The sequence below is a fragment of the Saccoglossus kowalevskii genome, chromosome 2 (assembly GCF_978046115.1).
Source record: "Saccoglossus kowalevskii chromosome 2, keSacKowa6.1, whole genome shotgun sequence".
In the NCBI taxonomy this organism is placed as follows: Eukaryota; Metazoa; Hemichordata; class Enteropneusta; family Harrimaniidae; genus Saccoglossus; species Saccoglossus kowalevskii.
In genome coordinates this window covers 14664223-14797799 of record NC_140642.1, presented here as the reverse complement: position 1 = coordinate 14797799, position 133577 = coordinate 14664223, and the positions used below count along the sequence as shown (strand labels likewise).

Sequence of the window (133577 nt, the reverse complement as noted above, 5' to 3'; positions counted from 1 at the left end):
GAGTCATTATCGCGAAGGTTGGCGTTGGCAACCCCGGAAGTTTTATTACCACGTACATTAGCGCATGTTTCGTCCTTACCAGATATTTCACATATTGTTGGTAAATATGGACACGTATCCGTCACCATGTTATCAATGCCATCTTTATTATCTTCAGCATTATCAATATAGTTTTCATTCTCATCGGTGTTATCTTCGAATTGATTTGGTGACTGAGAATTGACAGTTACTGGCAAAGGTGTGGTTACCACTATGCATTCAAATGAACGCCCGTGGACATGATCAAACACAGAGTCATCAACAACGCCATCAACGTCAGCATTAATATTCCCGTTCATTTCGTTTTCATGAAATGTGTCGACAATTTCAGGAAGACAAATATGAGCATAATATGGTGATCGGCCTCCGTGAATTCTTAAACTTTTGCGATGGCGATATTTTCTGACGTAAAGTTTCAAAAATCTCACCCGATTTCTCGATTTTCTGAGCGCTGCGTAGGAAGTGTACTGCTTCGACTGGTTCTCGTCAGTGTCCTCGATAATCCAATTGACTTCTACATCAAGTTCACAAATGGGGCAGACGATTGTGATAGTCCACTCTGGCAAAAGTGATATCGTGACATCTCGGTCCAACACTATAGCGCTAACGCAATCCTTACAAAACGAGTGCCCACATGACATCAGTTCGGGATGCTGTATGTATTCGGAGCATATTTTACATATGTTGGACAGCTTTACATCGGAATCACAGCGTTTCCACGGATTCATGCCATAAGGTCTGTAAAGTGTTTCCTGTGGAGCTCGGTTGCGCGTTTTCAAACATCCGTTGCACGATATCGAAAATGGAACGCGTTGACGGAATGGCGCATAGAACATGAAATGCGCGCGTAGAACTATTTTTGTTTCCGACCGTTCTTGTTATTCTGGATATTGCTTTACTTGCAGCAGCTGGCTGTGTTTAATAGTTGTCGAAATAAAGTACCGTTATATCAAGGAAATAATAATAACACAGAATAATGTTACACAATGTTTAATGTTTGGTGGTTCGTGTCGTCCGTGTATGTTATGGTCATTCTTTTTCGCTTTTTGTGCGAGTAAGATTTCTTGTGTAAATTTATAACGGACATCGCCGAAATATTGACATTGAAAGTGTAGCATGTACGTTATATGCCGACGTTGGACATTTAATCACAAAGAAGCAACTAAAAAAGCGAAAACAAAGATGGCCGCGGGGTTGCGTCCTTGTCTCCGGATAGCCTGACAAAGTCGCGTGAGTTACGTCTTCCGCTGTGCTCCAAACTAAACACACGTTAGTGGGCGAACTCCGCACAGTTCGATGCGCGTTACTTATCATCACTGCACAAAGCAGCTTTGCATAGAACTCATTTACATATTCGAATATGTTCGAACTACAAGACCCTGTCGATTAACAAAGTTATGCGTAAGTCACTCGGTTACTTTAATCACTTTATTAAGAGATTTCACGCCCTGACTCTAAATAAAATGTTCAGTTATTTATACAAAATATACATGACTTGCGTTGGAAAATTACAATCCTTTCCTACATGCCAAAGCACTAGTTTCTACTATAAATGACTAACTTTATAAACTTACTAGAACCTGTGTGTTCTATTGCTGTTAGACCACAGGGAGCCCAGGAACTATGATCAACTGTACGCACTCCCTATGAGCGGGGGGGGGGGGGTATCGGCTAGTATCTGGTGTAAGAAATAGACAAGGGATGAAGGCTCCAGCCAGCTCACATTTTTTAAACTCGAAAAAAAGACGAAAAGAATGAAAAATAAAATCTAGAAAAAATACCAGGTTGAAGAATATTAGTTGCTCCTTCGAATTTCGCCAAAGCCTTACCTACATTTTACCCATATCTGCAGAATAAATCAAGAAAACTACACAAATTTACTCCATTTAGGAAATCCTAACGGTTTGCCCGAACGCACGGCACAGTTGGAGGCGTGGCCTGTTCAGCATTTGTCAACGGTTAACCAATCACAAGACTGGTTACGAACCACATCGAGGCGTGACCTCGATGTGGTTCGTTAGCCTTGCACATCGAGGTCACGACTCGGTTAGCCTTGCTCAACTGGTTCGTAACCAGTCTTGTGATTGGTTGTTGACAAATGCTGAACAGGCCACGCCTCCAACTGTGCCGTGCGTTCGGGCAAACCGTTAGGATTTCCTAAATGGAGTAAATTTGTGTAGTTTTCTTGATTTATTCTGCAGATATCGGTAAAATGTAGGCAAGGCTTTGGCGAAATTTGAAGAAGCAACTAATATTCTTCAACCTGGTATTTTTTTTAGATTTTATTTTTCATTCTTTTCGTTTATTTTTTCGAGTTTAAAAAATGTGAGCTGGCTGGAGCCTTCATCCCTTGTCTATTTCTTACACTAGATACCAGCCGATATCCCCCCCCCCGCTCATAGGGAGTGCGTACAGTTGATCATAGTTCCTGGGCTCCCTGTGGTTAGACGCGCAAAATCGAACCCGTTCAAGCCAGAAATAGTATTGATATATTCACCAGAATACAAGATGAATGGAAATGTTAGGAAACTTTTTTCAGTTAAATTAGTCTTTAATGTTTCTTTCCCAACTATATACGATAATAGAACGTTTTTTTCTTCCAAGTTTTAGTGTATCACGTGCGCCATTTCACTACAGTAACATTACCTTGCAAAACATAGTCCGCGATAAAATGGTTCGTATTTGCGTTTTTACTGCGGTCTGACATTGTCACACGCAACGTAATATTACCGTAATTGGTATATGTAATGATTTGAGGCTATGACGTTTAGTTTAGTTATTTGCATAATGATTTTGATACATTGTATGGAACATCTCGTGAGTATTTACACTCAGTTCCAGGCCTAGCAGTTGAGCAATAAACACCTTGGCTACAAGTGCTCCTCTCCAGTGTGTTATTCTCCTCCCGGATCTGGTGACCAATACTCACTTGGTTCACTCTACCTTGAGAAGTCTGTTCTCAGTTTACAGTATAGTACAGGTGTGATGGTTCAAATACCAAAATGGCAACAGTAACAGAAAGACTTCCCTGGCGGCGATGATAACATACGAACACGGAGCCAACAGATGAGGTTTCAACTGGTACTGGTATTATTATACTCTGCAAACATCAAGTACAATAACGCGGTAAAACTCCACTACTCCAATAACTAGATACTTAAACTCCAATACAATTCAACGAGATCTCCGATCTGATCTCAGTGCTGAACAACTCCCCTATATATACCCACACTAAATAGACCATTACATCAGCATACATAATGAGTCTGGAACTTACTACAAATTTCTAGAATGTTCCATTACCTTCTATTGCCTTCTACAGTGTCCTACTATTAAATCGAAGAAATTGTTACGATGGAACAAACACATGTCGTCACCTCCGCATGGGACAGAACGCCATATCCAATCTCCTTCCCATAGGTCTTTGCGCTTTACGCAATACTACGTCTGCCATATACAGCTTACAATTTTTTGGTAAATCACCTCACTACGCACGGTAATTTTTTTCACTGTTGTTTCACCTGAGATCGAACCGCAAAGGTTGGAAATAATAATTTATTCTATGTTATGCAAAGTAGTGTTATTGTAATAAAATGGTGCATGTGAACATGGAGATAAAAGACTGTCTTTGGTTACGCATATAGTTGAAAAAAACAACATTAAACATCTGGCTTTAACGGGATCGATTCAACGTGTCTAGTCAGTTTATTAAGTTAGTCATTTAATAGCTTGACTGCCCTTTTCTTCCGCAATATCTGCTTACGTTATCCTGATTGACATTTCACGAGAATTCATGGTTGACTTGAACATAACTTTGTTAAAGCGCGGCTCCGCAATCCCAGGGATAGCACGAGTGCGTCATAGGAAACGTAATTTGCATGGTACGCCCAGTTGTTTAATTGGTAAAGATGTTAATTCTGTAAGCTAACATCATGCATTACGCTATCATCCGATTTGAAAGGACTTATTGAATCGCGTTCAACGCTCACGGGACCCACATTCATTTTAAAGCAATTTGCTTACTTGCACCATTGAGCTCCAAATTTAGTTCCGTACAACGAAAACTGTGGTTTATTTGAATGGCATACACAATGTATAGTATCGCATAGTACAACGTGCGTCTTTCCTGTCGGCTAGGCAATAATGACGTTATGCAACGTGAAAAAAGGCTCCAAAAAATTAAAACAACAAAAAACTTCGTGATACGGCTGTGTGGCACAGGCATACCCAGTTGTCGACGCCCAATATACACGAACATATGTGTGACTCATACGTCACAAAACACGGTGTTGACGAGGCCCGTCACATCCGCCAATAAACTACATGTAATCTTATAAATAAGCATCTACCCATGAGCCCTTGCGTATTTAGCGCACGTTGTTATCATCGCCGTTTATCAATATGCACCCGATCATCTAATTTAATACCTCGGTGGACGAGTGACAGCTGACCCATAGTTTACATGCGCATGCGCAGAAAGGTGGGAGAATACTAGTATGCATGTGCATATAAACTAAACAACATCATTTATTGCTCGCTGTAGTCGTTACTCAGTTCTGACACTCTGATACTAGCTCCCCAACAATAATATCACTAAAGAACTACAGAATAATATTTTGGTAAGTGGGATTTTTTTTTGGAACCTACACCACGCAGTATTTGTACAAATACACACACTGTCCCTTGTAGTGAGCGGTTCAGGGACCACATGTAAATATGTACCCATACACAGCATAGTAGCATGGCATTATTCATTTATTGTTTTTGACATCAATGATCGTCTGGTTGTGGTACAGTACTGTACCAGTATAGGTTTGCAATTTATAGTGAGAATCATACACTTTCATGGTTTTCTGTGCCTGGTCATTTAGTATTTCGACCCACATTGAAATCCACCTAACTATATTGGGTTAAAGGATTACGTCATATTTTCATTGTGTAGTCTTATGCACACCTCTGATCGAATCCTGTAATTTCATTTTTACAGTACTATTAAATCGAAGAAATTGTTACGATGGAACAAACACATGCAAGTACATCAGCTGCTGTCCCTCGAGAAAGTCGGTCAATATTCATATGCAGCCATGACCATTCACAGTGCTATCATGCACAAGCCGGTTCAGCGAAAATCGATTCTGATGTATGGCCCGACAGCGATTCACCAAACATCAGTTGTAGCAGTGATCCCGGCAGACCATCTTGGACAGACATGGTTGAGGAGCAAGAACTGATGGAATATTTGAACCTAAAGAAAGCCGAAGTCACCAAAAATAAAGATATTCAATTACGTGGTAAGTATGGTAGGTTTTGGAATCAACCCAACTAGGGAATATTTGCTACGTTCACGCGGCAGCATTTATAGTGGGGCCAAACTACTGCAACATGAGATTATCTCCAATGCGTTTACACGTTCGGAGCTGGGCGACGAAAATAAACAGTCATAAGTCTAGACAATGCACTGGTGTTATGATTTAGGTATCTCGAATAAACAGGATACACAGCAGCTAAAATACGCTGAATGTGTTACAGCCTATTATCATGGAAAATTACCATCTTGCAATTGTTCAACTGTTATATCATATATGGTTATATGTACCCAGGCCTGAAACGGTCATTGTATTAGGTTTGAATTGGCGGACATGAACATGGACGGACATGGACCACATCCAAATTGGCTTCCTTCCCTGGCAAAGGCGCTAAGCATTGTCACGTGATAGTACACAGTCATGTGTTTTTCACAACTTAGTTTCAGAATTCGAGCTTTTTCACGTAATTTTTTAATCAGGTTATCTGTATACGTAAGAACATATTTTAGCTGGCGAGTAGTTCTTTAAATTATCCATTTTCATATATATTTACCCAGAAATGTTTCGTGTTTGACTTTTGGGGTGAATGAAATGAACTCTATTTTATTTACCCTTCTCGGCGCGAAACCAATATTTGTTTTCGATTTTGACATTTTATGATCAAAACATATCATTAAAATGTGCAGGCTAATTTTTTATTTGTCATACTGCATTTTAAATTGGGCGATTTTTATGGATGCTCTTTTCGATCGTAAATGCAAATGGAAACGTTTTGAAATGACAATATACGATATCCAGTGCTAAAAAAAATTATTTATATACAAAAATTGAAACATTGTTTTATATTGGTGTTTCATTAGTTTTTGTATAGTTGACTAGAATTGTTATGAACCTCCAAGAATAAGAAATAAAGTATTACAGGTTTTTTGATCGACCACGTTAACATAAACGACGCCATTTTGACGAGATTTGTTTGGCGATGTCAGCATGTTCGTACGCGCTATTTTGTCCCTATAAAAAACTAGAAGATGAACATAATTCCCGATATTAACCTTTTTATGGCAGGATCTGAATGTTTATGAGTTGGTAGGCTAGTTTTGATGCGTATCAGGGCTTAAAGGAAACATCAATCTAAGCAACATAATGACCCCTGAAGGAAAAGGTCCACACATGTAGGAGAATGCAATTTACAGTTTTTTTATATCACTTTCCATTCTCTAGATATTTAACTTTATATCATTACTATGTAGTCAGCCATCTTGATTCTCAAGCAAAGGATTATGGGTAAAGTATGACATCATAGAATCTGTTATCAAAAATTGAGAAAATTATTTCATCTATAACATGTGAAATACTGATGTGAATTAGTTCAAATTATCGTTGTGCATATTACTCATGTATATAATTATAGTAGTGGAAATTAGAATATTACAAATACACATGAAGTGAAGATATTGCTAAAAACGTTAAAAAAATAAAAATCGATATTTAAGTCGTGAAATATAAAATGACACTTTTGTGTCTCCATTTTTTGGTCAACATGTGATATATCACCTATATAACCTACTCACATTAGTAATTTGTATACAATATAAGGAAATTTGAGAATTTGGTAGAAAAACATAAAAATAAATATTTTTAGTTCTGTTTCCATGAAAACTATTTTAGAAACATGGATGGCACCAGTACATGTATGCTACCAATCTCTAAACTTTCAGCCAATTTGAAGTTCAACTTTTGAAGTTATAGATGAAATCATTTTCTCAATTTCTGACAACAGATTCTATGATGTCATACTTTACCCATAATCCTTTGCTTGAAAATCAAGATGGCTGACTACATAATACTGATGAAAAGTTGAATATCTAGAGAATGAAAAGTGATATAAAAAACTGTAAATTGCATTCTCTTACATTTGTGGGGCTTTTTGTTCAGGGGTCATTATGTTGTTTGGGTTGATGTTTCCTTCAAACACGCATTTCTTAGTGCTAATTGTGTTTGCATGTTTTGTTTACGTTGTAGTGGCCTGAAATTTTAGGACAAAGTGAAGTCATACAATGAGGTATCGCTTTACATGAGGGTAAATTTGCCGATTTTAATAAATATTCTGACGGTATCGAATTCTGTCTGATTTCCTGACTCTCTCGGCCCGGTGTGAACGGCTTGTTTACCCACAACGCGGTTCGAGACAAAAGAATGCTAGCCGTTTCCAGACCGGGGATAAAGGGACTGTGTGCCAACCCATGGAGGTAGAAAAGAGATCTTTTCTTAATAATAATAATAATACATGTAATAATAACTTTATTTAATTAAGCGCAACAATTCCAACATATGAAGATCAAAGGCGCTGATACAATAAACAATCAGGCAAATATTAAAAGCACATTTAAATAAGTGCGTTTTCAGTCTGGATTTAAAAATGTCTACTGAAGGACTAGAACGAACAGAAAGAGGTAATTCATTAAAAAGTTTAGAACCTAAATTTTCAAAAGCACGGTCTTTGTATAACACCTTGGACTTTTTACTACACACCTGACGAGTTTTAATAAGAAACTTCGATTCAGATCTTAAACTACGACTAGGTACATAAAATTCGATTAATCCACATAGATAATTTGGGGCAAAACCATACAAAGATTTATACACTAGTAAAAGTAATTTGAAATTGATTCTTTGTACAACTGGTAACCAATGAAGTTTAATAAAAATGTCTGTAATGTGGTCATATTTTCGAGCACGAGTGACAAGGCGGGCTGCTGCATTTTGTACACGAATACAGTGTTCTCCCCAGAAAAATGTATCAGAGTGGCGGCTAATTTGCATATAATTTACATATCATTAGCATTTGTCTGAAGATAAAGAAAACAATAATGACAGGCTTGCATGGATGAAAATGTGTCTTTATTTTTTAACAAATTTATGTAGAAGATTAAATGAATCTGCTGCTGTGTGATTTCTATGTAATGTTGATTCTTCGGACTTTCATGGAAGCCCAGTGATCTGCAGCTTTTGAGAACGCCGTGATTTTCTTTGCTTCCCACTTCTATTAAATGACATGGCCTTCTTGTGCATCTCCGAGTGTGCGTGTTTATCGATAGCATATTTCGTAATATTTATACATGGCATAGAATTCCATACCAAAGAACTATTTCTGGATGTTTTTAAGTTGAATTTTCCACATATGTGACACAGCATTCCTAAAAGATAAGAAATAGGAGCGAATCAATACTTGTATTTAAAAAATATCGTCACGATCAACACGAAAATAAACAAATTGCCGCCATTTTGAAAAGTCGCTAAACTTAAAAATTGCCACGATAAACTTTACCCAACTATTTCAAAACACAATACTAGTATTAGTTACTTTGATAAATCGTAGCCAACAATTTTTGAACTTCCAGAAAGAAGGTCGTTTCCAAAAAAAATTTTCGACGATCGGCAAAAAATGAAGCCATACAAAAATTTACTAAACTAGGTCAAAACTCGCTTCCAAGTAAAACGCTACAAATAAATACTTTTTTTACCTTTGCCATCGGATGTTTCTCTCAGCCACGTATATTTTGTTGTCCATTGTGCATCAAATCTAGAGTTTATTTTTTTGCACTTTTCGTTGTAACATCATCTTGGACACGTTTAGTACCACTGCCGACAGGGGTACCGGTGACCGCGTTGCTGGTGGGTTTATCGCTCGCAACCAGGGGCCCAGCAGGGCGTTCTACGCGGAACCACAACGTAATATTTCTGCTGTTTGACATCGTTGCTTCTTCCAGCCAAATATGCTACTGAGAAAATACTCGCTATTACCCCAAATTAAATAGGGCGAAAGTGTTTATTGTCGAAGTACGAAGCTGTATTAGTCCATTGTCTTTGCGTAAGCACTGACGTGTTTCCATTCACACCTGATTTGGCTCACAGTACCGGACGCTGATGACGCTGACTAACAGATTCGCACGTGTATTAACAAGCTAAAAGAAAGAGTGACAGGAAATGCCACAGAGTAGCGGGCAATCTCTCAGAGTAGCGGCATAAATAATGGAGTAGCGGCCCCGCTACGCTAAAACGCTTTGGGGAGAACACTGGAATAAGAGGTTTTATCTTAGTTACAGGGAGACCAGACAATAATGAATTACAGCTGTCTAAGCGAGAAGATATGAATGCATGTACCAACTTTTCAGTATCAGATTGGGATAATGATTTACGAATACGATTAATATTTCTTAGATGGGAATATCCAGATCTACAAATAGTAGAAATGTGTGTTTCCATAGATAGCTGCGAATCAAACAAGACACCTAAGTTTCTAGCACTTGACGAAGCACTAACCAATTCTTCACCAATTGCAATACTAGACAAAGGACACGAGTCTTGTGAGAATCTCCGAGACGACATGCACACAAATTCAGTTTTCGACACATTCAAAAGTAGGAAATTACAAGACATCCAATCGCTAACATCTTGAATACATGTCTGAAGTATCACCCGGGCGCGAATTCTTGACCTTTTAGGTCAATCTAACCTAGTAGGAACCGTGACCGCTTCTACGATTTTTATCTTTGGTGTCTTTAAAAAGTCTCTTTAATTTCCATTGGATCGTACAGTCGTCCTTTCAAGTTTTTGTCGCATAATTCCATTCACCATCTTTCTGTTTCCCGTTGAGCTATCAATCTATCGCAGTAATTCTTTACTCTGCCAAATAGATATTAGGGTGCGTACCTCTTCGTCAAGCCAGAAATTGCGTGAAGTTACAAACAATGTTGTCTCTGCCATAATTGAAATGGGCGGTTACTTGAAGAAGACGATTGAGGGCGTGATTTCGACCCCGATAGTTGTGCCCGGTGCATATACAAAATTGGCTCGAGCCGAACCGCGTATACACGGCCATTTTTGCTGGCTCGAGCCGTAGGGCTCCGATAAAAGTTGCAATTATATAACAACGACCACCACTGAATAAACCAAGTTTATTCTACACGATTATTTAATATAATATAATGACACATATATTATACTTTGTTTTATTCTCAGTTTCCAAGCTCACGGTTTCACAAAAAGCTTGCCTGTTCTGGATGACCGACACATACTCGTTTCCTATGAATATTTGGGACAGTTTGATGAATACACTCGTGAACCACCCTCGTCTACTGGACCAGAATTCCGAGTTTACTCTGTACAAATTTGCGAAGCAGACGCCATTATTAATGGAACGGGTAAGTTATTACACAATCTCACCATGTGACGATAATTTAAACTAAGTCTGTCGAGCTTCATGTAAGCGTTCAATTATTTTTTCTATTGCGTCGAGTCCCAGTACTTGCTCACGAGTACCGTTGAGGGCAGTATACACAAATGGAGTGAAAACTCTCAATGCTCAACGAGATACGGCCTGGAAAGTGAAGTCTAAACCACAGTCTCTCTATCAGACTGTGTCTAAACCATGAATATCCGTTTTAGATCACATAACACACTCCGCTTGTCAGCTGATAACGTCACAGACAAATTGTTTCCCGGAAAATTCGAAAACAAATATAGTTTACCTGTTTTCGAATTGTTAGCCGCCACCTGCGGACTATGTATGTCTCTTCCAAACACATTTTAATATTCATTTTTCTCTACATTATAGTCACTTGAAAAATGGCAGAGTTACGACTTGAGTAAATTCCGAGATGGTTGGGATCTTCTTCAAGTATGCATGTGGTACGCCATGTATTAGCGATAGAGAAGCAAATATGCACAATATAGACTATTATACTAGTATATTATTTTTATTGTTTACATTATGGTATTACACATACTAGTACTTCATTGTGACCATTTTAAGGTCTTTTGGATTGGAGTATTGTCTAGTCACTTTTGATACCTGAAACTACACGATTTTACTGTCAACAAGATACACCGTAATTGCCCAACCATTCTGTAGTCGTAGTTGTACGCCATTATTGTCATAATAAACTTAGCATTTGAATTAAACATCGGTATTTATGGTGTGTTATTTTATGTCCGGGTGTGCCATCTTTCGGCATATTCAAGAAGATTCCTCGTACTCAGGATTTATCAGATTTAAAATTCACCGCCCAAACCATCTTCAGAGTTCTTTCCTATACTGTCTATGGTATAACACAGTGGTGACTATATAATTGTATGTCTAAGTTTTGTAAACACGTGCACATATGATTTAGAAACTTTTATACAATAATAAACATGAATGTGCGTGGTATGTGGTATTTTAAAAAATGGAACTAAAAATTCTGAAATAGACACGGTATTTAACAACTAGTGAACGTAACTGGTGTGTCTAAAGACCCGTTTATCGATAACTACCCGATAATCTAATTGGGATTGTTAATACCTCGGTGGGCGAGTTCCAACCCTCAAAGATTAACACCCTGGTATTAAGCATAGGCAGAAAGGTGTGAGAAGCCATACATATACATATAAAGCCAAAAGAACAACATCATTCATTACTCGCTGTAGTCTTTACTCAGTTCTGACACTAGCCCTAGCTCCCCAATAATAATATCACTAAAGAACTACAGAATAATATTTTGGTAAGTGGGATTTTTTTTTGGTTCCTACACCACGCAGTATTTGTACAAATACACACACTGTCCCTTGTAGTGAGCGGTTCAGGGACCACATGTAAATATGTACCCATACACAGCATAGTGGCATGGCATTATTCATTTATTGTTTTTGACATCAATGATCGTCTGGTTGTGGTACAGTACTGTACCAGTATTGGTTTGCAATTTATAGTGAGAATCATACACTTTCATGGTTTCCTGTGCCTGGTCATTTAGTATTTCGACCCACATTGAAATCCACCTAACTATATTGGGTTAAAGGATTACGTCATATTTTCATTGTGTAGTCTTATGCACACCTCTGATCGAATCCTGTAATTTCATTTTTACAGTACTATTAAATCGAAGAAATTGTTACGATGGAACAAACACATGCAAGTACATCAGCTGCTGTCCCTCGAGAAAGTCGGTCAATATTCATATGCAGCCATGACCATTCACAGTGCTATCATGCACAAGCCGGTTCAGTAGAAGTCGATTCTGATGTATGGCCCGACAGCGATTCACCAAACATCAGTTGTAGCAGTGATCCCGACCGACCATCTTGGATAGACATGGTTGAGGAGCAAGAACTGATGGAATGTTTGAACCTAAAGAAAGCTGAAGTCACCAACAATAAATGTAGTCAATTACAAGGTTAGTATGTTAGGTTTTTTGGAGTTAATCCCACCTGACAATATTATATAACAACGACCACCACTGAATAAACCAACTTCATTCTACACGATTAAAAGTTAACAAAAATACACGTATTCAACTACATGGTAAGCATTGTTTTAGACCCAATCCTACTTGGCAATACAATATTATATACTAAGTAACAAAGACCACCACTGCGTAAACCAAGTCTATTCTATACGATTAAACAACATATATTTACTCTTTTCTATTCTCAGTTTCCAAGCTCACGGATTCACAAAAAGCTTGCCTGTCCTGGATGACCGACACATACTCGTTTCCTATGAATATTTGGAACAGTTTGATGAATACACTCGTGAACCACCCTCGTCTACTGGACCAGTATTCCGAATTTACTCTGACCAACTTTGCGAAGCAGACGCCATTATTAATGGAACGGGTAAGTTATTACGCAATCTCACCCTGTGACGATAAATTAGTTAAATTAAGTCTATCCAAATGAAAAAGTAGCCGTATCTCGAGGTTCAAGTAAGCATTCAATTTTTCTTTCTATAACCTTGAGTCCCAGTACTTGCTCACGAGTACCGTTGAGGGCAGCATACACAAAAGAAGCGAGAACACTCAATGCTCAACGAGATACAGACTGGAAAGTGAAATCTAAACCATGAATATCCATTTTATATCATAAAACACACTCCGCTTGTCAGCTGATGACATCATAGATAAAAATTGTTTCCCGGGAAATTGGAAAACAAATAGTATTTGCCTTTTTTCAGAATTTTAGTGGCCACCTATTCAAACCATATTACGTGTTTCCTAAAAAATTGTTATTTTTCTCTACATTATAGGCACTTGGAAAATGGCAGAGTTACGACTTGAGTAAATTCCGAAACGCTTGGGATCTTCTTCACGTATGCGTGTTGTACGCCATGTATCAATGATAAAGAATCAAATCTGCATAATATAGATTATTATAGATTATTACACATACTTCATTATGACCATTTTAAGGTCCTTTCGATTAGATTATTATCTAGTCACTTTTATTATAAGCATTTACCAAGTGTACCTGAAATCAAACGTCCCACACGATTTTACTGTCAAAAAGATACACCGTAATTGCCCAACCATTCTGTAGTCGTAGTCGTACACCATTATTGTCATAATAAACTTAGTGTTTGAATGAAACATCGGTGTTTGTGGTGTGTTATTTTATATCAGGGTGTGCCATCTTTCGGCAAATATTCACCAGAAAACAAGATAAACGGAGATGTTAGAAAATCACAATATTGAAGTCTGCCTATTGCGTAAAGCGAAAAGACCTGGAAATAAGATTGTGAGTGTGCATGTGCAGTTTCAAATGAAACTATAGAATAGAACTACTTTTGTATCCAACCTTTCTCGTCATTGGGGATATTGTATTCATTCAGCCAGATATGTTTAATAGTAATAAAATAATAATACATTACATACAAAATAGTGTTACACATTGTGTTATTTTCACTGGTGTTTCGTTTTGTCTGTGTGTGTTATGATAGACATATGAGTGAATCAACTCCCCTGTAAATCTCCGTGAGTTTAGTCCAGGTTCTATAGAGAAGGGCTAGTATATGTGTTAGTCAACAGTTGAAACATTTTGTTGTGTTCTACTAAAAATTGAACAATATGCCAAAATGTTACGTAGGTCTATTTCCCAGTAATAAAGAATTATTTATTTAACCAATTACAAACAGTATTTATAATCAACATTCCCACGAAACTGAGTTTATTGACCCCAGTTTTCATAATAACATATTATCACATCTCATTGCTGTTACGCATGCTTCGATTGGTTGAGACTCGGTCACATTACATTGAATAAAAATTGATATTACATAGTATATTGCCCACAAAGTGGATATTACATGGGTATATCACATTGGTGACGTCACTCAGACAATTGCGCATGACAAATTGTCGCTCGCTGCACTGTTTCTGCCCGGCCGCTGTTGTTTTCGGGATTTTGAAGGAAGCTTAGCCATCCGAAATAGACAGCGAACGTGCAAGAATGGAGATTCTCAGTTTTGATGTTTAGGCTATTCTTTATATGAAGCAAAAATAAACGGCAAAGCCGTCACTGAAACGTCACAGTGTTAAGATTTGCGTATGTAACGTAACGTGTTGTTCTAATTTCGTTTGCGTTACGTTCTCGGGTATCAGAAAACGATTAAGTACAAGCGCCAACAACGAGAACGTAACTGGAACAGAACCACACCAATCCGTCTCTCATTGGACAACCATAATATATCTATCCCATAAAATTTGTTATGTCATTTCACATCCAGAATCTGAATTAGTAGTTAGTTCCCATACATTTGACAGAGCTCTCGCTATTTCCAACCACTCTCTGCCGAGGTCCCATGCCTGTTTGGTGCAGCCTTTTTCAGCATTCAGCAGATCAATGTCATGTGTTACCATCCAATAAATATATGTCTCTTCGTGGGAATGGCCATTTTGAAATGTTTAAGAATAATTCATTTAGTTCCGTTTAAACTATAGTAATTGGTTAGTACACGTCGCCTTTGTAGAAAGTGAACATAAATACCCGACGTCGTATGCTTTGTTTACGTAACGAGCTGACCAGTTGGGTTCGTTTCAGTGGGTATATCAGCTACAATCCATCCGATATTTCTTATTTCATCATAAATACACAAAATCACTCTAATATAAAACGTTTTATCAATGTCAGTGAAAATTAATCAAAATTGACAGCGAGAAAAGCTCTCGGTAATCAAATACGAGTCAGTCACCTTGATCACGTTCAAAACGACTGCCGTACGGACAGGCAACCGATGACGTCATTAGTTCGCGCGGAGCTCATGCACAAAACAGTGACGTATCCGTTCTCGTTCCGTTCTCGTATGCGCATCTTAATGTCTCCACGGCACTCTGACATTTTTATCTGGCGAGTGGTCTGATAACTGGCGTTTAAAAATGTATGGTATGGTAGATGTGATTGTGCTTGGTGGATGTCTGCTCGATGTGATAAAATAAATAACACATGTATTCGGGCAATATCACGATTTGTTGTCTGTTGTTGTTGGTCATGACCATGATATTAATGATGCCCTCGCCCCGGCTCTGGCAGGCAACAAATCGTGATATTACCCTCACAGACATGTGTTATTATTTAAATGACATCTGGACAAATTCTGGATTTGTCATTTATGAGTGAGTTGTTTTATGTTCGTTTCTCTTGCGTTAATTTTGCAATTTTATGTTTCTAGCCTCCCAGTGCATTGAATTTAAACACTTACAAATCAGAGCCAAATAAAGCCGATTTTCTGCCTGTCCTGGATGACCGACACATAAATTTCATAAATTTACAGTTTTACAAAAAGTGTATTCATTGAACAATAAATCAAAAACACAATTTGTGTCACCAACTTCACAATAAACATAGTTGTGTGGCCTAGCTAACTTAGTACGAACCAATGAGTTGATTTATCGTGGATGACGTCACATCACGGAGCTTCATGTGCTCGACACATTGTCCTATAAAATGCACGCTAAAATAATAAGGTGTGATATGCTGTCATGGTTGTATCACGTGATTTAGATGGAAAGAAATAATTAATACAAGGTTTTGTTGTAAGTGTTAAAATGAGGTGTCGTACGTAGTCTAACTGAATTTAACACTATTTTGTATAAGGACCCGTTTATCGATATTCACTCCTTAATCTAATTGAACTTGAGATCGTTAATACCTCGGTGGGTGAGTGACAGCTGAGATTTGCCCACAATAAACTAAGTAAAAGTCAATTTCTAGTTTTTTTAATGTATCATCAAATTGTCCAAAAAAGCTAACGACACAAAATGCAATCGTATTGGAACATCGGAAGAGGTCACAGCTCAGCTCGGTCGACGCGATTTATTCAGCCTCGTTAATTCATCATGCATGACGTCACTTAAAACGAGTTGATTGGTTGTCGTAAAAAATCGAATAAAAGACGCGGTAAAAAAATGGAATTTGTACAAACACATGATGTCGTGAATATAACAATAAATGTTAACAACTCGTTTTATGAGTGACAGATGAGATGTGTAAACAATGAAATACCTCAATATAAAGTCAGTGTTATATCATTTTAATGAATCTTTTAAATTATCCTAATATAGCTAATAAATAACAATCGTCATATGACGAGTGTGGCTGCTTATTTTTATCTTACAAAATGAAATGGATCATTGTCCATCCTGTTGAGCTTGGTCTACACGATTATATCAGTCTCCGTCGTCCATATATCGTGGATGACGTCACAAACGTATCATAGATACATTATCGTATAAGAGATGAACGACCACGGTATAACACAGTTGTAACCATATGTCTAAGTTTTGTAAACACGTGCTCTCGTGGTTTTAACATATGATTTAGAAACTTTGATACAATAATAAACGTGAATGTGCATGATATTCTAACAATGGAGCTAACAATTCTGACACTAGTGAACGTAACACTGGTGTGTCTAAAGACCCGTTTATCGATAACTACCCGATAATCTAATTTAAATTTGAGATCGTTAATACCTCGATGGGTGAGTGACAGCTGTTGCATAGTCACTATACAATGAAACCTCAAAGATTAACACCATAATATTGCGCATGCGCAGATAGGTGTGAGAAGCCATACATATACATATAAAGCCAAAAGAACAACATCATTCATTAATCGCTGTAGTCTTTACTCAGTTCTGACACTAGTTCTAGCTCCCCAACAATAATATCACTAAAGAACTACAGAATAATATTTTGGTAAGTGGGATTTTTTTGGAACCTACACCACGCAGTATTTGTACAAATACACACACTGTCCCTTGTAGTGAGTGGTCCAGGGACCACATGTAAATATGCACCCATACACAGCATAGTAGCATGGCATTATTCATTTATTGTTTTTGACATGGTAAGCATTGTTTTAGACCCAATCCTACTTGGCAATACAATATTTTATAACAAAGACCACCACTGCGTAAACCACAATTAAACAACATATATTTACTCTGTTCTATTCTCGGTTTCCAAGCTCACGGATTCACAAAAAGCTTGCCTGTCCTGGATGACCGATACATACTCGTTTCCTGTGATTTTTTGGGACAGTTTGATGAATACACTCGTGACCCATCCTCGTCTACTGGACCAGTATTCCGAGTTTACTCTGACCAACTTTGTGCAGCAGACGCCATTATTAATGGAACGGGTAAGTTATTACGCAATCTCACGTTATGACCCAGTCTGTCCAAATGAAAAGGTAGGGAAGTCGTATCAATATCTTTTCCATCGATTTGATAATCTAGAGGAAAAATACTGTCATTAATGTTACGGTGACAATAATTAATGAGATGGGTTGGGCAATCAGATAGGAAATAGCGGGAAGCAGTAGGAATTTAGTCAGTCTAGTCACCAACTGACAAACGTTCAAGTTCAATTACATCAAATATTAATTTTAAAAGTTCATTTAGTTTTGCCTTTACGTGATAACAGTGTAGTCCGACACTATTCCTGTACTATATGCTGCATTGCTTTCGGACACAGGTTATATTTTACTCAAACACGAGCTAACAATTACCGTTGAGGGCAGAAGGCATTTGAATGTTAGTTCAGAATTCGGGTCGCCACCTGTCCAAACCATATTACGTGTTTCCTAATACATTTTCTCTTTATCTTTATATACAGGCACTTGAAACATGGCGGAGTTACGACTTGAGTAAATTTCAAAACGCTTGGGATCTTCTTCACGTATGCGTGTTGTACGCCATGTATCAACGGTAGAGAAGCAAAAATATATAATATGAATTTTAATATATTATCTTAATTGTTTACATTGAAAGGTTATATTTCCTATCATTGTGGCCAATTTATTATTTTGTCGTCACTTTGATAAAGAATTTACAGAGCTTTCCTGGAATTAGTATTGTCATAATAAACTTCGTATTTTGACGAAACATCGGTGTTTTTCTGGTGGGGTATTTCATGTCCTGGGGTGCCAGCTTTCACCGTGATTTGCTTTGACCAGTGGCGGCGGCACAGGGGAGGAGCGAACGCCCCCTCAACAAAATGTTGGGGGCGTCGCCCCTTCTAAATCAGACTGAATCCCTATGTGTCAGCAAAATTTTCCCGGGGTCACCCTATATTAAAACCTTACACCATGTGCATTCTTGCTAGCAGCACATTGGCAAACTATACACCCTATTGCGGACGCAATACAAATTTAGTACCCCCTAGAGCATACATGTTGAAGAAAAAACACCCCCTATTGCAGACATATATTAAGAACATCCTACCCCCTATAGCGAGCGAGCAAACGCTGTTGCATGCAAATCCTGTTGGTGTTATTCGTTGTTTTATGGGTCCGCCAATTCGGGGCCTAGGGTGGTGTATGGGAGTGGTTGTTGCAAGAGGTCCTACAGCGGGCGAGGCAACCCTGTGAGTTTATTCCTGGGGGCCTATTGCATACATTAGCATTTTTAAAAGGGCCTATTTACCTCCCGCGTACGCCCGCTTTAGAAGATGTAAAACACCGCCCCAGTTATACCTTTTTTTAATTTGTTAAATCTCTGTCATTTGGTATTTATAACAAATAGTTCAATATCCATGGGGGCAGTAACGGCATATAGAGTGAACCCCGGGAAAATGTGCATCCAAAAAGCAATAAATAGCGTTTCAGAGGGGCTAGATTTCAAATTTTTTAAAGGGAGCATGCCCGGACCCTCCCAATAAGGTCGCGCTGAGGTGAGCAGATCTCGCCCATGCAAAATTTCGTGCCGCCATCAACAATCAAATAAGTCCATTTCGTGGCCCATCAACAATCAAATAAGTCCATTTCGTGGCCCATCCTAATAAAAGAGTTGAGTCTTCAATAAACACGTCCACATACACTTTCAAATTGATCGCTTATTATAATAGCAAAATTCCATTTAACAGACAAATACAACTCCACGCTTTGTTATCAAGAAACAAATATTGTCACAATGTTATGTCAACTTAAAATGTACTTGTATCAATAGTTGTGTTCACGTTACACGAAGTACGGGCTAAGATTTAAGCTGATTTAGGCTTATCTAGCATATTTGCATTTTGGCTAGACCCAATTGCGTCCACGCACAGGGAGGGCCAGTCGTTAGCACGGGCTAAGGGGTGCCATTAGTCAGTGACCTTTGGTAAGCCGCTATTTACGTACGAAAAATGGATGACACGCGCAAGGTTCTATTTCTGCTGCTGGCATGTTTCATTCTAATTTTGAAGCGACGGGCACAGGAACGCAGAGAAGACGGACCCAACTTATTTGGATGCACAGAAACAGTATACAACGGGCGTAACAGAATACAGAGTTTTATTAATGCACGTCGTAGACAGCGAACCAAATTTATGTTGTCCACAATTGGAGCTGCTGTACGCTCTACTACAGCGACCCGACCAATGTGGAAGCGAGCGCGGAGTAATGACTAGTGGAATAGAGTCGTTATACGAACATGGGACAATTTTCACACCCAAAGGTCGCCGCAGAGGGCGCTTAGCCTTGGGCTAAGCGTTCGCGCATACTTCGTTAGCCCGTGCTAAGGTCTAGACCGCGTTTTAAATTCGGATCAGATTTAACCCGTACTTGGCATTCCTTAGCCCGTGCTAAGAAAACGTGCGCGAACGCTTAGCACCGTATAGACCTAGCTCGAGCCATTCCATTAGAGCGCGTCCGTTCCATTAGAGAGCATTCCATTAGAGAGCGGTCACGTGACGTGTGATCACCTGACAAATGCTGGATACACGCTCTAACGGCAAATACCGTTAGGTTTAGCGAATTTACGAACCGTTACGAAAGAGTTTGCTCGTTCAAAGGCCGTTTTTGTAAAAGCGACAGCCTTGATCGATACACTGTTCATTTACACAATCTTTCCTGGCACCATACGCACTCACACTGTTAGCGGCGGAGTGAAACGCGCCCATGTCATGCCATTAACCGATTACTGACGTCTATGTATTTCAACGCGCCCATGTCATGCCATTAACCGATTACTGACGTCTATGTATTTCATGTCTTTGGCATGAAAGCTATAAAATATATGAAATACAAGGCCTTGCTATCGTTTGAACATTTCAAATATTTAATTAGTCTAGCGTTTTTTTTTTTTTCATTCCATTGGGGACGAGTCGCTCTTCATTCCATTACAGGACGGTATGACCCAAACCACCCTCTAACGTCGCTCTATTTACTTGATTTGATATGGGAGCTATTAAATATAATTAATAAAATATATTCAAACAGTTTTTAACATTTCAGTTATTTAATTAGCCAAGCGATCGTGTCATTCCATTACAGACGAGTCGCTCTTCATTCCATTACAGGACGGTATGACCCAAACCACCCTCTAACGTCGCTCTATTTACTTGAATTGATATGGGAGCTATTAAATATATTTAATACAATATATTCAAACAGTTTTGAACATTTTAATTATTTAATTTGCCAAGCGATCGTGTCATTCCATTACAGACGAGTCGCTCTTCATTCCATTACAGGACGGTGTGACCCAAACCACCCTCTAACGTCGCTCTATTTACTTGATTTGATATGGGAGCTATTAAATATATTTAATACAATATATTCAAACAGTTTTGAACATTTTAATTATTTAATTTGCCAAGCGATCGTGTCATTCCATTACAGACGAGTCGCTCTTCATTCCATTACAGGACGGTATGACCCAAACCACCCTCTAACGTCGCTCTATTTACTTGATTTGATATGGGAGCTATTAAATATAATTAATAAAATATATTCAAACAGTTTTGAACATTTCAATTATTTAATTTGTCAAGCGATCGTGTCATTCCATTACAGACGAGTCGCTCTTCATTCCATTACAGGACGGTATGACCCAAACCACCCTCTAACGTCGCTCTATTTACTTGAATTGATATGGGAGCTAGTAAATATATTTAATACAATATATTCAAACAGTTTTGAACATTTTAATTATTTAATTTGCCAAGCGATCGTGTCATTCCATTACAGACGAGTCGCTCTTCATTCCATTACAGGACGGTATGACCCAAACCACCCTCTAACGTCGCTCTATTTACTTGATTTGATATGGGAGCTATTAAATATAATTAATAAAATATATTCAAACAGTTTTGAACATTTCAATTATTTATTTGGCCAAGCGATCGTGTCATTCCATTACAGACGAGTCGCTCTTCATTCCATTACAGGACGGTATGACCCAAACCACCCTCTAACGTCGCTCTATTTACTTGATTTGATATGGGAGCTATTAAATATAATTAATAAAATATATTCAAACAGTTTTTAACATTTCAGTTATTTAATTAGCCAAGCGATCGTGTCATTCCATTACAGACGAGTCGCTCTTCATTCCATTACAGGACGGTATGACCCAAACCACCCTCTAACGTCGCTCTATTTACTTGATTTGATATGGGAGCTATTAAATATAATTAATAAAATATATTCAAACAGTTTTGAACATTTTAATTCTTTAATTAGCCAAGCGATCGTGTCATTCCATTACAAACGAGTCGCTCTTCATTCCATTACAGGACGGTATGACCCAAACCACCCTCTAACGTCGCTCTATTTACTTGAATTGATATGGGAGCTATTAAATATATTTAATACAATATATTCAAACAGTTTTGAACATTTTAATTATTTAATTTGCCAAGCGATCGTGTCATTCCATTACAGACGAGTCGCTCTTCATTCCATTACAGGACGGTGTGACCCAAACCACCCTCTAACGTCGCTCTATTTACTTGATTTGATATGGGAGCTATTAAATATATTTAATACAATATATTCAAACAGTTTTGAACATTTTAATTATTTAATTTGCCAAGCGATCGTGTCATTCCATTACAGACGAGTCGCTCTTCATACCATTACAGGACGGTATGACCCAAACCACCCTCTAACGTCGCTCTATTTACTTGATTTGATATGGGAGCTATTAAATATAATTAATAAAATATATTCAAACAGTTTTGAACATTTCAATTATTTAATTTGTCAAGCGATCGTGTCATTCCATTACAGACGAGTCGCTCTTCATTCCATTACAGGACGGTATGACCCAAACCACCCTCTAACGTCGCTCTATTTACTTGAATTGATATGGGAGCTAGTAAATATATTTAATACAATATATTCAAACAGTTTTGAACATTTTAATTATTTAATTTGCCAAGCGATCGTGTCATTCCATTACAGACGAGTCGCTCTTCATTCCATTACAGGACGGTATGACCCAAACCACCCTCTAACGTCGCTCTATTTACTTGAATTGATATGGGAGCTAGTAAATATATTTAATACAATATATTCAAACAGTTTTGAACATTTTAATTATTTAATTTGCCAAGCGATCGTGTCATTCTATTACAGACGAGTCGCTCTTCATTCCATTACAGGACGGTATGACCCAAACCACCCTCTAACGTCGCTCTATTTACTTGAATTGATATGGGAGCTATTACATATATTCAATACAATATATTCAAACAGTTTTGAACATTTCAATTATTTAATTGGCCAAGCGATATAGTCATTCCATTACAGACGAGTCGCTCTTCATTCCATTACAGGACGGTATGACCCAAACCACCCTCTAACCTCGCTCTATTTACTTGAATTGATATGGGAGCTATTAAATATATTTAATACAATATATTCAAACAGTTTTGAACATTTCAATTATTTAATTGGCCAAGCGATCGTGTCATTCCATTACAGACGAGTCGCTCTTCATTCCATTACAGGACGGTATGACCCATACCACCCTCTAACGTCGCTCTATTTACTTGAATTGATATGGGAGCTATTAAATATATTTAATACAATATATTCAAACAGTTTTGAACATTTCAGTTATTTAATTGGCCAAGCGATCGTGTCATTCCATTACAGACGAGCCGCTCTTCATTCCATTACAGGACGGTATGACCCAAACCACCCTCTAACGTCGCTCTATTTACTTGAATTGATATGGGAGCTATTAAATATATTTAATACAATATATTCAAACAGTTTTGAACATTTCAGTTATTTAATTGGCCAAGCGATTGTGTCATTCCATTACAGACGAGTCGCTCTTCATTCCATTACAGGACAGTATGACCCAAACCACCCTCTAACGTCGCTCTATTTACTTGAATTGATATGGGAGCTATTAAATATATTTAATACAATATATTCAAACAGTTTTGAACATTTTAATTATTTAATTTGCCAAGCGATCGTGTCATTCCATTACAGACGAGTCGCTCTTCATTCCATTACAGGACGGTGTGACCCAAACCACCCTCTAACGTCGCTCTATTTACTTGATTTGATATGGGAGCTATTAAATATATTTAATACAATATATTCAAACAGTTTTGAACATTTTAATTATTTAATTTGCCAAGCGATCGTGTCATTCCATTACAGACGAGTCGCTCTTCATTCCATTACAGGACGGTATGACCCAAACCACCCTCTAACGTCGCTCTATTTACTTGAATAGGAGCTATTAAATATAATTAATACAATATATTCAAACATTTCTGAACATTTCAGTTATTTAATTGGCCAAGCGATCGTGTCATTCCATTACAGAAGAGTCGCTCTTCATTCCATCACAGGACGGTATGACCCAAACCACCCTCTAACGTCGCTCTATTTACTTGATTTAATATGGGAGCTATTAATTATAATTAATACAATATATTCAAACAGTTTTGAACATTTCAATTATTTAATTGGCCAAGCGATCGTGTCATTCCATTACAGACGAGTCGCTCTTCATTCCATTACAGGACGGTATGACCCAAACCACCCTCTAACATCGCTCTATTTACTTGAATTGATATGGGAGCTATTAAATATAGTAATACAATATATTCAAACAGTTTTGAACATTTCAATTATTTATTTGGCCAAGCGATCGTGTCATTCCATTACAGACGAGTCGCTCTTGTATTGTAGAGCCGCGATTTAAGGTAGCGAGACTATTATTTGTGTTGAAAATTACGATTTTCATGTTTATTTATTAATTGATGAAATGCACTATAAACTTTCATATGATAAAGTCAACATAACATAGAATGTCATGTAAGTTGGTTAAAATGTATATTTTCTGAAGGGAAGCAAGGCAGCCTCAGTAGTGTTTTCCAAAATCAACAATACAGGTTTAATCTGTGTGCCTATAAGTTTCAAAGATAAACTCAAGACAAAGCAATGTTAGGATGTGTTATCAGTAGCTATCTGACACACAATGAGTGTTTCTAAACATTCGAGTGGTTTGTCTCCGCCCCTGTTTGTTTCACAGATTAGTCATTTGCATATGAATGTGTCAGACACAAGGTCACACGGCCACTGAAAAAAATCATTGATTTTGGTGTTTTCATATGCCGAATTTATCCAATTATAGCTATCCCATTCCTTTATTTTTTTGGTTTCTAATAGCCTTACACATTTGGATGCCCCTACACATGGTAAAACAGACCTTGATGGGAAAACAAATTGATTGTGCCGATAAAGAAGCTTGAAAATCTTTGCTGTTACTTCATGGACGTTTTCTAGGAGTTTATGTTTTTCAAAATACAAGGTCTTTAACAAAAAATAACGTATACTTATTGTCGTCGGTTTAACACCAAATTTTCACAGCTTTAAGGTGACAATGAGAGGAACTTGAATGTGTCCAGACAAACTATTTCATCGATTATTTACCAACGAGTTGTGGTTTGAGTTGGGGGCAATGTGACTAAAACAGTAATTGAAATTCAGCACACTATTTTTTAAAACGCGTTGCTTGAATAAAACTGACCAGACACATTCAATTTACCAGACTATTGAACAACTAGGAAAAGTGAAAAAAATACTTCTTATCGCCAGCGTAAATGCGTAATTATTTTTTTTACAGAAAAGGTAATTTTTCACCTTTGATTGAGTAACGCGTCGTAGAATGCAGATACGGGCATGCAAAATACACTTGTGAAAAGCTTGAAATCTGGCGATTCTAAAAATATATACTTTCCTGGGTCTATTTGTAGTCATTTAGTCACAATTAGAAGATGAAAACAAGTATGCAAATAATAGTCCCGCTACCTTAATCCAATTGTATTCAAATTGGCCACGTGAGCAACAGTTTGACGTCATGACAATCACGTGATGCTCATGTTGGAAATGGCGGAACAGCAGAAGCGCGTGCCTGCTCTTGCTAAAAGTAAGTATCTGAAATTGACCGTTTCTGAGTTGATAGATTTCATCAGTGTTTTGCAGGCAAGGTTCTATTCTTTCGACAAACTATCTAAAGCGTACTTGGGTTTAATATATTCAAACGAAAAAGGAAAGAGAATGCCCGCCAAACTCACTGTGCTGAAATCTGAATGCAAAATTCGCGGTTGCCAGTTATACCCGATCATGTCATCACAGTTGATTAACGATTTATCAACATCCTTTATTTGATTGGGTTTCACACAGATATTATATGAATTTAATAAACACAACGGCCATCCTCAAATATAAGTTTCATAAAAATTACAACCAGTTGATTTACTTCTCCCTATTTATTGCATCATTCGATAGATGATGACACTCCACGTGTTGTTTCCAGTGAAGAGGAACTGTTAACGCGTATACACGAATGTACCGATGATGACTGTTCATGCAAAAAATATCACTGTGCCATGTGTCCCACGAAAGGCCAAAAGCATGCTGTCCAAAAACACATATATTCTGTACACTGGAAATCTAGAGTCAGTGTTAGTGGTGAGTATATGATCAAAACCCTATCACTAAGACCATGAAAAAAAAATCTCTGTGTCTCGATTCATGGAAATTTTAGAATGAGGCGGCGAGGCGATTTTTGCCTTGCCCGTAGTGTAGTGTAAACGAAGGGAAGGTATAGTAAGGGGAAGATTTTGGCGTCGTCGTTGTTGTTGGCGTGACTTGTGGGTGTGATAACTCGAGTAATTTTTACACCATTGGTTTCAAATTTATATATGTTATAAACAAACATGCAAAGATGGCCAAGTTCGATGTTGGTGCATTTTGCTTGCATAATTGATGAGAGATGGCTACTGATTGGTTTTCGCTCGTGGGCGCAATAACTCGAGTAATTTTTACATGATCAATTTCAAAGTTATATATCTTATAAACAAAGGTGTAAGGATAACCAAGTTCAATATTGGTGCACTTCACATGCATAATTAATGAGATATGTAGTAATTATTTTTTCAGTTAAAACGTAATTGTTGTGAAAGCTTAGTGTAGTTAAAGAAAAGTAATTTTAATGTTTTGAAATTAAATCCTCCTAATCTGTATCAGGATTTAAAAATCTATGGTGTAACATTTGTTTTGAAATCCTTTGGAATTTTCCATTGTTGTGTGATTATGTATACATTTTCATCTTATTGGTACCAGTGCCATCTTAAGTTCATTATAGAAAAATGCCTTTGTTTTTACTCTAGTTAATATTTGACCTTGTGTGAAGTCACTGTATGGTAATTAGATCTGTTGACAATTTATTTTCAAACACTTATGTGAGTTTATACTTTGAGCAGTAATCTTCTCAAATAGCCGCATGGGGTTAATTTTGTACAACTATGTGTGTCATTTCATTTCCATTGTGTGACTTGAGAATGTTTTTCCATTGTATTATAATCGGGGCCATCTGGAATTCATTATTAGAAAATGCCTTTTATTTATACATTAGTTAACATGTGATCTTTGTGAGAAGTCATTGTATGGTAATTAGATCTGATCAAGGTCAATATTCAAGACCACTGTGGTTAAACATTATTATAAGATAGTATTTTACTGTAAGCAGTTGTACTCAGTACTGGTCCTCATTGTTCAGTGAAATATTCAAGACCACTGTGGTTAAACATTATTATAAGATAGTATTTTACTGTAAGCAGTTGTACACGGCGCTAGTCATCATTGTTCAGTGAGTTACAAACTATGTGGAATAAGTTTTGTAAAGTTGCTACTGTACATGTACAAAAAGTTATATCCCAGAATTCACATAAAATAATTATACTATAAGTTGCTATAATGCATATTGAATATTCTTCAGTGCAATAAGTTTTCTAAAGTTATTACTGTACAATCAGTTATGTCCTATTAAGTCACATAAGATAATTATACTATAAGTTGGCATATATCCAGACTATTGAGTTAACATTGCTCATTTATATAAGTGTCATTCCAATATTATCATTATTTAGAATGCCTCGACCTAAAAAAAAAAAAGAGTTTTAGACTAAAACGCGAACAAAAACGTAAATACATGCAGGAAAAAAGAGCATGCGAGTCACAGGCTCAACAGTACAGTAAACAACAAAACCTTGAAGTAAATAGTGTATTTCCTCAGTCAGACAATCATGTAGAATTAGTTACCCATGAGGTTGATAATCTTATGGATAAATTAATGAACAAACTTAACAGACTAACAAATCAAAGTGAAATATTTTCAAATCTAATGCAATTGTTAAAACAGTTTCACCTGTTTCAAAAGAATATTGTGAGTACTGATTGGATAAATGTTATAAATGGACTCCCTGGTGCTGATATACAAAACCTTGGACTTGCATGTTATCAAAATGTTATTATACAAGTATTAAATACATACTCCAGCATTTGCAAGCTACATTCTTACCAAATCCAAAACCCATCAATGCAGAAAAAATATAAAACCATCCTGTTTGTTATGTGAATGGGAATCATTTATAATCCAGATGTATTTGAGTGACAACAGTTTTAATAGTGCAGCATAGATACAGAAATACATTAAAAGTTCAGAATTATTTAATCCTCTTGTGGAAAATGATGCCCATGAGTTTCTTGTGATTATATTTGATATATTAGAACAATATGACGTAAACAGTAATAATATGCCGGTACATACTTTACAAAGTATATTTATGGGTATCTATAATAAAACATAAATAAAAACACTGTGCATATACGAATGTTAGACTTGAACTTCACTGTTTTACAACTTCCTATAACATATTCAAATTTCCTTAATGATTATTTTACAAAATCAACATCCCTCTCCCAAATCTATAGCTTAGAGTGATATTTGGTAGTAAGAAATGAAAATTATGTTATAAAATTTCACTATTTCTAGAATTTAGCCAATTTATGGTCTCAACTTAACCAGTTGTATCAATTATTCCCTGAGCTAAAATGGGGGAAATTTGAGACAAGTGCGAGTACAAGCGCATTTTGGGATGTTCAGAAGGAAAAAAAACGTTCAAGGTGCATAGTTCAAAATGATGCATGTGGAAACGAGAAACAGGGATATTTTTTTTCTCAGCCTAACCACAACTTATTTATGTAATAACAGATACAATAGTTGCTACATGTGCCTATGCTGTAAGTTTGTCTCAAGCCCACCAACCAAAAATAAGTCATAAATATAGCTGCATAGCAGCAATCACCGGTTTTCAAGACCATGGCACAATGCCAAGTCACATGCAATGCATGGCCATGAATGACTGTTTGCAATAGCCCTGAAAATTAACGTTGGTTTCATGTTTGTATATGTGATAGTGTCCGAGATATTATAGCCATGCATATTTAATGAGTTCCATGACCATATATAGTCATCGGGTATGTTTGTCAATTCTCTTGTCCAATGTCTTCAATATAGCATTGGTTCAATGTTCCTACTTGCAATAGTGCCTAAGATATTAGAGATTTGCATATTTAATGAGTTCTATGACCATATATGGTCATTTAAAATGTTGGTCAATTCTTTTGTCAAATGCCTTCAGTATAGGTTTCGGTACATGTCTCTATCTTTAAAAGTGCTCGAGATATTATGGATATGCATATTTAATGAGTTCTATGACCATATATGGTCATCGAATGTATTGGTCAATCTTTTTGTCCAATGTCTTCAATATAGCATTGGTTCCATGTTTGTACTTGCAATAGTGCCTGAGATATTAGAGACATGTATATTTAATGAGTTCTATGACCATATATGGTCATTTTATATGTTGGTCAATTCTCTTGTCCAATATCTTCAATATAGTGTTAGTTCCATGTTTGTATATACAATAGTTCTCAATATATGTCAATTCAATGTGTATCGTATATGGGCCCTCCCCCTTTCCCATAATGCATCATTGCTGACTATTTTATATAAAATGTGAAAAATATTCATAAATCAACTGCTCCAAAACTACTGGTCGCACTTTCATGATTCTTTGATTAATCTGTAGTATGTATGATGTTCTTCAAAATTATGGTGTGGAATTTTGATACGATCAAAATTATGCAAATGAGATGCAAAACAATATTTCAGAAAATTCTAGAAAAAAAAGTCACATGACCGTTCAACTTTTTTTTCATGAAATACATAGCTCTATGGCCAATGCTGCTTTTAAGCGAAAGTTTGAGACTCCTAGACCCTCAGAAAGGTGTTTAAATGAGCATGCCATTTTCCGCCTTAAATTCAAAATGGCCGCCGTACCACGTGACCAATATGCGTCATCTTAGGATATGCACTAGATCTCATCAAACTTTACAAACATATGAAAAAAATTTCAAGATATGTGTAATGGTGTTCGAATAGCACTTAGCGAAAAATCTGGCGGAATAATAATAAAAAAACATAACGATTACAATAGGTTTCCAAGACGTGCGTCTTGAAAACCTAAAACCTAATAAAAAACATAATGATTACAATAGGTTTCCAAGACATGTGTCTTGAAAACCTAAATATAGCTGCAAAGCAGCAATGATGGGTTTCAAGCCCTACAGCTTAAGGCTCATGGACTTACTGCAGATGACGAACATGACCACATTGACATGCATATAAAACTTTGCATGGTCCAGCAACTACAAAAACATTTTTATATTGCTTTATATTGCAAACTGTTGATGTTGTTGATGATAGCTAGTACATTTTCAGCAGTCAAACCACTAAACGGCTGATTGTTTTTTAACATTTTTGCAGCGGATTGATGTTCAGCAGCGTAACGTATTCATATATGACTCGCTTCCTTGCAAAGAATATGCTTATATAGAAAATTCCCTCAGGTAAGGTAGAAACAAGTTATAAGAATTTGTCTGTTTAATCATGATTTAAGTCAGTGATAATCTTTGCATGTAATATAATTTATAGTTTGAAACCAGTATTTGTTGAAATTATAATCAAGGGGAGTATGTCGATTTCTACTTTCCTTTAATTTACTGCAGCCGAGGAAGATTTTATCTCGTTATAACGTCTCGGCAACACTTTCTTAGTTTTTAATCATCTAATCTATATTTTTGCAGGAAATTCATATCGGAAGAATCAAAAACTAAAATAATGACTCGAGAAAAAAGCAAATGGAAATTTACTTATATTACGGTAATAACATTTTTGACTCCCGTGGGAGTCTTTGCAATTTCCATGTATGTGTGTGTGTGTGTCTGTCCGTTCCAATGGTATCTCAAGAACCGTATGTTGGTTTTTAATGAAACTTGGTGCATAGATGCTCTGGACTAATGCGCAGATTTGATAAGGTTTTGGTTGAAATTCATACATATTAATTACCTTATTTGCATGATAATTAGCTAATTTTTAGCTGTCCCTTGACTGTTCCACTAATATCTAAAGAGCTATTCATTAGATATTGATGAAACTTGGCACATAGATGCTGTGCACATAATTAACCTGATTTGCATACTGATTAGTCAATTTTTGGCTTTTCCAATGATATCTCAGGTACTAATCATCACATTTCAATGAAACTTGCATAGATAAATAGGACGATGCACAGACGGATGTGTGAAATATTAATTACCTAATTTGCACAATTAATCAATTTTCAGATTTTGATATGTTAAGTACTAATACTTAAAACAATACACAATACACAGACCCGCTCAGTTTTGAGTTAATTTGCATAATAAATCATCATTTTTGGTTCTAATCACATTTCAATGAAACTTCGTATAAAGATGGTCTGTGACAGTACTTATCATAATTCAGTGAGTCTTGGTACATATGTACTCTAACACAAGGTGATGATCAAATTAGTTTTAGGTTTATATACATCTATAATAATTACCTAATTTGCATAATAATTTACGTTTTCGCTTACCGCTATTTTAGTTATGAATAATCATCACATTATAATGAAACTTTGTACATGTACACCCAGAAAAGATATACAGACCTAAATCTATGTATGATAATTGCTTAATTTGTATAATAATTCATTTGGTTCATTGAGGTAATCCACGGACGTGATTAGTTTAATGTTGATAAACATGCATATTGATTATCTATTATTAGCCCATTTCTGATATCTAAAAAAATCAGATTTAAATTTAATTCATCACAGAGGTGCTTAGGAACTAATTAGACTAAAAACAATGGATGATAAATAAAATGTATTTTCTGTATGTATTATAAATTTTGATAGTATGAATCACATTTGTTCCATGTTTCATGAATCTCAAATAGCAGACACAAATTATTTGCCAAGTTACTTGTTTGAAAAGCAAATTTTAAATTTTGAATTAATTTTGATAATCTCACAACACGTTCTTTCTAAGCTTTCTTTGATTATGATTTGTATTCAGTGTATTGGTTAAATGTAATTGTAGTACAAATATAAACTTGCATTGTTGTAATTGCCTTTTCCTAATCACATTTTATTTATTAGGGATTACCCTGCCAGGTCAATAATAAAGATTGTGGCGTGTTTGTTTTGAAGGTAAGTTGTAATAACGTGCACTGGCGCATACACTATGTCAAATCAATCAATTATAATATAGTACCAATCATACTTACTTACATTCTGCCAAACGTGTATACACATGTAAATATCATTTAATTGTGTAAATTGTGAATATTATAATGTGCCCACTACACTGCAATTCCGACATACTTCCAGAAAAGCGTAATATGGTTTTCTATTAAAAAAAGAAAATGGTTTATTTGCAAATGTCTCAAAAGGACAAAATATGGTGATTGCAATCTCCAACAGGCTAAACATAAATGTGTGTGTTTCAATATCACATCTCTGTATACGATTCTAGCCTTAAGTCCCCACTAGAGCTCATGTAATGAAACGAAACACGACAATTAATCATCCACATCCAAGGATGATTGCTCTAATTTTTATTTGATTATCAGTTGATATTATACTTAAAAAGTACCACATATTGAACTGTTCCTCCTTTAGAATATATAATACTTTCAATGTTTGTTAATTGAACATTGTATTTACATTTTATTGTACCTTATTACAATATCTATGTGTGTTTTGGTTATGTAGTACCTGAAATGTTGTCTCCTTGGTGAGGATATCATGTTTAAGGTGAGTAAATCGGAATATTTTGTAGCATTTTCCAGGTTACCTTCTTGTATTTTTATTAACATAACACTAAAACAATATTTTTTGTAGGTCGAATCAACGCTTTTAAGAGAAGAGGTGAAAACAGACTTGTTGCAATGGTATGTATATTGCAAGACTACAATATTTTGGATTTTGAACGATTATTAACTTTCATTTTTCGTGTCAATAATGTCAAAACATTGCTGGTCTCAAAAGATAATTTGAAAACATAATGATACAGCGTTTGAGTTGATATAAACATAACAAGTATTGAAATTACCAGAAACGAACCGTTAAACAGTGTAAACAACATGAACATTAGTGTCCCATGTTAAAGTTGTGCAGTCTCGGGATTGTGGTGCCGCAGTTTAAACTCCATATATTTTGCAATAATGTATTTAAACATTCAACCACAATTAACTACTATCTATCCAGTCTTGCTTTCAATACTTAATCCTAACCGGAACTTTTTCTAACATTCTTTTCACTTGAATTTATCGTAAATGATATGTTATCCCATTTTGTATGATCAATAGAATATATCTCTATGACCCTTAGATGCATATCATAGGTTTGGGGTTTTGTATATATCTTATCAGTGACATTGTTTCTGCCAAGATCAGGCTTAGAATTCAAACTGATTTTATCACTTCTTATGGTGATATATCATAATATATATATTTAATAAATAATTTATTGACAGGAAACAAGTACTGGAAGTTGGGGAAGTTGAAGATTCAGGTTAATATCAACATTTTCAAATCTTTCATATTGAAAAATTACATTTTGGTTCTTTGTTAATTGTCATGTGTTAAAAATGCGTTTTAGGTCAACATTATTTAATATAATACCTGGCTAATAAGCCATGAAACGTATGCTAGTTCGATTATATAACTGAAATGTAATGATATATCAATGGTTTGTTGCGTTTGTTTGCAGATTGTAGTTCATCAATAGAGATGGAAAATCTTGATAATGACAAAATAACTGGAGAAATTACAGAAAATCAGGTAAAACACACAAAATAATACTACGTAAAGTCTTTGTGTATGACTAAAATTATTTATGTTTTTGTAACGTGTAAAGTCTTGTAAGTTCTTCTTTTATATCTATGCAAGAACCCAGCAACAGAGCGTTATTTGGGTTGGGGGTTTTCATTTGTAATTTGCATAACTAATATAAATATTCAAATCAACCTTCTGACAATGATCTAATGTTCGATACTTTGCATTTGTTTACAATATAGTACCAAGAAATGTTACACCTCACAGATGGTATAATAACGTGTAGTGGAGATTGTATTGGCCATTTAAATCGACACGTCATGTTTGTGGCAGACTACAACAAAAATTATTGTGGAAGAACTACCCATGTGAGACATGGGTATGGCAATGAATACGTGTCAGATAAGGTGAGTTTATTTGATTATTTATGGGTATCATTAAATTGTCTTGTGGAAATTCAATATTCCTTTATAATAAAGAGATTACGATAAAGTTAAATTTGTTGTTTTCACATCTCACATTGTATATTTATTTGTATAACCACTTCCCACACCACTAACTGTCCTATAATCATCCTCATACATTTCATAGGTCCATGAACAAATCAAAGAACGAATGATAAAAGAACACCTGGTGAAGAAAAAAATGTCCAAAAGGTTAACACTTATTACAAAATTGTTATTTTGCAAACACACTTATTGAATGGAGTGAAATTGTTGTCTCTTCAATCTGTGGCGTCAATGTTTCCCAGTGTATATAATATGTAAGTGGTCATATATATGCCGTTCACATAATTACAGGTAAACGAACACAAGATCCGAACTCGCAATTTAATTAAAAACTTAACTAAATTTTGCTAGTACTATGATTGAAATTTGACAGTTGTAGCATGAATGCTCATGTAAATTTGTTTTCTCTGTATGCTTGTATCATTTATCGTAGTGTATATGTGTTGATTGTTTAGACTTGAATAGATTCGTTCACTCTTATACATTTGAATACGAATTTAAATATGAAGTGGTCGTAACAGTGTTTCTATATGGTATTTCTTAAATTAATTGTCTTTTAATTGTAGTATATTTGAAACAAGTACGAATATGCCATGTACAACAAGCAAAAAAGTGTATATGAAGAGAGAAGCATTGAATTCTCCTATGTTGTAAGTTAACTTTGCTTTATTCAAACAAATCATAATCATGGGAGATTGTCATTTACACAACTTTTTATGATTTAAGACAATACATACGAAAGTCGACATGAACGGTTCTCCTAAAGAAACTGGGAAATGTTTCTAAATGAATGAAATGGAAATGTAATTATCTAGCTAGACCAGTTGTGTCGGACATGAGTAGACATTTGCATATGTATAATATATACGGCTTACAATATCAATTGTGTTTTTGCTCAGTGGACAATTTGGATACCAGATATAACTTTCCTTTTCAATATGAAAGAATTAAATAAACAAAAACGCTTTTTAATATTTTTGTGAAGAACAATGCTATTCCCCAATATTGACAGTATGAATCAAATTGATTAAAAGGAATATTTCTTATTTTTCTTTCCAGTTTTGCAACTAGATTTGTGGATGACGTATTAGTGAAAGAATGTATCGCATATTTACTCAAGGTTAAACTGAACATTTCTTTAAAGGAGGCAGATGATTTGTGCAGACAAACTGACAAGCTGAAAACTGAAATTTGAAATATTCATTGTTATGTGTGTACTACAGTCGCATATGCATGTTTCATGGTGTACGTCTCTCACTACATTATAGTGTACAAAGTCGAAGTTGTTAGTTTAATTTATACTTATTAAAACGAGTTATATAATTGTTACTACTGCGTTGCGTTTCATTACTTTATTAAATACACTTTTGTATAATAAACATGTTTCATTCTAGCATCATCAATATTTTAACTATATTTAGATTATATATTCAAGTAATGACGATGAATCAAACTCTAGCATCATAAATGTCACAACACCAATAACATGATATACATGTCAAAGTAATGTAAACTCGCATTGCAAGATAGCTATAAAATTTGCTTCTTAAAAGACCAACTGAGATGTTAATTTAAAGAATTAGAACGTGTCATTTTTTTGTAGGAGTTCATTCCGCATTGGGCTCGCCGAAAATGTCGCTATCAAGTTTATATTTATCAAACAAAAGTTAAAAAATGTAGAAAAATCTCAGCTAAATCGACAATAGTAATTACTTTTGTAATATGTGCAAACAAAGATAATTCTTATATTTATATGTTGTTCTTGTACTTATCCCATTTCCTCAGGTTCATGAAAATTGGCCATTATGTATTTCAACAACAATTTGGCATACAAATTCAAATAAAATAAACAAATAAATGGATTATTATGTGAACTACGTTGGTTGCGTACGTTAATAGGTCACATTTTGCATTTTTTACGCGTGTTCTCATCCTCCCTCTCAGATAATGATACGGTTCAAATTGCGTGCACACCAAAGCCGTTTGTTCAATAAACTAGTTTGTTATTTAGGTAGTTAATTTGATAGCCATCTTGCAACACTGTAGTTCCATGCGCACTTGTCTTATGAGTAAGTACCCCAAACTAGGGAGGGTATAAATAGGTCCCAACAATGAACTATTCAAATTATTCAGCATATTAATAGCAAATTAATAGCTGTAATTCATAACCTAACCACCACCACAATTAACTTGAACCAAGCAGCGCAATTCTGTGCACAGGCAGTAGTAGTGGTATATGTTAACTATTATTTAACTTAATCAGTGGTTTGTAAACAAACTGGTTCTAATGAAATGAGGAGAAACTGTAAGGAATAAAATCGACACGTACTACGAAGAATTACATAAGTGTTTTCGTAGGATATATATAAAATTAATTTATTTTATCAGGTGGTTAGAAGAATAAACAAGTTAAACGAAATGGACACAATACGCGAATGTTCAATCGCCATGTAATGATTCAATAAATAAGAAAATGAAAAGCGACTCGTCTGTAATGGAATGACACGATCGCTTGGCTAATTAAATAATTTAAATGTTCAAAACTGTTTGAATATATTTTATTAATTATATTTAATAGCTCCCATATCAAATCAAGTAAATAGAGCGACGTTAGAGGGTGGTTAGGGTCATACCGTCCTGTAATGGAATGAAGAGCGACTCGTCTGTAATGGAATGACACGATCGCTTGGCTAATTAAATAATTGAAATGTTCAAAACTGTTTGAATATATTGTATTAATTATATTTAATCGCTCCCATATCAAATCAAGTAAATAGAGCGACGTTAGAGGGTGGTTTTGGTCATACCGTCCTGTAATGGAATGAAGAGCGACGCGTCTGTAATGGAATGACACGATCGCTTGGCAAATTAAATAATTAAAATGTTCAAAACTGTTTGAATATATTTTATTAATTATATTTAATAGCTCCCATATCAAATCAAGTAAATAGAGCGACGTTGGAGGGTGGTTTGGGTCATACCGTCCTGTAATGGAATGAAGAGCGACTCGTCTGTAATGGAATGACACGATCGCTTGGCAAATTAAATAATTTAAATGTTCAAAACTGTTTGAATATATTTTATTAATTATATTTAATAGCCCCCATATCAAATCAAGTAAATAGAGCGACGTTAGAGGGTGGTTTGGGTCATACCGTCCTGTAATGGAATGAAGAGCGACTCGTCTGTAATGGAATGACACGATCGCTTGGCTAATTAAATAATTGAAATGTTCAAAACTGTTTGAATATATTTTATTAATTATATTTAATAGCTCCCATATCAAATCAAGTAAATAGAGCGACGTTAGAGGGTGGTTAGGGTCATACCGTCCTGTAATGGAATGAAGAGCGACTCGTCTGTAATGGAATGACACGATCGCTTGGCTAATTAAATAATTGAAATGTTCAAAACTGTTTGAATATATTGTATTAATTATATTTAATCGCTCCCATATCAAATCAAGTAAATAGAGCGACGTTAGAGGGCGGTTTTGGTCATACCGTCCTGTAATGGAACGAAGAGCGACTCGTCTGTAATGGAATGACACGATCGCTTGGCCAATTAAATAATTAAAATGTTCAAAACTGTTTGAATATATTGTATTAAATATATTTAATAGCTCCCATATCAATTCAAGTAAATAGAGCGACGTTAGAGGGTGGTTTGGGTCATACCGTCCTGTAATGGAATGAAGAGCGACTCGTCTGTAATGGAATGACACGATCGCTTGGCCAATTAAATAACTGAAATGTTCAAAACTGTTTGAATATATTGTATTAAATATATTTAATAGCTCCCATATCAATTCAAGTAAATAGAGCGACGTTAGAGGGTGGTTTGGGTCATACCGTCCTGTAATGGAACGAAGAGCGACTCGTCTGTAATGGAATGACACGATCGCTTGGCCAATTAAATAATTGAAATGTTCAAAACTGTTTGAATATATTGTATTAAATATATTTAATAGCTCCCATATCAATTCAAGTAAATAGAGCGACGTTAGAGGGTGGTTTGGGTCATACCGTCCTGTAATGGAATGAAGAGCGACTCGTCTGTAATGGAATGACACGATCGCTTGGCAAATTAAATAATTGAAATGTTCAAAACTGTTTGAATATATTGTATTAAATATATTTAATAGCTCCCATATCAAATCAAGTAAATAGAGCGACGTTAGAGGGTGGTTTGGGTCATACCGTCCTGTAATGGAATTAAGAGCGACTCGTCTGTAATGGAATGACACGATCGCTTGGCCAATTAAATAATTGAAATGTTCAAAACTGTTTGAATATATTGTATTAAATATATTTAATAGCTCCCATATCAAATCAAGTAAATAGAGCGACGTTAGAGGGTGGTTAGGGTCATACCGTCCTGTAATGGAATGAAGAGCGACTCGTCTGTAATGGAATGACACGATCGCTTGGCTAATTAAATAATTGAAATGTTCAAAACTGTTTGAATATATTGTATTAATTATATTTAATCGCTCCCATTTCAAATCAAGTAAATAGAGCGACGTTAGAGGGTGGTTTTGGTCATACCGTCCTGTAATGGAATGAAGAGCGACTCGTCTGTAATGGAATGACACGATCGCTTGGCTAATTAAATAATTTAAATGTTCAAAACTGTTTGAATATATTTTATTAATTATATTTAATAGCTCCCATATCAAATCAAGTAAATAGAGCGACGTTAGAGGGTGGTTTTGGTCAAACCGTCCTGTAATGGAATAAAGAGCGACTCGTCTGTAATGGAATGACACGATCGCTTGGCCAATTAAATAATTGAAATGTTGAAAACTGTTTGAATATATTGTATTAAATATATTTACTAGCTCCCATATCAATTCAAGTAAATAGAGCGACGTTAGAGGGTGGTTTGGGTCATACCGTCCTGTAATGGAATTAAGAGCGACTCGTCTGTAATGGAATGACACGATCGCTTGGCCAATTAAATAATTGAAATGTTCAAAACTGTTTGAATATATTGTATTAAATATATTTAATAGCTCCCATATCAAATCAAGTAAATAGAGCGACGTTAGAGGGTGGTTAGGGTCATACCGTCCTGTAATGGAATGAAGAGCGACTCGTCTGTAATGGAATGACACGATCGCTTGGCTAATTAAATAATTGAAATGTTCAAAACTGTTTGAATATATTGTATTAATTATATTTAATCGCTCCCATTTCAAATCAAGTAAATAGAGCGACGTTAGAGGGTGGTTTTGGTCATACCGTCCTGTAATGGAATGAAGAGCGACTCGTCTGTAATGGAATGACACGATCGCTTGGCTAATTAAATAATTTAAATGTTCAAAACTGTTTGAATATATTTTATTAATTATATTTAATAGCTCCCATATCAAATCAAGTAAATAGAGCGACGTTAGAGGGTGGTTTTGGTCAAACCGTCCTGTAATGGAATAAAGAGCGACTCGTCTGTAATGGAATGACACGATCGCTTGGCCAATTAAATAATTGAAATGTTGAAAACTGTTTGAATATATTGTATTAAATATATTTACTAGCTCCCATATCAATTCAAGTAAATAGAGCGACGTTAGAGGGTGGTTTGGGTCATACCGTCCTGTAATGGAATGAAGAGCGACTCGTCTGTAATGGAATGACACGATCGCTTGGCAAATTAAATAATTAAAATGTTCAAAACTGTTTGAATATATTTTATTAATTATATTTAATAGCTCCCATATCAAATCAAGTAAATAGAGCGACGTTAGAGGGTGGTTTTGGTCAAACCGTCCTGTAATGGAATGAAGAGCGACTCGTCTGTAATGGAATGACACGATCGCTTGGCCAATTAAAGAATTGAAATGTTCAAAACTGTTTGAATATATTGTATTAAATATATTTAATAGCTCCCATATCAATTCAAGTAAATAGAGCGACGTTAGAAGGTGGTTTGGTTCATACCGTCCTGTAATGGAATGAAGAGCGAAAAAAAAAACGCTACACTAATTAAATATTTGAAATGTTCAAACGATAGCAAGGCCTTGTATTTCATATATTTTATAGCTTTCATGCCAAAGACATGAAATACATAGACGTCAGTAATCGGTTAATGGCATGACATGGGCGCGTTGAAATACATAGACGTCAGTAATCGGTTAATGGCATGACATGGGCGCGTTTCACTCCGCCGCTAACAGTGTGAGTGCGTATGGTGCCAGGAAAGATTGTGTAAATGAACAGTGTATCGAACAAGGCTGTCGCTTTTACAAAAACGGCCTTTGAACGAGCAAACTCTTTCGTAACGGTTCGTAAATTCGCTAAACCTAACGGTATTTGCCGTTAGAGCGTGTATCCAGCATTTGTCAGGTGATCACACGTCACGTGACCGCTCTCTAATGGAATGCTCTCTAATGGAACGGACGCGCTCTAATGGAATGGCTCGAGCTAGGTCTCTCTCCTTAGCACGGGCTAAGGAATTTGACCTCTTAGCCCGTGCTAAGGAGCTGTGCGTGAACGCAACTAATTTCGAAGACGGGTCTTCGTCACGTGGTTAAATCGTGACTATAGAATTTGCTTTTTCTAGAGAACTGGGCCAAAAAAGATTTGTTCTTGGTTCTAAAATGTTGCTTGTCTTTATTATTATTTATTTTATTTATTCATTATTTTTGCCGGTTTTTGAGAGACTCTTCACGCTAAAAAAAAAAAAGACCCACGCAGCTATAAAATTTATTGTAAACGTAATTGCAGTTAAATTGCCAGTGAAACCACAGTCACTCTACTAGTAGAGTGACTGTGGTGAAACGCTTGTTACCCCGATGTCCAAAAACCATTATTGGTATGTGAATATCATCATAGTTTATATATTTGAGCACAAAATAAATATTTTAATAAAACAAATTGAGTTTATTAGGCATGACCTAATCGAATCAGTTCATTGATACCATGTCGGCATTAGATTAGTAACCGAGTATTACGTGAATGACGCCACGATGACGATGGTATACAAACTACATTCGTACCCGAATATCCTGTTGCTATTTGTTACAAGTACATGGCCTTGTGGCGTGTGTAGTACTGCTTGTATGTCACCGAGAGACAGAGAGACAGATTAGGTTCAACCTTGATAAACAGAGTGGTTGTTATTTCTTGAAATTGATACCAGCAAGGAACTTCAAACCAAGTAGTTTCTCGATACCATAAAGCACGGCCAACACGTGTCGTGTTAATGAATGATGTGAGAGTGTTACTGTAGACGTGGAGGTAAAAAGACATTCTTTTTACCTCCATGCTGTAGACGACGACAGGTAGGACTTGGAAATACTAGTAATGTGAATACCAGCAGACGACAGATTAACATTCAGTTTGTAGCAGACGATTTACATTCCCGTGACCTCATGTTATGTTGCAATTGATTATACTATCTTTGGAAGTTCTTGACAAACAACAGAGTAATTCATTTTAATGCTTTTTGCTTTCTTCTGTAAACATTTTAATTAGTTCCAAAGAAATGCAAACGTTTGTAATAAAAGTAAAGAATGGACTCAGGAACTTGACACTGGGGCATCTATTTTTCATCGCCGCGATACCATAAAGCACGGTCAGCACGTGCCAGGGTGATCTATGAAAATAGCATGCTGCTGTTGATGACGACAGATTTGGACATTTGTTTTGTATGTTTTGTGTTCGAGTAATTGTGTATACTATTACTCTCTGGACGGTACTCGGTGGTAATTGTAATATTTCGAAACAATAGAAATACAGCTTGGAGTGTTCGTTACCATGACAATTGAGCTCTTTGTTCAAACTTATCCACAGTCTTGAATGTTTATGTATCCCCATGCACGAGTTTACTTAGTTCCATTGCCCACTTTTGTACTGTCCGATGAACGAGAAGATTACTTTGGATGTCGCCATGAACTTGATAACAATTATCAGTAATCTGCATAAAATTAATTTAAACTGTTTAAGAAAAATTGCGATCTGAAGCACATTGCTCGGAGATAAAGCAGTTGGTGGTTCTGAACTATCGTATATTCAGCGATAAAATAAAATTGAAAAGTATTCTCGTTTCATATGCTTACCCCCTTAAAAATCGAATCATGAAGCTAGTCAACGATTAGAACTCTATTCTCCCTAATCGTGACTGATCCACCCATGGAGCTTAGCTCCATGATCCACCCTAATTGACGATTGCATAACGCTGCAAGGTTAAATTAGCGGAAAATTCAACAGAATTACCTTAGGGGTGAACAATGTTTATGCGGGTGGTAAATAATCTACCAGAAATGGGTTGTAGGCATGCACGCACATCTTAGAAAAAAATCATGATTTGACATCGCGCAGTGATATTATCAACTAACATACCATCCCTGTAGCAATAATAGCACATCCCAAATGGCTAAGCCATGAAAACAAAGATAGTAAACACATTTTTGATAATAGCACATCTTTCTATCACTACAAACTGAACTTGTCAATAAGATGGACAATGCAAAAACAGATCTAATTGTCTCCCATACAGTGTGTAATTTAAAATGACTCTCAAAGACAATCCATTACTATACCACGAACAAACAAACAAACAAGTAATTCATTACCAAGTCAGCAAGCTTCACACGTGTATCTCCATGCTGCACACTAACCATGGAGCTAACACATGCAGTAATGGAAGAATACTTTCACAGGTATTCTAAGTTAACAAATATTCGCATTATAGCGTCCACAATTTTTAAAAAAATATATAAAATGAAGCAGAGCTTCACGGGTATTCTCTAGTTAACTGCGCGCAAACTGCCAAAATGACGAGTGGCTAAACCACTATGAAATCGCATTCCATCGACCATTCAACTTCTACAATTTACAAGACACATAATGCAAAGCACATACCTTGATTCACAAGTTTTAGCTTGGGTGTATTTTAGAGCTGGATTTTTTTTCATTATTAATATTGAAATTTTGTTTATGTTTGAGCTTAGCACCATGCGCAAGGACAGACCATGGACAAGACAGAGAAACACAGATTTTCAACTCGCTGTAAGTTGTACATGTATGTGACCTTTTCGGTTGAACATATCACCCTGCCCGTAAGTGTATACAATTCAGGATTCTTTGATGGAGAATCAGATGCTGATCATTTCAGGGGGTTGTGCACTGATCGAAGGTTCAGTATTGTATGACCAGTGTGTTGATATGATGGAAAGAAATTGACATTCGTGTATAGCGACAAGGACATTAACAAAAACTAGGAATATTTCTGGCTCGTACTCTCTGTGACGACTTTTTAAATTTGCGAATACGATTTTGATTCCTTGTTAATTCCGCTACGAGATCAAGAGAAACGCATTAGGAATTGTGTAAATGTTTGTGAAGTTTAGATGACGCACCCTGTTTTAGCGGGTTAACGTCACGTGACAATGATTGGCAGCAGTTAATTATTCAAGCTTAGTAGCAGGTTTGTGATTTTTTTTTACTTTTATTCGACAAAATTCAAACTCATAAACTATTTATTGTCATAAATACAACATATAGTCACTGCTGTGATATTCATAGTCACATACATCCACTCTGGCAAGACGATGGAGCTTGGCTGGACTGTTTACTACAGCGAGACTTGCAGGGAAATAATCCATATTGTTTAGAAGCGTATTTACCTGGGCCTTTAAACGCTTTGTAAAGCTGTGACAGACTTCTTTTGTTGACAACATGGCCATGACCCCACAACGGTTTTAGTAACCGTGCCCAGAATAAGAGCTCCCCAGTACCTTCAGTCTGAGCATGCGCAGAAAATTTTAAGCTGAAACGAATTAACATTTGCATGTGTGAAGACAGCATATATCAGTCACGTAACACCATACCGCATGATTTGAGAACACGGAACCGAAGACACGAAGCATAACATCTGTAAGTTGTATACAAGTGTTAATATTACTAATGTGTATTTTTAATATACATGTCTAGATTTATACGCCTTTGTTTGCCAGAGATGTGAATATAGTCTCAACGTTTGAATCAGTTATTTGTGTAACCAGTAGGTCGATTACATGACCTCCATATACACCCAACGGTTAAACTGTACGTCGTATCATTACCACTACGTCCATGGACATGTATCCATGATGTGCCGATCGAACAACTGTAAACTTCTCGTTAACATCGTCACACTCTTCAAACGCGACGAACAGCTGTACGGGGTCAGTATGTGAATAACCCTTACTCGAGTTCAAATTATAGATTCTTTGTATGTGGATACGTACAAAGGCCTCGCTGGTATGCTACCAAACGCTGCCCACTGAAACAATAGGTTATTGTTCACTCAAAGCACATTATCCAACTACAGCCCTCTTTGGTAGAGTATATTCCTTTCCATGGAAAGCAGGACTCATACCAATAATATGTTCAGTCTTTGCCTCGTTAGTCCTTGCCAATAATGGCGTTTATAATTGAATATAATCGGCAGTGTGAACCATTGATTTTATTCATATGACCTTCCGTATTGGCGAGTTGATTTACTAAATGACCCACAACAGCCATATTATGGTTTCGGACTGATTCGCAATAACGCTGCCGATTACGCCCATGAATAGGTAGTTGTAGTTTTACATGTTCTATTGATTTTATTCATATGACCTCTCCTATGGGCGAGTTGATGTAGTTACAAATGACCCACAGCAACAATATTATGGTTTCGGACTGATTCACAATAACACTGCGGGTTCCTCCCCATTAACACGTCAACATATGTAGTTTGGAGGCTTCCTATTCACAAATACGGGTTATTTTGTTGAGTGTTACTGTTACCATGGACTTCGCTGTAACAAGGTCAAAATAAGTATGAGAATATTGTTACCGTAATGTACGCCGTATTTCCATAGTCCTTCATTGTCGCCCATGTTAAGGGTAACAGCTGATAGCAGTGAGTCCACCTGTGACTGTCATGGGGGCATGTTTACCGGTAATCCGTTTGGAAGTGTTGTATCATAGACCTAAGGTATATGGTTGTATTGACCTATCCTCTATTATACAGTAAACACAACTATCCAAACTGGTCGCCCATCTCAATAACTATGAATTTACAATTTCTAAACACCTTGGAAAATATTTACACCATAATGTCTGGGTGTAGCGTCTACTAACGGTTATATCTTATTTTCCTTTCTCAGGATCAGATTTTTGTAACAGCGCCATGGACGGAGATACAATGCAGCAAACATCAACAGAATCAAACCAGTGTTCAAGTTCATGCACTGAGAGGCAGTCAATTTTCCTCTGTAGCCACGCAACTTCACAGTGTTTTCATGGAAACGGTAGCTCAGTTGAGGACGAATCTGAGATATGGTACAGCGACAACGGAGAGGGCAGTGAAGATGACGCACTTCCCCTCCAAGATAATAGCTCCGATGAAGAGACAGTTCAGAGGTACGTGAATTCGGCTACTCAGACCGAACCTAGATCACACACAAGGCAGAGGCGAGTAGTTAAAAGAGCCGGGACATCGACGCCAGCGTATGAAACCTCTGGAACTGGTAGTGCCGATGAAGAAATCAGCCGATCGTGGGTTGAAATGGTAGAAGAACAAGAGATAATGGAGGAACTGAATAAAAAAGGAGCTCACGATCACAGACCTACGCAAAATCTAAATGGTAAGTTTTGTTATGAAAAACAACGAGGTTACTCTTCACTACGTACGTATATGTATAGTATTTTTCTAAACTCAATATACGAGTATACATATCATGAGACCAGGAAGCCACAAAACTTCGAAGCACTAGTATGCTCACCAATGTTAGTGTCGAGTAGAGCGCCCCCAACAGCCACATATGAATTGTCAAACCCATATGGTTCAAAGCATAGTCAAACAGTTTATTATCACAATATTTAATGTAAATTTTTTTTTTTTTCGAATTGTTTTCATCAATTGCCAATGATGTTTAAACATAACTATATGAAACTATACACTGCACGATTTTTGATCAGGTTCAGAACCGTCGATGGTTTATTTTCTGCATACGTGACTAATATGCGATTAAGGACGCAGAAACATTTTAAAGCGGTAATAGCTATGTGTGTTTTTTTGTGTTTTTTGTTTGTTCAAATATAACAGGATAAAGATGATGAAATCGTGCCGAAATATTGTTTTAGACCTAATTGCATGGATGTTAAAACTGATGGTTGAGTAGTCGCTATTTTCGTTGAGATCAGTCACCGCGACGTGATGGGAACCATAGAAAATTGCCAAACATAATGGACACTATTGTGGGAATTGGCGCATAAAATTACAACTAAGAAACCGACAGAGAGAGGCTTATCCTCTCAAGATATTTGACATTTCGTCCAGGGTCCCGGCAATTTGTCACCCTTTAACTGGATTTCAATAGATGACGCCCCAAGAGACCAGCGCGCAACCACGTGATTAAATGTACAACATCGATATATTGCGTAAATGCTATGCTTTAATGTCAACATTTCGGTGATGTCCGTTACAAATTGGTACTTAATGACACAGGAAATATTTTATAAAAAAAAATCAGTGAAATAATATCGTTGGTAACAATTATCGCTGCTTCAAACATACAAAATTTTGCGAGTTTTACCTGAGATCTCACCTTGACTGATTAACATCAAATTATATATCTATATAACCAGAGAGAGAACTATCGTTATACTGACTGTTATTGTATACATTATATTTGTAGGTTGTCGGCTGACAGATTGCCAACAAGCCCGCCTAGCTTACCTGGTTAGTCGACACAAGTTTCCGAGCTGTATCTGTTACCATCTGAAGAATATCATGTTACACTACCCCGCATTGTTGGCTCAGTATTGCGAGTTTTCCTTGAATCATTTTGCAAGTCAAACTCCAATTGTGATGAAACGAGTAAGTATGTTATAATTGCGTTCGGTTTTCTTGAATATGGACAGAAGCTGACATTTACGAAATATAAAATAGTTTTAGATACGTACCGAAATCTGCCCTCGCAGTGCACTGTTTTGGGTAGATTAGTTATCGAACTCCAGCAGTCAATTCAGTGAAAACGAAATAGATAATGCTGAGAACATCGGTTAGGGATGTAATTGGTTTTCGAGGAATTGCTAAAGTACAATTGTAAACTAAGTTATTTTGATATGTTGTAGTCCAAGTCGTGTGATAACACCCATTGAATTTATACTACATCTTTGAAGAGCGGTAGTCGTCGCGCTATGCATGTGCGACGTTTATGTTGATAAACATCGATTTTCCCACAATTCTATGCGCTCTTCTAATGGAAATCACAAGAACGAGTTTTGCCCTAAACGCGACGTGAACGTATTACCGCCGGTGACTCCTCGATACTTTCCAATCACCACAGAATTTACCTTAAAGCTTGGTGATGTCTCAGTTTGTAATCGTTGGTCTACGCAACAGTCGCCATCCTTGTTCATATGAGACCCATACCTAGCGCATGCGTGGCACGACGACCACCGCCCTTCAAATCCCAAATAGCCACATTGATAAATTCCTGTGTAACTAAAATGGTTCACTAAACTCTTCCAGGAAACGATGTGCTCTTTGCCAATAACCTATATTGCAGAGGATGCAATCTTGTTTAGAAAAACACAACCGTCGATATTGTGTTGTATATCAAATCAACTTTGCGATTATACCTAAAAACATTTTAAAATACTATTTCTTAATGGTAATGTTTCATTTTCTTATGTTTTACTTTTTTCTAGGCGCTTCTACGATGGGAGAGCTACGATCTCGACAAATTTCGAAATGGGTGGGATCTTCTTCATGTATGTGTTCTACACGCTCTGCACGAACAGTGAAGATGAGCTGAACTTTTTATAAATTTTTAATGACATCTTTTTTATCAATCTTTAACGACATTACATACAATAAGTTTCAACAGCAAATCGGCTGTAATAACGTCGATTTTCTCGTATTTATTATTTATTAAAATATGTTCATAATGGATGATGCGATAAACATTTTCTCCAGTGTTGCTGTTAATTAAATACAATATATGCAAATTATGTTTTTATGTTTACCAAGCGTATTTTTAAACTTACTATCCATTTTGACATTATCACCACAACAGTATTGTCGATGTGAATTCAAAAAAACAATTTTTACTATATTTTTCGATTAAGATAAGAGAACTAATAATATGCAAACATTACCTCCTTCTATATCCATGCTCAAATAACATTATATAAAATCGATGTAATATGAATATCCCATGTAAATAAATATTCTACAGCTTACATCGATATAACATAGATACTTTACTGACATCCTTGTACATGTAACATGAATAATTTACCAACTGCATCTATGGAGCATGCAGTATTACAAAAGTAGCGTCATGGTGACACCTTTAAAAACTAGTAAAATTTCCCAGCTTTTCGCCTACGACTTCAATGGGTGTACCTTACGCCCCATTGTACAATATTATTGACAAACACATTGAAAAACCGGCCAACCACGAAAAACAAAACATCGAAATAATTATGACAACGCATACGACAAGAAAATCAACGTTGCATACACAAGGGTCGAGTACCAGATTCTATACCATTGGTCGTGTATTATATATCAAGTCACACGTTCACGTGTGGATTAAGAGAAATCAAAACCGAAAGGGATGATAAAATTTCTTTTTAAAAAAGCATAGAAACCTCCCGCATGTTGTATTTATTAGAGGCAAACAATGAACGCATTTAATACATTCTGCATATTTAAAGAAACACTACATTTTTATTGTTGACTCGTTGCAATGCAAATAATAATTGTGTATCTTTATAAAGATACGTAATTACGTATGGTAGAGCATTCTAAAGGTCAATTTCCCTTAGTGTGTTTTTGAGATGCAGTAATAAAAATGTCCCACAATTATGTAAATTATTTGGCATTAATCTTCGAGAAAAATAAACATGTTTACAAAACTCTACGTAGGCTAATTATATATACGAATAAAAAAATAAAAAAATTGGGTAATCATTGTGTAATCCAGAACACCCATTATCATGCAAATTCGGTATTTAATATGTGAACATTTAAACCCAAAACCAGTCAGGTATGATGATTATTCCATAACATCTTAGTTGGTGAATTAGTATGTGAAAAAGGTAATTATTATGTATGTCTTTCTACCAAATACGTACCAAGTTTAATTAAAATCAGAAGAATGATTGTTGAACATGATATCCAATGGAACAGACCCAAATAAAACACTCCAACTGAACGCGAGAGCAAATATTTATCGTTTTTATATTGTCTAATTGTCTCTGTTAATTGTTTCGAGATAACTTAGCAAAATATACGATTATTATGCGAGGTCACCTATCACGTGGCATCATACGTAACTTGATTTAGAATACATTATAAATATTGGTATCGCATAGTACAATGTATATGTTTATCTTTGGAGTACTGTGTCAATGAAAAACACGACTAGATAAACTAGTATAGACGACAAACATAAAAGGTGGAAGAAGAAAAATCAATCACAAACGAATATCTACAAAAACTTGACTTTTATCCACTAAAATCTCTACTCTCAATTTATTGTCATAAGTACTACATATAATCACTGTTGTGATATTCATAGTCACATACTAGTACATCCACTTTGGCACGACTGTAAGTTCGAGAAAACACGACTTTACCGGAACCTGTCTGGAGCTGTTTACTTCAGCGTGACTTTCAGATAAGTAATTTATAGTATACCTTGGTTTTAAATTTTATATTTTACCTACTAGTATTAGCGTGAACACCTAATATACATTTATGACACCGTGTGAGATAACGCGGCTTCCATAGTCCCGTCGAACGCGTGACTTAACCTGCTTCTGACAGTGGAGTGAAGAAATCATAAGAAATAGATCATCCGTCTTGTAGATATCATGAACCAGTCGAGCAATTACGGTACCAATGAATCTTATGTATTAAACGGCGAATCATCTACGCGACTGGTAAGTGTTGTTGACTTGTATTTCACCACAATTGTGTGTGCAGTCGGTATCATCAGTAACTGTTTTATGTTAACATGCGTCGTGAAACACTGGAACCGCCACGTCACTAGTGAGTACTTCATTCTTCAACTCACGTCTGTCGATATGATCTCCTTAGTGTGGATTGGAGGAACCCGAATTGCGGATATCAGTCTCAACTACGCCTGGCCTCCCGTTATCGCATTCTGTCGTGTGCGGACTATAGTCGGTTTCGTACTTTACTTCATGCCCTTGGAAATTATGTACTTGATGAGTTATGAAAGATATCGTGCAGTTGTCAAACAAGTCCCGCTTTTTTTGTCGAAGATCAGGAAATATTCGTTGATACAGTGGATATTCAGCATCGTTATATCGAGCGGAATTATCCTCTTTATTCGTAGCTTCAACCCGAATCGGTGCTCGGTGTCTGACAATATTGACAGTCGCAGTGGTCTTTACGGACTTCTGGGTATGCCGATTGTGATTCCCGCACTTATAGTCGCCACATGTACTTTGAAAATAAACTTCTGCATCCTTAGAAACGTCAATAGAAAACGAAGACAGGTCGACGCGATTGCGCCAATGCGGGAATTTCCGATTGTATCAAGACACCTAAAAGAGAAACAGTTTCGAAACAAATCGTTGAGCAATATCAGAACATGTCGTGTTATCATGTTATTAAGCTCATTATTCATTCTGACTTGGTTTCTATATTATACTGTTACAATTTTGTTTATTAATGGAACAATTTCGAGAACATGGGAAGTTGTAACATTTCACGTCTTTTATATGAACACCTTGATAGACCCGCTAGTTTACGCTAGTATCAGCCCAAGTTTTCGGAAACGTTTGACAGATCTGTGTAGGCGTAAATCACGAGAAGTCTTTTATTTACACTCTGGCACTGCTGTTTCTACTATATAGGTAAATTAATCTGTAAACAGGTTAAAATGAATGAGCAAAAAAGATTATATTTATTTATTTATGGAGGGCCGTTAATCATGAATCATGGATATAACACAAAATATATTTTTACTATTATAAGAGAATTATGCCATCACACCTTTGTTGACCACATTTATTATTGAGTAAACAACAACGAATTGTTGGTTACAATATTAAGAATGTAATATTGAGTTTTTCGGTACAATATTTCGTCGTCTTGTACATTATGCGTTATTATTGTTTCACGTTTTCAGTGTTACAATAATCGTTGTTTTCAGACATAGGTTTAACTACACACATTTATTATTAAGATATTGGTGAATTCTGGACAAAATTAATATTCACATTTTATAATTTATGTACTCCATTCTCACATTATTAGGTCGTAATTAACAAAATTACAACAGCAACAAATAAATGTGATAATATTTGCCACTGATTCTGATATGCGTCACCACAGACAACATATGTGTCGTTATGTTTAATAGTTGTATGTACAAATTGTAATTGTAGAAAACTTTATACTTATAAATTATTTCTACGTGCAAGTAATCTATCACTGTCATGTATTGACTGTATATACAATATTTAGTTAATACAAATCTTCGCTGCGAAATTAATATTCCTCACTCTTGTTATTAAAATACTAACATTTGGATTAATTAGTTACATTTATATAAATGTATTTTACTAAGCATGAGAACATGGTTCGTTACTTGAGACTACTCGTGAGTTGAGACGACTTGCCCCATTTGTTGAACTGCATTATGGGTAAGCTTTATTCATCAGCAATCTCATTATATTAGTTGAATCCGCTTTATTGCTCTACTCAGCCGTCAAATAGTTTTGTACCAAAATGGACAATGTCAGTAACCACGGTTACGGTATTATCCGTGTTAAATTAGCCTGCGGCGGGGAATTGAAAATCCTAAATAAGGTAGAAAAACCTAATCTTGCGAGTTGCTGTACTTATAAGTGTGGTGCGCTGGGTATTGTAATAATATGCGTACTTCCGCTTTATATACCCTTAGTTCGTACGTACAACAATAACTACAGGGGTATGATAATGATAAATGTAACCTTTCTTCAATCCAAGGAACACAGAGAGATCAACACATTTGGTAAGGAGATTTTCTAAAATAGATTATAAATTAAACAAAATTATTACACATTTTCGTTATTATGGGCTACTCGCCATAAAGGTCCGTAGCTAATGACGTCACAGTGAATTAATAATAGTTTCTGGATTCTAACATTTTGGTTTTTGTCGTAATTTCAATTGATGAATTGGCGGTAAGTAATCACAATTTAGATTTTAACTGTGATTCTCGAAGTTATTCCTGTGGTGGCGACATTTTGTTTTCAACAATTAGAGCCCAACAACAATTGATAAGAGATCAAAGATAAGCGCAAAATACCAGTCAGTTCACACCCACTTTTTAACACTCATATAGATTAACACGAGCTCGTTTCCTACATGACGAAGATATACCTGTGGTGGCTACATCAGTTTTCAACATTAAAATTTGTAAATACACGGAAAAAATCGAAATCCTATTTATATAATTTTGTGACGCAAAACACAAACTACAATGTTACTAGTTAGTTATGTTTTGACGCCCACTTTATAATATTCATATAGACGAACACGTGCTCGTTCCGTACATGACGTCATATTCTGGAACTAGATTTTAGCTGGGATTCTCGAAGTGATACCTGTGGTGGCTACATTAGATTTCAACAATAGGATTTTGAAATGAACGACGAAAACCAAAATCCTATTTTCAATTTGGAACGTTCCATTATATTGAATCGCCAAGGTCCGTAGCTATTGACAGACGGGCAAGCTTGTCGTCAATTGAATATTTACAGATAACTTTGAGAACTACAGCTAAACTTTAAATTGTGTTTACGTGCCAGCAATTGATCAATTGAAATTACGCCAAAATCCAAAATGTTAGATTCTAGAAAATGTTCACTTCTGTCGTAATTAGACACAGAACTATAGGCCCACGTGAACAATTACATGATAATATGAGGTTATTATGAGAATACTGCAAAGTAAGGCGTGATGTTTGAGTGCATACTTTGAGGTCGATAGTATATCCAAACTTAGTAAATATTCTGACTAGATGCCAGTTTGTTTCAATATATGTATTGCCAGTGCTACATGTGTTGGCATAGATATATCATTGACCTGAACCATTATCTCCTGTGCATTTAGAACCTTATTATGTTGCAGTTCTGTAAGTGGTACCTTACCATCGTAACCAATCACAACATATATTGAGGAATAGTTATTTGTAAACATTAATTATGAATCAGAATCCCAGCCAGAGTCTGTATTTGAAGACCACGAAAGAAGACTTTCAAAGTATTATCTTTTTTAACATAATATAAACAGTAACACTATACATGCCTAGTACATTAAAAGACCAAGTGAATGTCAACACAAGTAGAGCCAGTCATTGGAAAGTAGTCCTACAATGGTGTGTGTAAGTCATACCTGTCGCTAGTTAAATGAATTAGTAAAATTTGCCCCTCAAAATGCAAGAAATAGCGTTTCAAAAGGTCTAAATTTTAAAAATGCATAGCCCCGGAGCATGGTTGGTGAGGAGATCTCGTCCCATGCACTATTTCGTGCCACCGCCTCTGTGCATCTTGTCTTTATGCGAACAACTAGGGATAACCTTAACCACTTCAGTTACTGAATACATTGAAAGTATTTATAATAATAATACAGTCCATTATGACACTAAATTGTACATCCAAAGGCACGATTAATCTATTTTATTTCTTTCATTTCCTATATTATATATCTGACATAAAGTCGAGAATATGAATATTAATTTCATGGTCATGCTTTAAATACATATTTAATAATTTCTTTGTATTTAATATTTGATATATTAAATGGCTTTCATGTAGCAGAAACCGGAATGCTCCTTGAAAACATTATATATTGAATATATTCGATATATATTCGATTAATGAACATTCATTACATACCTTACCGTGACATAAATATTCTACTTTGCGTTCTCTACGCATTCTGTTCGTGGTGTGCTTGTGGCAGAATCATTTTAGCTGCACTCCGTCAATGCTTGGAGAATGTAATTTTTCAATCTCAATTTTAACTTATTTCTTCTATTTCTATAATAATATTCGAATATATCGCCAGTGTCGCCAAATATATCTAATGGGATCCTGTGTAATATATCGACGATAAGTATTCGGTATAACACAATCCGCGCCATGATCAAATTATAGTGTCGACAGTACTAGCAGACACTTACTCCTTCCAGCCTGAGACAGTCAAAATGCATATATTTTTAATGTGTATACTGTACAGAAAAATCTACAGGGCTAATAACAGAGAAAAAATGTTTATAAAATATCTCACGCATATTAAACAGAGAAAAGTGAACAAAATACAGCCTCACCATCCTGAATAAAAATAAGGTAGCTCATAACTACCCGAAGGAAAAAAAATTGCACAGTAGTTCTAGTATATCCAATCCCAACAGTGTATCTAAATGTACCGGCCTAAACAAATAATATACATATTTGTAATTCAGATTTATAATTCACTGGACCCCCAGTTTCTGTCATAAGACAGGGCGCTTAGACCAGCATATAATATAACACAAACAGGCCACCGTTTCTCGCATTATATAGAACAGGGTACATTACAAATTCTTAGCTAGTCGAGTTGAACAATGACCTTTACCCTGGTGATCACTGACCATGGAAATAATAATCTTCGATTAATTTCAATGAAAACTGGAAGAAAATGTCGACGATGTAGGTTGGGCAGGGAAAATAATTAAACACAAGATTAATTTAATAACGCAAAATTCGTCACGATGTCTAAACATGATCCACCAGCAATCTCATGTTACCGCCTCGTATATTACATCACGTGACTCTGAAGTCATATGACCAATACGTTCTGTTCTATTTATACGACCAGTATAAGTGTTGTCATGCAAGTAATGCAAGTATTATTACTCGCCGGTCCACGTTCTGGGGTGGATCATCACTGAATCATACCGATCGGGGGAACAACCACAGGGAACGTCATATAACCAACTAATTATGAAGAACATGACGGGTAAATGGAAGCAATGCAAGGCAGAAAACTTAGAAGTTTTGTTGAAAAAGATGGGAGTCGGCAAGCTACATCGAGAGATAATTTCGAAGGTAATTCCTTCCTTGGAAATATACCAAGATGGCGACCACTTCATTATACGTACTGTGACGAAATTCCGAGACGTTGAACTGAACTTCACCGTCGGAGAATGTTTCATCGACACTACGTTGTCAGGAGAAAATAGGAAAGCGGTTGCACGCTGGGAACATGGAGGTCAGAGACTGGTTGTGACTGAGTTTGACGACAAAGATGGCAAACAACAAACCCAAAGAGAACTCGCGAGTGAAAACGAGCTCTTAGTTACACTACTCTACCGCGGTGTTACTGCCAAACGATACTTCACAAGAGTAAAACAACACTGACTTTGTTCGCCACACCAGTGAAAATGGGTGTTCGACAGACCACGGCTTGTTTTAGTAACCGTATACAGACAGCAAGACTGTTACGCTCGGTTTATTGAAATAATGCTCGGAGACTGGATGTACGCTATTCAACAGTAGGTCACATAATGCAGTTCGATAATTGCAGTGTTGTTTCCGGCGTTAATTACTAATCGACTGTAACCAAGTCAAAGAAGCCTGTCAATCACCGCGAAACACGCCATCGTACACAGTACAACGATATAAGACATTGAGGTTGCAATTATATTTAATCATACATATTTTAATACTTTTTTGTAAGATAAAATATTAGCTTTCATGCCATAAATTTACCACTATTCCTTTCAATTAATACATAATCAATCCTCCGACATACACACAAAATGCTGCTACACTAATATAATACATTTGAATATCAATGCGAATTTTTAATATAACTCACTAGCTGTTGTAATGGCGACAGTGTACATCAAGTACGTCATCACCATCATCATTGTATTGTTATATATCTATTGTTATCAGACATTTGTACCCGCAATATATCTGGTGCTATCATTCTATTTTTATCGTCCTTGTTCAGATGGTGCCCTTTGCTATCTATAGTGTCTCATTGGCCGTTGAAAAGATGTTGACAGATTTATGACATTCTAACAAAGTTGTTTTTAATTGGTATGAAACAGAATAAAATTATCTGTTTTTCCACTTGGTGTCCAATGGTTCTAGTGACTTGAAAAAACATTCCACGTTTTTCATCCCAATGTGATATAAAATATAACTATTGTAAATTGTCATGGTCATTAAGGAAACACTTTCAATCCGTCACGGTATTTACAGGTAGAAGCCTGCTCCTAATTTTTGAGAAAGTCGGTCATGAATCGCATGAAAATGTTCATTGGTTTATTGTGTAAAATCGTGAAGCTGTTGTCTCATGGCACCATGAAATAGCATTCTTTTGTGTGTTACAGTGACGTATTTTGAGAAAATTTTTTCACAATAGTACAATGTTAAAGAAAAAAATCTTGTTTTGCCACTTTTTAAAACCCAGATTTTCTGAAATAACTGAGAACAACAAAAAGTACCCCATCATTCACAATATATAATTGTTCAGTCTATGTCACCAGCCTACAATTTGTTCTGCCATAGAAACTTATGGTAAAAAATTAAGATGGTGAACCCCAAATTTTGTTTAAGTCAAAATCTTTATATTGCTCGAAAGTACAACTCATTGGAAAATAAATAAGTTCTGTGTATTTGAAATCATGATTAGGGGACTACCTTAAACGGATTTGTTTGGAGTCGTACTTTCATTGTTTCAGTTCACCCATACGTACGTACGGCAACCGAGGTTGCTCACAACATAGCATTTTATAAAACCATTTTTACAATTCATTTTTATTTTATTATTCCTTTTTAATAACCATTTTCGGTTCTGAAAACGATTTTTAAAACCAAAATCCACTTTCGTTTCGGATATCTGTTTTCACTTTAAAAAAATGTTCAAAATCCATTTTCGTTTTTGAAATCCGTTTTTTTTTTAATTTTCGTTTTTAAAATCCGGTTTTTTTTTTCAAAATCCATCCAGTCACTGAATATGATATTATAAATGAAATTGATTGTTTAGACCCCCCGAAAACATGAAATATGACCACATACATCCAAGATTTGTGATTGACGCTATTAATGTCATTTCCGGTCAACTGCTGTCTGACCCAAGGCAAATTTCCGGATGCATTAAAATATGCTAAAATTACACCTATTTATAAAAAAAAGAACCGTAAATATTAATTAATGGTACCTCGTCATTCTCCAATACGGTCAAGTGCGGAATCCCCAATTAACGTCATCAATAAAGCGACTGACACCTTTAACTTTCGACTGTTCTCTGACGATACAAACCTGTTTAAATTCCGAAATTAAATGAAGACTTCAACAAAGTTGTGAAATGGTGCAAGGCCAACGAACTTACAATTAAAAAACAAATTATATGATTTTGAAAACACTCCAACGCCATATTAATGTGGAAGGTAAAATAGGTATAGATGGTACATGGATAGAGGGTGCTTCGGTTACAACATATTTTGGTGTAACCATCGACCCATCCCTGACATGGAAATTGAGAAAATAAGTAAAATTATCAGTTCTAAAGTGGGTATTATATCACGTATTCGACATTATGTGTCAAAATATATCCTCCTCTTGTTATACAATACTTTAATTCTCCCGCACCTAACTTATTGTATTGAAATATGGGGACATACTTACCCCACTTTACTTGAACCAATTCTACCTTTACAAAAAAAGCTTGTACGACTTATCACCTTCTCCGATTTATATACGCACACTCAAGAAAAATCATCCACACGTTGGGCGTTGCCGGTGTGCCACGGTGGTTGTCCTGGTGAGACATCGAGCCACACAGTGCACATTTTATCATATTATATTGTATGACAATTACTTTCTAAAAAGGAAAAATAGGAAGTAATAGCAATAATAGTTATTTATTTATTTATTATTACTTGGTTAGCAATCGGCTAATTGTCTTTTATTACATACCACTTACTGCTATTTTGTTTTAACTTAGATATTTAATTTACTCATGTATTTTTCTGATTAAGTACTTACTCATTTATGTTACCATATTATTTTCTTTTCATACTATCTATTTATCTAGACTAGTTCTGCTGAACTATTTCATGGTCCACACCAGAATTATTCAAATTGTGCACATTATATTAATTTTCCCTTTTATATATCTCAATTATTGTATACATAATTTTCTGGTGAAATCAATCAATCAACCAACTTATGGAATGTCTCTCGCTATCTAAATTTTGATTGGAAAGACGTAAATATATGTGCCAACAAATTGGGTCACTTTTTCTTGCAAGAATGTATAGGGGTTGCAGATACATTGAGAACTATGACTATTGAATAATCTTGAATAATCAGCAAAAACTGTGATTTCTTCCCTAAAAGCTGATAACAAAACGTTGCTCAAACCTCGGGAAAATGGGAAAAATAACACAAACAAACATAGTATACATTTTTGGCACATTTTGCAATGCGGCACACCACTATCATTTTGTTCACCGAAGTACGACCTCGCAATCTTCTCTATATACCGCTTCCTATTGAGCGTTGGTATATGTTCCACTAGCATCAGGTTGGCCCCGTTGACGAGAATATTCTGCCTAGACCATCAAATGCGTGGTTAACAAAAATTATCAACGCTGCCCAAAATCTCAACTGGCGTACAATATGGGGTCTTCCTAGCTCTGTTTTTGTTGATCTGCAAAATAAATTAGTTTGGCATGACGTGTACTACGTGCATTTGATTGATTTCACTGAAACATAAAGACAACCTCAATCAATTTCACTGATACTATATTTTATTTTATATTATATCACGTAGCCACGACTGAACTTAGATGTGCAACCCAGACTAATTGCGACTCCACAAGATATTGATACACACTATGTATTAAGTGTAGGGTTGTTTATCTTTGTAAGTCATGTATTAACAACAACAAGTTTACCGACGATTTGCAGTCACCTTGACAATCACTTATATCAGCATTGCAGTCATTATGACAATCACCTGTACCTGCATGGCAGTCAACATGGCAATTGTCTGTGTCTATATTTGAGTCACCATGGTAATCACCTGTATCTGCATGGCAGTCAACATGGTGATCATCTTACCTGCATGGCAGTCCCCATAGAAATCAGATGTATCAGCATGCTTGTCACCTTGACAATTATTTGTACCTGCATGGTAGTCAACATGGCAATCACCTGTATCTGCATGGCAGTCAACATGGCAATCACATGTACCTGCATGGCAGTCACCTTGTAAATTATTTGTACCTGCATGGTAGTCACCTTGGCAATCACCTGTATCTGCATAGTAGTCACCTTGGCAATCACCTGTATCTGCATGGCAGTCAACATGGTAATCACCTTACCTGCATGGCAGTCCCCATAGCAATCAGATGTATCAGCATGGTTGTCACCTTGGTAATTATTTGTACCTGCATGGTAGTCAACATGGCAATCACCTGTATCTGCATGGCAGTCAACATGGCAATCACATGTACCTGCATGGCAATCACCTTGTCAATTATTTGTACCTGCATGGTAGTCACCAAGGCAATCACCTGTATCTGCATGGTAGTCACCTTGGCAATCACCTGTATTTGCATGGCAGTCAACATGGTAATCATCTTACCTGCATGGCAGTCCCCTTAGCAATCAGATGTATCAGCATGGTTGTCACCTTGGCAATTATTTGTACCTGCATGGTAGTCACCATGGCAATCACATTTATCTGCATGGCAGTCAACATGGCAATAACCTGTATCTGCATGGTAGTTACCCTTCACCTGTATCTGCATGGCAGTCACTATGGCAATCATATGTACCTGCACGGCAGTCACCATGGTAATTATCTGTGTCTATGTTTGAGTCACCATGGCAATAACCTGTATCTGCATGGCAGTCAACATGGTAATCATCTTACCTGCATGGCAGTCCCCATAGCAATCAGATGTATCAGCATGGTTGTCACCTTGGCAATTATTTGTACCTGCATGGTAGTCACCATAGCAATCACATGTATCTGCATGGCAGTCAACATGACAATCACATGTACCTGCATGGCAGTCACCTTGTCAATTATTTGTACCTGCATGGCAGTCACCATGGCAATCACCTGTACTTGCAGACAATGAAACTTTGAATCTTGACTGCCGACCTTATAATAAAGGTAATATGCCACCATATGCTTTTCCTGTTGTGTGAATAATATTAATGCTATAGTACTAACTCATTGGCAGTCATAAATTTGTCACAATATTAGAATATATATGCAGACAATATATGTGCAACGTCATTGAATATTCCTGATTATTATCTCGTACTAAAGTCCATTGGCGTTGTAGGATCCGTATTTCAACATGTCACGGTCAAGTGACTGCCGAGTGTGGTTCGCAGTACTTTTACCTGAATGACAATTTACCTTTGCTACCTTATATGCACCCATTTATCGCGATATTATTTGATATCTTTTGTATTCCTTTTGTATGTACCTATATTCCGATTGATAACAGACACGCCTTTTTAAAGACGTGATACGCACGTGTCAGTTATCTGCAGTGAGCGATCCACCGTGGCCGTATTGGGAATCAGAGACACGCCCCTTGAAGATACACATAGGTCAGTTATCGACTGTAGTGAATCAGATCAAGAAAATAAGACGTGCTCCTGAGGTCGGTTCTCCTTGTTCACGATGTCGAAGCTAGTTGGTGAATGGAAACTCGATCGAAGTGAGAAATTTGATGAAATATTAGCAGCCCAGGGCGTTGGGTGGGTGCCGAGGAAGATGATAACGATGCTGTCACCGACCCATGGAATCAGCGAAGATGAGGGTTGCTGGACCTTGTCGATGATTTCTCCGATGATGACAAAAGTGACAAAGTTTAAAATCGGTGAACCCTACAAAGATGAAGGTTTTGGGGGTACGGGCGAAAAGATGATGGTGGCTTCGATGGATGGTGATAAATTGATTTTAATGGCTGTAGACAGACCTGAAGAGAATTTAGTGACGACCAGGGAAGTGATGAACGAAGAGTTGGTTATTACTATGAAGTTAGGCGATGTAATCAGTAAGAGATACTTCGAGAAGATCAAGAAATAATCAGTTGGCCATGCAGTGATATAGTACGTATTGTGTGTACGTGCATTCCAGTCATTGACATCAGTCGCGTTTCATCTAATATTCTTGATAATTAATGTAAAATTCTCGTATGACCAGTGTTAAACATAGAACGAATTATCGCGTTATGGGACGGTTGTCATTCTGTTTTTCTTTATAATTAGAGACATATACAAATGATTTGCCACAAAGCAGTTTATTTCAGTTTCTGTAGAAACAATGGACCATCAGGACCATCTATTATCTAATGTTCTTACTATGAATTTACAATTATTGTTACTCCAGGCGGCATACCTTGACCGACGTTATGAATGAATGACATATTTAGATGTAGACCAATAGATGAGCCTCCCGGTCGTTTTTTACGGATTCTATATGGTGTGTCCTCTAAACCCATATGACGTTCAAGGCAGACGCGCCAAGATCTTCTGTGACGCAAATAGTTATGCTAATTCCCTGGCGCGTCATTGACGCAACAGAAAATCATACATTGATATAGTAAACTAGAAAACTTTGGTAAAAAACAAAATAAGTGTAAATTATGAAGGAAATCAGAAGCCACAGCGTTGTTGTTTGTGTCCCAAGTCACCTAAACAGTCCCTAGCATTTTTTTCATGAAAGACCGCCCAGCCGTCAACAAGCTAACGCAACTTCATTTTGGGGATTCCATACAAAATCAGTTCAGTTAGATGGCACGCTGATTATGTATGAGGTCAAATGCATGATTGTGTGTACATATATTGACATAGTCATTTACCAAGTCTAATAATTAATTTTCAAAAACATGTTAACACATGTGCAAGTAGGAGTGTTTGGGATTTGCCGTTATTAGTCCCCGTTCGGACGTAGTCAGAAAACGGGAACTTATGGTTTGCCCTGTGTGCGTCCATGCGTCCGTGTGTCCGTGCGTCCGTGTGTCCGTGATCACCTGTATCTCGAACATGCATGGACCGATTAAGTTCAAACTTCACTCATACATCACACATTATACGGGACATATGCACATGTATGCATTGACGATAGTCGAATAGCGGCCATTTTAAGGCCGAAAATGCATCAAAATCGCATATTTTCACCATTCCGGACCCGGATCTCAGTTATGCATGGACGGATTTTGTTAAACATAATAATAGGACCTTGATGCACGTCATTTTTTTGTGGATCGGGTTCGAAATGGCCGACTGGCGGCCATTTTGTTTTAAAGAATTCAGGTCTGGATCCGTATCTGAGACATGCCTGGATTGATCGAGTTCAAACTTCACACACACATGGTACATCATGTCACAAAACATTTGTTTCATGGTCCGCTTAACAATAGCTGAATGATGGCCATTTTAAGGCCGAAAATGCATCAAAATCACGTAATTTCACAATTCCGGACCCGGATCTCAGTTATGCATGAACGGATTTTGTTCAAATTTGGTACATACATTAAACATAATAGGACCTTGATGCACGTCATTTTTTTTCGGATCGGGTTTGAAATGGCCGACTGGCGGCCATTTTATTTTAAAGAATTCAGTTCTGGATCCGTATGATATCTGAGACATGCCTGGATTGATCGAGTTCAAACTTCACACACACAAGGTACATCATGTCACAAATATGTATGTGCATTTGTTTCATGATCTCATTAACAATAGCCAAATGGCGGCCGCTTTAAGGCCGAAAATGCATTGAAATCGCACATTTTCACCATTCCGGACCCGGATCTCAGTTATGCATGGACGGATTCTGTTCAAATTTGGTACATACATTAAACATAATAGGGCCTTGATGCACGTCATTTTTTTCGGATCAAGTTCGAAATGGCCGACTGGCGGCCATTTGTTTTAAAGAATTCAGTTCTGGATCCGTATCCGTGACATGTCTGGATTGATCAAGTTCAAACTTCACACACACATGGTACATCATGTCACAAAACATTTGTTTTATGGTCCGCTTAACAATAGCTGAATGATGGCCATTTTAAGGCCGAAAATGCATCAAAATCACGTATTTTCACAATTCCGGAACCGGATCTCAGTCATGCATGGATGGATTTTGTTCAGATTTAGTACAATGTGTTGTACATATGCAGGTGCATTTCGGATCAGACCACTGAAAGTGGTCTGAGATTTCGGTCATGATCTGCTTTGAATGTATATGTCACTCAAATATGAACGGAACGGGGACGTGTCATTGACAATGACTTGTTCTCTTTGGAGTGGCTTGAAATGCGTGGCAATGCACTTTTTTCTTCACAGTGAGATTAGCGGAATATATGTTTATAGATATTCTACACCTGTTTTTAGTCTGTACTTTGTTTTTATAAACTCCCCTACTCCACAGTTAAGAATTAATGGCCCTATTTTAACAGTATGTTTACTCTGAACATGATTAAGACTGGGACAATAACCACGTGGGCAATAACGTGAACAAACTTAAACAGTCATTATGATTTTTCCTTTTTTCCTATTTGCTAATTTGTAAATATATACGGTAACATTTGGTTTTCAGTATAAAATTAATATTTGCAAGTATTTTGATATTTTTGTCGCATTAAGTGTTGAATGGTGATTACTCCAATTATGACGAAAGCGACGAAGTTTAAATTTGATATTTGATTTAATTTGTGAATATTGCAAATTTGGTTTTCAGTATGAAACTAAACTTCGCGAGTATTCGAATATTTTTGTCACATTAAGTGTTGTATGTGTAGTCCTCGTCTAATACACTTACTGGCGTATACTAGTATGTGCTTTACAGTCTGTCTAGCTTCTGTCGTTGGTGGCTCCTTTTTATTCCACGCATTTGTAACGGCCCTTGTGTACACTGTCACGTGATATATGTAAATTTGAGGTCACAGTTTATTACCAACAACTACCTTATTCACATGACTCATTCAATTTCAATCGCCAACATGTCGAAGATAGTGGGTAAATGGAAGCACGATCGTAGTGAGAAATTTGACGAATTCCTGGCGGCTCATGGAGTTGGGTGGATGCAAAGAAAAGTGATGACCAAGGTATCGCCAACCCAAAACATTAGTGAAGACGACAGTGGATGGTCAGTCAAGATGATTACTCCAGTCATGACGAAAGAGACGAAGTTTAAAATTGGTGAGCAGTTTGAGGGGTCAGACTTCGAAGGCAAGAACAAAAAGTTAATGATAGCTTCGCTGGAAGGGGATAAACTAATTATCCAATCGGTTGAAAAGCCAGAAGAAAGTCCGATTATAACCCGAGAAGTCGTGGACGGTGAGCTTGTCATGTGCATGCAGCTGGGCGATGTAATAGCCAAGAGGTACTTCAAAAAGGTGGAATAAACGTGCGTTGACAGCCGTGGCCGACGGAACACACAGGGTCAACATTTTTTTTCTCAATTCCTACCTCTGTATTGTCTTCTAGCATGACTATAGTACTGACAGTAGGATGAACTCTCGTCGTCTATGATCGATACGAGTACAGCAGTCCCTGTATGACCATGGGGTTGTTAGTAGTACAGTTAGAAAACGCTGTGAGAAACAGTATGTTTAGAGCCATTATCTAAGGTAGTATTTTCGTGCGCACACTGAATGAATGGATGTGTAGTGATGGTTTAAAGTAAACGTACGGCGTTTGAAAAACAACACCTTTCTATTTTTAACCAGTTAAAATATACCACAAAACGTTTATTTAAAATAAGTGTATTTTTGTTGCATACTTTCGATAATCTCTCGATAAGGTCAGTTTGTACTGTATCACCATGTCTTTTATTATTGTCTTTGTTATTCTTTGTATAGTGAATTAAAAATGAGGTTTTACCTTGCCGTCATTGTGATTCGTGCCTTGACAATAAGTATGTTCAAAATAAATTGGCTGTAGCACCATGTAGGTAAACAGAAACCTATTACGAGTAAGAGTATTTCATGCCGGCCGCGCACATCACGGTCCGATCGACTATGACTGGATTGCACAGTCGGATCAGAAGGTGTTTGGAAGTTCATAAATGGGAATTTGTTGTCGCCGACCGAGTCGAAACATTTCAATATGTTGAATCTTTACGTCTTGTCACCGATTAGTCGCTGTATGTAGTGTGCGCCAATTATCGTATTCGTGCAGATTTATCACGTGTTATACAAAACATGGCTGAAACGATGTTGTTGTCGAGAAAGGTGGACAATTGTGTATAAATTTAAAGGATATAGACAGTGATTTATAAATTACTTTGGAGTTGTATATCTGATATTATTACCGTAATACTATTTGTGTTCTCAATATCAGGTCTAAGTATGGTTAGGGCATGGAAGGTACTAACCTTCCATGGTTAGGAAAACACATTTGCAAGCAACCACTAAATCATTTGCAGTCGTGGCGTGTGCGGGTACTGTGACAGTGACAGTGTTCCGACTGAAAAAAAAAACGAGTTTTACTCGCTTTTAAAATATTAGTGCGGACCACAGTCCCTCTAAATGATAGAGGGACTGTGTGCGGACTAATCTCAAATTTGTATTAATAGCTGCCGAAGGCATAACCAAACTGCTAGCTTTGACCATAATGTATAAACAAAATTCTATAAGATTATCGTAGCTTTCACAATTTTTTCATAATTTAGCTCGTATGTTGGTGATTGATCTAATTAGACAGCAGCATCGTGCATATTTTGAATTATTATTATACATCCCAAAGTCAAACTGTAAAATATATGCATATTTTATCGCCCATGATGGATAAATCACTATTAAACTTCGCGGTGCGAAAAATAAAAGTGCACTGACGTTTTGTCATTCAAACTAGAAATACAGACTTTGTAATATCAATATTTGAGTGCCAACTGTATAACTCTTTCGTCGTTTCGTGTCACTCACAGTGATGTGGTGAGAGTTCGTAGTCTATTGTGATGCTAATGCTCCTCACCTATGTGGTGAGAGTTCGTAGGCTATTGTGATGCTAATTGAAATTGTAAGGCATTGTTATATTCAAGAATCGACTGTATGTCTGGGGGTTATTTGGGTCTTTCAACTCGTATCGCTGTTAATGAATCAACATACACACATGTATTTTAAGTGTCTGGATGAGATTTGAACTGACCTCTGAGCTCGTGTCAATTATGGATAAACTATTAAGGTGTGCATTGACAATATAAGAAACATAAACAGAAACATAAAATAGATGAAATTTTATTTTTATATTTATACAGAACATTTTTGTATTCATATAATTTATATAATGTATTTTTTCCGTCATTGCGCATATAGGACACAATTTGGCGTGCTTATACAAGTAGTAAATGGCGACATTAGATAAACCGTTGATTGCATGCTGACCAAAATAATTGGCGTGCGGTTAAAATGGTACAGGTAATAATAGCACAGTGGAAATAGTGGCTAAGGCATGCAATAATAATGGCACACTGTCTTATTTCAAGCCATGAACATCCATATAAAAGGACTGTGTTTCCTTTTTTTCATCAAGGCTGATCCGACACCATCCCAGACATTTTGGCCTCAAAATTTTTAGCCGCCAGTATTTATATTATTTACTAATAATTGGCACTTTACAAGTAAAAAAATAGCCGTGCTTTTAACGTACATTTCAGTTAATATCAAATGTAATACACCATGATTACCTTGCCACTTTTCCTAAATGCGAATACTTAGGTTGCTTACGTCTATGGTCGCTAAATACCATGAGACATGTTCGCTCAGACACACGTTGATTAATTAACTAACTTGAATTACTTTATTATATATCCATGTAAAATAATTGGAAATATTGATACTGGACGACCTCAATACATGTTAACAGGTAGTTGTGATTGCAAGGATGGCGTGGCCCAATGTGGTTATCAATATTTTCCACAGACAAATATGCAAGGCGCTGAATTTCGTGAAATAACATTCATGCCAAATCAAATTCACGAGACTGCCATTATATCATTCCTAAAAATGGAACCACTAACTTAACAAAACCGAACCACCACCCTTCAAGTGATTCAGAACTGTACATTTAAATATTATAGATAGTTTCAAGTTCTGCGGGCAAAAACATAATGGTTGCGGTGTAGAATTCTATCATGCGTGATGATTTGTCTGCAGGCAGTGGGCGACATAATGAGTATATCTAATATGTAAATTACTGAATAATTATAAGTCACGTGACGCTATATGCTAATTAACACATCCATCGTGGTTTCTGTCAATACGTGAAAGCTTATTTCTCTACATCTACCAGGAGCATCTCTACATCTACAACGACCTGACTCACTCGTAATCAAATATCAACATGTCTCAACTTGTCGGCAAATGGAAACTCGACCGAAGTGAAAACTTCGAGGAATTCCTGATGGCCATAGACGTTGGAGCCATACAGAGAAAGGTGATGAGCAAAGTGTCGCCTGTAACCGAGATCACCAACGACGACCAAGGAAACTGGAAAATCGAAATCAGCACAGCCATCAAAACGAATGTGAGCACATTCAAACTGGGGGAAGTATTTGACGACTGCAGCCCAAGTGGAGGAACTAGAAAGGCAATAGCGTCACTAGAGGGCGACACTTTGGTTGTGAATCCACACGAGGACCCAGAGGGAGCAACAATAACCAGGGAAATCGTGGACGGTGAATTGGTGATGACACTTGCCAAGGGAGGTGCAATAGCTAAGCGATTCTTCAAGAAGGCTTGATATGTGAATATCACGTGTATTAGACATTAATCGCAAGATGACCTGACTACCATTCTTTTATTTATGACTCTTATCTATGAAATTTACAACAAACTCTTGGAACAAAACCTGATGGTTATTTCGACGTGATGCTCATTGTACAATATATCGACACGACAAGTCTTGTTTCTATGACAACTCTGTTTGTTGGAACACATTTCATTGTGGCATAAGCAATCAATCATGTGATGTGAATGTTTACACACGGATGTTAAAAGCGACTGAGTGGGGTTCCCATCATTGAAAAAAAATGTCTTTATTTGGTCGACTGGGCTCCGCAGTGTATCATTTGCAAACTGTTGATATAAACTAGTAATATTTTAAATAAAATGAATTGTCATGTACATTCATTGCAACATTATAGAAGCCATTGTGGTTCTTAGTGATTAAGACATAAATGGCCGATCGACTCTTTGTCATTCGTCCCCATTCGTCCATTTATCTGAAAATTATCATATTCATGTATTAATTTATTATGACTTAGAAATAAATGGTCGTCATAAAATCCATTGTGCTGGTAATTGAACTTCTTAACATCAAAATCCTCTAAAGGGTAGCCTCGGTGAAAATAGAGTGTATGCGTTGCTATTAACGACCGAGCGTGTTTCTCGGAAAGCCAATGATCACGTTTGGTGTCATGATACGTCATGTAAATTATTCAAGATGCCCAAGGATACGTGGAAAATACTTCATTTTATTAACATATTGAAACTACATGGTACAGAAGTAAAAGCTAATGGAAACCGCGTATCCGCCTTGACCTCTTGATCTCTTATCTTTTCTAATCCCAAGAGAATAAAAAAAAGCATTTTCACACTACAACCATTGATTTTAAGAAAGCATTTGATAAACGAGTCCTTTATAATATTTAAAAAAAAGAAAATTTCAGTTAAATGAAGGTAATTTCCCCCATAATTCCCTGTGATAATCCCGGAATTTACATCTTCCTACTGAGACAATAACAATATTAGTTAAAAAATATCCAAATCGTATACGTGTGTACATCTAATTTGTACGCCATGGCAACTCTTTTGTTGAAATAAATCTCGTTGAGCTGGAAGTGGAACATAAACTGTAAACACTAGGTTGCATTTCACAGGGTATGTGGATAATCGCAGCATTGAAAAAAGAACCGTCTTTATTCTGTCCATTAGCTATTGACTTAATTATTTGTAAAGCATTTCAAAATGTGCGTATTAAAAAGTTGCATATTCGTACATCTCGAGTCCCCGGTTTGACCTTTCGTGATACATCATATAATGGTGATACAGTATGCCGTTGCACATGCGTAGAACTCCTGAGCTAAAACGAGGCTGCGACGTGTTTTGCAGATGGCTTAATACGCACGTAAACAACTTGTATACTATCCTGATATATTTAGACTTGATTGGTTATTTGGGTGTAACCGGCTACTAATCTCGACATGCCGAATTTTGCTGGAACATGGATGCATGTAAAAAGTGAGAATTTTAGCGAGTACCTGAAAGCAAATGGTTTGAACTTCTTGCTTGCAAGCATGATGTCGAAAGCCTCGCCAACACTAGAGATTCACCAAACCGGAGATGAATTTGTGATCAGAACTATAACGACCATGAAAACAAGAGAACAGCAATTTACAGTTGGACAGGCGTTTGAAGAGGTTCACTGGAGTGGAGGAACAAAACAGTCAATTGCTATTTTTGAAGGCGATAAGCTCGTGATCAAATCAGTTGTTGACCCGGAAAACAACCCAGTCATCGAGCGTGAGTTGATTGGAGAGGATGAAACTGAACTAATGATGACATTGCGGAAGGGCGATGTTGTGGCGAAAAGATATTTCAAGAAAAGGGACTGAATGACATTGATCCCCTGTTACCATAGTTAATCAATATATACATTCTTAGTATATACATGTATACGTATATACATTCTGTCAAACCGTATCTCGTCTTTAATGTAGTTTTCATATACGATTTACGACAGCAATGGGGGTTTAATTTCTAGTCACTGATGGCTTTATTGTTGTAATATGTATATCGTTGGTTTTCTGCATATATCCGTAAATCGTCGTCGCATTACTCTTCCGACATGAACACTGCCCTCTACGGTTCTTTCTTCTGTAACCCCCAGAAGTTACATTTCCAACAAATGTTCAAAACTAATTAATTAGTCGTGAAACCTTACCATGTATTCGTTGTGTATCATATTGTATATATCGCACCAAGACTGATTACTATTGGTGCGAATTCATATTTTGCTTATCTCCAAAAAGACTTTCCTGTCTTTATAGTAAAGTACATGTATGTTCATATCACTACTATATTTGGATTTAGTATAGTCACCCTGTAAAGATGCAACTAATAGATTAATCCGACATGAACAGACATTCTCTACGTGTATGCCTCGTTTATTCTGATGACATGAACAGACAATCTCTACGTGTATGCCTCGTTTATTCTGATGACATGAACAGACATTCTCTACGTGTATGCCTCGTTTATTCTGATGACATATACAGACATTCTCTACGTGTATGCCTCGTTTATTCTGATGACATGAACAGACATTCTCTACGTGTATGCCTCGTTTATTCTGATGACATGAACAGACACTCTCTACGTGTATGCCTCGTTTATTCTGATGACATGAACAGACATTCTCTACGTGTATGCCTCGTTTATTCTGATGACATGAACAGACATTCTCTACGTGTATGCCTCGTTTATTCTGATGACATGAACAGACATTCTCTACGTGTATGCCTCGTTTATTCTGATGACATGAACAGACATTCTCTACGTGTATGCCTCGTTTATTCTGATGACATGAACAGACATTCTCTACGTGTATGCCTCGTTTATTCTGATGACATGAACAGACAATCTCTACGTGTATGCCTCGTTTATTCTGACGACATGAACAGACATTCTCTACGTGTATGCCTCGTTTATTCTGATGACATGAACAGACATTCTCTACGTGTATGCCTCGTTTATTCTGATGACATGAACAGACAATCTCTACGTGTATGCCTCGTTTATTCTGATGACATGAACAGACATTCTCTACGTGTATGCCTCGTTTATTCTGATGACATGGACACTCTCTACGTGTATGCCTCGTTTATTCTGATGACATGAACAGACATTCTCTACGTGTATGCCTCGTTTATTCTGATGACATGAACAGACATTCTCTACGTGTATGCCTCGTTTATTCTGATGACATGAACAGACATTCTCTACGTGTATGCCTCGTTTATTCTGATGACATGAACAGACATTCTCTACGTGTATGCCTCGTTTATTCTGATGACATGAACAGACATTCTCTACGTGTATGCCTCGTTTATTCTGATGACATGAACAGACAATCTCTACGTGTATGCCTCGTTTATTCTGACGACATGAACAGACATTCTCTACGTGTATGCCTCGTTTATTCTGATGACATGAACAGACATTCTCTACGTGTATGCCTCGTTTATTCTGATGACATGAACAGACATTCTCTACGTGTATGCCTCGTTTATTCTGATGACATGAACAGACATTCTCTACGTGTATGCCTCGTTTATTCTGATGACATGAACAGACATTCTCTACGTGTATGCCTCGTTTATTCTGGTGACATGAACAGACATTCTCTACGTGTATGCCTCGTTTATTCTGATGACATGAACATACATTCTCTGCGTGTATGCCTCGTTTATTCTGATGACATGAACAGACATTCTCTACGTGTATGCCTCGTTTATTCTGATGACATGAACCAGGCCCGTAGCCAGCACTTTTGAATAGGGGGTTCGAAAACAACAATTATATATTTGATGTGAAATGTGTGAATTTTATAATATTCAAAAAGTGTTTTTGAGCTCTGTTACAGACATTTTTATATTGTCGGTTTTAAATTAAATTTTATTGGTAAGATATTTCACATAACATCTTTGAACTATTTTACCATTTTAGAGAAGGGGTCCTGAGCCATTCCTCACCTACAGACAAACACATCCACACCATTGATCCACTACGGCAAAATGTTGTACACAAAAAAGACAAGACTGTACGTATCTTAGCATTATTGTCCAAGTATTTTAAGGTACAAGGCTACTTACGAGTTTTTTCGCTCTTCGCAGATGTTAGCGCACATAAAAGTGACACGATTTCATGTCGAAATCTGTCTACAATTATTCGTTTTAGTATTAGTCAATTTTGTATTGTGTAATTTTATTTCTGTACAGGGCCTCAGCCTATCGTACAAAATGTAATGGGTAGAAAAGTGCATAGCACGTTTTAAACACAATACAACATCCATGTAAACATATGGTACTAAGTTAAGCTGGATTCATATTCATCTCGTCGCTTGAAAACTTTTAAAAGATATAGAGCTATTTGTTATATGGTGTGGTGTGGCAGTTTGTGTAGCGACGACAGTATATATTTTAGTCTATAATTGCTTGCCAATAAATCTCCCAGGTTATAATACTACTTTGATTTTTCCAAAAGTACACAGCCTGGATGATTGTGAAATTGAGGCATGCCACTATTTTTTTATTCTTTGAGTAAATATCCCTAAGAAATTTGCAGTATCTCCAACTTGTTTTTCAAACCAGACAATGCCGAAACCATATTTGAACAGGAGATTTTTATGTGGGTTTCCCAAGCAAGTCTGCCGGTCTTGTCTAATCGTTTAAGCATGATATAACATGTTTTGGGGTTTCAGTAATTTTAACCAATACATGTATGAGGATACAACGCTTGAAATAACCACAGCACAATGGCAGCCTTCCACATTCGTCTAACATCGCTACATTTTTGTACAACTATTAATGTTAAGTACCGGGTAGATATCTGCAAAATGTTATCTGTACCCTCTCCATTTCCGAATTTACGTACCCCCATATCACTACCATAAGAAATAGTTGGCACAACGATTGCATCAAACAAATTAAATGCACTAACCAATGGCATACTACCAAGTTTCTTACAGTATGTAAATATATTTGGTTCACTGTAAATCTGTTTTTAGAGGGCGGTAAAATAATATGCATACAGTGGCAGTTTAGCAACGGTCTCAATAGACTTCAATGACTACAACTCCTTTTATGAACCCACTAAAATATAGTAAATTTTCTGAGACATAAAAAAAAACGTGTAAAAAAAATATGTTTGCAATTTATGATTCATCGCATAGTTTCAGTGCTGAAGCAACACTGTGGGGTGAATTGTTGGCTGCAAGAAGCTCTTCAACCTATACAACTCGTGATGATAAATCTTCGGCATTTTTTTAATGATATGTTCAACCCGTAGCTGTACAATATTGTCCAATAGCATAGGCTACACGTACTAATACAATAAGTTAACTACATTTGGCTGATACACTTGGAATAAAACAGTATATATGCCATCATTAACTTGAAGAATACAAAACTAATGAACCAATATGAAAGTACAGTGTGGTGTTGTCGTGTCAATCCCGTTCGATCCCCACACTTTACTAACTGAGCGAACATTAGCACAAGACAAAGTGCCCTATTCAGGACTACCACATCCTTCAGAGAGTGACTAGCATTACATTATTGTTTCAATGCTGTTTTAATATTTAACATCAGGTGCTTGAACGCGATCTTCATTACACCATCGCGGAAAAAAACGAATAAAAGCTTGCCTATTTATAACAACCTGTTTGGGTTAGCTGCTGTTGAGCTGAGACGGCATAACTTCACGATTGACATTTAAAGCTCGTTGCCACCTAAATGCTCATTACTATGCATTACTCATTACATTACTCTGATAGTTACCTCACGGAGTCAAGTGATTTAAACAATGATAATTATTTTAATTAATACTGTTTGTTTTATTATATTCTAATCTACGATCATAAATCTATTCACTCCCAAAATTTAGGGGGTTCGACCGAACCCCCCGACCCCCCCCCCCAAACTACGGGCCTGTGAACAGACATTCTCTACGTGTATGCCTCGTTTATTCTGATGACATGATTACATGCTAATGGGTCAAACATGTGTAGTTTTGTTTTTTTTCGGAGTGTCGCCTCTGTACATTTATATTTTTCTTGAAAGTTTTTCTTGCAATTTTTTTTCAACAAATCTTCTATTTTTTCAACAAATTTCAAATCAGTTTCTAGTAATGATATCTATTTGTGACGAAGTGAGCACCAGGATACATGGGATCGTCTGCGATAATGCTAGTTTGGTGTTCCTTGGATTTCGATAGACGTGGTCTCCGTATTAGCGACTGGAGAAAACTTTATTTTCCGACCTAGATGTCAGTTTGCCATATAAGTAATAAGTGGGATGAAATAAATTATCTCGTTAATTGATGACGAGGAAAGAAATTGCATTCTATATACATGTATACGCGTGTGTTCGCAAAACACTGTCTAAAAACTGCTACGGAATGACTGAAAAGCTATTGATTACTAGATTACTAGTTCAAAAATCAGATTAATGTAGGATACTGAAAATTACAATTTGAATCATCGTAATTGTTGCGTGTTGACGGTCATCCTACCACGTGTGTACACCGCCCATGACCTAGTGCACATATACAGACTATACTTCTGTTTTATGTCCAATATTTTCTACCAGCCGGTACCAGTATGTCCATCCCACTACTCATGATTACTGGGTTTCCCGTGCTACCTGTATCATATATTGTTTACAAATTGTTTATTATTTTGGAACCATTCACATAAAAAACAGGCGAGATTCTAGGGCACTCAGAATCAATTTTATTTCAAATCAACAATTGTAGCTGACGCATCTAATACACATACAACATAGAAAATACACTAAAATTGAACAACGATCGCTTCGCCAGCGCTAACTGTTAATTGCTTGAAATTAACTATGGTCCCCTCTCTTTCTGTGTCTGTTGTGAACACTAGTGTGCCTTCAGTTGGTAATCGTGTGTCCAGCGCATTGTAATCTGCGGTGATAGTTTCGTCTCCAACGTTGAGGGAGACAAAATAAGGTGCCCACTCTTCGTATTGCCTAATAAAGGAGTATATGTCTTCGGTTACGAGGACACTACTAATATCTCCTGCTAACAGCGACACTTCCCATCGTCGCAAATTTGATATTTGTTTGAAGAGGGCCATAGTAGACGTCTCCATGCCAAGTTGAGCCTGCAATATAAAATTATCTTAGTAAGAATGAAGCAAGGCTTTTTCGGTCAATGTGATATGAACTGGTTACAAAGAAAGTTATTCAACCATCATCAAAGTATGGATGACGTCATCGACCACTTGGGTTCAACTCCGCCGCTTACAACTTTTTTCTGTGTAACGCATTCGACACATTAAATATAAGTAGTTCAACATACCGCCACATTAATCTGCTTGTAGTTCGAGTGCACCGGTACGATAAGTTCAGAGGAATTCGAAAATCCACCATTGGTGCTATCATCCCATTGCATTGGACTCAAATTGGCTTCTACATTCGATTGCACTGGTTTCACGTACTTCGCTTGTACTGGTATCTGTTAATACAATCATTCTTTATTTATTTTCACTGATTGATACTAGCATCATCGCAACGTATCGTTTCCATTAGTGATAACAGCGTATTTCATTAGGATTTCATACGACTTAACAATAACTGAACTCGTAATTGTGCTAATTTATCATATTTATCTTATCGCACCACTCACCTTCGTGACCTTTGAACTTACTGGTGCCACGTCATCGGCTGGGGTCGTCGTCACCTGGATATCGCGATCAGTACTCGACTGCACTGGACCGGCGTTAGATACTGTAGTTGACGGGACCTATCATTAATAGCAATACAGATTGTTCACATAAACACAGTCACAGTTGCCAGGTGTCATTCATTTTGACTTTAAAGAATGACAAGATTGGTAAAAAATGTAACTAATGTAGTTATTTGTCAGGAAACATTCCCTGTAATATATTATTTGTACAACCTATGCATACATACATATCTGTATCAGGTGGTTATATTCACAAAATACGCAGAAATGATTGTTTTACCACACACACAAAAAAACAGTAAACTGTATAAACTCCAAGGCATGCTGAAAATTTATACAGATTCTGTTGTTATTCATTATTAGTACATCTTTTTTTCAAAACTAAAATCGCCCCCATCAAACTTCTAAATTCACAAATAACGCAAAAATTAATATATATAGAAAGCACTTTCACCTTTCTGTTAATGTATTTATAGTTTTTGAGATGCGATTGTTTCTGACGATTTGACCCTTGTGTAGACATGAGTTGTTTATGTTTGTACTAATTAGTAAAACATGAATATATCCCTATCTTATAGCTATGTTAAATTTCGTTTTGTTGCGAAAATGAACTGTTATGGGGATTAAAGTGGCTGGATAACAGTAAGTGATCTGTCTTCTGTCAATCTTTAAATGATGGCACACACTGTTTTATAAGTACGATGTACGTCGTAATGCATATCTGTAAAGGCACTGACGAAGGCTGTACTAATTGTAGTCAGTATTTGCTTTGTCTCATCCGCGTGATAATTATTCCAAAGAGGGTACTCCCTGGATTGCATTCGTGCGTATTCGTTATAATTCCCCTTTAAGGTCATTATACACGAATCAACAAGCTTCAACCACAGTCTGTCAACATGCAACATGGATCAGCTTTTGTTGAGAACTAATGTTGTCACGGTTAAGTAACCGGTGTAACATGTTCTTTAGCGTAGCGGTGGAGTGGGACATGGGACTAGAACCGGGTTGTTGACAATACAAATGCAATATTGTCGTTTACTACGTAAACATGCTCTGTTGATATGCCCCCCCCCCACTTTAGTAATTGAGTTTATACTTACAGTGTTATTTCCTTGCCCCTTACTGTCATCATCGCTGACATCTGCTTCTCTTTTTCTCATACTCCCATTTCTGGCTACTTGGTTATCTAATTCCAATTTTAATACGTCGTTGTCGTCATCGAGACTTTCCATACCTATCTCTTCTCCATAATAATTAATGGGCACTCCGGGCAATAAAAACACCAATGCATTTAGAGTATTCACATACTGGTTACCATAGCGACTAGCAACCCTTTTGTTGTTGAGATCTCCAATCTGCAAAAACAAATATATTTGTTAATAGTACCTTACCTTTTTCTTTAAAAATAGCGTTTTTTTTTTACGAGAGTTCTTGCTTTCAAAAGTGAGTGAAATATAGATACTACACAAGGTTGATGCCACTAAATAGTTTGAAATAATAAACAACGAAATTATTAAATTCTCGTTCAATTATACGACATAACTAACGACATATTCATTCATTGTGTACCTCTCCTGATAATATCGATTTGAATTCGAGTTTATAAAATATTTTTTTTGGACCTGTGCAGGTACAAGACTTGTACATGAATGGTCAATGTGGTGTGGATGCGCCCTCTATCAACAATTGCAAAACCATTGTTGTCGAAGCGTAATATGAGATCGCCACACAGACAAGCAAGACCATGAGTAACACCAATGCCGTGACCTATTCAGTTACGAAATATCTAGGATCAGCAAAAATGTACATACCACCCAGGTATACCACCTATCGTTGTAGCCAGTATTATTTTTAGCAATAAGCCATTCTTTTACGAGTGTTTCAATATTGAAGCCAGTAAGGTCTTCTTCAAGGTGGTCCAATAGTTGGAAGTTATACAGTGTATCGGCACCATTTTCCATATCGTCGTTGTAATAACCCATTGTGGCCTCCAGACTGCCACGTGGTTCCACTGACATTGTTCTGTGAAATACAATATATATATATATATATATATAAATTCCGAATACATCAAAAATAACCCACATTAACAATAAAAGAAAAAAAATCAAACAAGAAGCTCAAATTTCTAAACACAGAGAAACTGGTTAAAAAAATCTACTCCATAACATATAATTCTATACTCTCGATCAAGTCGCTATGGGGACTGACAACCGCAGTATGTCCATGTCGTCGTATCCCCGGGAAATCAATAAACAAGATATATACGCTAACAAGAAAATGTTGTTATTACATACCTTATCTTCCCAAGAGTGTTAAACCCTCGGACAGTTTTCTTCCACTCAGCGATCAATTTGTAGTTTTCTGGCTGGTTTAAAGTCTTGGAGTGTTTTAGTTGGTTATACTATACAGTTGGTCATAACAAATAATATGTAATAAAAATACCAAATTTGATAATTAGTCCAAAATAATGCTATGCAAATGCATCATTCAACCCCCCTCCAAAAAAAATTTATCTGTATGTGTTCAGCTGGCAAAATTGAATCAGTTGACCCAGCTTGTAACATTGGAGCAGTTGACTCAACTTGCAACATTGAAACATTTGACCAAGCTTGCAACATTGGAACAGTTGACACCAGCTTGTAACATTGGAGCAGCTGACTCAACTTGCAACATAGAAACATTTGACCCAGATTGCAACATTTGAACAGATGACTCAACTTGCAACATTGAAACATTTGACCAAGCTTGCAACATTGGAACAGTTGACCCAGCTTGTAACATTGGAACAGCTGACTCAACTTGCAACATAGAAACATTTAACCAAGCCTGCAACATTGGAACAGTTGATTCAGCTTGCAACATTGGAACAGTTGACCCAGCTTGCAACATAGGAATAGTTGACCAAGCTTGCAACATCGGAACAGTTGACCCAGCTTGTAACATTGGAGCAGTTGACTCAGGTTGCAACATTGGAACAGTTGACCCAGATTGCAACATTTGAACAGTTGGACCAGCTTGCAACATTGGAACAGTTGACCCAGCTTGCAACATTGGAACAGTTGACTCGGCTTGCAACATAGTTGACCAAGCTTGCAACATCGAAACAGTTGACCCAGCTTGCAACATTGGAACAGTTGGACCAGCTTGCAACATTGGAGCAGTTGACCCAGCTTGTAACATTGGAGCAGTTGACTCAGCTTGCAACATAGGGATAGTTGACCAAGCTTGCAACATAGGAATAGTTGACCAAGCTTGCAACATTTGAACAGTTGACCCAGATTGCAACATTTGAACAGTTGGACCAGCTTGCAACATTGGAACAGCTGACCCAGCTTGCAACATTGGAACAGTTGACTCGGCTTGCAACATAGTTGACCAAGCTTGCAACATCGGAACAGTTGACCCAGCTTGTAACATTGGAGCAGTTGGACCAGCTTGCAACATAGGGATAGTTGACCAAGCTTGCAACATAGGAATAGTTGACCAAGCTTGCAACATCGAAACAGTTGACCCAGCTTGCAACATTGGAACAGTTGGACCAGCTTGCAACATTGGAACAGTTGGACCAGCTTGTAACATTGGAGCAGTTGACTCAGCTTGCAACATAGGGATAGTTGACCAAGCTTGCAACATAGGAATAGTTGACCAAGCTTGCAACATCGAAACAGTTGACCCAGCTTGTTACATTGGAGCAGTTGACTCAGCTTGCAACATTGGAACAGTTGACCCAGCTTGCAACATTAGAACAGTTGACCAAGCTTGCAACATTAGAAGAGTTGACTCAGCTTGCAACATAGGATTAGTTGACCCAGCATGCAACATTGGAACAGTTGACTCAGCCTGCAACATAGGAACAGTTGACCAAGCTTGCAACATTGGAACAGTTGACCCAGCTTGCAACATTGGAACAGTTGACTCAGCTTGCAACATTGGAACAGTTGACCCAGCTGGCAACATTGGAACAGTTGACCCAGCTTGCAACATTGGAAAAGTTGACTCAGCTTGCAACATTGGAACAGTTGACCTAGCTTGCAACATTGGAAAAGTTGACTCAGCTGGCAACAGTTTACCAAATTTTAAGTGCAGTTGAATCCAAACAGACAATCAACGACCACAGAGCGCCATGGCGTCATTTTAAAATAACAATGTTACTCCATCGCACAAAAGAAATTTCTCGTCTTGGTTTGAAAATTATAAAAATGAAGAGAATGTGTGTCTTATTGTGGAAAACATTCAGTATTCACATCGCGACTAATAATGGAAAAGCATTTTACCGGTTCGGTTTCACCATCATACTCGAAGTTTACGGGTTCATTCAAACGTTCTTCAGCCTCGTACAGATACGAAACGTCCCTGACCATGAAACCATCAACACCGATCTTCAACCAATGGGTCAGAATATTCTGTTCAACAAATAGAAGACGATTACTCCGTGCAACCATGTAGTAGCATAGAGAACATTTCAGTCAATGTTCAATATAAGTGCGAACCTTGTTTAAGTTCGACGCTTGTCGCGTCGCCTGGAAACATTATTTGTTCTTATAAAAAAAAGGAAACTGCGCTATCAGAAAACAATTGTAAAGGTAAATAAATATATTGTAAGTTGGTGGGTATACCTGCATTGCTTCTCTGACTTCTTCATTTCTGAAATTCAGATCGGGTTGTTTATCTGTATATGTATGGTAGTACCATTGATCCCTTAGGTGTTCATAGGTCCACGCTGAGTCACCGTGTACGTTTAACTTCAAGTAGATGTACATAGCGTGTAATGAAATACATTATAGTATATATTAATTTTAAATTCCATATTGCGACCATTAGTTTTATAAATAGTATGGTACTTTGTATGTCACTGCATTATTCTAAATTTAGCCATCTGTATACATGATATGCAGTATTTACATTGTAAATGTCTCACCAGCATACCCGTATAACTCACATGACATGACGCTTACCCAGTTATTTGGTGGATCTGTTTTATTGCCGTCAGCCCACACGTAAAAGTCGCTGAATTCGTTTTCCTTGTCGTTTCTACTCTCTAAAAACCATGGGTGGACGTCACTTGAATGATTTGGAATAAAATCCAAGATAATTTTGATGCCTTGGCGGGATGTAAAGAAATATGATATTTAAATATATAAACATAAATTTAAATGGGGACTGTGCTGTATTCATTAAAAGGGGGTTGTAATTGAAATGCCTGAACAGCTAAAGTCACAGATCACCCCTCCTCACATGGGAAGGGAGGGGCAGTGGAACGCGCAATACACTAAGTGTCAGAATGAACTTTGACAGATTTTGAAAGATCCAGTCACCAGTTACACACAATACTTTGAGGTATTTTGCTACCCAAAAATTGATCAAAAATGCGTGTTTTGAATATTTACAATAAGTTTCTATGGCAGAAACATTCCGTCATATCTTAAAGTTGTGTTCAGTGACCTATGTGGTGTTATGAGGGATACATATGACTGTCACGAAAAATTGAAGAATTCTGAATATTAGTATACGATATCCGAGCCCATGGTATAATGTGTCGCTAGTTTCAAGTTCTTGATAGGGATTTTATCGAATTCTGCCTTGTATATATGTTTCTACTAAACTGGGCGTATGCAAACCAATGGATTTAGAAATGTTATTGTATGTATTTGATTTATTTGATGTACACTAACTCAGGTACCGCTCGATATTTATACAAACCTTTTGCGTTCGCATTATCCACCAGTTTGGTAAAATCGTCAATAGTTCCAAGGTTTCGGTCGATGTCTTTGAAATCAGTGATACCAGAGATCAACCCACTATCATCGGATTGGAAGATATTGTTTAGCAGTAAGGAGTGTGTGCTGATATTCACCAAATGGTCCAGTCGCGAGTTGATACCTAGAAGTCAAAACAACAGCGTTGCAATTCAACACTAGTGTAGTATCCGGAAGGGCATGTGTGTTAATTTGTTCTGAAAATAATGTCAGACCATCTCACCTATTCAAGAAAGTTGAGCCTTCGACAAAAGCACCAGGACACAGTTGTATACTGTAAAACATGTCTTTTTCGCGAGCATGTCTTTTTCGCGAATTTAGCGAGAGAACTGATTCGCTAATTCAAGATGTCGCTAATGACTTTATTATAAATTCAAATGGCCGCCAAACAACAATAACAAGAGAGATTCGCTAAATCAACATTTCGCTATTACGTCATTTTACCACAATTCGCTAAAATTGCATGTCGCTTTTTCAACATGTTTTTCAGTATTAAGAAGACGTCAAATATGAAAATAATTTTCCCATTTGACCACTATTTTTCAGCTGTAGTAACCTACTACATGCATTTCATATTTGATCGATTTATTGATTTAAAACACAAAGACCCGTATCGCTATGTATTGCCAAACATACTCGTATAAAACAACGTTCAAAGTTCAAAAGTCTGGTCACGTGATACCACACGGTGTCTGACACTTGAATGAGGTTCACAGTTTGTAGCAACACGCTTATCAAACAATCAACTACCACAAATCCTCAAAACCCGATATGACTTGAACTCGACCAAGTTTTCATGTCGTGAAAAATGTAATTCACATAGTTGCTCTCAATACTGAATTAAAAAAAACATTAATTCTGCTCAACGTGGCCATAATACGGTAATTCATGAGAACAAATATTTCAAAAGAATCTAATTAATAATTGACGTATATTATGTGCAAATAGGGGGAACTGGTGTTTGCTTTTCTGGCACCTATGTCCAGCCTACATATATATATATACACGCATGCGTATAAATGACGAAAAAAAATACATACCCAACAAATCGCCGATTCCGTCGCCGTCTGAGTCTTGAAATGAACGCGGGTAAACTTGATGAACATTGTTTTTATGGAACCATTCTGCTGGTGGACACCGGGGGGTTGATACAATGATGTATATAGCCACTCCTAGCATAGTGATCAGACATATCCAGAATAAAACCGATAAAAACGTGCGAAACGCGTTCCATGCCTTGGTATCTCCAACTCGAAGCAATTCTTCTTTGGAGAGACTACCTCCAGGATGTTCGTCCTCCAGAGTCTTTCCATACTCCCAGCGTCTCTCGTATTCGCCTTTCTCGGGATCACCTGTAGAATTCATGGCTGTCAACTCTTCCACATGCACTGACTCTTTTTTAGGTTGAGAGTTCCCCATGTTGGCAATATATATGATGGGAAAATAGGAACTTTTAGATGCGTGTCTGTACAACCCTCCAAGCTGAATCTATACTGTTATAAACTGCATGATGCAATTAACGAATTTGCGTGTTGGACTAAACCATTATGCTATATAGGTAATGTGGCCAACATGTTGTAGCATGTGAGCTTTTAATAAACTTCACATTATCCATCGTTTGTTGTAAACATATAAACACATCTGTATCAATATATATATATATATATATATATATATATATATATATATATATATATATATATATATATATATATATATATATATATATATATATATATATATATATATATATATACATGTGTATATATATATAGCAATATACCAATTAATTACGGTGTTTCACGACGATGTTAAATCTCAACGGTATATCACGATCCTCCACTTCACCCCGATGACCACATAGGATACTCCAAGGTTCATTTACACAGGTGTTATTTGTACTGATAAAACATACTGATATACTAGTATATAGAAAACCTTGGCACTTGGTGGCAGTGGTAGACGAATATTAAAATTGCTATGAAAAACAAACATGGTATTATATTTATGTGTTTATATGCTAAAATCGATATGATCGATATTTAAACTGAAAAGGCGTCTATAAATTACACCTGACCTAGTTTAACCACCGTTACTAATAATCTCTTTATTAACCGTGGTTTATCAGAGAAGCGTAAAAAGGGCGCTTTCAATAAACTTATAACTATTACAAACTGGTCCGAATTAGGATACAAACTATTATGCGTATAACCACAGTCCCTCTATTCTCTACAGAAGGACTGTGGTTTAACCAACTCCGTGATCGAGGTCAAAGATCAACACACATAAAACATAATGTAGTGTAACTGCGATTTCTCTTGGATAATTCACTGAAATTTGGCTCATACGGTAAGCGATGAAGCAATAACTACGACAATATCTTATACGAGCATTTCATACGTAAATTATTTTTTTCAATAAATTCATTTTTTTCTCGTGAAATACTGCAGTCATCAAGATAAGATTTTCTCTATTCTTTGAAATGTCGTATATACGTAGTTATAATTATATATTGGTAAAATATAATTATATAAACAAATAATTATTGTCCACACAAACAATGTTCATGTTGCTAATGATAGCTGTGCTCTATAGTATCGGTTACTCCAACGTTTTCGTTATTTTACTTTCTAAAGATTACATGGGATTTGACATTATGCAGTATGTCACAAACTTCTAAAAGCCAAGAATACCTTATCTTTCTATATAAAGAAGACAAACATACTGACTAGTTTCACAGCTTTGGGAAGGGAGAAACTATGAACCCTGGGCTTGGGGTAGTTAACTAAATGTGAATTTACAGCATGCTCAGTTTACAACTGAACATGCTGCTCAATTATTTTGCTCAACCAACTTTCAATATGGTGCTTTATTTTAAAGATAAACAGAGTTGTATATACATTTTTTTTTTTTAAATATTGATAATCATTTTATCCATATTGTTTTGTTGCATACACATGGAAACTGTAGATGTACGAAATGTACACGTTTGAGGCAGCTATAAGTTCACAAACACTTACCCTTAAATACTGTTTGACGTAAAGACCATCTTTGATGTTTTTTTATTAAAAAATTTATCAATCTGATTGCAAAACGAATCATCGGACATCTTGGATTGTATCAGTAAGCGGCACATGCAAAGAATGAACAGATTTGATTCACAGGGTTCTGAAATAAGACTCCAGATGGCTGAAGACTGAATTACAAGTCACTGTTTCGAACTTCATTCAAATTGGAACTAATAATTCTACAAAATCTTACCTTTACTTTTTCAGCAGCAAATATAAGTGAATTTGTAGGTCAACAAAAACAAACATTCCAGACCAGACAATCACACACAGAAAGATATGATTTAGTACTTTATTTTAATACTAGCAGTCAAAGTATACAGCAATTTTATATTAAAACAAATGATTCAACATTCATGGCGTTTCCTATTACAGAAGTCTGTCTAATCATTGAAAACTACACAAAGCATTGTGTTCATGGCTGGACCCATGATTTAAACACAAATCAACAAATTATAAGAGGTACACCCATATCGAGAGAAATCAAGTGCATACCGTTCTTCCCAATTCATAAGGTAATGAGACTGCAACATGCATTATGTACATCAGCTACAAGCAACAATCAAATTACTGTACTTGTTTTAGTAGAAGCTCACTTGTATTAGAGTATATAATTGAACATTAAATTATGGTTTATTTTGACCACAGACACACTTATCGTTTACATAAGCACATACACAACTAATAAAGAAAACAGAAGTGTTTGCTGCTGCTTGTAACATCAAATTATTAAAATGACAGAATGGAGGTAAACTTTTCTTATACTAAGTATGTGACCATCACATATGTTAATTGAGAACTTAAACCATGAATCCAGATCATAACACACATTACTACTTTTCAAACTTGACTATAATTGCCTCATAAGGCGCTAGCTGGATGCCATCAAAGTCAACAGTCTCATCTGGCTTGACTGAGCTATGGGTGGAGTACTGTAATTTTCCCTGTTTTGGCAGACCTTTGCCGGCACTGTGAAAAGCAGGAACATTTCCAATATTACCAAGATTAAGTGCCACAAAGTAACTTGGCCAGCGATTGAATGTACGAGAAAAGGAATAGATGTCATCAGATACCAAGACTTCATTTAACTGGCCACCAATCAAAGAGGGTTCTCTTCTTATATTTTGTAGTGCCTTGAACTTGCTCACAATAGACATTGAGTCATTGAGTTCCTTCTATAAAGTACAATAATGAAGAAACAGTTAAGAACAGTAATAGATTAATTTTATTATAAACATATACACAAACTTTCTTAAGTGACTTACTCCAACAATTAACTAGTTATACCACTCTCCTTCATGCGACCTATTGTTTTAGCTGTGTTTAATTCTGTAACTCTACATTTCATGTATGTGGATTTGTAATCAGCCACAGTTTGTTTTATAAGCTTATTAGTAATGACACAGTTGCAGTTCATGCACACTTTAGCATCTGGCATGGCCAAGTGTCAGTTGGGAATTTGGAGTTTTCTCAACTAATGAAAAAGTTGGCCTATAAACTCTAATGAGAATTTAATTGGAATAGCTTAAACAATTGAATACATTTGTAGTTACGTGGTATGGTACAACAATGCACTGAATAAATAAGTAGTGTGTGCATTTATTTGTGCTTTCAATTTAAAAAAAAATATAAGTGTGACCTTTAAACTTCAAACAGCATGGCTACTCATGTGATTAACTATACTAATAATCTTTACAGTGAAGAAAAAAACATTTTTCAGTTACAGAAGGTGTAATTTAGGGCATTTCCAGTTAACAATTGACAGCATTTGTTTGGCATTGAACTTGAGTGACTTACCGCAACATTAATGTCTTTGTAATCGTTGTTGATGGAATACCATGCTTTACTACCGTTAGTAAATCCAGAGAAATCCTCATCAGTCCATTGCATTGGTGACATAAAGTTATCACGAGAGATATAGTAGTTAATCTCCTAAAAAAAAAAAAATAGTAACTTGTAGTAGTCAAAGATCCCCCTAAAAATATAGATTTGAAGAGAGCTACGTGCTTAGATTTTAATTTAAACCATGATTTAAGTAAGTGCGGTAAACCTGTGTGAAAAACATGGTAGATTGTAGAGAAAGAAAGATATGAAAACTGTGCATCGTGGTAGTGACAGTAAAGATTACATTTGCACAAACAGTTGTGGGTATAATATTTTTAGCTAAAGTGCATGCATTTAAATTTTAATGTGTGTTAGGAATTTCAATAAAGAAAGATGAAGTAGTGCAAGTAAAATGGTAAGTTTAATTAGTAGATGAGGAGAATGATGCAGGTGTCGCAGCAGACCAGTTGAGAAGCTTACCATAGCGTCAGATGAATCACTAGTGTTGTAAGTGTTAGCGGTGTCATCGGTACTATTACTTTGATCATCGGTCTGAGAGAAAAATGCAGTTAAATTTTATTGTCATACAATTTGGAATTTTATTATTAATAATAATTATAAAAGCAAATAAAGACCTTTGAATATTTAGTCCAAAAATAAACCACATATTTCCTCAACGGTTTCTTTATGTCACAAACTCTTACTAATGAAAATTGTAAAACTGAACACTTACTGGAGTACCACCGACAGGAGTACCGCTATAAGCAGTTGAATCAACGTCAACATCATTCATACCAATTTCATCACCGTAATAACTGGTAGGCGAGCCTGGTAGGGTCATCAATAATGTATTCATTGCCTTGACTAAGTTACGACCACATCTTGTAGACACACGAGAACGTTCGGAATCTCCTAGCTGAAAATGAAGAGAGACTGGCTCTTTAACAAGACTCATTTAAAGTACAATACAATGGGTGTCAATGGATTTAATAATATTGTTTTTTATAGGCACACCTTCACTGTAGTCTATGCAAAAATAGGCAAATTTCACAACCCCAGTTATATACAGCCAGTCATTAAAGACAGTCGTGTATTCATGAATGCCATTAAATTTCATCAAATCACAAAAATGTCTAGCAGTGAAAATTTGAATGCAATGGCTGTACTAATTAAATAATTAATACCGTACTTATCCGGGTAAGAGCCCATGCCTGGGCAAACTCCCACCCTCCACTTTTTCTACAAAAAAACAAACTATTTTCTATTTGTTGACTGTGGTTGTATTAACAGTTGACTTTCTTGAAGTCTGTCGTGATACTCATAAAAATTGTTAATTGCGTAAAACAAGGGGTGAACGCAAAATAGCTGTAACAGCTTTCTGCCTTCAGGGCAGCGCGTTTTCAATCATAACAGTCAGCAAGTCTATAAAAATATATATTAAAGCAGAAACGGTAGTTCTTTTTTTGAAATATGTCGTGGCCCTAAAAATGGCCGGCCGTTTGGTTTGTGCTTCCTTAGAAACAATTCAGGCAAATCGTATAAGGAGAGCCGCTAAGCAAGTGTCGCACTCGTTCAGCTTTAGCGCCGTCGACAATGAAACCAATGTTACAATATTGTAGCAACCCGTACCTGGGAGAGTGGTTGAAATCACGCTTTGGCTTTATAAAATATTTTGTAGCAGCTTGCGAATCCGTAACTGGGGTCAGCAATTTTGCAATGTCATGCCAAAGACTGCCAACTTTTTTACCATCTTTCATCCATGTCATGAAAACTATACTTCTGTCGTTGGATAAAAAAAAAACTTCCTATATCAAGTCCACCACGATATCCATGTAGCGAGACATTCCAACCGCCGGAACTTGCTGAATGATAACTTCCACCGTGATTAATAAGAGTCGAGTCTGATAAAAAAGTATTGTCACGATTTGACTTTTATGATGAAATACTAGTAGTGATGTCATTCTTAGCCAATCAGTAAAGCAGATGCATAAAGATCAAAGATGATTGCTAGACTGTAAACAAAAGCATCGTGTGCCATCGCAGCAGAGCAAACCCATTCTTCTTGTCTCTATTATGATTAGACATGAATGAAAAGTGCCAAGCTGACAGACTGCGAAATCCGTGAATTAAAAGTGCTAAGTCCAAAATGTGTGGGAAGATATCGACGAACTTCAGGAATAAGTTGTAGGGATTTTGTTCGACGGTTACAGTGACGCCGACTTGGACTTTGAGGGTTTTGAGTTTGACGAAGATGGCAATGAATGTACAAATAAAGATCTGAGAAGTTTTTTCAAACAGCTATGAATTTGTAAATTATTATTGATCTTGTATGACGGTTGATTCGTAATTTGTAATTTGAGACCGGAAATCATTTTAGGCAGTTTAACCCCTGACATTTTAATTCATTTTGAGTTCACGCGTATTGGGCGCGTTTGTCGGCGGGAAAATCCCAATTCAAATGATTCCTCACTGTCGATTTTTATTATTTCTGGTTTATTTGTCACATTATAAGCAATACATTACATTTGTTCTACTTCTAGTGTTGCATATTGTTCATTTATTTCCGTTGCATGTTTTCATTTGTTGTTCTATTCCCTGCCGCAGTTCGAACTGCGTGTTGTCAATTTTCGCGAATTTTCGTGTTTTTTTTGCCGGGGATCTCCTGGCAAACGCCCACCCCTTCTTTTTGGCAATTTTCCATGTTCAAGACCCTGGGCTTATACCTGGATAAATACGGTATTAAAAACAGTAATAATATCAACATCTGTGGACTAAATAAGGGATGCAAAAACTTACAGCCCAGTTGGTGATACGCTCAGGACCAATAGAGCCAACACTATTCAACCATGATGTGATGAGAGCACTCATGTACTTGCCAGTCTTGTTGGATGTTGAACACAGATCCATCAACTGGAAGTTGTATGGATAATCTGAAACTTTCTTCTTGTTTCCATAGTAATCAACTTGAGTGGCAATGGCAGATGATTGAGCACCAGCAACAAGTAATCTGTGGAAACATTAATTATTACATTTATAACAGGGTTCACCTAAATGTTGTGTTATGCACCACAAATTTATTTCTAAAATTTGATGCATGAAAAAAAGTCTCTTTATATTTCCAAACCTATTCTCACATTAGTTGCATGATTAAACACAATGAAACAAGTCTTTTGCGGTCAGTAATATTTACGAACATTTTTGTTCACTATTGACGATCCGCTCCGCTAGGATTGCCCTTAAAATCAATTTTGTGTGTCTGTGTGTGTGATTTTCAGTGTTTTCACGTATTAATTCTTCTGTGATTGTTTTGGCTTGGCCTATTTCCCTCAAACTTGGCAAGCAGGTCACACCATTGCCATAGTAACAGCCAAAAAACTGGATAGCTTCGTGCCAAATGTATCTCCTACAAATTTTCCACAGTATCTTTTTCTTACTGGTGTGGCTACAGTGACTGAAGTATTTTTGTTTTGTCGATTGTTGTCAGTTGTTTGTTTTGTGTTCTTGGGATTTTGTAAAAAAAAAAAATCAACAACGATTAAATAGGTATGTTATTTCCATTTTGCAGTATATCGTAGACAGTACTTGTATGCTTTGTTATCCAGCATAAATATCAGATTGTTCAGAAGAATGATATTGTAAATTTCGTTCATTAATGTTGTAAGATAACGCTTTCTCCGGGCCTTCAGAGTCCCATGTTGACTATGTCCCGGTCCCTTTACTCACTTGTTGTCAGTGTCTGAGTGGTATATACAAAATACGACCAAGTAAACGTCAGAATATATAAAAACAGAAACCTAAAAATCAGTTGCCCATGCCAAGAGCCGCAAAACCAAAACAATCTGTTGCCGTCCACAGCAGCGATATGATTTTACACATCGAAATTGAGAATCGCATGTGTAGACATATTGTTAGAAATAGACACTGAATACATCTATCCCGGCCAGCAATCGAATCATCAATCTTCATGAGTGATGTAACTGGCATTTCCATCTATTTGCTTATATTCCCACTATCCTAAAACGCTCAAGTGAATGTTGTCAAATTCGCGAGTGTGCGTATTTTCGTACAGTGGCGTAAACATTGCTACAATCAAAGACGCGCTGAGCAAAAAGTCCATTCTGGGCTAGTACCATTGTCAAATTCTGGGGACTAGAGGACTATTTATGTAGAAGACATTACAATAAAGAACTATTAAAATTGTTCGATTTGCATATCAAAATCCTTTATTGGAACAGAGCATGTTCTGTATTCACCAAAAAACAAAGTTATGTTTCTAGACACACAACGGACTCGAAACAATAGAAACCGTACGATCCGAGCGACCTGCGTTCTTGAAAATCGAGTCTTATCGCCCTTGCGTTTCCGAGCCAAAAAAACGTTGAGGCCAAAAACGATCGATTTTCGCCCAATCTTCTATGAATTTTTCATAATTTCGCTAATTCAGTCCAACGGTTAGATAGGGTATTTATTAGAGACGCCCGGAGAACCAAAATTTGGGACGTGAATTACTCCGGCGCCTAAAAAACAGCAAAAATGTCCAAGGGGCGAGGGACTGCATTTCAAAAACATATTTTATATATAGGGTATATAAATAGTGCTCATAGATGGTCTCTGTCTAGTCTATTCACTTCCTGCATGAATAATTCTCCATTTACAATATACCATGATACAATAAATGTATTTGGAGAGGGGCTCCATAGATGGTCTCTGTCTAGTCTATTCACTTCCTGCATGAATAATTCTCCATTTACAATATACCATGATACAATAAATGTATTTGGAGAGGGGCTCTTACTTGTAATCATCACTGTCTGGACCACTGTACGTGTCCAATAATATTCTCCATTTTGCCAACAGATCAAAAGTCTCTGGCTGATCTCTTGTAATATTATGAATCAAGCTCTCATAAGGAATCTGTTAAGAAAAATAAATCATTGATTACATCAGCAAGAAGTTGCACCATGCTGCACCTCAAGGGCTATGTGTCACATCTGTGTTAGCTCATTGGTTCACAAAAAATGCAGGGTTCTCCCCAGGGCTTTTTAGCGCCGAGGTCCGCGGCGCTATACCTGTGAATCTCGGCGCTTCACTTGGGACCTCGGCGCTATGTGTTCCCACCTCGGCGCTTGATTTCATATTTGAGATGCCAATATCAGATGTGAAAAAGCTTTGTTCGCCACGCCGGTCGGCCCCGACCGTCACTCAAAATTAGTGACCACCACGGAAATGCTTCCGACGAGGACTATTGTCTGATTGTTGGTATAATTACGTACCGACCGACACGCATCCTGCCAGTCGTGGATTATAATTTATAAACAATAGACCTAGTCGCACGATACGTAGCGGCTAGTCAAATTTGTGGAATTAGCACCTCTTTGTTTGTAAGTAAATACTTTCTGCGATAGACACAGTCTTTAGATTGAAAGCTAAAATTATTTCAAAATCAATTCCACCTCGATATAACATGGTCAAATCGGAGTTCACGATCAGTTCACGCTACTCAAGAAAAAAACAACGTGTTTATTGCGTGATTTGGTAAAATACATTTGAACTGTTATCATTGCGAATCATGTAAAAACTCTTCTTTCAAGACCTAATTTACCTTTTAAAAATTGCAAATCACCTCTTTCGAAAGCTGTCATGCAGTTTTCAATTGAAATCGATGCCAACACATCGTGCTACAACATCGCTTTACTTCCGCAATGTAATTTTTATTCGAAAAACTTCGGGTTCTACCGGCATTACCATGCGGCATTTTGATTGGTTAATGGAATTCTTGATCCATCGGGTCAAAGGACACATGCTAATGTTTCACAAACATCATGGCGGGTCTGTTTTTTTTTACTGAAGCGATCAAGTGATCAAAAATAATCGCTCCCGATAAAAATAAGTCAGATTTTACTCACATTTCATATCGAAAAAAAAAAAAAGAAGTAAAATTTGTTGAGGAATTATTGCTATAACTGGTGTATAACATGGCCAAGTAAGTTATGTCACGTCGTAACTTTGATGATCGTTTTGAAGCTTTATTTGTTCGCTCATTACTGTAATTGTAAACGTTTTAGAAGTTGATGGTACGAATAATAAATTACAACAATACGTCAATTAATTACGTGATCGATTTTTTGAAGGAGAATGTTTTTGGAGTGAATAAAATTATGAGATTCGTGAACATAAATCTGGCTTAACGTTTTGAATGAGTTTCCTTCAACGTTTTACAAAACAATTAAATTGCAACAATAATGTATTTGTGTTTGTTTTTAGTCTGTAGCATTTGTAATTCGAGAATGTTTCAAACTCTTCTAAATTGTGAAACATAATGTGTTGATTCCATTAAAAAAAATATTTGCCCTGTGACTGAGCTCACTAATATTCATAATTGTAAATAAGTTCTGTTAATCAATGAAGGAAAGATATGTAAATGATATGCAAATTATTATGCAAATTAGCCCCGGCGCTATGCATTTTTTCTGGGGAGAACCCTGAAATGTATGTTTATGCTAATATCCAAAATAAAAAGATGTTGAACAGCATAGTTTACATAAATGAAAATATACAATGAATACATGCAAGGAGAGATTATTTGCTTACCACTGTGTTATTTACATTGCTTTTGAAATATGTATTATCTGCCTCATTCTTAAAAGTTGCTTGTTCCACCAACTGATTCGCATAGGGTAGGTAGAAACCATCAACACCTTGCTTTAGCCAGTATTCCATAGCATTCTATCAAAGAAAATAATATACAAGTATTAAGGTAAAATGCTACTCATAAATTAAAATACCCAGAATTTATTCATTTTGCAATAAAATGTTCTTGAAGGCAATATAAGGATAGTGACCTAAAAAAAGTTGGGGGTCACCAGCCTTTTTTCGAGAAATTGATTGTATTTTAGTGGAAAGTCGCCATTTTGACACTATTATAACACTTTTACCACAGGTTCCTATGGCAGAGATATTGATATTATGCAATATCTCAAAATCATGTCTGGTGCTTAATTGGAGTGTAAAATACAATGTTTTTGTGGAACTAGCGCCTAATTGAAGGTGGCACTTAACTGAAGACGAATACAGTAATAACAAGAGCTTTCAAGTCTACTTGTGTGGTTATATGCATCAATCTGATGTATGATTCAACTGTGAATGAAAAAGCAACTCAAAAGGCAGTATTGCAATATAGCATACTGTTTTGATAACCAAGTAGCAATTGATATCAGCTTACCATTACAATCAGCTACATTTGAACCATCAATATTGTTATCAAGACTAATATATTACCTTTATATTACAGCATTTTAGAAACCTACGATTCTTTGTCCCACAAATTAACATAAGATTATAGTTTATTTATTCATTTATATGGTTGTGGCAGAACATGTTTCAACATTCGACCAAACTCTTTTGGAGCTGAGCTGGAACAGCATCTCTGACATACTATTTTCATTTTGACAATTGGGCCATATGCTATCAGAAGGTTTACTGGAGCCAAAATTGGCCCAAGCTGAATGCATTTATATGGCAATTTGTGCTTGCTCAAGATGTTCTGACAAAATGCTGCATACAATTAACTTACACTGATTTCCTTGGTGACATTATCATTATGGAAGTTAAGATCAGGCTCATTCTCACTGAAAGTATGTAGATACCATTGTTTACGCAGTGGTTCATATGTCCAAGCAGAATTGCCAAATCTACTCAGCTGAAAAAGAACAGAAACAAACACATGGTCACAAAAGTTCCGAGAACAAAATATATGCACGTTGTCGATTTTTACCATGGAGACGAAACAAAATTTAAGACTTACTATTAATTCTTTTGTCAATGCTTAAATAATCAAGATTTTGTTTATTTGTACAAGTTGCTCAAAGCGAACACTAAAGAGTTTTTCTGCTTGTTATGCTAGCGAGTTGCTTTTCCTTCTTAGTGCATGTCCTTGTTCACGTAAAATGCGATCTCTCACCAATGTATTAAAACACTTTGAATTTATACTTTGCATGATTTTTTTTGAGGTCAATGCAAAACATTATTTTTATCAACGCAGGGTTATATTTCCAGACAAGATGGGCCTCGTAATATCTGCCAAAAGATCGCCCGGGTGATCTTTTGGTCCACATTTTTAAAAAAAATCTAATCCTCCATAAGATCACCCAGGGCGGGGTATCAGCCGAATCTGGTAGTATAAATTCAAGTTTTATTGTATTGTATTGTATTACCGGTGCTAATTAAAGATAGGACTGGGGGAAAGATTCTGCAGAAAAAAAATCACGACCGCAACTTGCAGTACACATAGGTACCCAAAACAGATCACATGACGTTATACCGAAAACAAAATACTTATAGACGAGTACAAGTAGATGATTTACTGCTCCGATCCTGCAGTAAAATTGCTTCAGTTTGAAAACTAATAAAACGCATCTTGTTGTCTCCTGAAGTATGTAGAACATTTCAGATAAGCTCAGTTGATTACATGTGCACTGTTGAAAAAACATTTTTACGTAATGGTTTGACAATTTTGTTTCTGGTCTAGCCATGATAAACTAACCTTAAATATGATACTATGATATAATTTTATTTGGAACATACCAATGAAGTCTTGAGTAAAGTCCAAAAATAACATGTGGTGTATGAAATATGATGCTAGGACCCTGATAAGATTATGGAAACTTGTTATTTGGATAGAATATTTTTATTTCACAAGGTCATGCAAGATTTTGGTGTCAATTTATCTCTGTAAAACTGACTGCTTCCAAGCTGACCTTTACCTTCCATGTTAATACTTACCCAATTGTTTGGTGGTTTATCAGGGGAACCACTTTCCCATACATAGTAATTACTATACTGATTATCTGCACTCTGTCGACTCATCTCAAACCATGAATGCTCATCAGAGGAGTGATTAGGAATAAATTCCATTATCAGACGCATACCTGTATGGGTGTGAAATGAAATATAAAGTTGTTGAACGAACAACTATCTGTGTTTTGGGGCACTACTGTTTAGCATTGTTGTAGGAGGGACATCTAAAAATAAACAAAGATTACAACAATCTTGTTTCTTTTAAAATTAATCCATCAGTTTGTTTTATTATGATGCAAGTTATAAAGTAGTTTTCCCAGGATGTTATTAATATTAGTAAATGAATTAATTAATTAAACATTAATTTATTAAAACTACTTTAATGAACTGACATCATAATTGAACACACTAATGATATAAAGAGTCAACTTATATTTAAAAGTTTGGTTTTCAATGCCAGTGCATTTTTTAAACTAAAGCAGTTGATTTTGTTGATTATAAACAGCAAATCAAAAACGCCTTTATATCTGATCACTCCAAGATCTAACTAATTTAATTATACCCATACAAACTAATTATTATGTCTAGATAGATAAATATATAATTATTATTGGTATTCTTACCTTCAGCATGTACCTTCTCCAGCAAAGATTGAAAGTCTTCCTCATCACCCAGATCTTCATCAATTGCGGTAAAGTTGGTAGCATAACGTCCCATATTATTAGCCTTTCCAGTAGGGAATATCTGACCCAGCCATATGGTGTTAATACCAATATCTTTGAGGTAGTCAATCTTTTTTTCAATACCTGCAGGTTTCAAAACAAAAATACATTAAGGATAGAATCGACAGAATTGCCAATGAAAATTTACATGAAATTTATGAATATGGACAGGAAAATTAGAAAATCAAGTAATCTAAAATTCAACTAAAGAACTATAAAATCCAACCTCAGAAAGGCCTCTTTAAAACATGATTAATATTTATAACGCAGAGTAATACATACCGGTACACTTCAAACATACATGTTTGTGGCAATTGTGTGGAAAGAATAGGCAGTCAAAACAGTAGCCAATTAATTTCCACAAAAGTTGAAAACATCTTATGAATATTCATACTATACATGTATTACTATACAATACGTACAAATGCTAAAAGCTTATATCTATTCAAATGCAAATTAGTAGTTGCATCAGCCACGGACCTATACCAAATACTAGTAGTCCAAAATGGCGTCTGTTCAGCATTTTTGGCGCTCTCCTTCAGCGAAAAAAACCAACACAATTTAAAAATCTGTAATAGTTTATAGCGCCGTAATAGTGCAAATACTGATTTAAAACCGAATTTAAAAATAAATGCATCACTCTCCGTATCTATCCAACTTTGAAGTGGCTACATGAAATACGAGTTAATATTTTACAACCTCGGTAACTATGCCATACTGCTTATTAAAAATTACCTTTCAGATCCCCATTTCCATCGGCATCACTATCTTTGAATGATCTAGGATAAATCTGATAGGATACACCCGATTGATACCATTCTTTATTTCTTGGACATTTTGGTGCAGTGGCGATGAGAATGATGACTGCTACCAGCATAGCGAACCAAGCCAACCAAAACAGAACCAACAAAGCGATACGAGTAGCTTTCCAGGCCGGCGTATTGCATCTTTTCATAAGCTCTTCTTTGCCTAGACCCTGGTGCTCCACATGGGACACTTTCACTTCCACGGCTTCAGGATCGGCCAGTTGACCATCCTTGATGTATACGGCGTCGGCATCTATTTCTTTATGTTCGTCTTCATCGTCGTCGTCGTCGTCTGTTGGCAGCAGTTTCACGTTCACTTCGTTTTCCTCTGGTTTTTCTGCTTCGGGTGCCTTCTCTTCTTGAGTTTCCTTTGGTTTTTCCTCTGCATTTTCTTCTCCTTTAGTTTCCTGGACTTCTTCTCCTTTCTCCACATCTCTTTCGGTGTCAGACATAGTTGGCAATTTGATCGATTTCAAATATTTTCAAAGACAGCACTTTCACTCTTGATTCTAGTCTCTATCTCTCCACGGTAATAAAATGCACCCTTTGACCTTGTTTTATGTATGCTCTGTTACGATGTGCGCAGTTCGCGCTGAATAAATTAGCATATTTTACTGCGTCAAAGGGATGAACCAAATTCCATCAACAAGGGGGGACACACCTAAGAGCAGGTCTAAAATACCATGTAAAAGTAAAATCACACTAACGTGGAATTACTAATATTAAACAACACATAGGTTAACATAATTAAAATAATAATGAACTTTTCACTGCCGGCGAAGTGTGCGACCCCGCGTGGTTGTATATTTCATCAGAGTCCCTGTGATTTCATCTATCATTGTGGGCATATTTTCACAGGCTGTTGAAATAACTTAATAGAACGTAACCTATGTTACTGATCAGCCACATTCATCGTAGTATCTCGGTTTTGATTGTGAAATCAAATTAAAACATTCAGCTTAATGATAGACAGGCAATCAGAATTCTAAGCAAATTCAGACTGAGCAGCCACAAATTACATATAGAAACAGGTAGACGTACACGACCAAAAACAAATATTGAGGACAGAAAATGCATCAAGTGCCAAGTCATAGAGGATGAAGTGCACTTTATCACAGAATGTGTACTTTATGAAAGACAGGAATTATATTCCTTGTTTGATAACATCAATGGTATCAAAAACAAGGACAAATTTATATGTATTATGAATGCCCATACTAGACAACAATTACTGGGGTTAATTAAATATATCAAAACAGCGTATACAATAAGAGAGCAAATAATATTACCACAGTAGTTTACTTTTTCTTGTTTGTTTGTCACACTTTTTGTTTTGTTTGTTTTAACCTCATTACCTTCTACATGTGTAGAAACCAAAAAAAGAATTGTCAAATTTTCTTTAACGTTGTAATAAAGCAATATTCTATTCTATTCTATTCTATTCTATTCTATTCTATTCTATTCTATTCTATTCTATTCTATTCTATTCTATTCTATTCTATTCTATTCTATTCTATTCTATTCTATTCATTCAGCGCGTGTCCGAATCTCATGTGAACAAACAATGTATATGTGTGCATATGTACGTCGCTATGAGTCCCATATCGAACATAACGCCACGCGACGACCATCTCCCTTTAAATATTACAGCCGTGTGACAACTACAGACAACTTACTATCAAAGAAGCTGTACGAGTGAATGAACAACAAATGGTTCGATGAAGTGAAAACCCAACTCATACATCAAACTATAATAATAAACACTGATTCAAAAATGTCAAACGCAAAAGTAAATGTAAAGGATTCTGGAAATAAAAAAATCAACTTGGATAATTCTTCATGTCACATTGGACAAAAGCTATTTACAATAACAACAAACGCTCCGACAGGGACAAATAAATTAAGAACATACATAATGCAAAACTTACATAACAGACATTGGCAATATTGAACTGCGTGAACAGCTAAGCAGATTTAGATTGGGAATCACAATTTAAAAATTTAATCAGGCCGGTACACGGAAACAAAAACAGTTGAAAAAATAACTTGTGACTTGTGTAATACAGAGGGAATTCAAGATGAATTCAATCTTATACTGTCATATCCAAAAGTAAGAACAACTGAGAAAATCTCTAGTTGAGGCACAATCCCTCAAAAAGTTGAGGGACTGTGGTTGACGATATGACCAAACAAAAACAAAACCAAACATAAACACAGCAACACCTCGTATAGTAGGAGTATAATTATAAATATATATTGTAATGTATTTTCGTGTGTTCAATTGCCAGTGAATCTTGAAATGTGTAAAAGTAACTACTCTGTGTCTATTTTTTATCAGTTGTGTCAATAAATGAATGTATATGTGATCGTGGAGGTAAAAAAAGATTTTTACCTCCATGATGTAATCTATGTAATCCATGTCGGAGTTTCAACCCTTCATAATATTGCAGTGTAATCAATGATTATATTCTGCGTGACAGAGAGTTGTAAAGGGTGAATATGGTTTGGAAATTACCATACAGTGGAAGTGAAGGGTGAACATCAATGGTGTTTACTGAAATGCCCGTACAACAAGGGTTGCTGGTATTCGTCAGTGCACTGGACAATGACACTATCACTATACATAATTAATAAGCGTTGTTCATGGAGCTAAAAACAGATAAGTTAACCCACAGTCCCTCAACACCGGCCTGTGGTTAACCGTGGTTTGATCATCAGAGGCAAAAAAACAAAAAAACTCTGACTTAGTCATCTGTTTCTGCCAAGACACGACAAATACTTTATCTTCTATTTTCTTTGGTTGCTGTGAAGATTGACTGATTGTGTGACTGGTCTGCCCCTAGCCCCTGCCCGTGAAGCCCACCACTTGTCTTTTCACGCCATTCTCCAACTGTAACTGTATGTGGCGTAATGTTTTAGGCTTCAGAAGGCATATCGCACGATGATACGTTTTTCTTTTATATTATCAACACTATATTATATTATTACATATTATGTGCTCAAATGAAACTAAATAAACACGGACATACTAACTCCGTTTTTTGTAATTAAACACAGTGAATATTTCTCCTTTTATAGCACTTCCCGAAACTTTATAAAAATAAAAACAGTATACATATTCCAATTTAATCAGTCAGCGCTATAGTCTAGATTGATAGAATAAATACACAATGACGACGAGATACGATATATAATTAATTAGAATAACCTGATTTACCACCGCTCACAAAATTCACACACACACACGCACACCACACGGAGGGACCCATTGTGAAATGCCAAAATATAATGTTCTAGCAAAGTGATTCTGGCCTCAAACGAAACCGTGCGATCGGGCGATGAGAGCGACCCCGCATTTTCTCTCGCGAATAGGGGTATGTAACACAGTATATGAAACGTAAACCAAAGTCGTACTGAATGGCGATTCTTGCAGATCATAATTCCTGTTACCCTCACACCCGTGCACCCTTTCAGAAATGTACAGGTAGTAATTATATATTCATGTTGTCAATATACATTATAATTTATTTATATTAGCTTATTCTGTGTGCACACAAACTATAGTCGTCTGCATTTTTTTTCAAAATGAAAGAATAAATAATAATTATTGTTTAACTATTTTTTTGTGATGGGGTAATTGTTGAATTGTTGCAAAAAACAAATAAAATATACAGACGAGTTTATAAGAGCAGTCTCTCAATTCGCGATTGCCAAATTTAAATAAAATGTGGTTAACTTTATTATTTTCATGTAACGAACCTATGTTGTACTACATTTCACTATATCGTTGCATGTCATGCCCCGTAATAAGTGGGAAATGGTAAACATGCTTAGTTTGAAGGTTATTGGCACCAACAATTAACAGTGATGATCATCCCATGGACATGGTACGCTCTATATACAATGCAGGGAATTGAACAACCCAATCTAACCCGGAGTCCACTGTGTGTAATCTCAAGAACCGTGACTTGCTCATTAAAGATCTGATTAATTTGTGCTTATATTTTTTGTATAAAAATAAAAATATAGGCAATGTAATATCGGCAAGAGTGAGTCATTGCCAAATGACGATTCAGACAACCTACGAGTAGTATACATTCACATTCAGTATCTGTTATAATTGGGTAAATCGATATGCAACGAGAAGACTTGATGGAGAAGCTTTGGGAAAATGCATTGTATACTTTAAGGTAGAAGCCTACTCATAAATGAAACTAACTAGATTATATTTGATTTCGCGATAAATTGTACCTTGGCCAATATAAGAATGTCTGGGTTGTTTAAAAATGCGTAAAAACACATAATTCCGTCACATACTACTATATTATAATTTATTTACTAGGCTCCTTTACCTTGAAACCAAAAAATATTGAAAACTAGAATGATGCTGTTTTTGCTGTTCTGACTGAGATAGTCGTCGGCCCGACGGGGCAGCTCAGTCGTGCCCTCGACAGGTTCCATACTGTATGTATACAACAGTGGCGGCAGCATGGGGGGGGGGGGGGGGGGCAGAGGGGCGGTCGCCCCCTCGAAAAAAATGTTGAGGGGCTTCCCCCTCCAAAATCGAGCTGAAACCCTTTGAGTCAGCAAAATTTGCCCCTTAAAACGCAGAAAATAGCGTTACAGAGGGTCTATATTTCATTTTTTAAGGGGAGCATGCCCCGGACCCCCTAGTATATACAAAACGAAAAAAACAACAATACATGTACCAAGGTTCAACTGGGTAATTCCTGAGTTGATAAAACGTATCCAATGAGTTAAAGATGGTTTTCAGTGCACGTAGCGACCAGATTTATGCTTGCCACTGGGAAAGCGCATTGGGCTTTGGGGGAAATCATTGTTTACTAGTATAATCAACCTCAGACTAGTAATACATTAGTAATGTATTACTAGTATGAGAATCAACATACATCTCGCACTTACGTGGCGCGCCGATCAAAGGGCCATTTACACGGGATATGATGATGGACGGCTGTCAACATTGAGGGCAGGACATACTGCCTCGTCATCGTGATGAAATAAAACACGGTATATAATACCAAAGTTGCTATAATAGTTAAAAAATACACTCAATTTTACCTAATCCATGGTGTTGGGTGGCGTTGTATAATGTACACTGAAATTAAAACACCGAAACAAGTTTATCAGTAACTTTAATTAAACATTTAGTGTTCGCCTGACAGAATACATTCACGCATAGTGAGGACAATATACAAAATAAAAGTATTGATTGTTGTAACATACTAGTAATTCTCAACTATGCTTAAGCAAAGGTAGACATGAACTGCACCCCATCTCACCTAAGTGACCTGATTACAGTAACCGACACGAACCCGCGATTTACCAGCTTTAGGAATGTTTGCCGCCCAACCATGAATAGTGACCCACATTAGTGATTTACAATATATAAATACATGTATGTGTATTTGACTACTGTTGAATGATATGACAGAGCTGAATCTAATATATCGACGGACCACGAAATAATGGCATCATATCTTGGCTCAATTCAATGTTGTGACATTCACCAGAACTTGCCACAAAAATAGTTAGCTTTATTTAATAAATATATCCATCAGCTGCTCCGTGTTAAGAATCTCACAATAGTTAACCTGTCGCCTCATAGTGTCCTTGTGATAAACAAACAGGGCCATAATTTGAGTTTCAAGCAGGTTAAATGTGGGCGTGTTTTTAGACGCCATAAGAACACGTGACCGCTGATAATACTTCAGTGCACTCAGGGACTTCAAGTTTGCAAAAGTGTACACACCTGCGGTGGCCGTGACAAACCGGTGATTAAGACTCTTCCCTTTTTTAGTGAACCATTTACCATCATGGAAAACAAAGGATTCGATTCAGATGGTAGCTATGCGATGAAAGAGCCCGAGCCTAACGGAAAGCTGGACGATGACACTGTCGTCAAAGTATTGGACGACGACGCTGCCGTCAAAGTATTGGACGACGACGCTGCCGACAGTTTGAACGAACAGTACGTCGGTAAGGGATCTTTCGTTCACCATATTTCCACGGAAAACACTAATGACAAACTATAATATGATACTATATGTCAAATCACCCGTGATGCGTGGTTTTTTGTCTGTGATGTTAATTGAAAAACTGTGTCTATTGGGTCGAAGTCCGTGCATGATGCAACCTTGTAACATTTATAGATCGCAGATCACGTGTTTCATTTACCCACTGCCCATGCCTATTTTGCCGGCATGTACGAACACCGGAATTACTAAAAACTCAGAGGTATCAGTAATATCACGACCGGTAGCCACATTGTTTCCAAGGCAACAACACTATAAGATACTTAGAAGGGGTAAATCTTTTTTAAAAAAAAGCTGAGAAATCTACATAGCTCTGCTTGTGCATCATTTTGAAGTGTGTTAAAATCACGTGGTCAACGACGACCTGATTGTATTAACGATAACGTTGTCATGGTTATTTCATGTATTAACTTGTTTTACTGCTATGTATACAACCCTTTCGAGCAAAGTGGCCATAAACGGCGTACATATACGTATTTATTTTCTCACATATCTCTGTAACAGTCTGAAGTACTGAGAATGTTGAAGGTTACAGTTCTCGGACGCAGAGAACGCAAATCACGGTACTTTGTCAGGATATTTTTTCATATCAAACGTCATACACTTGTCAAGTGAGTTTGCAAGATTCCTGAACGGAATAAATATTGGAATTTCAAAATGTTACCCAATATTTTCGTAAATAAATTAAAATCAACTGCCACCTGTAACTGTTTTCATTTACCATTCTCTCTGAAGTTAAACCTGAACGAATAAACGAAATACAGGCAATAAATAAAGTTAAACTAAGTACGAGTATGTAAATTTTCACTGGGATATCTATTCTGAACAACATTTTGTTGTGTGGCAAGACCAGTATCAATTGGATTGTGATTAACCATACCGGCCATTTTTCTTGAAATAACCGACATTCAGGTAAAAGCAACTTGTTCTGAATTGTGTTCGTGGTTCCATAATTGTGTAAAATTTTTCGTTCTAATATCTCTGGTCTGACATGTGTCTAAAATATAATTATCAGTCGACATTCATCGGCTGGCATGTTTCTCAGAATAATACCACATCCGATAATAGCAGAGGTACAGGCAACTGGCGATCACTTCGAATTAGTGCTAGCATCGCGTTTGGCATGTATAATTAATTATACAGATGTATAATTTCTGAAATACACGGAGTAATCAACTAAACGGTAGAACTCATGTATACATTCGAGTTGTTGTCATATGTGTTGGGTATATCTTGTTTTTACCCATAGGGCTGACACGTGACGAGCTGCTGGAGTATTCTACGAAGACTAGTTGGGTGGTAGCACGATGGACTATCATTGTACTACTAGTGCTTGGATGGATTGGTATATTGATTGGGGCGACGTACATCATGGTGACCACGCCCCGATGCTTGCCATGGTGGCAGACAACAGTCATTTATCAGTTGTATCCACGATCTTTCATGGATTCCGACGGCGATGGCAATGGTGATCTAAAAGGTGCACTTTTTAAGCTGATTACTACTAAATGAAATCAGTAAAATAGTTTTAATACAATTTATTTAGCTTATTATTGTGTACAACGTAATCGCCTTTCTTATAAATGTCGCTCCCCACGACGTAACTTTTCCGTGAAGTAAAGAATTGTTTTAGAGCTTTGAATTAGAAGCACAATGCGCCTTTGTCGCCAAAGGACGTGATTTACGTTTCCATTATGCATTAAAATATGTATAAAAAAATAAATAAAAAAATGATATATTCCTATACAATGGCATTGATCTTCTATTACTTGTATGCTTACAGGTATTGAAGATAACATGGAATACTTTAAAGAACTTGGAGTCAAAGCAGTTTGGATAAATCCGATATATGTATCACCTAAAGTGGATAACGGATATGACGTATCAAACTACTACGAGATCGATCCAATGTATGGCGATATGACAGATTTCGACCGTCTGTTATTGTCCCTCAAACGGGAAGGTACAATTAATACTATTTTCGATTGGTTGTGTACATTTATTTATTTATTTATTTATTTATTTATTTATTTATTTATTTATTTATTTATTTATTTATTTATTTATTTATTTATTTATTTATTTATTTATTTATTTATTTATTTATTTATTTATTTATTTATTGTAGGAATGAAAGTAATAATGGATTTTATTCCAAATCATTCAAGTGATGAGCACGAGTGGTTTAACAAAAGTCGTCAAAGTAAAGACAATGATTTCAAATCACATTATATATGGGCGGATCCGAAAAATAGTGATGGTGATTGTCCAAATAACTGGGTAAGTTAACTATACATTTAATACATGTACTATATTAACGATTATCTGTGTATTGAACATCATTGCATAATTATTGTCTTTCTTCTCTCTCCCCTGTCTCCTCTCCAGCGGAGTGTATGGGGTGGAAGCGCCTGGACATACGAAGAACGTCGCAACCAGTATTACCTACACCAGTTTGACAAAAGCCAGCCAGACTTGAATTGGAGAAATGACGAAGTGAAAGCCGAATTTGACGTAAGTGTTAAGGCAGGAACAAATGTAAATGGCCCAACACGTGTTTGTATTTACTAATATTACATTAATAATTTTCTATCTATAGAATATCCTTGATTTCTGGCTGAAGAAAGGTGTTGATGGTTTTAGGGTCAGTGCCGTGCAGTTACTGTTAGAAACAGACAATTACAGCTTGGATGAACAACCCTCAGGAACAAACGATTGTCTGGGATTTGAGGTACTGTATTTTCTATTCGGGAAATGAATGTATGATGCGTTGATAATAACGGAGCAATGCTTTATTATTTTTATCACTATTATTATTTCAATAATTGTAAACACAGTTTATTGAAACACGTGCAATTCATCGGAAGGAATTAAATTGGTTAAAAAAACAAGAACAATAAAATACAAGGCAAGAAAACTAATACAAAACGAACTATATTCAAAGGACAATAGACAAAATGACGACTAAAGTATAAGTACTAATGCTGAAGTACTCACTTGTGTTTGTACTTAGAATGACGAGTATTGCACTCTGCATCACAACTTAACGAAAGAATACGAGGGGGTGCATGACATTGTCAAGTCATGGAGATCGGGTGAAATGAACCACTACTCGACTACAGGTGCATATCGGTAAGTCTAGTTGAACCGTCGTTATGTATACTGCTTATTTATTTTTAATAATTGTTATCTGAGATTCAAACTATATTTATCCCACTTACATTGACATCGAACACAATGTAATTCCGAGTCGAGCAGTGCGACAAGAGTGACTGAAATAACAACGCGCAAACATAATTATTATATTAATGGTTTGCTAGTTCCAACGATATTTTTTAGACTTGGCATAATAGATTAATGGTGCAGATTAACTTTTTTAATCTATGGAATACAGAGACAAAGTTACCTTTGCGTTACCAAATGAACACGTGGGTAAAATGTTATGGCATTTGTGCTACACATATGAAAACAGCACATGGACAACTTTTTGCATCCATTAACATAAATATGCTATTTCTACTAAATTCCATGTTCAAAAAATTAAGCAGATTGGTACATTTTGTGTTACCAAATTAGAAGAGTCTATATGTGTTGATTTTGTTACTTGCTATGGTAGAACGAGTCCTTTTTTAGGAATGAAAATGGAAATATTGAGATACCGATGCCTTTCCTGCCCTGTATGCCACTTTTTAACGAATATTTTGCGTGGCCTTGTTATAGTTTCCTTACCGTTGAAGCGTACGACGATGTTGATGTCGCGGTAACCTATTATGGCGAGTCTGAAGAAGAGGGAGAAGAGGAAGCCAATTTCCCACACCACTTGAACTTTTTGCAGATTGGTGACGAACTATCTGGAGGGACAACCTCTGGAAAACAAATTGAAGAGCTGGTATTGAAGTGGATAGATGCGGTACCGGAGGGAAGACACCCTAATTTCTTGGTATGTTGTGCCGGTGGTGGTTTGGGTGGTGTGGATGGTAGTGGTGGGTGTGGTGGAGATGTATCCGATTCATCAGAAGTAAATTGACAACAGTAACTTACATATATACCTATTGAATTCATCACACAGCTCGGCAACCACGATCGTTCCCGCATTGCCTCACGATTAGGCCCGGACTTTGCCCGTGTCTGTCACGTGTTGTTACTCACGTTACCAGGTACCCCGACGACATATTATGGTGAAGAGATTGGCATGGTGGATCTAACTGGTTATGAAGACAAATCCAAGGTATACTTAACATTTCTAGTTGAATAATAAATATTATTTCAGTGAAAATTATTCCAGCATCCAATGAGCGAAAATGTGTTCATATGACGCATGCGTATTTTCCACCGGGCAGCCTGGGATTTCTATAATATTTTACTTCCGTTGGGAGAGATTGTTACCCTCTGGTTTGTTTGACTGTAACAAATATCTTGTATATTCTGTGATGTTGTTAACAACTTGTTATATGTTCCATTTATGACAACTTTGCATTGAATGAATTTAAATTTGCAAATGAAATTAAATTATAATCTATTTTTCAGTTCGAAAAACGAGACAGGGCAAGATCTCCGATGCAATGGTCTGACGAAGTAGGTGCCGGGTTTTCTAACTCCTCTGATACATGGTTACGAATTGGCGATGACTACAAGGAGGTCAATGTAAAGGTAAAACACTGCTGAATGTAAATCTTACACTGTCTAGTAAAATGTAAACATCGGTCTTTTCACAGTAAAATTATGGTTCAAAATAACTATACATGGACAAAGAGAAATGCTGTCGAATCTGTAAAGTGGTCATGACACTAAAAATGTCGGTAATTGCAATGGGCGCTTATTTGGACTTTATTATCACCTTTCAAATTGGCGATCGAAATAACTGAAAGTCGCGCTAGTGCTATTCTAAACTCACGAGTAAACTACTAGTATGACCACTCGTGTATATTGTTTATTACAGGCGCTGAGAGAGCAGCCAGATTCGATTTTCAACCTATACCGTGAGTTAGTGGCGTTACGCAATGACAACGAAAGAGTGATACCAGTTGGTAAATTGAAAACAGTGTTAGTTGATAATGATATCTTCTCATATACTATGGATGCAACTCTTGATGGCTACAATCGCTACCTGATCACTACAAATTTTGGCCCACAGCTGCGGACGAATTTGGACTTTCACGCATTGGACGAGTCTATACCGATAGAGGCACCGATCGTAATCAGTAGTAACATGAATCGGAACGGTCAAATTGTACAGACAAATGCAGTAGACCTCGCGTCCGGTGAAGGACTCGTCATACAAGTTTGATAACTGTATCGCCGTCGTCATTAACACATATTTGATACTATTTTAATTGATTTCTTTAATTTCAAGATTGCTTTCATGTAATATTCACACGATCTCCACAGAGACACGGAAAACGATGGTTTTCAAGAATAAATACAAATAAGCATACAAACTGTTTACATATCCAGCTATATGAAGAAAAGGTTGAACTTTCTTGAAGCTGAATAGTTTTGACTTATTATTACAATGCTATACATGCAATCAAAGTTATTTACCCAAGATACTGTATGTATATTAGTTAACATCACAGTGGTAGATTGTGTACATACAATGCCAGTCATATTCAGTTGTTATCACTAAAATTGTTGTTACAGTAGCATCTCATTTGTTTTTGACATTTTATTATTGACATATTGATGTTAATGGTCTCTACATTAATTACTGAAACACCAATTTTCCGCTTGTTTTTTTGCATATATAAACAATTCACCATTGGCACCGGGCATGGGCTACCGGGGAATTGGTATAACTATGCTAGCTACATGAACGAGGTTTGTACGGAATTGTAGCGCCCTCATAACAAATATTACAGCGTAAGGACAGATTACACTAATTTGCAGAAGCTGAATACCATACAGGTGAACACATACATCAAACTTTTAGGAAACACATAGGAAATGTCAATTACATAAGGCGTGACATTGCGGACCACAAATCAACTACTAGTAACACAGCTCTGACAGATGGGTCAGTATAATATCCACATTTACCGTGTTGGCGCATGGACCTAATAAGCTTAATTCAAACCATGGCCATCGATATTCACTATTATACATGTTGTCAGTGACACTTTATTGCGACAGAATATCAGAAATAAATTCATGTATACTTTTTTCTGACAAAAACGATGGAAATGGATGTGTATTTCGTATGGGATCAGTTCCAACTACGCTACAAGTAAAAACGCGTTCATCAAAATTTCATTTTTACAGCGACAATGGTATATATTGTCTTTGTAATCGTGTATGCCAATAAGTTGTGATAGCTCAAGTATATGCAATAAAAAAACAATTTGGAAAATAAAAAATGAATTCAGATTGAAGACAGTGTATATAGCATAAATGTATCGCTTTTGAACTTTAAAGGAGAACGTGTCTTATCACATGTAAAATCTCTTGCATGGTTATGATATTGAGTTACTGAATTAAAACTCATAGCTAGCAATGGTATATATTGATAGGTATGGTGAGACTCGAAGAAGTACTACGCCCTGAAGAAATCCCGCTGGCCAGAGCAGTCATGCATATAGAATTTCGAGGACACACTGGCACTGCTTGTTTTAAAACGTTTTCTAGCTAGCTTGATTTTACCCGGAGATTTTTAGCTTATCAATAATGTCACTAATTTAAGAAAAGAAAACATATTATCACAATGCTGGCACTTTAGCTAAATTAAGATTCTGTTAATTTGTCACTGTGCATTGAGCCAAATTCGTTAAAATGACACATAGCTATTTTACATTATATCTCAACTCCCATGTGCTTATATACACGTGTATTTAGTATTGTTTACACTAAAATAAAATTATGTTCGGTAAAAACGACCTTTGAAAATTGAGCCAATCAGGGTCAATTTAGTAACTTACTTGTTTTGCACAGTGTGCAATATTGTGACCTTGAGGTTTTTTTTGCTACTGGGGATGATAGACCCTCCCAGTGTATATAATGACTTCAAGATTGTTATCCCCTGAAAATTATAAGATAAGACAATTCTTTATTACAACCTTATAGAATGAATTACATATCTATTTTGGTTTATAAAATGTAATAAAGGTGTTAAAATAAACATAACAAGTTAGATATCTAAAATCTACTACAATACAGTTACATGTAATAATGTAAAAAATATTAATGACTCATTAGGTGGTTTTTCTATATATCATTTGTTGAAATGTTTTCACAATATTAAGATTCGTATTAATAATAATATTTGACTTTTTCATCCCATATCTCCGTGCATTCTTTTTAATCTGTCAGAATATATAACCTCACTATAGAAAAATGCTAATTTTTAACATTTTTTGTGACATGTCGTACTCTTGTATCTCGTAAAATCGTCCGGTATTCTGACGTTTATGTTCGGTATTAATGACAACGATGAAACTTACTCTTCGACTCGAACTCCCTTGTGGTGAGGGTAAAAAGCTAGGGTCCGGTCACGTGGTTAATGTTTTTGCTCCTTCTCAAAGCTAATCCAATTCATATACCACGTCTTTTATAGTCAGTCCCGTAGCCAGATCACGATATCGAGTCACCATGACTACTATCACTAAACCCGGGTCACTGACTCACGATGTCACCCATTTCAGCTGTACAATTTTGTTTCATTTTCACTGGCCTTCCTGTTTAGATTTGATATCAAGAACTTTTCTACGAGTTCTAGAATTTCCCGCGAATATTTGCATTGCGACCCGGATGTGGCGCCCCCATTCAGTTCGTAGAAGCCCGGACCGTTTCTGTGAAAACCCTAACGACACCCCATTTACCCATGTTTCCCACAATGCATTGGTAAACCTACCTGCGTTCGTTTCGTCGTCTATTATTTGAAGGTTACAGGAAAAGGCTGTTAATGTTCACTTGGTGAGGAAAAAGAGTGACAAACACGCTAATAAGTCCATTCACCGAGTATCAAAACAAAGGTAAACTAGTGTTGAATTTTATTTTTATAACTATAGCGCGAATGAAATAAGTGAACCCGCTCGGTCATGTTTGGAAATGAGGGACGCCGAGAGTTGCGGCGAAAGGTCATAATGGGTTCATTCCGTGATTATTTTGCTTCGTGCTTGATACATCTGATCAAACTGCAGTTTTATTATACATTTTGATATTTTTAATACGTACTCCATCCTATATTACTTGTCGTTCAAGTAATTTTAGAGAACGCTCGTATTGAATGTGTACGCACGAAAGGGGAACGGGGCGACAACGGGTGGTAAACAGACGGTGCGAGACTATACTGGGGCAAACAGGGTTTTCTGAAGGCTTTCTATATCTGCGTTCTCTAGATTATAGACATAAGGATATTTTATCTCAGTGCAGAATTACATTCAAGAATCATTGCGATACTGATATTTCACTGTCACTGATTTGTTAGGAAATAAACAGAAATAGAAATTGTAATTTCATGACCACTGTAGACATAATGTACGCACTGAAATTAAAATAAAGGATAAAATACGGCCTAGTGGGGCCCTTTACAGGTAATTTAAGTGTTGGTTTGGGATTTTTTCTACAAATTTTAAAGTGACTGTTTATGTACTATATACAGAAGATAAGGATTGCATGAAATATTAATATTTCAGTGGCAATTTTTATAATTGAAGCATCAGTTAATTATAATTAATAATAATAACTTTATTGACATTATTCATTTTAAATAGAACATAGTCAAATACTATTCTAAGAAACAAAACAAAAATAACAACAACAAAAAAGAAGATGCACCCGGCTTTTTGTTTAACTGGAAATTTATTTTTCATAAATATTTATAAACTGTTTATAACAATTTAAATTTTAAAAAGATATGTTAGATGTGCGCTATTGACCATGCAACTACAGAGATTTAGCGAACTACGAAGGTATGTTTCATATAAATTAAATAGTGCATCATTTATAGTTCTAGCTGTCCTGTAAAAGAAATCATGCATAGATGTTGCGTCATTTCTAATAATGAATTCATTGTAATGATTCGATAGTGTAAAATTACAGAAGTTAGGCATGCATTGCTTTCTTTTAAAAAAAAAACAGTTCACCGAAAACTACAGTTACAATAGAGTGACAGAATAGGCACAGTAGTATAGTCTCTTTTTGTAGAGTCACTTCCAAGCGATGATAACAACACATGCTAAAATGTAAAGGTCATGACACTTGTTTGTAAACAACAACAACACACCTGACCATCTGCTACTTGCATTGGTGATGACTTGCCCACTTTAACACAGATTTCGCTGATGATGCTAAACCATTTTGTGAACACCACAAATTATAATATACATTTTCAAAAATTAAAATATACTTAACAATTTTAGTGATAAATTTGCACAGCAGGTTATTTTTTTGAGCTGAGTCGTACCAGTCAGTTTTTAGGCAAAATTAAAACCATGCAACTACAGTAACTGTAAATACCGGTACTATTTATAGAAATATGATAAAATAATTCTGTGTGAGTATCATGAGTTAGAGCACAACAAGCCCATTTTGCATAAGTATTTATATTTCAAAATTTAAACTGAAAACGAGGTCTCTATTGGCTGATGGTACAATATTGAAACATGTTAAAATCTTAATTGTAGCGCCCTCATAACAAATATTACAGCGTAAGGACAGATTACACTAATTTGCAGAAGCTGAATACCATACAGGTGAACACATACATCAAACTTTTAGGAAACACATAGGAAATGTCAATTACATAAGGCGTGACATTGCGGACCACAAATCAACTACTAGTAACACAGCTCTGACAGATGGGTCAGTATAATATCCACATTTACCGTGTTGGCGCATGGACCTAATAAGCTTAATTCAAACCATGGCCATCGATATTCACTATTATACATGTTGTCAGTGACACTTTATTGCGACAGAATATCAGAAATAAATTCATGTATACTTTTTTCTGACAAAAACGATGGAAATGGATGTGTATTTCGTATGGGATCAGTTCCAACTACGCTACAAGTAAAAACGCGTTCATCAAAATTTCATTTTTACAGCGACAATGGTATATATTGTCTTTGTAATCGTGTATGCCAATAAGTTGTGATAGCTCAAGTATATGCAATAAAAAAACAATTTGGAAAATAAAAAATGAATTCAGATTGAAGACAGTGTATATAGCATAAATGTATCGCTTTTGAACTTTAAAGGAGAACGTGTCTTATCACATGTAAAATCTCTTGCATGGTTATGATATTGAGTTACTGAATTAAAACTCATAGCTAGCAATGGTATATATTGATAGGTATGGTGAGACTCGAAGAAGTACTACGCCCTGAAGAAATCCCGCTGGCCAGAGCAGTCATGCATATAGAATTTCGAGGACACACTGGCACTGCTTGTTTTAAAACGTTTTCTAGCTAGCTTGATTTTACCCGGAGATTTTTAGCTTATCAATAATGTCACTAATTTAAGAAAAGAAAACATATTATCACAATGCTGGCACTTTAGCTAAATTAAGATTCTGTTAATTTGTCACTGTGCATTGAGCCAAATTCGTTAAAATGACACATAGCTATTTTACATTATATCTCAACTCCCATGTGCTTATATACACGTGTATTTAGTATTGTTTACACTAAAATAAAATTATGTTCGGTAAAAACGACCTTTGAAAATTGAGCCAATCAGGGTCAATTTAGTAACTTACTTGTTTTGCACAGTGTGCAATATTGTGACCTTGAGGTTTTTTTTGCTACTGGGGATGATAGACCCTCCCAGTGTATATAATGACTTCAAGATTGTTATCCCCTGAAAATTATAAGATAAGACAATTCTTTATTACAACCTTATAGAATGAATTACATATCTATTTTGGTTTATAAAATGTAATAAAGGTGTTAAAATAAACATAACAAGTTAGATATCTAAAATCTACTACAATACAGTTACATGTAATAATGTAAAAAATATTAATGACTCATTAGGTGGTTTTTCTATATATCATTTGTTGAAATGTTTTCACAATATTAAGATTCGTATTAATAATAATATTTGACTTTTTCATCCCATATCTCCGTGCATTCTTTTTAATCTGTCAGAATATATAACCTCACTATAGAAAAATGCTAATTTTTAACATTTTTTGTGACATGTCGTACTCTTGTATCTCGTAAAATCGTCCGGTATTCTGACGTTTATGTTCGGTATTAATGACAACGATGAAACTTACTCTTCGACTCGAACTCCCTTGTGGTGAGGGTAAAAAGCTAGGGTCCGGTCACGTGGTTAATGTTTTTGCTCCTTCTCAAAGCTAATCCAATTCATATACCACGTCTTTTATAGTCAGTCCCGTAGCCAGATCACGATATCGAGTCACCATGACTACTATCACTAAACCCGGGTCACTGACTCACGATGTCACCCATTTCAGCTGTACAATTTTGTTTCATTTTCACTGGCCTTCCTGTTTAGATTTGATATCAAGAACTTTTCTACGAGTTCTAGAATTTCCCGCGAATATTTGCATTGCGACCCGGATGTGGCGCCCCCATTCAGTTCGTAGAAGCCCGGACCGTTTCTGTGAAAACCCTAACGACACCCCATTTACCCATGTTTCCCACAATGCATTGGTAAACCTACCTGCGTTCGTTTCGTCGTCTATTATTTGAAGGTTACAGGAAAAGGCTGTTAATGTTCACTTGGTGAGGAAAAAGAGTGACAAACACGCTAATAAGTCCATTCACCGAGTATCAAAACAAAGGTAAACTAGTGTTGAATTTTATTTTTATAACTATAGCGCGAATGAAATAAGTGAACCCGCTCGGTCATGTTTGGAAATGAGGGACGCCGAGAGTTGCGGCGAAAGGTCATAATGGGTTCATTCCGTGATTATTTTGCTTCGTGCTTGATACATCTGATCAAACTGCAGTTTTATTATACATTTTGATATTTTTAATACGTACTCCATCCTATATTACTTGTCGTTCAAGTAATTTTAGAGAATGCTCGTATTGAATGTGTACGCACGAAAGGGGAACGGGGCGACAACGGGTGGTAAACAGACGGTGCGAGACTATACTGGGGCAAACAGGGTTTTCTGAAGGCTTTCTATATCTGCGTTCTCTAGATTATAGACATAAGGATATTTTATCTCAGTGCAGAATTACATTCAAGAATCATTGCGATACTGATATTTCACTGTCACTGATTTGTTAGGAAATAAACAGAAATAGAAATTGTAATTTCATGACCACTGTAGACATAATGTACGCACTGAAATTAAAATAAAGGATAAAATACGGCCTAGTGGGGCCCTTTACAGGTAATTTCAGTGTTGGTTTGGGATTTTTTCTACAAATTTTAAAGTGACTGTTTATGTACTATATACAGAAGATAAGGATTGCATGAAATATTAATATTTCAGTGGCAATTTTTATAATTGAAGCATCAGTTAATTATAATTAATAATAATAACTTTATTGACATTATTCATTTTAAATAGAACATAGTCAAATACTATTCTAAGAAACAAAACAAAAATAACAACAACAAAAAAGAAGATGCACCCGGCTTTTTGTTTAACTGGAAATTTATTTTTCATAAATATTTATAAACTGTTTATAACAATTTAAATTTTAAAAAGATATGTTAGATGTGCGCTATTGACCATGCAACTACAGAGATTTAGCGAACTACGAAGGTATGTTTCATATAAATTAAATAGTGCATCATTTATAGTTCTAGCTGTCCTGTAAAAGAAATCATGCATAGATGTTGCGTCATTTCTAATAATGAATTCATTGTAATGATTCGATAGTGTAAAATTACAGAAGTTAGGCATGCATTGCTTTCTTTTAAAAAAAAAACAGTTCACCGAAAACTACAGTTACAATAGAGTGACAGAATAGGCACAGTAGTATAGTCTCTTTTTGTAGAGTCACTTCCAAGCGATGATAACAACACATGCTAAAATGTAAAGGTCATGACACTTGTTTGTAAACAACAACAACACACCTGACCATCTGCTACTTGCATTGGTGATGACTTGCCCACTTTAACACAGATTTCGCTGATGATGCTAAACCATTTTGTGAACACCACAAATTATAATATACATTTTCAAAAATTAAAATATACTTAACAATTTTAGTGATAAATTTGCACAGCAGGTTATTTTTTTGAGCTGAGTCGTACCAGTCAGTTTTTAGGCAAAATTAAAACCATGCAACTACAGTAACTGTAAATACCGGTACTATTTATAGAAATATGATAAAATAATTCTGTGTGAGTATCATGAGTTAGAGCACAACAAGCCCATTTTGCATAAGTATTTATATTTCAAAATTTAAACTGAAAACGAGGTCTCTATTGGCTGATGGTACAATATTGAAACATGTTAAAATCTTAATGACATCATTACTAAACTACGCTTGTTGATTGGTTGGTTGGATTCAACTGCCATTCAAATTTATAAATATTTATAGAAATTAAGGGAATGGGTTTGTTGTGTCAATAGTAGATCTCATTTCAGTTTAAATAGTTTTAAGATTTAAAATTGCTCTCTGATATCATGTGTTAAGATTTATTGGGGTCTTGGGAATATGATGTGAAATAGTTGATTGGCTGGACTTTGTGAATTATAGGTACTATGCACTAAACATCAAATTTCAATGATTTTTCCAGCAATTCTGAATGTTTTGGATTTCTATTTGATTATTTGTTAAAATTTCATTTACTTACACTTACGAATGATTTTCCAACAAAGCTGCATGTGCGGCTGTTCTAAATTACAGTAATGTTTCGTAAATATGCAATTTATAAAATTGCATGCTAATAAATATATCACATAACAGTTCCAAACCTCAATAAAGCTGCAGGATGATAGCAATTTTAAAAATTTAACAACTGGTAATGTGATCTTTGGAAGTTGGAATATACTAACGTGAAAATCCTACATATTGGAACTAATAGAACCATCATCATACAGTGTCATACAGTATCAACGTAATTCCAACACAACTTTGCATGAACTGTACCGGTAAATGCTGCGTTCAATCAAAGAATATAGAAAATACAACCACAAAATGCTGGGAAATAATAATTATAACAGCAGAATATGTGCTAGTAATATAGTGAAGTGACTTCTAAAGTCTGAATGTTTTTTGCGAACTTTGTATACCGGGCCCGGTTTTAGTCATAAACCGGTGTTAGCTTCACGTTCATGTACTACCATGGCAACAGCTGAAATCGTGTGGTGTGTTTTTTGTCCTAGTTCATAGTTGATGTAAACTCTAAATATTCATTGTAAATCACAAGTTGCTGTGTGCCAGAAAGCTACAAATTGTGTATTTTCAAATCGGTTTAAAACCCCATTCTGACTATAAAAAGAACATTTTGGTAATCCTCTTAAATACATGCTGTCATCTGGTAACAGATTGCTGGTCCTTTTGGTAACTGCTTTATTTAAAGCTGGCCGTTTCAGCTGTAGGTGTTTCTTTTTTGCGCATAGTTCATACTGAAGTTGCATGTTCTTAACTACCACAGACATATTTATATGAAATAACCACACAATTAACATCATAAAAGTTTCTAGATAAACACATAAATTGAAAAAGTGACTCTCAGTGAAATAATTAAAGAAAAACACTAAAAATGTGTGACACATTTTGATATCTCTAATTGTTTCGCCTCCTTTATAAGCAAAAACATTTTTATTCTACGAGTTAATTGTAATATGATCTCGGGTTCATTCAGAGAATTCTTTTTTTCATTTCGGAATGATACAGAATTGTTATTTGAAAAAAATAACCCAGCAAAATACTCAACTATAGAGAATACGAGTATATAAATACTTACATGTAGAGAGATAGTTTGTACTCAGACTAGTAATACAACAGACTGGCAACGCGGCATTTTCTTTTGAAGTACAATGTAATGCGTGCAACATTTGTTTAGGTTATCATTTATTGTACTGAGTAAACATTGTGGAGCAACAAGATTATCACAAAATAACACAAGATCTATTCATATTCCGATCAACTATTGCGAAACATAGGTAATTCTTATTACCTCCATGACCACACCGAAATTCAAAAATGACATTTACAGGAGAATTTAGCTAATCTGTAGACTATAGTTATGAACAATGCATATAACACGTCGAGTCAAACTTGACAAAAATAACACACCTCAGTTTTTACCGATAACCAGTTTACTCTGATACGTTTCGGCACCCCTGAACACGAAAATAAAACTGTTAACACACAAAGTGGTATGATCGCTCAAAATGCAGCGATATGGCCCTCCTGAAAAAATGCAACAGTGAGAAATAGCAGATTACTATACAGAGTTAGTTTGCATCAAGGGAAATTTATTACATGTATAACTAAGATAAGCTTTGTCCTGGAATGTCTAAACTCAAATGTGGTATACATCTGCAAGGCTTTCTTTGCTTCTACTGACAAGTCATGGCCTAATTCAAATTAGTGCTCAGTAAAGCTACAGCCTACTGCATGTAGAACTATGGTACATGCAAGTTAACAGACAGCACTGATCAGATTCATTCTTTTGGAATAATTTATTCTACATGTACATCGGTGAGATGCATTATTAATCACATTTTTTTGTAAGGAAAAAACACATTATTGAAGATTCATTAAAGAAAACTAGGTTGTAGGAATTGATTTAAAAAATAATTCTTTTGCTGGTAATTATAAAATGCAGGACAATATCTTCAATCACACAAGGTGTCTCAGTGACTCTAAAAGAACATTATTAATTTCAATTATTGAATTAAAGCCACATAAACATGTGGAATAACAATAAAACTCATAGTTTCCCTGCCAACATAAAACTAAATCATTCATATCATCAAAATAATAAAATTAGATGATTGCTTAGTGTACTATCATCAACAAAAATGACCGGCACATACCAAGGCAAAAAATTCATGTTTCTGGTCATGGCACACCAACTTTTTTATTTGCATTTCTAATAATTCAATAAATGCACGTCGTCTATGCAGTGTAAAAATGATGTAAATAAGCTCCAGAACCAATAAAGTTCCTAGCTCCAGGACCTACCAAAACATCACAGATATTTGAACAGCATTTTACCACAAACAACAAATTTATGTCCTCATTATGTTTCTTCTGATACATTCTTGAAATGAAATTATGAAATTTCAATCGTATTTGATACATTCTCCTGTAAAATATTACAGTGATGTTAATTATAGCTAAAAAATATGCAGACTAAACATTAGCAGAATGACGTTTTTTAATAGAGTAGTCCTCACTAACTTTTCAGAGATTTTCAGAGGCTATTTCACTGACCATGTTTATTACTTGGATGACAATTCTTATAGTTATAGTGTGTTATAGTGTGTGTTATAATTCGGTCTCCATGCGTCTGTCTGTCTGTCCGTGCGTCCGTCCGGAGTCATATTTCAGAATCCTTTGGACCAATTCTGTTCATTATTTGTATGTGCCTAGTACTTTATGTGGGACATATGCACATGCAGAGGTTTAACGATTCGATTCAAAATGGCCGACTGGCAGCCATCTTGTTTTTGAAAATGTTGTATTTTGGACATGCTTTGTCAGTTTTCATTCAAACTTGGTACATAGATTATACATGTTAGGATACATGTTCATGACAATTTCTTTCGCAATTGGATCAAAGATGGCCAACTGGCAGGCATCTTGTTGTTTTTTTAAATGTGGTATCTTGGGACATGCTTTTTCAGTTTTTATTCAAATTTGGCACATACATTTTGTACCTTATTTCATGTTAGGATACATGTCCATGTCAATTTGTTTCAAAATCGGATCAAGTATGGCTGATTGACAGCCATCTGAATTTTTGGCCATTTATGTACCATTTTCACTTGTATTTGGCACATACATGTCACTTTGTTTCGTAATCAGATCAAAGATGCCTGAATAATGGCTGTTTTTATTTGTTGCCATATTACTATATACCTGTCACCCATGTATCATTTTCATATATATTTAGTATGTCATAAATGGATACATGTACATGTCAATTCAATTCGCAATTTGATCAAATATGGCTGACCGGTGGCCATCTTGTTTGTTTAAAATGTGATAACTTGGACCTGCTTTCACTTGGGATCTACGTTTTTCTTTGCTATGTCTTAAACAGGTGGGGTCGTCACACAACACGTGTTCGAATTTGCTGCAAATAAACAATCTGTAATATACGCTACTTGGGACTCAAGTTTCAAGGACACACTAGCGACAACCCGTCCACTTTAATATGACAAGCACAAAGAGAACAAAAATTTAACGGACTGTGTCATTTTCAATGACTGTTATACTCTTGTGACAAAATACTTTTAAATCTATAACCAATCAAAAACAGAGTGCGTTTCCGTAGTGGTGTATGTGTCATAGTACCAGTAGATAATCACAAAAAAATAAAATAGATTATAATCTGAACTTTTCTTCAGAAAATTGGGACAAAAATAGCCGAATTTTTTGAGTAAAAAAAATAAAAATTACTAAAAAAAATTCTGTTTGCTCCAAAATTTAGGGTTCATATTCAGAAATATTTGAAGAATATAAGAAAAAAGTACAGACAAATTTTGGTGTAAAAGTTTAATGGTGAAAAGGATACATATACATGTGAAAATTTGGGTGGAAATCATGGGTAGCATCACTGGCGACTCCAGCAAAATGTATTGGGGGGTCCAAGCTTTGCTTAAAATATACGGAGCGTAAATCGTAGAGAAGCTATGCGTAATCCAGATGATATGAATCGTCATGCGTTCCCTCCACTGGGTAGCATTATTAGTGAAGTTGCAATTCTGTTAAGAATTAAAGAACTGTAGATAACCTGACACTACATGTATAGCTTTTTTACTATCGTTGATAAAATCCATAAATTAACATTTACTTCCTTTTTCCAGGCTTGATCTTTGTTTTGGAAGTTACCATTGCAGTAATGGCCGCTGAAGTAGTATGTGAGGATTTGACTGTCAGTTCAAAACAAAGAGAAGACGATCAAAACATGAAAGATGCCGATGATGGAAAAGTGTCAAGTGATGCATCATATGAGAAACAAAGTACATACACAGATACAGATGTTCGAATAAAAGAAGAACCAGTAGACGTAGCCATGTTGGGAAATGTTGAAGGTACAAGTATTACTAGATCTGAACCAACTCGCTGTTATGTCTGCGATCTACCATTTGATGATGAAATGCTGCTTTCAAAGCATTTGGATGAACATGCTGCAAATAGTTTTCCTCACAACTATGGTGGAAGCAAAGATTTTAAATGCCATATCTGTCAGAGAGTGTTTTCTAAGAAGCAGACCCTCAAACGACATGCTATTTTACATAGCGGTATAAAACCATTTAAATGTGCATTCTGTACACATTCAACATACAGAAAGGACCATTTACAAGCACATATAAGAATCAAACATTTGTCAGGTAGATCCAAGCAAACCAAGTGTAGTGTATGTAACACTGTGTTCTCAAGTCACCAAAGTCTGGCAAATCACATGAAAAGCCATCGAAATGCTAATACATGCCTCCACTGTGGGGACGAATTCTACAGTACCGGTGCATTGGCATCACACATACGCAACCACCATAATGGTAATAATGGAATGGGTCAACTCAGCGGGACTGTGTACACATGTGAGCCATGCAGGTTTACCACTTCAAGCGCATCCCTATATGACATGCACTTACAGTGTGAAAAACACAGAGTAACAGTTTTACAGTTGACTAACACCCTGCCAGAGGAAGATGGAAAGGAAGCGAGACCAGTTGTGGAGAATTTTCCAACAGTAGATGAATATATTAATGATGCAGTCAAGTCAAGCCTGCATGATTTACAAACAGCAGAAAAAAGCATTGACTCCGTAGACCCAGTTATAGCTACGCCTATGATATCTAACGTTATGTCATTACAAACTACGTCAGTTTCTCTGTCAGCTGATGAACATAGCTCACCGAGTAACATTACAACATCAAGTGGACAACCATCTGCAATTTCAGCCATACTTTCAATGGACAGTGGCCATGTATCATCACGGAGCAGCCTTTCAAACTCTCCCACTGATGTTGAAGAGGTTAATATGCCAAGTCGACCTATATCTACCAGTCCGGATGTACTCATTGAGGAGCCAGATAAGCGAGGTTCCTGGAATGTCCTTTCAGCTCCACGGCGAGAGTCAGGAAATGCTTGTAGTAGTCTGTTACTCAAATTAGTTACTAATAATGCAAAAGCTGTGCTCCGAGCTAAAACCGGTCAGTCACCCAAGCCACTTGGAATGTCATCATCAAACAGCCAATGGAAAAGTAATATGTTATGTGATAGCTCAACACAAGATGACGTGTGGCGATGTAGTCATTGTCATATCATCTTCCCAGATAATGTCATGTACACCATACATATGGGATGTCATGGTCTCAAATCACCTTTTCAGTGTAACATCTGTGCGTTGGAATGCTATGATAAATATGAATTTGCATCTCACATTGCCAGAGGGCAGCATAAATTTTAAAATTATTGGGAAAATGCTTGTCACAATTGCCTGCTTTCATTTTAAATTACTTGTCTGAAGTTTACCAACAAATGAAAGAAAGCTGACTCACCAGTGGGTGTCAGTGGGTGTCAGTGGGTGTGTAATTTTGTATAATGTAGTTAAATTGTAAGTGCAATATTTATTGAGTGTTCATCTTCTGGCTGCAAAAATAATAGAATATAAGCAGGCTCCAGTAACAATGTAGCAGAAATGGAATCTCACCAGATGTAAATGATCAAATCTCATCATATGTTTCTCGCTGGCATTTTGGGATGTTAAATCTCAGAAGAGATAAAGCATTAAAGTTATCATGAGAACAGTGTAAAGTGTATCATCTGCCAACTAATTTGAATGTCTTTGAATCTGGTAAAACATGCTTCTGTAAGTGTATATTCTATCGTGTGGGAGTGCATTTGTGACAAGCATTGTAAATGCTGCCAAGAGACAACGACTTAAAACTGGATGTCATTGCATGGGCACAATTCCTTTGAAATTATTGTCAGTGACTTCTCATTCAAACTGAATTCAGTGACTGGTTTTCAGTATCACTCATAGCCAGAATGAACAATGGAAATATGTGAATAGAATGAAAAGGAGAAATCATGTTTCAAGTTCATTTTAATTGTACAGTATGCAGCTTTGTGTTTGAGGATGCATAAATCAAACATTTTATATTTTAAGTGCTATGCACATTTTAAATTCAGAGCTCTTGAATTTGAACAAAGTTAAGTTATTTTTTGGTTTCTAAAAAAAACAGCTCAAATTGACACTGTAAGTATACTTTAAGTAAGTGGATAATGTTTGTTTTATTAACCGTAATTATGTCTGAAACAAATGAAGGATTCACTGGTAATAAGATGATCACTGCTGGAAACAAAGACAAAATACTAGTAATGTTATCTTCTCAAGAATGCAATTCTACCATCATGTGATGCCATTAAGTACATGACACACAGTTTTTAACAGATAGACTCATCAAGTGATATATTGATCAATGAGTAAATGACACAGTTTCACAGATATACGTACATGTATCATGTGATGTCATATTGATCAATGAGTACATGGTACACAGTTTCAGATATACCCATCATGTGATGACAGCTTGACCAATTAATAAGCAACATTACAGTATTGATACCCATCATTTGATGCATTCTTGGTCAATAAGTGACGTAGGTCATTGATACCCATCATGTGATGCCATCTGGACCAATGAGTGACATAGGTCATTGATACCCATTCATCGTGTGATGCCATCTGGACCAATGAGTGACATAGGTCATTGATACCCATCATATGATGCCATGTTGACCAATGAGTGACATAGGTCATTGATACCCATCATGTGATGCCATCTTGACCAATGAGTGACATAGGTCATTGATACCCATCATGTGATGCCATCTTGACCAATATGACATGTGATGCCATCTTGACCAATATGTGACATCATGTGATGCCATCTTGACCATGAGTGACATAGGTCATTGATACCCATCATGTGATGCCATCTTGACCAATGAGTGACATAGGTCATTGATACCCATCATGTGCTGCCATCTTGACCAATGAGTGACATAGGTCATGATAACCCATCATCAGGTAACCTGGGTGACTTGTTAATTATATTATCAAACAAATACAATTTTTAGCTGGACACACAAGACTGGTTGCAATTTAAACAATAGAAACAAGATTCTCACAATGTGTATGGGCAATACAGATCATGAATTCTGATATCTCATTGGTGGAAATAGTCCAGCCATGTTTGAACAAATGTCTTCAGTTATTTTGTCTTGAGAGATTGTTGTTTTGCCATTCTCCAATATATGCAGTGATTCGTGTGCTGCAAACATTCATGTGTTGCTGAAATCCTTAAATTAGAGGATTTTTAAAAATCTGTCTGTAATTTAAAAACAACAATCATTATGCTATTGGAGCAAACAGACAGAATTTAATATTATTTACAAGTTATGATCAAAAGCTGAAGATTGTTAACAAAAGTCCTTGGCAAAAAAAAACATGGGAATATTTTTAGCTCAATTTGTATAAATAACAAACTTATGTCTGTTTTAGTGTTTGCAAATGTTATTATTCTACCTCATGCTACTGTTAAATTATGCATGGTGTAAAATGGTTTGCATGCTATTTTAAACTGGTCAGAACAACTACAAATTATGAAGATTTTTGTTGTTGAAAACTTTTCATATCTTTCAAATATTGATGTTTTATTGAATATATATTACATATTTTATCGAAAATTTCCCTTTTTCAGTAAATGTTTTTCTCCATGAGTTTGAAGGGAAATAAAACTTCATCCAAAACTTTTTATTTCAAATACAACATGGCGATCAGTGGCAATTACACATTTGAACACATTCTGTATTCTTAATATGAACTGCAAAAAGACACAGGAAAGATATTCATCAGCTTAATACAAGTGTAGACCTTGAACTTCAGAGGCATTAAAGGCAATTACCTTGATTTCCAATTAGTTTGCAGGTGTCCTTTGCTATTCCTATAGCCAATACCACATTTTCTCTATTAAGCGCATTTGATGTATGTGTATGTCTTATTTTAAACATAGAAATATCTTTGTAATATAAAAGTAAGCATATTCACTACTGATAGAACATGTACAGTATGTTAAGTAATTTAAAAAAAAGTTGAGTCCCGTTAACTCAAGTTCAATCCCTGCAAAGTAGAGTCATGTCTGCCATTCTATTTGTTATAGCTGATGAAATGCAACATGAATTACATTTTCAAAGTTTATTTCCAATTGGCTTCTCTGTTGAATGTTTCCCATGATGCAATGTGGGATACAGAATGAAAACGTTCCAAATTCATACATGCTTGTATTTGAGATACTAAGAATCGTTTACACTGTTGTATTTGCTGTAACAGCAGCATCAATGTACGATCACAGTCCTTCTATATAGAGGGACTGTGGTACAGTGTATAAACTGGAAAGCTTATATGTCACTGTTTGTTACACTGATGTTCACTGCACCATCTTTTATAAAGTTAATTACTTACAGCTACCTAACTTTGTGTCAAGCGCAAGAAAGGAACATTTTTGGAAATTAAATTGGTTTTAAAACTAATTACTGTGGTTGTGAACATCAGTGTATTTACGTAAGCACTTCTAGCAGCAAATATGATATCTTGTGATTTATAAACATACAGCACTGTTGAACATTATACATAGAAATTTAATTATAATGCATAATAATATTCACACAATATTTGTGTGTAATAACAAAGACCCTTGATTTGCTCTGTTTTCTTCTGTGTTTTTATTTAGCTTGATTTTATTTATATGTTCATTGCTGGCAAATATATCATAAATATGCCATATTTATAGGTGGCAGTTCTGACTTGATGTGTAATGTTGCTATTATTTTGTAGCATTGATAAACAACATTAATGGCATTCAATAGTGTTTGTATTTAATTGAGTCAAAGTGAATATACCAGTTTTCATGAAGGCGTGATTTTATTTTATATAAAATATTTATAAATTTCAAATGGCAATTGAAAACAACTTGACCAACCATAAGCCTTAGCAGATTAATATGGCCCATGTTCGTCAGTCACCCTTTAACCTTTTTCTTGACACTAGCTTGCTTTTTGACTTCTGCGTGCAAAGAACACAATGTGAGTCTTTGCAGTTAGCCTGTCTGGTAACAACATTGTGACAACTTCAATTTAACTTTACACCACTGACTTGTATATTAATATTTCATCAAATTTAAGTCAAGTTTGCGAAGCTTAGGTTTAGTAAAGGGGGAAGGTATGGTTCAATTTATATTAATATAACTGTACTATACCTATACTAAGCTTTGCAAACATTTCTATGCTCAGTCACAGGATATTCAACTTTAATTTAAACTTAAAACGCAATTCTACAGTGTATTGCATTGTAATTGAGTTTAATTAAACTCCAATTAAAACGCAACTCTATATAAGATCACAAGAACTGTACATTGGTTTTTTATGAAACTTGACGCATAGATGCTCTGGGCTAATGCACAGATTTGATTAGTTTTGTGTAAAAATCCATGCATAATAATTACCTTATTTGCATAATGTTTAGTTGGACAATTTTCGGATTTTCCACTGATATCTCACGTACTTATCACATTTCAAGGAAATTCAGTACGTGATGTCTTGGGACAATGCACAGACCTGATAGGTTGTATTAATTACCTAATTTGAATAATTAATCAATTTTTAGCTTTTGACATTTTAAGTACTAATCATTTTCAATGAAACTTGGTAAATAGATGCTCTAGAACAATGCACAGATCTGCTCAGTTTTGGGTTAAAATCAGATCATATTAATTACCTAATTTGCATATTAATTCATAATTTTTTGGTTTTAATCACATTTCAATGAAACGTCATACATAGATAGTCTGTGTATTTTGAATTAATTTTAATGTCTCCAATACTCTCAAGCACATGGGAGTTATTTCTAAGATTTCTTTCATTTAATTTAACTTGTGTGTCGCATGAAAATGATACGACTTGTACTGGCATTCTCTTAAATTTGTTGCAGTGAACGAATCACAATAATTTCAAGCATTTTATTATGGGATATGTCTTTCACATTACTCATGGGTAATGTGCATTACCAATGAAAATATCTTCTTTGGATTTGAATGAAGCTCTTTCAAGATAAATGTTTTATGAATATATATATGAAATCCTATGCACAAAAAAGTCTAAAGCGGTTTACAGCATATTTGATTACGCAATTTGTGATCCCATTATATTGTCTTTTTGATGACTGATAATCATGTATGAGCCAACTATGTTGTCTTTGATGACTGACCATCACATGTATAGGCCAACTATGCTGTCTTTGATGACTGAACCATCACATGTATGAGCCAACTATGTTGTCTTTGATGTCTGAACCATCACATGTATGAGCCAACTATGTTGTCTTTGATCACTGACCATCACATGTATGAGCCAACTATGTTGTCTTTGATGACTGAACCATCACATGTATGAGCCAACTATGTTGTCGTTGATCACTGACCATCACATGTATGAGCCAACTATGTTGTCTTTGATGACTGACCATCGCATGTATGAGCCAACTATGTTTTCTCTAATGACTGACCATCACATAGTAAGCCAACTATGCTGTCTTTGATCACTGAACCATCACATGTATGAGCCAACTATGTTGTCTTTGATGACTGAACCATCACATGTATGAGCCAACTATGTTGTCTTTGATGACTGAACCATCACATGTATGGGCCAACTATGCTATCTTTGATGACTGACCATCACATGTATGAGCCAACTATGTTGTTTTTGATGACTGAACCATGACATGTATGGGCCAACTATGCTGTCTTTGATCACTGACCATCACATGTATGAGCCAACTATGTTGTCTTTGATCACTGACCATCACATGTATGAGCCAACTATGTTGTCTTTGATGACTGAACCATCACATGTATGAGCCAACTATGTTGTCTTTGATGACTGAACCATCACATGTATGAGCCAACTATGTTGTCTTTGATGACTGACCATCACATGTATGAGCCAACTATGCTGTCTTTGATGACTGACCATCACATGTATGAGCCAACTATGTTGTCTTTGATGACTGAACCATCACATGTATGAGCCAACTATGTTGTATTTGATGACTGACCATCACATGTATGAGCCAACTATGTTGTCTTTGATAACTGACCATCACATGTATGAGCCAACTATGCTGTCTTTAATCACTGACCATCACATGTATGAGCCAACTATGTTGTCTTTGATGACTGACCATCGCATGTATGAGCCAACTATTTTGTCTTTGATGACTGAACCATCACATGTATGAGCCAACTATGTTGTCTTTGATGACTGAACCATCACATGTATGAGCCAACTATGTTGTCTTTGATCACTGACCATCACATGTATGAGCCAACTATGTTGTCTTTGATGACTGAACCATCACATGTATGAGCCAACTATGTTGTCTTTGATGACTGACCATCACATGTATGAGCCAACTATGTTGTCTTTGATGACTGACCATCACATGTATGGGCCAAATATGTTGTCTTTGATCACTGACCATCACATGTATGAGCCAACTATGTTGTCTTTGATGACTGAACCATCACATGTATGAGCCAACTATGTTGTCTTTGATGACTGACCATCACATGTATGAGCCAACTATGTTGTCTTTGATCACTGACCATCACATGTATGAGCCAACTATGTTGTCTTTGATGACTGAACCATCACATGTATGAGCCAACTATGTTGTCTTTGATGACTGACCATCACATGTATGAGCCAACTATGTTGTCTTTGATGACTGACCATCACATGTATGGGCCAACTATGTTGTCTTTGATCACTGACCATCACATGTATGAGCCAACTATGTTGTCTTTGATGACTGAACCATCACATGTATGAGCCAACTATGTTGTCTTTGATGACTGACCATCACATGTATGAGACAACTATGTTGTCTTTGATGACTGACCATGACATGTATGAGCCAGCTATGTTGTCTTTGATGACTGAACCATCACATGTATGAGCCAACTATGTTGGTTTTGATGACTGACCATCACATGTATGTGCCAACTATGTTGTCTTTGATGACTGACCATCACATGTGTAAGCCAACTATGCTGTCTTTGATGACTGACCATCACATGTATGAGCCAACTATGTTGTCTTTGATGACTGACCTTCACATGTATGGGCCAACTATGTTGTCTTTGATGACTGACCATCACATGTATGGGCCAACTTTGTTGTCTTTGATGACTGACTATCACATGTATGAGCCAACTATACTGTATTTAATGGCTGGCCATCACATGTATGAGCCAACTATGTTGTCTTTGATGACTGACCATCACATGTATGGGCCAACTATGTTGTCTTTGATGACTGACCATCACATGTATGAGCCAACTATGTTGTCTTTGATGACTGACCATCACATGTATGAGCCAACTATGTTGTCTTTGATGACTGAGCATCACATGTATGGGCCAACTATGTTGTCTTTGATGACTGACCATCACATGTATGAGCCAACCAGGTTTTCTTTGATGACTGACCATCACATGTATGGCCAACTATGTTGTCATTGATGTCTGACCATCACATGTATGAGCCAACCATGTTTTCTTTGATGACTGACCATCACATGTATGGCCAACTATGTTGTCTTTGATGACTGACCATCACATGTATGAGCCAACTATGTTGTCTTTAATGACTGACCATCACATGTATGAGCCAATTATGTTGTCTATTTGGTAACTGAACCATCATGTATGTAAGCCAACTATGTTGTCTATTTGATGACTGACCATCACATTGTAAGCCAACTATGTTGTCTTTGATGACTGACCATCACATGTATGAGCCAACTATGCTGTCTATTTGATAACTGAACCATCACATAGTAAGCCAACTATGCTGTCTATTTGATGAGTGACCATCACATTGTAAGCCAACTATGTTGTCTTTGATGACTGACCATCACATGTATGAGCCAACTATGTTGTCTATTTGATAACTGAACCATCACATAGTAAGCCAACTATGTTGTCTATTTGATGACTGAACCATCACATAGTAAGCCAACTATGTTGTCTATTTGATAACTGAACCATCACATAGTAAGCTAACTATGTTGTCTAGTTGATGACTGAACCATCACATAGTAAGCCAACTATACTGTCTAGTTGTTGACTGACCATTACATATGTAAGCCAACTATGCTGTCTATTTGATGAGTGACCATCACATTGTAAGCCAACTATGTTGTCTTTGATGACTGACCATCACATGTATGAGCCAACTATGTTGTCTATTTGATGACTGACCATCACATTGTAAGCCAATTATGTTGTCTTTGATAACTGACCATCACATGTATGAGCCAACTATGCTGTCTATTTGATGTCTGACCATCACATAGTAAGCCAACTATGTTGTCTATTTGATGACTGAACCATCACATAGTAAGCCAACTATGTTGTCTATTTGATGACTGACCATCACATAGTAAGCCAACTATGTTGTCTATTTGATGACTGAACCATCACACAGTAAGCCAACTATGTTGTCTATTTGATAACTGAACCATCACATAGTAAGCCAACTATGTTGTCTAGTTGATGACTGAACCATCACATAGTAAGCCAACTAAACTGTCTAGTTGTTGACTGACCATTACATATGTAAGCCAACTATGCTGTCTATTTGATAACTGACCATCACATGTATGAGCCAACTATGTTGTCTATTTGATAACTGACCATCACATGTATGAGCCAACTATGCTGTCTATTTGATGTCTGACCATCACATAGTAAGCCAACTATGTTGTCTATTTGATGACTGACCATCACATAGTAAGCCAACTATGTTGTCTAGTTGATGACTGAACCATCACATAGTAAGCCAACTATGTTGTCTATTTGATGACTGAACCATCACATAGTAAGCCAACTATGTTGTCTATTTGATGACTGAACCATCACATGTATGAGCCAACTATGCTGTCTATTTGATGACTGACCATCACATAGTAAGCCAACTATGTTGTCTAGTTGATGACTGAACCATCACATAGTAAACCAACTATGTTGTCTATTTGATAACTGAACCATCACATAGTAAGCCAACTATACTGTCTAGTTGTTGTCTGACCATTACATGTGTAAGCCAACTATGTTGTCTATTTGACGAGTGACCATCACATTGTAAGCCAACTATGTTGTCTTTGATGACTGACCATCACATGTATGAGCCAACTATGTTGTCTATTTGATAACTGACCATCACATAGTAAGCCAACTATGTTGTCTTCGATGACTGACCATCACATGTGTAAGTCAACTATGTTGTCTATTTGATGACTGAACCATCACATAGTAAGCCAACTATGTTGTCTATTTGATAACTGACCATCACATAGTAAGCCAACTATGTTGTCTTTGATGACTGACCATCACATGTGTAAGTCAACTATGCTGTCTCTGATGACTGAACCATCACATGTATGAGCCAACTACTGTAAAACGTGTTGAAAAAGTGACATGCAATTTTAGCGAATTGAGGTAAAATGACATAATATCGAAATGTTGATTTTGCGAATCTCTTTCGACATTGATAATTTCTTTGTTTGGCGGCCATTTTGAATTTATAATAAAGTCATTAGCGACATATTGAATTAGCGAATCAGTTCTCACTAAATTCGCGAAAAAAACATGCTCGTGAAAAAGACATGTTTTACAGTATGTTGTCTTTGATGACTGACCATCACATGTATGGCCAACTATGTTGTCTTTGATGACTGACCATCACATGTATGAGCCAACTATGTTGTTTGTTTGAAAACTGACCATCATATGTATGAGCCAACTATGTTGTATTTGATGACTGACCATCACATGTATGGGCCAACTATGTTGTCTTTGATGACTGACCATCACATGTATGAGCCAACTATGTTGTCTATTTGATAACTGAACCATCACATAGTAAGCCAACTATGTTGTCTATTTGATGACTGAACCATCACATAGTAAGCTAACTATGTTGTCTATTTGATAACTGAACCATGACATAGTAAGCCAACTATGTTGTCTAGTTGATGACTGAACCATCACATAGTAAGCCAACTATACTGTCTAGTTGTTGACTGACCATTACATATGTAAGCCAACTATGCTGTCTATTTGATGAGTGACCGTCACATTGTAAGCCAACTATGTTGTCTTTGATGACTGACCATCACATGTATGAGCCAACTATGTTGTCTATTTGATGACTGACCATCACATTGTAAGCCAACTATGTTGTCTTTGGTGACTGACCATCACATGTATGAGCCAACTATGCTGTCTATTTGATGTCTGACCATCACATAGTAAGCCAACTATGTTGTCTATTTGATGACTGAACCATCACATAGTAAGCCAACTATGTTGTCTATTTGATGACTGACCATCACATAGTAAGCCAACTATGTTGTCTATTTGATGATTGAACCATCACATAGTAAGCCAACTATGTTGTCTATTTGATGACTGAACCATCACATAGTAAGCCAACTATGTTGTCTATTTGATGACTGAACCATCACATAGTAAGCCAACTATGTTGTCTATTTGATAACTGAACCATCACATAGTTAGCCAACTATGTTGTCTATTTGATGACTGAACCATCACATAGTAAGCCAACTACTAGTATGTTGTCTATTTGATAACTGACCATCACATGTATGAGCCAACTATGCTGTCTATTTGATGACTGGCCATCACATGTATGAGCCAACTATGTTGTCTATTTGATAACTGACCATCACATGTATGAGCCAACTATGCTGTCTATTTGATGACTGACCCACACATGTATGAGCCAACTATAATGTCTTTGATGACTGACCATCACATGTATGAGCCAACTATGTTGTCTATTTGATGACTGAACCATCACATAGTAAGCCAACTATGTTGTCTATTTGATAACTGACCATAACATAGTAAGCCAACTATGTTGTCTTTGATGACTGACCATCACATGTGTAAGTCAACTATGCTGTCTCTGATGACTGAACCATCACATGTATGAGCCAACTACTGTAAAACGTGTTGAAAAAATGACATGCAATTTTAGCGAATTGAGGTAAAATGACATAATAGCGAAATGTTGATTTTGCGAATCTCTTTCGACATTGATAATTTCTTTGTTTGGCGGCCATTTTGAATTTATAAAAAAGTCATTAGCGACATCTTGAATTAGCGAATCAGTTCTCACTAAAATTCGCGAAAAAAAACATACTCGTGAAAAAGACATGTTTTACAGTATGTTGTCTTTGATGACTGACCATCACATGTATGAGCCAACTATGCTGTCTATTTGATGTCTGACTATCACATAGTAAGCCAACTATACTGTCTAGTTGTTGACTGACCATTACA

General features: G+C 36.2%; 10 protein-coding genes and 1 pseudogene across 12 annotated transcripts; 9 read left to right on the top strand and 2 right to left on the bottom strand.

Moving 5' to 3' along the window:
• The first annotated feature begins 4553 nt into the window (after positions 1–4553).
• On the top strand, positions 4554–11309 carry LOC100369826 (uncharacterized). The gene is made up of 4 exons (XM_002737767.4): positions 4554–4658; positions 5027–5330; positions 10368–10549; positions 10963–11309. Exons 2-4 carry the CDS (start codon positions 5054–5056, stop codon positions 11050–11052), a joined length of 549 nt encoding a protein of 182 aa, XP_002737813.1. The 5' UTR covers positions 4554–4658; positions 5027–5053; the 3' UTR covers positions 11053–11309.
• A 20253-nt stretch (positions 11310–31562) lies between these two features.
• LOC146748230 (uncharacterized) lies at positions 31563–35789 on the top strand. The gene is made up of 10 exons (XM_085504826.1): positions 31563–31592; positions 32273–32323; positions 32888–32929; positions 33017–33066; positions 33651–33688; positions 33887–33957; positions 34194–34358; positions 34543–34607; positions 35027–35110; positions 35520–35789. The coding sequence occupies exons 1-10, from the start codon at positions 31563–31565 to the stop codon at positions 35653–35655; spliced, it is 732 nt and encodes a 243-aa protein (XP_085360952.1). The 3' UTR covers positions 35656–35789.
• An 8460-nt stretch (positions 35790–44249) lies between these two features.
• On the top strand, positions 44250–48451 carry LOC100369675 (uncharacterized). The gene is made up of 4 exons (XM_006820178.2): positions 44250–44338; positions 45598–46077; positions 47131–47312; positions 48149–48451. Exons 2-4 carry the CDS (start codon positions 45621–45623, stop codon positions 48242–48244), a joined length of 735 nt encoding a protein of 244 aa, XP_006820241.1. The 5' UTR covers positions 44250–44338; positions 45598–45620; the 3' UTR covers positions 48245–48451.
• Positions 48452–55327: 6876 nt separating this feature from the next.
• Positions 55328–61583, top strand: LOC102809623 (cellular retinoic acid-binding protein 2-like). The gene is made up of 2 exons (XM_085504823.1): positions 55328–55861; positions 61185–61583. Exons 1-2 carry the CDS (start codon positions 55454–55456, stop codon positions 61581–61583), a joined length of 807 nt encoding a protein of 268 aa, XP_085360949.1. The 5' UTR covers positions 55328–55453.
• Positions 61584–64439: 2856 nt separating this feature from the next.
• LOC146748229 (sodium/calcium exchanger regulatory protein 1 pseudogene) lies at positions 64440–65467 on the top strand (annotated as a pseudogene). The gene has a single exon (XR_014926768.1). The product of XR_014926768.1 is annotated as a sodium/calcium exchanger regulatory protein 1 pseudogene (transcript).
• Positions 65468–67739: 2272 nt separating this feature from the next.
• On the top strand, positions 67740–68789 carry LOC102806214 (fatty acid-binding protein, muscle-like). The gene has a single exon (XM_006820176.2). It carries the CDS (start codon positions 67847–67849, stop codon positions 68243–68245), a length of 399 nt encoding a protein of 132 aa, XP_006820239.1. The 5' UTR covers positions 67740–67846; the 3' UTR covers positions 68246–68789.
• Positions 68790–69592: 803 nt separating this feature from the next.
• On the top strand, positions 69593–72750 carry LOC102807848 (cellular retinoic acid-binding protein 1-like). Its single transcript, XM_006820182.3, has one exon. The coding sequence runs from the start codon at positions 69708–69710 to the stop codon at positions 70116–70118; it is 411 nt and encodes a 136-aa protein (XP_006820245.1). The 5' UTR covers positions 69593–69707; the 3' UTR covers positions 70119–72750.
• Positions 72751–74993: 2243 nt separating this feature from the next.
• LOC100369527 (salivary alpha-glucosidase-like) lies at positions 74994–83250 on the bottom strand. The gene is made up of 11 exons (XM_002737765.4): positions 82796–83250; positions 81700–81879; positions 80955–81100; positions 80616–80741; positions 80274–80402; positions 78294–78400; positions 77808–78018; positions 77097–77351; positions 75937–76053; positions 75610–75765; positions 74994–75412 (listed from the first exon to the last, which is right to left on the bottom strand). Exons 1-11 carry the CDS (start codon positions 83172–83174, stop codon positions 75077–75079), a joined length of 2142 nt encoding a protein of 713 aa, XP_002737811.2. The 5' UTR covers positions 83175–83250; the 3' UTR covers positions 74994–75076.
• Positions 83251–85101: 1851 nt separating this feature from the next.
• LOC100368193 (maltase A2-like) lies at positions 85102–97536 on the bottom strand. 2 transcript variants are annotated; one of them, XM_006820174.3, is made up of 11 exons: positions 96901–97536; positions 96067–96249; positions 95429–95574; positions 94221–94346; positions 93239–93373; positions 91443–91561; positions 89444–89654; positions 87381–87563; positions 87128–87199; positions 86621–86755; positions 85102–85998 (listed from the first exon to the last, which is right to left on the bottom strand). In XM_006820174.3, the coding sequence occupies exons 1-11, from the start codon at positions 97421–97423 to the stop codon at positions 85657–85659; spliced, it is 2175 nt and encodes a 724-aa protein (XP_006820237.2). In that variant the 5' UTR covers positions 97424–97536; the 3' UTR covers positions 85102–85656. The 2 variants fall into 2 exon arrangements, with proteins under 2 accessions (XP_006820237.2, XP_085348047.1); XM_085491921.1 differs by lacking the exon at positions 87128–87199.
• Positions 97537–104322: 6786 nt separating this feature from the next.
• On the top strand, positions 104323–108743 carry LOC100369380 (amino acid transporter heavy chain SLC3A1-like). Its single transcript, XM_002737764.4, has 10 exons — positions 104323–104504; positions 104808–104987; positions 105153–105304; positions 105413–105538; positions 105624–105755; positions 106038–106156; positions 106745–106964; positions 107094–107252; positions 107552–107674; positions 107964–108743. Exons 1-10 carry the CDS (start codon positions 104396–104398, stop codon positions 108309–108311), a joined length of 1668 nt encoding a protein of 555 aa, XP_002737810.2. The 5' UTR covers positions 104323–104395; the 3' UTR covers positions 108312–108743.
• Positions 108744–114648: 5905 nt separating this feature from the next.
• Positions 114649–126553, top strand: LOC102807491 (uncharacterized). The gene is made up of 2 exons (XM_006820181.3): positions 114649–114770; positions 120942–126553. Exon 2 carries the CDS (start codon positions 120977–120979, stop codon positions 122549–122551), a length of 1575 nt encoding a protein of 524 aa, XP_006820244.1. The 5' UTR covers positions 114649–114770; positions 120942–120976; the 3' UTR covers positions 122552–126553.
• Positions 126554–133577: the final 7024 nt, after the last annotated feature.

Excerpts from the sequence above, each read along its gene's own strand:
- LOC100369826 (XM_002737767.4), top strand. The coding sequence starts at position 5,054 with ATGGAACAAACACATGCAAGTACATCAGCTGCTGTCCCTCGAGAAAGT. Across the intron at positions 5,331-10,367 it reads TAAAGATATTCAATTACGTG|TTTCCAAGCTCACGGTTTCA; the intron begins GTAAGTATGGTA and ends TTTTATTCTCAG. Across the intron at positions 10,550-10,962 it reads CGCCATTATTAATGGAACGG|TCACTTGAAAAATGGCAGAG; the intron begins GTAAGTTATTAC and ends TCTACATTATAG.
- LOC146748230 (XM_085504826.1), top strand. The coding sequence starts at position 31,563 with ATGGTCTGTGACAGTACTTATCATAATTCA. Across the intron at positions 34,359-34,542 it reads ATGAATACGTGTCAGATAAG|GTCCATGAACAAATCAAAGA; the intron begins GTGAGTTTATTT and ends TACATTTCATAG. Across the intron at positions 34,608-35,026 it reads AAGAAAAAAATGTCCAAAAG|TATATTTGAAACAAGTACGA; the intron begins GTTAACACTTAT and ends TTTTAATTGTAG.
- LOC100369675 (XM_006820178.2), top strand. The coding sequence starts at position 45,621 with ATGGACGGAGATACAATGCAGCAAACATCAACAGAATCAAACCAGTGT. Across the intron at positions 46,078-47,130 it reads ACCTACGCAAAATCTAAATG|GTTGTCGGCTGACAGATTGC; the intron begins GTAAGTTTTGTT and ends TTATATTTGTAG. Across the intron at positions 47,313-48,148 it reads CTCCAATTGTGATGAAACGA|GCGCTTCTACGATGGGAGAG; the intron begins GTAAGTATGTTA and ends ACTTTTTTCTAG.
- LOC102809623 (XM_085504823.1), top strand. The coding sequence starts at position 55,454 with ATGAAGAACATGACGGGTAAATGGAAGCAATGCAAGGCAGAAAACTTA. Across the intron at positions 55,862-61,184 it reads GATACTTCACAAGAGTAAAA|CTAGTTGGTGAATGGAAACT; the intron begins CAACACTGACTT and ends ACGATGTCGAAG.
- LOC102806214 (XM_006820176.2), top strand. The coding sequence starts at position 67,847 with ATGTCTCAACTTGTCGGCAAATGGAAACTCGACCGAAGTGAAAACTTC.
- LOC102807848 (XM_006820182.3), top strand. The coding sequence starts at position 69,708 with ATGCCGAATTTTGCTGGAACATGGATGCATGTAAAAAGTGAGAATTTT.
- LOC100369527 (XM_002737765.4), bottom strand. The coding sequence starts at position 83,174 with ATGGGGAACTCTCAACCTAAAAAAGAGTCAGTGCATGTGGAAGAGTTG. Across the intron at positions 81,880-82,795 it reads CGGAATCGGCGATTTGTTGG|GTATCAACTCGCGACTGGAC; the intron begins GTATGTATTTTT and ends TTTGACTTCTAG. Across the intron at positions 75,413-75,609 it reads ACAAGCAGATTAATGTGGCG|GCTCAACTTGGCATGGAGAC; the intron begins GTATGTTGAACT and ends TTTATATTGCAG.
- LOC100368193 (XM_006820174.3), bottom strand. The coding sequence starts at position 97,423 with ATGTCTGACACCGAAAGAGATGTGGAGAAAGGAGAAGAAGTCCAGGAA. Across the intron at positions 89,655-91,442 it reads CCAGACAGTGATGATTACAA|ATTACTTGTTGCTGGTGCTC; the intron begins GTAAGAGCCCCT and ends ATGTTTCCACAG. Across the intron at positions 86,756-87,127 it reads GTGATTCATCTGACGCTATG|GAGATTAACTACTATATCTC; the intron begins GTAAGCTTCTCA and ends TTTTTTTTTTAG.
- LOC100369380 (XM_002737764.4), top strand. The coding sequence starts at position 104,396 with ATGGTGACCACGCCCCGATGCTTGCCATGGTGGCAGACAACAGTCATT. Across the intron at positions 104,988-105,152 it reads ATTGTCCCTCAAACGGGAAG|GAATGAAAGTAATAATGGAT; the intron begins GTACAATTAATA and ends TATTTATTGTAG. Across the intron at positions 107,253-107,551 it reads GTTATGAAGACAAATCCAAG|TTCGAAAAACGAGACAGGGC; the intron begins GTATACTTAACA and ends TCTATTTTTCAG.
- LOC102807491 (XM_006820181.3), top strand. The coding sequence starts at position 120,977 with ATGGCCGCTGAAGTAGTATGTGAGGATTTGACTGTCAGTTCAAAACAA.